Source organism: Thunnus albacares, chromosome 4 (assembly GCF_914725855.1).
Source record: "Thunnus albacares chromosome 4, fThuAlb1.1, whole genome shotgun sequence".
In the NCBI taxonomy this organism is placed as follows: domain Eukaryota; kingdom Metazoa; phylum Chordata; class Actinopteri; order Scombriformes; family Scombridae; genus Thunnus; species Thunnus albacares.
This window is the reverse complement of record NC_058109.1, coordinates 15,321,848-15,435,065: the sequence shown is the minus strand read 5'-3', so window position 1 is coordinate 15,435,065 and position 113,218 is coordinate 15,321,848. Positions and strand designations below refer to the sequence as shown.

Here is a 113,218-nt window from a genome sequence, read left to right as displayed (position 1 = left end):
GATATTTGTCTTTCCTTAAACACTCTTGCTACTTGTTGACAGCCAAAACATCTTATCCATCTATATTTTTCAAGGTTTGCTGTTTACTTTGACATTTTAAAATAATACAGTGGGCTTTTAGTAGGTTCAAGTGGTCCAAAAATAATCAAAATCATTCCGCGCATATAGTATTTAATTAAAATATGAGTAAATCAAAGGAATTGCCTATTTAGATCTAAAAGCAGTAATTATTTTCTTAATTCATATTGTTCTCTGTCTGGTATTTTGTGTTACACATTTGAAAAACATAACGTCAAACCAAAAGGGTACCATTATTATAACCTGCAGTAATGTTTTCCACTGGTAACAGAAAGTGATTCCACAACAACAACTTATGTCACATTGGAATAATAAATGTGAAACGGTGTTTGTCATGTGAATGTCTACTGATGACAGCATGTTAGGGATGAAGTACGTGGTCTAAGTCCCACAGCAGGCTTCTCAAGATATGAGTCACACAAACAATGAATGTTTCTTGGTTTTTACAGTTCCTGAACCTTAAGAAACGTTGCTTCCTATTTGCACGAAAGAGAAATTCTAAAACATTTTTCTTCCTTGGGCTTTTGAAGACACACCTTTACTCTGTCAACTTGTCTGACCCAAATAACCCAAATTGTTGTTCAGCGGCTTTAAAGAATGAGTGCCAGGCGAGGTTACAGTCACGACATTGAATGGCGGTTTGTTTTTAGAGACAAGTGAAACAACTATATATATGAATGAGGAAATACAAAGTCTTGTAGAGCCACTGAACTATTTAGATGGATCTCCACTATAGCATTACTACAACATTATTTAGCTGAATGGTCTTAGCATGGCTGTTCATACAAAGAAGGAACCTATATATAGAAAAATATATATAGACATATCATAACACAAAGAATGATATTTTCTCAATGCATGCACCTTAAAGTATTTTTTAATCTAACAATGTTTGCAAAAACTGTTTATTTTTACAATTCTGGTGCCTCTTTGCATTTCTTGTTATTTAATGTCAACGCATTTAAACAGTCTTTGCACTGAGAAAAACTACTAAAAGCAATATGGTTGACATGATTTGACATCAAGCAAACTTAATGTTTTCAAAATTCATGAAAATGTTACCATTCTAAAAGAAGCTTCATGTCTTGCTTTGTTGTTCCAGCCAACAGTGTCCATAGGATTTATTGAGTTTAAAAGAACAGTACCAAAAAATCAAAACGCTTTTTTAAATGTTTGAACCACAGCCATGATTCTTGTAAATGCTACACAGCCTGTGAATTCACAATTCAATATTAAAGGACAGTTCAACCATTTAGTGCCAAAGTTCCTCTTTTTGTTATAATACTTCCACCACAGCTCAACAGAGAAACAAAGTGAAAAAATAGGGCATTTATGCTAAAAAGACTGTAAATGTGGCAGATATCCACTTGATATGACTAACTCAGACTGCTGAGGCCTCATATAAGCTTCAGATAAACCTTTAAATGCATTTGGCACAAAATGACTGTGTGGACACATTGTGCATTTTGGTCCTCATCACTTACATTGAAAGCGCATTTGAAGGGTCAGCATTTTAATAGTCAGCATGAAAAGAAGGAATGATTACAGCGAGGAAAACTCTTTCAGCGTTCATATGGACACCTGACTGTTGTTTTAAGTGTCCATAAAAAATTGTGAACCTATCCTTTAACAAGGCTAAATTAACATTATAAACAAAATGTGAAACACAACATTACATATCTTATTTTTTGTACAAATCAAACCTTTGGCATAAAAAGTCTGACAAGAGAACATGGTTCAAAAGTGCCACATCCTCTAGTTTTAGGACTATTAACTCTCTGCTCTAAACAACAAAACTATGCCAAATAACCATAAAGTATGATTATTTCTTTTCCAAAACATGTTAGCTACAGAGATTTGCTGTTATGCTGATTTGAAATTTCAAATCACAATCAAAGACCAGTTGGCTTTGTTTCAGAAAAAAAGTATAATAATGTAAAATTGTGCTTTTACATTTTGAGGCCAAATGCAACTTTACAATAAACATTTAAGTTTATTCTTTCTTTTGGTTACTTCACTGAATGTATTTCACGAACAGGAGCTGATAAGTGGCAAAGTATTGACAGCAAAAATGCTTTAATGCTTTAAATGCTGCGCTGTACAGCCATTTTTGTGTGGCTGTTTTCTAGTAAGACTGCATTGTTGTCTTTGTGAAGACTTCTATGAAGGAAATGAGGAAAAGAACTTCTTGAACTTTTGAGTGACATCCGTGTTTTGTGTTTCTGTTTCAACATCTGCCATCACATTGTGAAATAAATAACTAAGATAACTGCTCACAAAACCAAAATAGTAAAATAAAGTCATTGTTATTGCATTAAGTACAAACTAAACCAGCCATTTAACTGGCGTAGTGCACCTTTTACCCATATTTATGAGGACAAATGTTTTACCCTTTAACCTGCAGAGTGTAGAAACTAGTTGGCAGCATGACGACGCGCATTAGAACAAAGTCATGATGGTATGGCCATTTCTGATGCCTTCTCACCCAGAATGTAATCAAAGGACTCACAGAGTTTTACCACACAATTCACCATAACAAGGCTCTTAAAATGGACTTTGCAGGCTTTTTATTGACAGTGAAATAAAACTAATGCATATATGATAGTGATCTCCTGTTATTGTGTTGAGCTATAATGGTGTCAGTTGCGTGAGAGATTTGTTTAATAAAACTTTTTTTTTTCATTGTTCTTATCAGCAGACTTACTGGTGTGCTCTGCTCCTGTGGATGTTATCTTTTCATCAGACGTTATTGTCACGCACATGCATACCTTAAATACAACAAAGCTCTTATTCAAATCAGTAAAGAACCTACAACTAGAATGGCCAGCTGCTGTTGGTTTACTGATGTTGTGAATAATTGGATTGAAATGTCTTTAAAAATGAAATCATTTTAGGAAAAGAGTTAAGAGTATAATGGCTCATTCCTGGACTTTCCGACTCCATTGACTTTTTTATTGTTTTTAGGGGTGGAACTTGTGTTGGGAAATTCTTTTTCAGAATTGAACCAGACAGGAAATGAAAATGGGATGTCTGAGAAGGAAACTCTAGACTAAATGCTGGAAAATTATCAGCCGTCTAGTGACGACGAAAGCAACAATTACTGACTCTATGTTACCTTTATACATCCTGGTTCCTGGTTAGGCAGCAGGCATGTGCAAAGTGACTCTGGTTTTATTAGGGTGAAGGCTGCAACAGGTAACACATGTTCAAACAAATATGGAAGATATTACCAACTTTTACATGAATACTTACATTACAAATAATAACAAAGACTCAACATATAACAACTCAAATATCCAAGGTCACTTTTACAGAAATATTCTGCCTGTAATGACCCATTTTATAGCAACTACTGCTGTTAGTAACAATAATAATAGATTACTTTGACAAATAGAGATGAAATTATACTACAAGATTAAAAAATATGTTTTAATACTGTTTCTGACCTTGTTATCTGTCTATGGAGATGCTTCTAATCAAGGACAGAGAAAATGAAAGGCCAGAGGGTGAAGAATGTCCAGCTGGTAAGCCTGGACACTGGCCCATCTATGTCTATGTCCGTAAGAGAGTAGCAAGGGCAGTCTGATGGCAAAACTTCAAACTTCTCATGCACTATAATATATTTCCTGATCCACTGGGTTTCATATGTTTTCAATGGGACCTACACTGTCAAATTAATTTTTCTTCAAGATCATTGACCCCAAAGACAACAATATGTTATTTTTATCCTGCTCTGTGTTGCAACCTCTGTATAAGGGTTTCAGAGTTTGAGGGATTACAAACAAAATCCCTTTGAATCAGAGCATCTATTTTAACTGTCACATTCAGAAAAGCTCTACACAAAATAGCTTCAAATGTCAGCCATCACTTAAAATAGCAAGCTAGTGTGTGAGGGTGTGTGCGAGAGAGATAACTGACTGACCCTCAATCGTCCAACAATCCAGTCAGGGTAGGGATAATCTTGCAGCCTATTAGCACGGAGAATCTGACTCCTCTCTGATCTCATGCTCTAGTAAGCCAAAGAGGAAACTTCTACAGTCATAAAAAAAAAACCACTCATAGTAAACAAAGCTAATCAAGGTACTTGTACATTGCACCCAATAAAAACTATTTCCGTAAATGGGTTGGCCAGCATTAGGTGTGTCACGTGAACAAAACAAAAACAAAGATTAAACTAAGTGCACTTGATTGACTGACGAGAAAGGTGAAAATGAAAATGGGTGGACTTTTCTGACACATTTCTTGCTGGAAAAAGACCACTCTAACAGTGACTAACAAAACAGACTAAAAAGGAGTTTATATTTGTATGTGCTTAGATTTTGTCATTGATGGTGGTTTTCAAGTCCTACTGCTTATGATTTGAAACTTCCCATGAATCCATTAGCCTGACAATGTAGTCACAAGGACTAACACAGTATGACCAACACTTTTAATTGGCAAACACTGAGGAGGATTTTCCATAGAAAATCTGTGAACTTGTCTTTTGTTTACTTTAAGTGTGATGGGAAGTCCTTCTTATCCGTCTTTGGGGATTTTTTTTTCCTGCTGTGTTGCAAGAACAGACGTGTCTCTTGTGATCTTTTTCCACTACAACAGAAGTACTTGTGCAACAGTCAGTGCAATAACTGCTTGTCCTTGGTGGTTAATGACAATAAAGTTACACATGGAGTAATCATCAAGCATTTCAGAGTGACTCAGAGTTGTCTGTGTTGAGCTATAAGGAGTCAGTGACACCCATTAATTCAATTGATTATCCTCTTCTCAAAACCTGTATTTCTTCTGCTCTTTGTTAATCCTCACCTGCATAAAACAAGGCTAAAACATCAAAAAGTAGGGAAACATTTTCTAAAGAAAATGTGTATGATTGCTTATTGCATTGATACTAAATGGCATGATTTATATGGTGTGAAAACTCATTGACTGAGTTATAGATGCAATGTGAGTGAATTGAGCACTCATCATTATGGTATATAACTCATAAACTGTACAGGTCATAATAATGAGCTAATTCATGACTGATCAGTGTACAGGTCTGAGCATTTTTAAATATGAATTAAGTCTGTACTGTATACAGGTGCTGTGTCATATATAGAATGGGACTGAATGATCCTCCATAGTCTTTAATGTATTATATTACTGATAATAACTCATAAACTGTGAATGTCATCACAATGAGCTTAAGTACACTCAATCAGTGTGCAATGCTGTGTATTTTGAAGTATTACTGGAGAATGGAGAATTTTTTTACTATATACATTTTCTGTTAAAAAAGTATAAATACAATATGAGTGAATGGGCCACCATGGACTAAAAGGATTTGGCTCACAATTTTCTATATTTTTTCTTATTGTCAACAAATCTGTATTGTAGACCTCGGTTGTTGTCCAAAAACTATTAAAAACACATCAATGAACCACACCACTGCAGTGGGTGACATGTTCCTTCGCCAGTGATCATGAACAGTGATCATGTTTTCAGTGTCTGGAGAGTAGTTCTGTGTAAATACTTTGTTAGCTTGTTGTGCTACATATCACAACCTCTTGACTTTGTGCTACATTATAAATTTCACAGAGAACTTAAGTACAAAGTTAAGAGGTTGTTATGTAGCACAACAAGCTAGCGAAGCTCTGTAAATGAAACCGCGTTCCTGTGCATGCACAGTGGTGTCCGCTTTACACAGAACTACTCTCGAGAGACTGAAAACTTGATTGCTGTTATTAGTCTTTGGAGCCTTTTCTAAACAAACTACCATGACCATAATCTTCGTGGTGAAGGAACATTTCACAGGTGTTTGTAATAGTTTTTGAACAATGACTGAGGTCTACAGCACAGAGAAATATGATATATTGGGCTTTGGATACACACACAATACTTGTAATTAAGATCAGTTCATTGTTGGTTTGGCTCTGCACATAAGATTTGTTGACAATGAGAAAAATACAGAAAATCACTAGCCTTATCCTTTAAATCCAATATATAATATCTGTTGCACAGCAAGCCACTGTTTCGTCCCCGCAATTACATAGCTCACTCCTAAAGTATCTTAAGGCGTCTGTCTGTGTGCATATGATTGCACGCAATTCATGCAGACACATGCACCGTTCACCTTTCATGCTAGCTAACAGTGAAATAGTCACATGGTAACATTCCAGGAGGCCCCAAGGACCTGCAGTTATATGGACCCTGATGGCTGCAGCAAGGCAGATAATGAGTTCAGTGTCAAACACAAACAAAGCATGAGACTGGATAGAACAACCATTTCCATTTACATCAACCATTTTCATTAAGAATAACATTAAGACGGCAGCCACAGACATTTTGTCATGATGGAAAACAGAAATGCTACTAAGTCTGCATCAATTTATCTTTTTTATTTGAGTTTGACATTGTTTTGGACTGCATGCATCTCTGTGCAACATGTACCATACTTTTTTTTAACAAAATTAATATTCTGCTGTAGCTATATTAAAACTGTGCAGAGCAAATGACACTAACCCCAATAAATTAACACTTCTATCTAGTATAATTCTGTGAAGCGGGCAGACCACAGACAGATGAAATGACCATTTCATTTCAAGGAAAATTAATTTTGAAAGATGACATTGCAATCCCAATAAGGGAGGTATTGTTTTCAAAAACCCAGCTGCAACAGGGGCCTCTCCCTGAATACAGTAAGGAATGTTTTAAACTTTGAAATTTAATGCTGTTCTAATCAGCTTCATACCAGACAAGGTTATAGACAGAGATTTCAGAAAATGTTGTGTTGTGTGTTCATGTATATGTGTAAAATAGATCTGCTGAACCTCTGTGACATGTTGAGCCTCTGTGGCTCTGGCTTTTTAGCCAGTTAAGAGTCATCTGTCTCCAAACCTTTGTGTGCTCAATGTAATGAGGAAGTGACCTTTCTGAAAGCGATAAAGCTCCACCAGGCATCGGCTTTCAATCAGTTTAGCTGATGTGTTTGGCCCAGGGGCTGATCACTTCTGCTACTCTGAAACAAATACTGGGATAAGCACTGACTGCCATTTAAATGCTGCTTTTTGTCTCTTGCACAACCAGAGCATGACAAGCTTCTCATGTATTTTTTCCCTGCTGTCATGTGGGCATGAACTAAAAGAACCATTGTTTTATTTACTGTGTTCAGCTTTATTATCCTGGCAGTTTTGGTTGGTCTTGTTACAGGCTACACTACCTTGATGGTCTGAGGAAAAACTGTTTAGCTTAGTTTTCAGGATTGGGTTGCACCAAGTATTCATAAATCCATAAATCTGCATGAAAAGTCCCTCCAAAGTTCTTATGAAAAGTTGTGATTTACTGAATCGTGCTGCACCATTAAAACATTATAAATAGCTTACCTTGCTCAGTCATCAGCAGCGGAAACAGGAAGTCACTGTCGCATCACAAGCTAACATAACTTCCAAAAATATCAATTTTAGGTGGCCAAATGATATAAACTTAACAATCAATCCTTTGTGGATGTAGAATTTTGTTTTATGCATAGCTCCATACATGTAGAAAATTACCAAATGTATTTCATAGTCAGTAGTATTCATCCAGTTTAGAGTAAGTGGGAAATATCCATTTATGCTAATCTAACTGATGTTATATTGTGTTTATTGGGGGAAATCCTCTCAGTTTACATCAATATTAAACAGAATTTTAATCAAATGTTTATTCTGATATGTCAATATTTTTCAATTACCTTTTAGTACTCTTCGATCTAAACAGGTCATATAATGGCAAGCTAACATTAGCCTTGTCAGTTGGTTCAGTTAGCCATGCAACAGTTACACCTGCAATTATCATGTGTAATGAATGAATGAATGAACTTTATTGGTTTCAGCAGGGGAAATTCATGTGATACAGCAGCTCAAAATTAGTTGAAAAGTAAGATAAATAATATAAGATAATGTGGGAGAAAACCTTCAGCTGAGCCAGATGTCTTCAGGTCTTCAGCACACTGCTCAGTTTCTCATAAAAGAAAACACATTGATCTCAAAGAGTTTGATATAGAAATAGGTTTACTGTAAATTCAAACAGAGTACATGCAAACTGAGCTGGTCCATGGAGCAACTGTTAAAGAATCAGAAAACACTCACTTTTACACCTTAACCCTAACCCCTCCCTCTGTGGAGCCTAACGGTAAATTACCTCCTACTGTCACTCCTACCTGTACAATTTCCAGGTATTGCCTCATTAAAACCACATCCTCATATACTCAGGTTACATGAGTTGTTGTTTTTTTTCAAAACACAATGGTGGCTACTTACATTATGCCTGTGCTTAATTATCAACATAATTTGAGTGGTCACACTCTGCTTTGATTCCACAACATGTCCTTGAATGAAGCACTTGTGCTAATCCCATTCTGCATCCCTCTGGATCAAATTCATTAATCAATGGTCAAACTCATTAATCAATACACCATTATCTCATATTCTTGGGCACTCCCTACTATGCTGCTGACTGTTTTAATGATATTTTGGCCAATTATTTCTATGGGAGTAGGCATCAAACACATCTAAAGTTACAAAAATTTTATATGGTTAACCTTAACTGTTTGTTCACTTAGTAAGACTTAAAGACTGGAATAGAAGAATAATGATTTTGCAAATGGTATAAAATGACTGATTAATTTCCAAAGTAAACGATTATACAACTTGATCAATACTATATTGATGATATTCAAATAGATAAAAAATTTCCCACAATAATAAGACAAAAGATAAATATAAACTAAAAACTTAAGACTATATATACACATACTGTATACACTACACACACCTGTCACATATACAGATATAACCTGTGGTGATAATACATAAATGGTGGTAATACATAAATGTAGCGATAAATACATGTATCTCTACATAAGAACTATGTGTGGTGCAAAAATTTTTAATTTAATCATGTGTAAATCTCAACTTTAACCAACTAAACACACAGTAAATTAACTAAGTTTGAGAAGAGCAGCTGGTGCAACCGGTTCTTGGGGCCTGTTCCTCCTTGTTGTCAATACAATTAAACAGACACCACCATTTCTTTCTAGAAAATGGTGACTGAATTGATTTAGCTTGGTAACAGATCCTTAATATGTCCAATAGTGATGACGGATGTCCTTTTAGGTGAGTGGATGTCTGGTTTCCCGTTGTGGCGTTTCAAAAGTGTGATTCAGTGTTGTTACCTAGCAGATAAGTTGAATCGTTCAGTGTGAGAAGTATTTGACACCTTTAACCTCGGCCATGAGCCTGCTGTGGATTTCATTGCTCTTTACTTTTGTCTGGACCTTGAGAGTTTGGCAGTCATGCAGGACTCAGTAGCCATGGAAATGGTGGATAATGGTGAAGCACATGCAACTAGTGGGGTCAAGGGGATCACAAACGAAGCAAACAACTCAAAATATCTTGCAGAAGACCGAAACACACATAACAAAGAAAAAGAAGACGAGGTCTGCATTAATGATGGAATGAACAAAGTGCACAGTGAAATTATAAAATCCACAGTCAAGAGCAACCTCCACACATTCACCAAGGCTCAGCTCAAAGTTTACAGTGGTTGTGAAAAGCAGATGATCAGTTCTTGTGTTGTACATGTCCACGGATATTAACAGATGGGTGACAAAATAAAGGAAAACCACAAATAAAGTAGAGAAATATAATGAATGCTGATGTGTGCAGGACACAAGGAGTCACTGAATGGTTTGGCACTCAAATTGCTGGGGGAGCTTCTCAGCTCTTGCCTGCCACATTTTCTTTGGTGAATCCTTTGCACTGACCTGCACATTTACATATTTGCACTCAATCATCTACAAAACTTTATTTATCCATTGAAGGGATGGAAACCAAATGTTAAATGGATTGCTGTGAACATTCATGTTCCCCAGAGGATGAATCCTACCATCTTGCCTCTAGTGCCAGCATGAGGTTCAGTGAAATATCCTGACAACTATTTGATGGATTACCATAAAATTTACAACAAAAAATGCATGTTCCCCAGAGGATATACTCTACAAATTTGATAATCCCCTGACTTTTCCTGTAACGCTACCAACAGGTCAAAGTTGTAACTCTTTCAATTAAATATCTCATATTAAAATGATTATAATGTATTACAACTATAATACACTATGATCCTTGCAAAATAAATGTCAATGAGTGACAAGCAATAACGAAATATTATGATACTTGACCTTATAAGTAATTTTAAAATGCTTTATAATGTGTTATTATTGTTATAAAGCATTATGAATATTTATGTGTGCTTATAACTATAACTATACAGTGCTATAAGCAGATTATAATGCATTATAGACATGGTTATCATAGAAAGTGTTAGCATTATTCTTTATAGCATACTAGCCTTTTTAGCAGAGTATACCACCCTGCACGCTGCACATACTGTATGAGCATGTGACAAATAAAACATTTGAATCTTGAACATGTGGGTTTATTTCTGTGTGTGTATTTGTGTGTGCGTGTGTGTGTGTGTGTGTGTGTGTGTGTGTGTGTGTGTAGGGGGAGTGATGTGAGCCACATAGTTGAGAGTATAAAAATAGCTATGGAGTCAATTAGCCAGTAGATACTGTATTAAATGTGGCTGACCAACCCACTGAACCCTACACTCTTAATCCTTCTTACTGTTCAAACTTAGTCAGATTACTTTGTTATCATGAGTGAATCTGCTGCAATATTGATAAACACAAAGTATAGCATTACTATTCAAACAATACATGGATACATTACTATGCTGTTTGTTAAGGTCTTTATAGCACTGAATTTATAATATAATAATAATAAACTTTATTTATGTAACAGAAGGAAGAAAAAAGAATTTTAAAAAAAGCAATTAAAACAAAAGAAAAACAGATCATAAAATGAACTTGGTAATTTGGTCTTCTTAGATTTTATAGAGACTTATAGAGATTTTTTAGACTGCTTCAGAAGTAGAAAAGTTGTTTTAGTATTTGACAAGGACAAGCTGGGGTCACTTTTTTCTATGCGGACTCATTATTTGATTTCTCTTTTTGAAAGAGTTATATCAGTTTGATGGCATTTTTGTTAGTTTTCCATGTACCCACAAAGTACTTTTGCATAACTCCAACTGGACAATCTCTATTTATATTTTTCCCATCATGAAAAATTTTGGCAGGTCCATAAATTGCAGAGGGGCTCTGTTAGTTGTCAACATGATAACCTGCTCCCATTTTGGTATACTGTATGGCCACCAATATGAGAAATGTAAGAGCAGTACTGTGCTTGTTGTTATAATGCTCTCACATCATCATAAGAAAAACATCATTATAAACACATTTCCAAGAGTAATTTGGAATATAGCATTTTATTGCACCCAACTCAATATTTCAAAGGGTTCTTTCAAACATACTCAACCTCCTAATCACTGCCCAGTGTACCACATATGACAAATCATGTAAAGTTGTGCAAAATTCACTGTAGTGAACAAAATTATCTGATCTTATTTTGTACCATAAAGAGCTGAAATGGCTTTTGAAAAGCACTTTTTCTCCTCCCGGCCCCAAATAAACTCTCCTCTCTAGATTTAGAGAACTAAGCTGTTTATTGCACCACTGTTATGTCTTCATCTGTCTTGTGTAGACAGACAGAAGTTCACAGACATCTACCAGCTTTCAATTCAGGTTAAAATTACAGTGCTCTTGTTCCCTTTTTCTGATGTGATTATCATTTTATTAGCCAAATAATCCTTTCTGGCAGCTAAATAGGAACAATCAAAGAGACAAATGTTCCAGATTTCAACACAATGCAATCATCATCACTAACAAGCTGCACAGCATATATAGTAATTCATTAAAATATTGACCAAGATGTACATTTTGCTGATATTTTCACTTTTTTCACGACAGACTGTCGTGTCATTTCACCTCAAACTGTCTCCTTTGTCACCCCTTTGCATCTCATTTAAAATCTCTAGTTCTCAGATTTCAGAAATATAGTTAAAATATAACCAAAAAATTCAACTTAACACGTTTTAAGAAGTTCAGCGATCATCTTTTTTGTGATTGAACAGTGACATAAAACCCTTTACTTAAACTTGTTTGTGTCGACAGCTCATGTATGGCGTCCAAAAGTGGAAGTCTCCTTATTTACACACAACAGTGGCAACATAAATTATTTGTAACAGCAAACACTTCCATTTTCAGAGTAGTCCAACCTCTGAGGCAACAGTGTCTTTTACAACACCTGAATGCTTGAGAAACAGTTAAATTAATAACTTGTCTACACAAGACTTTGTCATATACACTCACATATATCCATCAGGTTTAAATTTAAGTACTTTTGGAAGAATGAGACTTAATACTATGAAAGAGAAATCTAAATTACTCCATAAGTCCAGTTTATGTGTGTGACAGTGAGGTGAGCAGTCAACTGTGAACATGAGTCACTCTGAGGCTTATGTGGATCTTGAGGAAGGGGTTTGTGCGTTTTTGTTATATGGCTATGACCATTGTGGCCTCTTTTCTTCTGTGTATCTGGGTCATCTCAAGTTTCATAGAATTATTTATGTCATCTCCTTCTGAATTTACAGGACAGTGGGTTAGTAGGTCCACCGCAGACAGGCAATTCAAGATTTCACCTGATAAAAGTTTTTACCATCTGCCATGGATTAATATCGTGTTACTTTCACATCTCTCTGAGTATAAAGCACATGTAAACAGACCTTCATAATCATTTGTTCCTCAGTGAATTGTGATTCATCTCTTCCAGGTGTTTATCTGTAACAGTCTTTTTTCACAGGCACAAGTAGGCCAGTGGATCAAAATAATTAGGTTACTCACACAGCAGCCAGTAATACAAAGATTTATTCTTCTCTTCAACTGATTGAGACCAATTATTGTGACCTCAGTTGTGACCCATTTTTGCAGCCATGCAAAACTACCTCTCTGCATCAGAAACACTGACCTAGTGTCAGTTTTTTGCCTTCTTGTGATTGTACGATCATGTCAGTTCAGTCAATGAATGCAGTCTGTTCTGTTCCAGCATCATTCGCCATTTCAGAAAATGTAATTACATCAGCAGTATCACAACATCAACACATTTTTAATTTTATTTGTGTTGCCTCTTATGGACTACAGTGGGGCAACTGTTGCACACACCAAGACTCCACAGCTTTGGGTGCATGGAGGTGGTTTGATCACATTACACCTACAAATATTTTTTCAGTTTTACATCTATTGAGGCCCACATGAAAAACAAATTCAAGCATGTGTTTCCTGTTATGGTATGTGTTTGGTTTCTTTGTAAGATTTATGTCATTTTGATGGAATTGTTTGTTTTTTGTGTGCTTGCAAAGTACTTTTGCATGGTTCCAACTGGAAAATCTCTATTTATTGATATTTTTCCCATCATTAATAATTCTGGTAGGTCAAAGGTGTCCATACATTGCAGACTGGCTCCGTTAGTTGCTTGGAGTTGCCAACATAACAATCTGCTCCCATATTGTTTTACTGTATGTCTAACATACAGTACAACAAAAGAACAATTGTTGCACACACTAAGACTCCAAGGTGCTGTAAGAAACTCCCTACAAATATTTGCTCAGTGTCCTGCGTGTCTATTGAAGCCAACATGACAAATGTACACCAGCTCTGATAGATTCACAGGTCAGAGTTCACCTTTGTTCGACTGTGACCAAACTTCTGCGGTCAAACTTCTCTAAGCACTACAGCAGTGTTTGGAGAAGTTATTATTTCAGTGCATTTCATCACCATTTTTAGTCCATTATCACCCCACAGCACTAACTGTAGCATTGATCTTATACAGTTCAAAGTTCGTGATCAATATTTATTTATTACCTGCATCAGAAATGTGACAACACACCCCTTTTTGAGGAAATCTCTGAATGGAAATGTAATGTGACCATACCTTTACTCATCGTTCCTTATAAGGTTAGCAGTCTTTGCTTTGTAAAACTGAGGGAAAAAAATACCAAACAAACACAGACTTACTTTCTTTCTCATATTTTATTTTGAGCATATAGAACATCTGGACATAGAATACTTTAAATAATATTGAAGGGGGACTTATCAAAGATAATTAATACATTCTATGACAGTGACAGAGGAATGGGCATTGAACGTGTATGTGCCATCTCGAGCCAGCAGTAGTGAGTAGTGTTATGCGCAGGCTGAGATAGGGTGGCTGAGGCCACTGAAGTAAGACTTTTCTCGGTCGCTCATCAGCTCAAAGTGCAGCGGCTGCTGGCAGAAGGTGCACTCTGCTGATGAGTGGGGTTTCAGCTCCAGACCCACCTCCTTCCATGTGTCAACCAGCCTCTCTGTGGAGGGAAAACAGAAAAGACAGGAGGTCAATTTAATTTTTATTAACGAAATAAAGCAACCATCTTTGTTCCAGTCTTGTTCCATTAACTAAAATGTTAAGGGCTGCACTTATCATTTAGTACAACTTGTATTTGAGGAACCAAGGAACTTTGACTTTGATCTTTTAAAGAATGATGAAAGCATGAAGAACATATGACAATGCAGACCAAAGCTTAACATCAAAACAAAACTATACATTTAAGACAAGAAACTGGAAAAAACAATTCCCCATTACAAAAAATGAAAGGGGAAGTATCATGTCCAGAAGGGAGAAATACATTTTTCACCATCATCTTACCAACAAAGTATTTCATCATCTCAGGAGTGTGATGAGGTGTTGGGGCGATACGCAGAAGCTCCTCTCCCCTGGCAACCGTGGGATAGTTGATGGCCTGCACGTAGATGTTGTGGCGACTCATCATGAGGTCGCACACTTCTGTGTTCTTCTCTGCATCTGATACCTAAAAATAATAGGGGACACATACATTAGAATGGAAGCACTGGGGACTAAAGACTACCTGTAGATTATTCCTGATAAGGTTCAGGTTGTTTGAACTGTAATGTGTCTGATGTAATGTCCGTGTGTGTGTGACAATTTTCATGTATTAGGGGAGAAATATCACTTACCCGAACTGGGATTATGTGGCTGGGGCAGTGCACTACAGGCAGCCCTGAGTCCATCAGCATTTGTCTGAGTAGCTTGACATTGCGCTGGTGTTTACGTCTCAGTGTGCGGCCCTCCTCCCCTTTCAGGACCTGGATTGACTGCCTGGCTCCAGCTAACAGCATCGGTGGCAGAGAGGTGGTGAAGATAAAGCCAGCGGCGTAGGAACGAACCATGTCCACCAGTGCAGAGGTACTTGCGATGTAGCCGCCCACGCAGCCGAAGGCCTTTCCTGGAAGAGAACATGAGACATAGGTGATTAATTTTAAATTTAAGTTGTTGCTAAAGCCCCAAAGACATTATTTTATTTATGTTCAACTAAGAATCTTAATAGAAAAAGCAACTTTAAAAATGCCCAACAGTCTATACAAAACCCGCCCCACTGTAATCTCACAAACTGAATCATCCTGAAATGGCAGCTGTAGGAGTAGCTCAGTTGCAGAGCTCTCTGTTAGGAATAATTGTCCCCTCAGCTTGATAGTGACAGGCACAGAGAGTAATTCAATAACAGCATTACAAGATCCCACAGTCTCCTAGCAACAACAGAGCTGCTCCAGCAGCATACTGGATGACACAGCTGAGGCTTCGTTTCGAGTATAACAACAAAACAGAGAGCTAGAAGATTTCTACTATCTGAGAGTAGTTGTTTTGATTCATGAAATTATATAAATCAAGAATACAGGGAATTTCCAATTGATGTTGGGGGGATTTGAGACAGGAAAATTTTTTATTCTACATTGTTATTAAGTTGTTTGTTCATTTCCTGTGTAACTGTCATTTGCTTGAAAAACAGCTATCAATCTTGAGCCCCTTTAGCTTAGACTCTCAGTTTTATGTGAACTATAAATGGCTCAAGCGATGGTTCAAAAGCATTTTGGCTTGGCTTGAAAGTCAGTGATTTATTTAAGTAGAGATTATAAGCTTACCTAGTGTCCCTGAGATGATATCCATCTTATGCATAATGCCATCCCGGTCTCCGATGCCTCCTCCCCTGGCGCCATACAGACCCACAGCATGAACCTCATCTACAAAGGTGATGGCACCAAACTCGTGGGACACATCGCACATCTCCTCCAACGGACACACAGCACCTGCATTACAGAAAGAAGAGTTTAGCTATGAGTCAACGTACAGGCACAAACTACATCATTTTAGTCACATTTATAAACTATGTTTACTTTGCTAGACAATTATTAAAATAAATTATTCTGATAAAAGGGTTTTTGTGCAAGCAGAAACTCAAATGTTTAGCTGTAATTTGCATTCCTTGGAATACATACATCAAGACACTTCAAAAACAACCAGCTCCTTTAGTTGTTAATATGGCCTGATCAATGATTCTAACAGTTGTCAATGTACAACCATGTAATAAGCAGATTTAATGAGTGTTTTTATAATGGTAAACTGACCATCCATGGAGTGGACGGTCTCAAAGGCCACGATCTTCGGTTTGCTGGGGTCTCCCTTCTGCAGCAGCTCTCTGAGATGGGCCACGTCATTGTGGCGGAAAATGAATTTCTTAGCCCCACTGTTCCTGATACCCTGGATCATTGAGGCGTGGTTGCCTGCATCAGAGTAGATCTCACAACCTACAATAGTTCAGGAGAGAGAGAGCAGGTGAGAGTGAGAAATCTTTAAAAACAGAGTTAGCATCATTTACCACATGAATGAGACTCACTGATTAATGAATAGCTATTAGTGTGATGGATATGTTGTAGATCTATAGATGTTTTTTTGCATACCAGGCAGCATCTTGGCGAGGGTGAAGAGGGTGGAGTCATTGGCGACAAAGCAAGAGGTGAAGAGCAGTGCTGCGTCCTTTTTATGGAGGTCAGCCAGTTCTTGTTCCAGTTCCACATGAAATTTACTTGTCCCAGAGATGTTCCTGGTGCCTCCCGCTCCTGAACCATGCTTTCGTAAAGTATCCCTGGAGACAGAGGAAGAAAGACCAATTAAATTTTATTTTCTATGTTTTTTGAAGGTGAAAAACAAGAATGGTACACATTTTTGTGTCAGCTGTAAACTTAAGGTGGGGCAAAACTGCAATAAATGGAAAAATGAAATTAATTAAACTGTTGATGTGACACCTTGCTTCAAGGTGTTACTGCTGTACAGGGAATAGGGAGGTTGGGCAAGTTCAAACAAGCTAAATGAAAAACAAAAACATCACCCTTTCACTGGGGCCCGTGAGGTTTAGGTGTAAACTATGGACAACTAACACTCTATACCCACACAAACAATGGAACGGATCGCCCACGGGTGTCAGGTTGTCCCAAGGTATTATGTGCCATGTCTCATTTTTGTTCTCAGTTTCATTCACTCTCGGATTTCTACTCTCAGTGGGACAAGAAGTAAACAGCAAACAGGCAAGACGAATAGCAAAAAAAAATATTTGTCTCATTACATGTATACACATCTAGACCCAAATGACTGGATCAAGTGTGGTCACAACTTCTCCGATACTCACATGATGGATTGCAGGACCCGAGGATGTCGACTCATGCCCAGGTAGTCATTGCTGCACCATACGGACACCTCTCTCTTATCCTCTAAAGAGCCGGTGAAATCGTCGGCCATGGGGAACTCGCTGGCCAGACGATTCACCGTTTTAAACACACGGTATGTGTGGTCACTCTTCTTCTCTTCTATCTTCTTCTCAAAAAAGTCATCGTACTGGAAGCCGGACACTGTCAGAACAGGAAGAGAAAACTTGCTTAATGTGGCTTGACAGAATGAAGCAACTCCTACTATGATGAAAGGTTCACTTCATCTTAGTTAAAAATGTCATAACATACCGACTCTTCAAAACGACTAATTAGTAATTAAATCAAAATAAGAGAGTGAAATGGTTGGTAGCATAATCACACACTTTGAGTACAGTGTAATAGCTCCACTGTAAATCAAATGAATATGGCGGTTTGAATTTACTAATTTTACACTTAATTTATTTGTTAACGCTCCTAAAAAAAACTTACAACTGCCTGCCAGGTTGTCCTGCAGCAAGTGGGAGACCCTTTTAGGTCGCTGCTTCAGGAGGGTCTTTATTATATTAGTTTGGCTCCCTCCACTTTCCTCTATGGTACTGGCCAAGGATGGCTTCTTCAACTGGGAAGGGGACACTTCTGAAAAGGGTCAAGAGAGCAAAAAGAAAATAGTATCAAATTATGTCTAAAATAATGGGCAAAAAACAACACAGACTAATTAAGTTCTAGTCTTACCTTTCTGGACAGTGCGGACTTCCTGAACATCCTCTTGGAACTCCATGCCAACCTGGCGGACCACACTGCTGTTCTTCTGGCCCATCTCTGCAGCCAGGAAGGGGCATTTGGAGGCCACAACCTGACCAGAGGGAGGCATAGGGTGGCCAGCAGGCAGCTTGGGCTCCCCTTGCTGTTTGGGGCCTGCAAGCAGGACAAAAGGAGTTTTAGAATTCAGATATATCATCACTCAAAACCTATAACCAAAACCATAAATAGCAATAATTATGTCAGTAATTAATAAAATTAACTCTGATATTTTACCTAATATAATATAATGTAACTAAGTGTAAAAAAACATCTAATCCTTTGTGACCCTCACCTTCACTGGCAGACATGGGGTCCTCAGTCTTCTGGTGGGAAGAGGACGAACAGAGGGCACGAGCAAGTGGTGGGGCCATAGGTTTGGATGCCAACTCCATCATGACGGGGCATCGCTGAGCATAGACCACCATAGACTTTTTGGGCTGCTGAAAGAAGGCCTGGGGCACACGAGCCAGGAACGGACAACGGCGCACGATCACATCCATTATCAGCGGTGTCGATGATTGTCAAGAGGTCTAAAATAGACAGGGGAGGGGAGAGATCAGATACCTCTGTTCATGAGCTGCAAAAACCTGTTTGGCAGGCTGTTGGCTAAAAGGAACATTACACCAGAAAAACACAAAGTACATTTCTTTCCTTTTACCTGGAATGCAATCAATCCATTCAAACGAATTAAGTGAGAAGATTTTAGATATCAGCAGTAGGTAACACCAAAACACAGCTCAAATTGGAATATTTCTACTTCAACTATTAGGGCACAGTAACTTTTTTCTGAACAGTGTTTTCTTCTTTCTGTGTGGAGCACACATTAATTGGGTATAACCTGGTAGAAAAATAGTATTCTATGAATTTATTAACAACAAAGTTAGCCGATATTTCAACTATAGCTGAGGAGAGACATCAATTCTTTTGAGCTCAGAGCAAATGTCACTGAGTTTCAATGCAAATCAGACTGAAACTACTCGTACAAGAGATTACACTCCAAGGAAGGGGAAAGTATTCTTTGTAGGACTGCAACTGATGATTATTTTATTTATTATTCAATTAACCTTTTAGTGTAATTATTTTATTGATTAATCAACTAATCCTTTGGTCTATAATTTTTTTAAAAAAATGTTAAAAAGCCCAAGGTGACATCCTTACACATCTCGTTTTGTCTCAACCAAAGATTTACTGTAATAGAGGACTAAAGAAACCAAAAATATTCATATTTAATTCTTTAATTTTGTATTTTTTTTCTTACAAAAAATTAATAAATAGACAATAAAATGGTAACAGTAATAAAATAGTAGTAATAGCAATAGTAATAACAGTGGGCAATTACTGTCGATCGATTAATCATCTACTTGTTGCAGCTGTAATTCTTTGACTGTGTTTTTTTTTGTTGTTGTTTTTTTACTCTTTAATTCTCTAAGCAATTCAATAAAATTTAGGCTTTGGAAAAAAAAAAACAGGACATTTCCAGAAAGTGATAAACCTTGGGACAAGATGTGTCTACTTTCCGAGGTCAATGACGAACCCTGGAGCTCAATGTTTAGTCTGTTTCATCATATAGGATGTTTACCCCCCCCCCCCCCCCCCCCGAGATCTTAAACATTTCGTGATCATTAGTCTCTTTAGTTTTTCCAAGTTGTGTCATGTATCCTGTTTAAAGCAAGCGGTCTCTTTGTATCAACATACATGTTTGACGGTTGGACTGTTGTGAGGATTGCAACAGCTGTCTGCTCACGACATGGACATACAAAAATTATCTCTTTCTCTCTGTGTTTTATCTCATTGCGTAAAGACAGAAAGTCCATAACCTCTGACTATCCTTGTATTACACCCTCCCCCCAGCTGGAGCCCAGTCCGTCGAGGCACATTCCTCGACAGAGTAATCATTCACACACTTTTTTCAGCCTTGGAGTTCGTCGGAAAAGGGATACGAGGAAGTAGAAAAACAAACAAACCGTGTACTCTGAAGTCAGCGAGCTACCTGAGCTTGCCTTTATGTACCTTACCTTTCCATATTGATGACAGGTTGTATTTCTTCACCGCAACCTTTGAATCACTTCACCGGTGTTGCCTGAGCTCAGTCAGATGTCATTGTAACTTAAAATAGCGCTGGCCTTACTTGCACTCGTTTTTTTTTGCCAGCTTGATAATAACAATGACACTATTTTTTACTGTAGCTAGCTACCTTTACAACAGACTTGCCCCTTTTAGTTGCATTCAGTCGTTTTGCAAGTTTTCATAACTCCCCTTCATGTGTGTTACGTATTGACTCCCAAAGCATTAAGCGGTTGTTACACATTGAATAAGCAAGATACATATTTAAATACCACCAGCTATTTTATATTCAATGTATATATCATGTTTATATAAACAATAATCTGTTAATAATAATGTTACAGCGCGTTTGGAAACCCTGAATTTAAGATCCGACCGTTCGTGATCCTTGCCGGTTGACCTAGCTTAACGTTAGCTAACTAGCTAAGAAGCTACAACCAGAAGTGGAAATGATGATGACCGTGAGAGCGGCAAATAAGAAACTTACCGCTTTGAATCTTCACCCCAAACAACGAAATCTTCTTTATCAGACGTGCAGGTGACCGGCGAATGGCAGCGATGGTGATATGATGTGACACTCTGACCAAATGCTGGTATTTAGAGGAGGTGAGGCTGGCGACTGCTTCGTTATCCTGCACTGAGGACGAACGAAAAGGACGAGGACGTGCAGCTGCTTATAAGGAGCTGAACTGAAATCTCGCGAGATCGCATTCGTTTACGTCAAAGGTCATTCCAGCCATAGCCAGCCTTGAGCTGCCTGAGTTTCTGAGTGCAAGTTTATTGATTTTACCTGGAAAATTTCACGTCCATAAATCAGTGTTCTCGAGGTCTCGCCCATCGTTTTAACTTTTAATGATTGAATTTGGAAAGTACTTTGAGTCTATTAACTTACAAATAATAAGAAATGTGCACATACAGTTAGTACGCTCCAAGATTTTTTTAAACAAATCTGATTTTATTGACTACCTTACCCTAAGTTATTTTTCTATCTATTTATTTAATTATTATTATTACTTTGACCCTTCATCCTGTTTATTACTTTGTTGACTGTATCAACAAAGTGACGTCATGTCCCTTATCTTTATTTCATTATGATGCCTAATTGTTCTCGGTTATTGTATTATTGTCACACATGTTGTAAGTGATGATTTCTATAAATAAAGTGATAAAAAAAAAAGGTGTTGTGTGTGAGTCATGCATGACATGAAAACACACGAGTATTTTTATGGATGGGAATTTCCTTTCTAGCTACCGGGAAGTAGTATTTTTATTATTTTAAAGCCTAACTGAATTGTTAATCAATGCAACCTTAACGAGATTACTGACATTGTTTTTGCAAAGATTTCACAAGGACGCCAATATATCTGTCAGCTGTATTTCAAAAGTGGCATCTCAAATATAACAATAACAACAATAATTTGTACTGCATTTTTCATTTGCAATGAATCTCAAAATGCTACAGCGTTCAAAACATATAACACATAACATGAAGAAAATAACAAGAGATAAAATTTTAAAAACAACAACTTCCTGAATAAAAAAGGTTTTTAAGCCTGTTTTTAAAGAGTCAAGGGTCTGTGCTGCCCTCAGATGGTTAGGAACCTCATTCAACCAGGTCTTTCAACCTAACTTTGATATTAGGAAGAAATCAATGTATTCCTTGACATACATGACATGAATTCTAAAAAAACTTAAAGGATAGGTTCAGAGTTTTTCAAGTCTGTCTTAAAACAACTTGTGAACACTGAAAGAGGTTTTCCTTGCAGTAATCATTCCTCCTGCTCATACTGGCTATTAAAAGATCCCCTTCAATTCAGTGTAAGTGAGGGGGGGCAAAATACACAGTGTGTCCACATAGTCATCTTATGCAAAAGTTTATTTGAAGCTTATATGAGGCTTCAGCAGTCTGAGTTAGTCATATCAGGCGGATATCTGCCACATCTTATGGTCAGTATGAACAGGAGGAATGATTACAGCAAGAAAAACATCTTTCAGTGTTCATTTGGGCACCTCACTGTTGTTTTAAGACAGACTTGAAAAAACTGTGAACCCGTCCCGTAAAGGTCAGTTGATGTGGTGGAGTAGAGGGATTTTGTACACTTGTGACCTCTGGTGTTGAAACAGAGACAGTGCCCCTGAACTGGTTGATTGAAGTTAAACAGATGAGGTGGAAATCCTGTATAATCTATCTGTGTATGTGAGTGTTGGTGGTTGTGGAAGAACCACTGAAAATATTAATAGTTGAAGAACAATTAGTGGATTTTCCTTTTATGTCTCAACTATTTAAGTTAAACACAACAGACAGAGGTTTAACATTAACAGTTAATCGCCAGTTTATTAGGCACATTTATCTATAATTACAGTTTCAACTTCAACTTCAGTTTATTTAAATTTCACATCACACAAATGTGCATTGGTAGTTTATTCCAAAGAAGGGGAGCTCAGTAGGCAAAGGCTCTCCCACCAAAAGATTATTTTTTAAATCGAGGAACAGTTAAGTAACCAGCATCAAGAGAACATAAAGGACGTGATGGAGTATACGGAGTAATAAGGCTGGAGATATATGAGGGAGCAAATGCTTTTAAAGCCTCATAAATAAGAAAGAGGATTTTGCAATCAGCTCTTGCTTGAATTGGTAGCCGATGCAAAGACATCAGGACAGATGTTATATGATCCAACTTAGATCGTGAGAGGACTCTGGCTGCTGTGTTTTGGACCATTTGGAGACCTTTTAGTCCAGAAAAAAGTGCATCACAGTAGTTGTAGAAATGTAGTCGATATAATGCAGTCTGTTAAAACAACCCTGCAATAAATTTCACCTTCTTAAAGATTCTTTTACTAAATTAATCTTGCGATGAGATTGTTTTATCAGCTACAAGGTCGAGAATGAACTTTCAATCTATTCATCAAGGTTATAATGTTCTGTTCAGTTTTTACTGAAATTGTTTTCCAGAGGTGTTGATTCAACTTTTCGGAGGTCATTTTGGAGACTGTTGTTTATGCTGCTGATGAACTGTATTGCATCACACCATTTATGTCAAAGAGTAGACTATAGACTGTATGGGGTGGACTGTTATTACAATAAAACACAATTCAACATCACCACAAACTACAGAGTTCAGAATGACCTTTTATTAAAATGTAATAACATGTTTTAGATACACAAATAGCTCAGAATCTGAGGTTTAAATGTTTTGTGCTTGTTTAGCAACAGTAACCTTCATAAATAAGTTATGAACAAAAATAGCTTACATCCAAAAAATCTGTAGTGTCGGACCTCTGTGCAAAAAGAGATACATACGTCTCATCTCATCTTTAATTTCCGTGATATCTGAATCTGTCTAGAAAATCTTCACACCCAGCCATAAAGTTACGTCCTCAGTGTGGATCACCATGGTGTTATACTACCCTCTACAGATTTCTTCAGGCTCTGGCACAGTTTGGATTGGATTTGTTTTATGCTGTGATTTATATCTGCCACCATATCTGACTTGGACTAAACAGTTCACCTCCATGACAGCCAGAACAAAGGGTCTATGTTGGAAAACAGCTGGAAAACTTTTTAATGTCATACTAGTCCAAATGCAGATCAATTCAACAAACTATATATCTTTTAGTACACTAAGGAAGTTCTTATTTTTAGGATGTGTGGCCATTTTGAGACACTTAAAATACAAGCAGATCTCTAAAACTCTATTTGTGTATGTCAATTAAAAGTAATTAATCAAATTTAGTGGTTTATATGCATTGTTTTAAATGAGAGTGGCAAAAATGTAAATAAAAATAAGACAGAGGAGCTTATATGATGATATGAGACTGATAAAAATGTATATGTCTGACTAGTATTTATTTGTTGGTTTGATTGCTTACAAGTCCGTTTACATCCTAGTTTGTTCCATATTTACCCTGAACACAAGATTTTCAGCAGTTTTTAAGTCCTGTGTGAGTCTGTGTTTCAATTTAATCTGCTGAACTCCACATCTCTAGTTCACCTTAATGTTTACCTCATTTTTACTGCATTTCATTTGTCTGACAGCTACTTTGCTGATTACAATTTTACATACAAAACCAATGACAAGCTTATAAAATAGGATGTGTTGTTATAGGTTAAACTGCCTGATAGTATATAAAATTAATTAACAAAAATACAATTAATTAGCTCCACCTTCACCAGCTACAACATTAAAACGCTGTTTACATAGTAGTAATAATTATCATCAAATGATGATGACAGTAATGAGATAAATAAAAATATAACAAGAACTATTCCTCTCCATAATACCTTTACTTTTGATTGTTTGAGTAGTATTTGCTCATTATGTTTGTACTGTAAAAAAAAAATCTGAATACTCCTTCCTCCACTGCCCCTGATACCAGCAACATGATCATATGAGAGTCACAAATAGCCAATAAGAGGGATCACGCATATCAGTTATTATTCTCAGTAATTACAGTTATAGATTATTTTTATGTTTGAAACAGTCACCACATAATTATCACTCAAGGACAAGATGCTTTAAGTGAGTCCAGTAGAGAATCTACTTGAGAGGAAAAAAAAACTAAGATGTCTTCCTCTCTCACCAATTCCTGATACCACAAATATCCTCGTACAGTAGGATCTGCTTTAGCCTGATAGTCTGACTGAACTTCCATTTCTTTTTCACTTCATTATATTAAATAATTTAATTGAACTAAAAAGTTACCAACAATTTTTGATAGACAGATTATATATATATATATATATCCATTCAAAAATTTGTTTTTCTTCTTGTTTATTCACTTAGATGTTTGAGCGTCACTGTGCAGAGTCCGACACTAGAGGGCTCTTTTCACATTCATCAACTGAAGGAGGAAAGTTTCTCTGTTCTCACCATAAATCTGAGTTAAAGATGTTTAGCTGTAAGCACGACTTGTGACATCACAACTAATTTGGAGCCAGTTGTGGTGATAGATAGTGTACTATTGGTGCCACCTACTTTTTGGTCGTCTTACTAGCTTTTCTACTTGTACTGTATGAGGAGGTTTAGATTTAAAAATTGTTATTTGCACATATATATACAACAACATAAAAAACAGAGTAGAAATAAAATAGATGTAATAGTAAGAAGGTAAGCAGTTAAGGAGCAAATAACATCTTGTTAATCAACCTCCATGTTTCTTTATTGTTTCACTTCTATGACAAAGCAGAACCTCACTGTCATTCAAATATAATCAATATAAAAAACAATATTCCAAATTTGAAAATGAGAATTAGAGAGAAAAAAAAAACCTAAATAAAGTAGGGCTGCAACTAATGATTATTGTCATTATCGATTAATCTTTTGAGAATTAATCTTGTTTGAGAAAATACATTGAGCGAGATCAGAACATTAAGTAACCGGAGATGTGGGCGGAACCACGGCTGAGTGAGGCAGCTGTGTGTATAGACGATCTTTTCAGGAGCATTCCGGTTCAGTTCAGACCTCCTCCTCCTTCTCTCACAGTTCTCTGCCTGAATCCGGGAGTCTCGGAGTAGCTATGGCCTCAGGCCTGTCCGCCGCTGTTTTGTTGGTTGTATGTGTGTTCCTGGCCCCTTCTGTATCAGGTGAGTTTGAATTTTAAACGTCCTTTCTTTCTTCGTTCGTCTGGCATGTTGTTCCGTTTACTGCGGGTTTTAACGTTCGCTCGGTGTGTTGAAACGGAACTGAAACGGACCGAAGCGGGGCGATGTGAGTCAGTGACGTTTGCTTTGCAACCGAGATCTGGGTTGTCTATTTAAAGTTACCTTTTGATGATCAAACATTGTGTTTTTTTTTAACTAACCGCTGGCTAATGGAGAACCAACTGGATCCAGTCCATTTTTATTTAACGATTTTAAGGTCAATATTGGTTGACAAAGCAAATAAGATCCACTCCCGAGTGAAAACACAGCTTCAACTCACTAGTCATCGCCAGTGCTTGTTTATTACTTTATTTTAACCACCATGTACCTTTTGTTCAGTCTAATCGGATCATTTAAAAATAGAATTATATAAAAGGAAAAAAAATAAATTCTCTAAAAAACATGTACATGTTGTGTGATTATTTATGAAGATGCTGCTATGTCTTCATTGGACAAAATATAATCTCCATGAGGGCATGAGGGCATGTCTACCATAGAGGCCGTTTACTCTGTGGCACGTCGCTCGACAGAAATTACGTGTTTTCGACGGAAAAACCTTGGCTCGACACATTCCCTGTCCATTCGCGCACTTAGAGTTTTTGTTATGTCGCGGACACCGTAATATTTTGTCGCGCGATGTGAATGGGTAGTGTTACCAACGTCGCCATGGAGATTGTAGTTTTCACTGAACTTCCTTATTTATATTCAGGTCTGTAACTTTAGATAACTTGTAACATCCTTGTTCAATTAGTGATGATATAACGTATATAATAATAATAATATAACATTGGGATAATGTAACGTCCGAGGCTGAGCAAATACTCAGCAGCCAACATTTCTCGCTTCTCCGTTTAAGAGCAGCTGGTCCACCATGATAACGGAGGGTGTTATCATGCTCGCACAGTGTGCCAGTGAAAATCATTAGTAGCTCATTGATATTATTGATCTTGTGAAATTTTAGCAGCGGTGCTCACAATGAGTATAGGGGAAGCACTGGTATATTAGGACTGAGTGGCTGCAGTCTTGTATGTACTTTTATTGTTGTCAAATAAATGTATTTATCTACCAAAGCCCCATATAGCCACACATAGTGTCAGGGAGCTGTTCCATGTTCACAATATTGATTGCGATGAAGAGCTGTTATTACTTGTTATTGTTATTATCAAATAGCAAAAAATGCCGATAACAACATATTCAAATAGCTGTTTTTGTCCGACCAACAGTCCAAAGATATTTAGTGTATTAACATATATGATAAAGTAAAGCAGAAAATCCTCACACTGGAGAAACTGGAACTGGGGAATGTTGTAAAATTACTAAAGTGATTGTCTAAATAGCTGTCAATACACTTTCTGTCCATCGATTCATCAACTAATTGTTTCAGCTACAGATTTTCCTAGACATAGAACATCAAGTTAATATATGAACGTCTCAAATGAACAGGTTGAGTTGTGTGTGTGTGTGTGTGTGTGTGTTTCATGCAATTCTCTAGTGGTAGCAAGACTAACCTTTCCTGCCTCCTCTGTGCTCTCTGTCTCTGATGTGTTACAGCAGGGACCAGGGACTGTGAGAGCTACAGAGATATGTCCAACACGTACCACTCATCCAAGTCATGCATAACAGGATTTTGTTGTGGTGACTGCTACAACAGATACTGCTGTCACGATTCTTTCTGGAAGTTAACTGAGGAGAAACAAGATAACTGGTATTCTACTCTTTTTTTTTTACTCTCTAATGAATTTCTGTCTTTGTTGTGTGACAGTGTTAAATTTAAAGGTGGTGGTGGTGGTGAGACAGAAAGACTTTTCTGGGTTCTTTTCTACCGTAATCACAGTAAAGCTGTGATGACGTAGCCTCTTATGCAACAAGCATGCAGTCAAGTACAAAGCACCTGCACAGGAAGCAGCATCTTCCTGTGCATGACCACCAGCATAAAGCTGACGCGTGAATCAACAGCAGCTTGCACTAGAAGTCTCCTGTTCTTCACATCGTCACGATCAGATTAGTAAACATATTTGGCTTACGCGTCTAATGTGAATTTCATCAGATATGGAACTAGGGTATGGTATTTTACAGACTGGACATGTGTGTTTTTGAGTAGTAATCAATGCAAAAGGCATAGTCATGACACATTGTGTATTGGTAATGTGTACTATCCTCGGTGGTCTGAGTGCTGTAGGATTGATCTGTAAGATAGCAACAGCGGTGCATGCAGATGCAGCAGTTAGTAGCTCCCTTGAATTATTATTTATTAATGCATTTATATAATTTCTGTTTTTGTGAGTAGCATAAAGGGACTACAAACTACATTTCATTATACAACCTTGTGTTTTAAAATGATAATAATAATAAATGAATCTTGAATCTTGAAGGTAATAGACAACATCATTGTTAAAACAGTTTTGCATTCATTTTTCTTTTGTTTCTTTTTTAGTGACGCCAGTTTTTCTTCACCATTTCCCATGATCTTTGGTATAAGTGGATTTGTCGTCATTTTGCTCATTGCCATCTGCTGCTGTGTCTGTCCCTGCTGCTGCCTGTACAAGATGTGCCGCAAGCCCCGACGTAAGTAACCCTCCACTAATGAAAAATGAAGTCTATAGTTGTTGGTGATGCTTTTTAGATACAGAACTGGCCGCTTGTTCTTTGGATAAGTGTGTAACTGTGTTGATATTTACAACAACCAATGTTGAAGGAGCTCAAACTGACTGTGACTTGATTTATCGAGTTGGCAGACTTAAAGGAGGAGGTACCATAATGTGGTTGCAAAACATTTTTGTGTGAGTGAGGCACTGATTGCCTCACTTTGTTTGTATTGGTGTTGGCAGTCCAGTGGTGCAGTTTTGCCGGCTTCCAAAACAGATCTTACAGAGTGGTTCAATTTTTTTGATAAATTAGGAGGATGGTGTGTGTTACTCACTGATAGTTGGGCTGGACGATATGAAGACATGCGCCAGAGATTTTGCCACACCGTATACCATCGCTATCCCTTTAATATCTCTGTTTGTATTATTTACCAGTTCACCAGCCAGATCCTGGCAAGTTCACATCCTGGATCTGCCTGAGCTGCAGGCTAATATAAAAGAAGTTGAACAGGTGTCAAAGATAAACAGAAAATTGAATAGAAAGTGAAAGGGGAAAAGTGATGAAATATGTTGAACTGTAAGCCATTTAATTCACTGTACTACCCCAAAAAACAGACATTCCCATCTGACTATTTTATCCATTTTTTCAATTTATTTTACTGAAAATAATGGTAGTGATATGATATGTTGGTTCAGGCCTGTGACATGTGTCAAAACATGTCAAACATTTCAAACATTTTAAAAAGAAGCTTTAACCATCAACAGTATACAGCATATTCTGTGTATATTTCTGATGCTTTTTACTTCCTCTCTATATTGTGGAAATATTAGAAAGATAAAATCTCAGTCTCGATCTACTGGATCACATTTTACGTTCACTGATATGACTACCAGTGAGTAGCTCATAAAACCTTATGTGTATAACACACAGATCAAGTTACCACTGAATGTATTTGTTCTGCAGACTCAGGTCAACCAACCCTGTTCTGACCCTTTTTATATATCTGGATCCAACCCATCTTGACTCTTTTCTTTACTGTACATTAGTCCCAAACCTAAGATTAACTCTTATTCAAGACACATACCAGCTTCTCACGGTAATGTGAGAATCTCCTAAGACTCAATTTCCTTTTTACACATTTTAGTGATCTGATTTTGTGTATATTTTTGTGTCAGCAGTGGACAATCAAAGGAAAATGCTACCACAAACTTTCAAAGAAAAGGGGGTGTCTTTAGAGATTAGTAATCAGTGTTTTTTTTAAATCAAATAGGAGTCTTACGAAAAAAAACTTGTAACAGAAGATGAATCAGCAACAATTGAACAATCTTTTAAGTCATTTTAAAGGCACAGATACCAACAATCTTCTGGTTCCAGACCCTCAAATTTGAATAATTGCTTGTTTTCTTTATCTGGCATGAAAGTAAAGTGAATATTTGGGTTTTTTAAACTTTTGCCAATAAAAAAACATCAAAATATGTCAACTTTGGAAATTTTTTAGGCCAAACAATTAGCTGATTAATCAAGAAAATAATATTCAGATTAATTGATGATGAAAAAAGTTGTAGGAAAGTTTAAGGTGTTTCACTAAACGTTACTAACACATAAGCCCATGTATTAGTATTAGTTACCTGTTTGTTTCTAGAAAGGCCAGAGTGACAAATTATGCACGTACCAGAACATAAATAATGACCTTAACAGACAGTTAACACTTAATTAAGCTAGTAAAAAGTCCATTGACAGCTTGTAGTCGTGTGCTGCTGCTTCTGCAACATGTAGTTGCACATGTGTAGGTTTCCTGTGCACCATCAAAACCAAACACATTTTTGAGTGGCTGTTGAGGTTCTCAATCTACGTAAAATGCAGCTTCTTATTTTTGCTTGGCATAAATGAAGAAGACTAGACTCTTGGTTTCCAGTGTGTTGGTGTATGTGTCTGTCTAGTTTTCAAAGCAGAACATCAGGGGACTCATTTAGGCCTGTCGGCACTCCCACCGCATGACTTTCATTACTGCATCAGCTTGGTCTTATACTAATAACACACCGACAGTGAGACACGGAGCACAAACTGAATGAACGTTCCTCAAATCACAAAGATATGCAAAAGGTTATGTGACACTGACGACAGTTACAAAGAGACACTTTATTCATTGAAGTAATGAAGTTCCTCATTTGAGATTCGTGTTTGTTGTCACCAGGCTTGCTGTGCAGCGTTTCATGTGTCTTTTTAGTGATTTTCTGTGGTGAGCAGTGTATCTCACAGGTTGATGACTCAGTATAATCATCTGTGATAATTGCTGTTTGGAGTTTATACCAAACTTGAATACCAGTTGAAAGACCATGCCCTTACTTAATTTCTACCACTGTTTTACAAGTCAGGACCTGTTTTTTTATTCAGTGCTATGAATTAGGACATAGATTTGTTAAATTGAGTTTCCTGTATATCTCATTCTATTATCATAGAATAAGATATTCTATTTATATTTTCATCAAATCTCATGAAAAGACCAAAGCAAACAATAAATTGATCTTACTGACAAGTATTGTCTGTGTAGCTAGAGCCTGATGGCCTCATTACCAACCAACATTAATGTCCAAAAAAACTGTTAATAACACATCAGTGTTGCACTGAGTGACATGTTGCTTTATTACGATGAACATGGGCACTGTGTTTTATTTTCCGTCAATCCCACATAAACAGTCCTGCTGCCGTAAATACTCACTAGTGCACCAATTCTGTAGCTGAAAATAGAGTAAACAAATACACTATTTACTCTGGTTTCAGTGACATTTGCTAAAAACTACAGTGCCCAGCTGTTTATAGAAATTATTTGACTGTTTTTAAAAATGAAAGGAAGGGCGAGGCAAGTTTATTTATATAGCACATTTCAGCAACTAGGGAATTCAAGGTGCTTTACATAAAACATTAAAAGCAGTGAGATAAAGTGCAAAAGAAACATGCCATAAAAGGACACTTAAATATACCTAAAAACAGTCATTAAAGAGATAAGATAATAGAGAATAAAAAAAAGCTAAAATATAATAAGATACATAAAATACAAGAAGAAAAGTTACAGTGCAGTGTAGGAAATAAATAATTATTTGATTTAATAAAAGGCAGCGGCAAACAGAAAAGTCTTCAGCCTTGATTTAGAAGAACTGAGAGTTGCAGCAGACCTGCAGTTTTCTGGGAGTTTGTTCCAGATATGTGGATGCATAAAAACTGAACGCTGCTTCTTCATGTTCAGTTTTGATTCTGGGAACAGAAAGCAGACATGTCCCAGATGACCTGAGAGGTCTAGATGGTTCATATCATAGCAGAAGAAGTTGGTTCATAAACCATTCAATGTTTTATAAACCAACAGCAGTATTTTAAAGTCAATTCTTTGACAGACAGGAAACCAGTGTAAAGATCTGAGAACTGGAGTGATATGATCTTCCTTGGTCTTAGTGAGTACTTGAGCAGCAGCATTCTGAATCAGCTGTGGCTGTCTGATCAATTTTTTTAGCGAGACCTGTAAAGACACCGTTACAGTGGACGAGTCTACTGAAGATAAATGCATGGACAAGTTTTTCCAAATCCTGCTGAGACATAAGTCCTTTAATCCTTGATATATTCTACAGGGGATAGTAGGCTGACTTTGTAATTGTCTTAATGTGGCTGTTGAAATTCAGGTCTGAGTCCATGACTACAACAAGATTTCTGGCTTGGTTTGTGGTTTTTAACATTGTCGATTGAAGCTGGGCACTGAATTTGAATCATTCATCATTGGCTCCAAAAACAATTACTTCAGTTTTGTCTTTGTTTAATTGAAGAAAATTCTGGCACATCCAATCGTTGATTTGTTCCATGCACTTACTTAGTGCTTGTATTGGACCATAGTCCCCCGGTGATATAGTTATTTAAATTTGTGTGTCGTCTGCATTATTATGGTGACATATTTTTGTTTTCCAATCTGAACCAGTGGGAGCATGTAGATGTTGAACTGAAGAGGCTCCAGAATGGAGCCTTGGGGAACTCCGTATGTCATTTTTGTCCACTTAGATGTGTAATTACCTATAGACACAAAGTAGTCCCTGTCCTTTAAGTAGGATTCAAACCAGTATAGTACTGTGCCAGAAAGTCCCACCCAGTTTTAGAGTCAGTCTAGTAATATGTTGTGGTCGACTGTGTCAAATGCAGCACCGAGATCCAGTAATAATAAGACTGAATTTCTGCCACTGTCTGTGTTTAAGTGTATGTCATTGAAGACCTTAACAAGAGCAGTCTCAGTGCTGTGGTGTGGTGGAAACTCCTGACTGGAAGACATCAAAACAGTTGTTTAGTGCCAAAATATTGTTCAGCTGATGAAAAACAGCTTTTTCAATGATTTTGCTTAAAAATAGGATGTTTGATATGGGCCTATAATTGTTCATTAGTGAGGCATCTACATTCTTCTTTTTTAAGAGTGGCTTGATGACGGCAGTTTTCAGGGCCTGTGGGAAGACACCATAGAGAAGAGACAATTTGTAGAAGATCTGAGGCCATGCAATTAGAACCATTTTTGAAAAAGCCTGTTGGAAGAATATCAAGGCAGCAGGAGGAGGATTTCAGATGTATAATGTCCTCCAGGTTTTTATGGTTGATCGGATTAAATTGTGTCATACCACTTGAATTGATTTTAAGTTGACACAGGAACAACACATGTCCTGTACCTTATGTGGAGGCACTGGATGCCTGTATAATTTTCTGAGTTTTGTCAGGGAAGAAGGAGGCAAATTCAATGCAGGCCCTGTTGGATAGAGGTCCAGAGGACACAGGAGACACAGGAGGGTTTGTTAGCCTGTTGACTGTAGCAAACAAGGCACATGCATTATTATTGTTTTTGGAGATGATGTCTCAGTTCCAAATTATAAATGCAAAGTCTCTCTTAATAGATGTCATAATGAACCTGTGAATTTGTTTTTCACCACCTGCGTTCAGCTTTTCGACACTCTATTTTTATATTCTGACCAGTGTGGCATTTCTGTGTATATCTGTGAGCTGTTTTAAAAGATTTACATTTTCAGTAGGAACCAGTGGGCTTGTGAGCAGCAGGCATTAACAATAACAAAAATATAGAATATGACCAGTCTTATCTAATTCAAATTAATTCAGCTTTTTGTTACTCCCAGTATTAACGTAGTAGCTCTGGAACTACTAGGTACAGCTTTGTTCACACTTTCATTACAGTAACACTCATCTTTGCATTTCTTTTTTTTTCTATCCCATGCCTTTAGCGTAGATACATCAAAAATAGTCCTTTTCTCCCCATGTATTTGCCACAAAGTTGTACTTAGTGTCTGTCTTATCTGATGTTCCTCTGGGCAGGTTTGGCTCTGAGCAGCAGACATTGAGGTTTTAGTGTTGCTTGCAAGCAGACTGCTTCTGCTTGCAAGCAGCTGTTGTGTTTCCATAAGAGTTTAAGGTTTTTGAGGCAACACGTCAGAATCGAACTCGCCAGCCCCCTATCATTAAGTCTGACTACTAAGTCTTCAGGAACTAAGCTTTTGTTTTATGACCTTGCACACACTCCCACAGGGTTTGCTATCAAACTGCAGCCTTGAGTTTCAGCACAAGTATTTCATTTCAACCTGCAAATTGTCCACATCTCACATCCAGATCATAACCAAATGTAATCAGTTCTTCCTTTCCCACTGTCCACCAAATCTCAGTCATTACTATGAGATTGAGTAATCCTACAGACAGGGTGCAAAATTAATTTTTTTGTCCACTGGTCAAATGACTAGTGAGTGAAGCAAATCTACCAGCCACTTGCATATTTTACCAGCATTAGGCAGGTGGCTGGTGCCAATTTAGTGGTCTGCCTGCAGAGAGACAGACTAAAGACAATGTGCTTTGGTGAGGCAAACATATTTGGAATGAAGGAAAGGTGACACTTTACTTTAAGTCCCCCTATTTAACATTTATAAGCAGTATATAAATAGCTAATAAATGGTTTATAACACACTATAATGCAGTCGTCAGTAGATATTAGACATAGTAATTAATGTATTATGTATTAATTAATGTAATTAATGTAATAGAAGTGTTTGCCATTGTATTTGTCAACAACTGTAACTCCTCCTGTGGTCAGCCTAAACTAAATGCTGCTAAACAGATAATGAATGACAACATAGTAAAACACAGTTGTATTAATATAAAAAATGTCTTCATAGTGTGTCATACTATACATTAATAAATACTTATAAATGTTGTTATATCTGCTTATTACAGAATTATAGTCTGTCATAAACTATTTATTAAAGGTTTATATACTGCTAATAAGTGCTAAATAGGGAGACTTTCAGTAAAATGTTACCTACATAATTTGGGCTGAATATCTGACATCCTCAGTTTAGTATTTGAGGACAGACATTTATGCAAACTGCTTGCAGTGACTTTGTACATATACGGAGAAAACGTTGGCATTTGAGCCTCCCTACCTTATTTTTTATGAGCTCTGTGAAATTGGGGACAGACAGCTCGCATACACTGCTCTGGAGTCTTTCATTTCCACTGTGAGCATTCTGCTTTTGTCCTCTTCTCTTCACTCTACATAGACTGAATATTACTTATTTTTATGTCCACTGTTAAAATAGTTTATTTAGAAATGCCCCAGATTAGACAAAAGCACCAGAGCTCTGTGGTTATTTGTGTTTGCACTGCACATTGTTTTTAATACTTCACCTCTTGCACTTCCTGTCTGTTCGGTTTTTTAGCCAGCTCGTTATAGTTTGCCATGCAGTGACGAATAAGCTCTGGCAGAGAGCAGTAGGCTAAACCACAGCAAGAATGTGGATTCCCCCAACTGCGGCTGCTGCATGTTGGGATCATATCCAGGAATGTCAGGGCTCCACCTTGTGTGACTCATTGTTTCCACGACAACCACAGTGGAGAAAAGTAAAGACCATCCCACGTCATTTACAGGAAATGGTCATGATGACTCCCACTCTGTTAGGAAAAAAAAACTTGGTGGGGAAGTGACTGACACACGCCCATCTTTCTTCCCTCAGGGTTTTTTTTAAACAATGCTGTCTCTCTGTTTCATTTAAGTTGCCCAGTGACGGGTTTAAACTTAGTGTTAACACTAAAATTCCTTGCAAGAGGTGGGTTTGTATTTATATAGATTTATATCAATCTAGCAAGTAGCTGGTTTTCATACTTCCCATAACAATGGTAGCATAAATTATGATGTTGTATTTTTACTTAAAAAAGCCCTGGCCTTTACTGCCTCATCTTTGATTAATGTTCAATTCTAGTCTCCTTTTTATTATTACTATTATATTATATACTGTGACCACTAACTATTACTATTACTATTAACTATAAATAAAAATATAGAATAAATGTACAGGTGGTCTGCTCTTTTTAACCTAAGTATTATCTGCTGGTCTTCCTTTCAGGCTGCACACGGACTCAACAACATCTGTAAGACTGTATGCAGCCTGAAGGGCAAAACCCAGGGCAAAAAAGTCCACAGAGCACACACTTCAGCTAATGAAGCTAAATTCCTGTGACAAGTTAATAACTTAATATGACTGGACAGTTTTATCAAACTTTCCTCTTCTCCTGACTGGATTTTGGCAGCAGGGCAGTCAGAGAACACCGTTTTGAGAGCTTAGTGAGTAAATCAAACTAAAACTGTAAAAATGAGGGGTGATTTGGAAAAGTTTCCCCTGTGGAAATTACACCCTGGAGCTCCTGTATCCTCCTCCATTTAAAATAAAATGAAGAAAGACCATGCAAGAATTTTAGCGACACCAAATTAAGTAACATTCATAGAACAGGACAATTATAGAAACTAACTTTACTTAAAACAAGCTTCAGCTCTCCCTGCCAGGTTGGTAAAGTTGAATAAATGAAGAAATAATGGTTTATGTTTTGCAGCATGTTTGAGGAACAGACAATGATATCTCTGTGTAAATCTGAACTTCCTGTTTGTCACAGTGCTTTGTATTTACCATTGTGAACTCTGTGCTGGTGGTCATGCTCTGAAAATAAATGCTGTTTAAAGGTAGAGTCAGTCATTCTGGAGAAAGATTGTTGATAACCAAAAGAGGAATATAGCAGAATTCAGAGCGATGCATCAGCTGTAGAGTCACTTCTGTTCCTCTGACACATCATCATGAGTGTAAAAAAAACTTTCGTCCCATGTGAGCACAACAGTCCATCCACACTCTCTGCAGCCTCCCCACTTCTCACTCGACCTGCGTTCAACGTCTCTGTCCACAGAAGCAGCTGTCTGTCACCTGCAGCTCCTGATGAGCTGAGAGGACAGCGGCCAGACACAGGAAGAAATCAACAGTGTTTGTATTTCTTGATTCATTGATACAGTTAATAAGTTGAAAACACGTATACAGCGGGATATTTGTGTGATTTCAACAGCTGCCTGCTCAGATTATGCTTCACTAAACACAACAGAACAGACTTGGAGTGTAAAAAAACGCAGGGGGGTCTCCGTGAGACTGTCTCGGATTCAGTGTGGATTGATACATTTAATAAAATGGAAATGTATCTGTCCCATGAGAAAACACTCACTATGTAAACTGGCTACGACCTCTCTCTCCCACCATTCAACGGGTGCTGGAGACAGGAGACTTTGATGTCCTCACACAGACAGCTGATGGCTTCCCCCTGACCTGTGCATGAGCACAAACGCCCCCTGCTGATTGGCTGGAATAGTGTTGTGTGGATCGCTCTGAGCCACTGTGTTTATATGCCCATTTCCAGAGCCAGTACTGTGTATGGACACAAGATTTTTTTTCAGTGCACACACAGAACAGACAGCTATGGAGATATTCGCTTAATTTGACATAAAATGTATTGGATTAGAATCGCTGACTCTACCTTTTAATCTGGTTAACACTTCCTTCCTCAGTTGTACTCTCCCACCTCATCTGAAACTGTGACTGAACCCCCTACCAAGTTTTATATGGTATGTTTCTCATCTGTTTCTGTGTTGTGTCTGTTCACAGCTGTGATAGCTACCACCACCCACACCACAGTGATGACCACCACTCCTCAGCAATACCCCCAGCAGCCAATGGCATCACCTGGACATCCCCAGTCCTACCAGGGGGCCCAGTATCCACCCTACCAGCCTGTACCAGTCCAGTCGGGTTACGGAAGCCAACCTGTGCCACAGGGCTATGGGCCTCAGCCCATGCCCACAGTGCCCTACCCGGGACAACCTTTCACACCAGGACCACCACCAACATATCAGGAAGCCAGTGAGTGTGGGTTCCTTATAACCTTGACAAAGAGTTACAGGTCTGATCAAAGGTCTAACAAAAGCCAACTCACCTCACCCCACTGTCAAATGTAGTCACTCTTACAAAGAACGTTAAACTTACTGTAGGAACTGTGGATGATGCATTGTGGGTTACAGATATTTAAAAGATAGACAGAAATGAACATTCTCATTACAGATGATTAGATGATTACAGTCTTTTTTGAGGAACACCCAGCATACTGTAGAAAAGCACCCTTAAAATGGGGTAATGACACATCACAGCGTAGGCTTTAAATAGCAAACACATGATGCAATTTTGGTGCTTCAGAATAGCTGCAACCGGACGTGGAGGTGGAATAATGGCTGCTGGTGTAAAGTTGGGTTATGTCTGGATCTTGTAAAATAGGAAAAATGGTCACTTTGCTCAATAGAACTTAAGTTGTGGTTACTGTCAAAGCATTTACAGCCCTTTCATACTCATGCCATGTTTTCTTTCTGTGTCCAGTCGGTCCTGTCTACCCTCCCAATCCAATGCCTTACAGCCAGGCTGCGTTCAACCCCGGCCAGCCGTCGTACCCTCTACAGCCTCCTGTGCAGCCGCCACAGCCCAACGCTCCACCTGCCCAACCAGACTTCCTTGCCCAGCCAGCATATAACCCGGATTATGTTGCAGCACCACCGAAGACTGGATATTGAACCACAGTGACAAACTCTCAGCCTCTTAAAGTGTGCTGCAACATTTTGGAACCTGGTAGAGCTGGAAATGTGTAATTTGAATAGAGATGCGAGTTGCTTTTGAGCATCTTGATCCATGTGTTTTAGTGGTTAAATATGAGAATGTTAGGACACGTTTTGCAGTTGATGTAGTGCATCTGTTCTGTCGGAAGAGATGCCAAGTGAAAATGTTGATACCTCTTGGCTTGTATTGCATGGACTTACAATATACAAGTGGTGAGATTTTTTTTTAACAGTTTCTTTGTGGCTCCATCTTAGTCATCTTGGTGAATTTAACATTAAGCCACTGAGTCTGATTTTTTTTTTAAAGAGTAGATTGAGTAGCTTTGTCATTTGTCTGCCTTCTGAACATGCCACAACATCTCCCTCCTATTATGAGTCTATACTGTAAAAGCCGAATTTGTCTGAGCTCTTAATCCATCTGAAATGATTGGAGTCAGACTCAGTGGTCAAATGTTGGAAGAGTTTCAGCGCTCATAACCATAATGTCTTTTTTTTCACTGATAAAGTGCTTTGAACCTTTTTTCATACACTGTCTAACATTACATTTTGTGCCTGGTGCTTTGTGAGGTGTATAAAGCATTATCTGTGTTATATCTTCCTACTGAAGGATTTATGGTGTATATGATTCATATCATTGCCAGCGAGTGAATACGGTGTGTTCAGGAAAAAAGGTGTTCTATTAACCTCCCAGCAAAAGGGAAGATATAACATGTCAACTCAAAAAACTAAGCCATGCACACGGAGAAAGTCCACTTTATTTTCCATGTGTTCATGCAGAAAGGGGATTTTGCATGACATTTTTTTTCTTTCTTTTTATTTTTGCTCAGGTTTTTTTCATTTGTCCAACTGCACACGCGCTGAAATGCATCGGCAGCTTTGAATGAAATAACCAAAGGTGATTTTGTTTTGTTTTTTTCAGTCAACCAAACATTCACATAGAGACATGGCATGTTCACACAATGCAAGAAACAATTGTGCCTTCCTAACCATATGACTTTTATCAAACAAAACTGTACATCATAAAATCTGTTTCTGTTACTGTTGTGTTACGTTCACTCAGCCTTTCATTCACTTGAGACAGCCTCAAAATTTTGCAATGTGCTGTGTTCAACATTACTGCCATTAATCTAGTCTAGATGAATTTCAGCTTTTGTTAGAACCCAATCCTGTGCATGTTATGAATCTTTAAAGGTCATCATTTTCTTATTGAGTATTGTGCTATTTGCTTTCAAATTCTTTTTTTTTCTTCTGGAAACTGTCGTCACCTTTGTGTTTATAACAGTCAGGATTGAATAAGTAATTTTTTTGTTTTCAAATCTAAAAACTTGACCGAGAAGCCTTCTTTGCTCTGCTCTGCCTTGTCACCTGTTTTCCTGCTACAAAGCCGCCACTTCTGCTTTCTGCTGATTGGAATTACATGAAAATAGTTCTGCAAAAGTGACCTTTTTTCATGTTACCCAGCTCAACTTGGAGAAGTACAGTCACAATTCATGTGACAGGACAGACTTTGTTCTGCTGAGCCACTCTGTTTGAAATCCCTGACTTTTCTACTTCTTTTAGTTAGGCTTTGATTGCGGTCAAAGAAGATAGTATCTAACATGTTCCATTTTGATGTGTCTTCATCAAGGGTACAGGTTTCAGAATGATTTTCAGTCAAATCTGGGCTGTGGTTTGTTTTATCTACTGATGTATGACCACAAGTTAGCTATTGAAAGTAGCCTAATGTGCTCACATATCTTTGTAATGTGCATGTCTGTGTTTCTTACGTCGACCGAGTGATTCGTCTGTCGAAGTAAATACTTGCTTTTGTCTGTCTTCGTAAATGTGTTCTGCCTTTGATTTCAGTCCTCTTGGCCAGTGTTGATTCTTCAAGGTGACTTAAATTGGGAGTATTTTTATTTGTGTGTGTGGATTATAGCCATTTGTGTTCTTCATGAAAAAAAAAATACCAGCAGAGATTTATTCCTCCATCTGTGTTTCTCATTCATAAATAATTGCCATTGATGCTACTTTGAGAATATATGTACTTTTTATTTTTGTTAAAAACCCACCACTTATTCTGCAGAGTTCAATAAAATATATATTTTCTGTTTTTCCTCAATTTTGGTTATTGAATTTTCAGCATAGAAGTTGATCATGCAGAGTGCACTTATATGTTTACATATACACATAAAAAGACAGAAGGGAACACTGTTATTTTACAATCAATTTCTGGAAAGTTTCCTGTAGAAAAAAAACAAAAACTATGGTACTATGTCACTAATTATGGGGGAAATGATGACCCTCCGAGCCGGTTCAATCCCACGGACTGGCAGGATAAATCTGGGTGGGGAAAGTGAAGAAGCAGCGCATGCCCCTCCCTCATCATCACCACTGAGGTGCCCTTGAGCAAGGCCATTAACCCCATCTGCTCCAGTAGAGCTGCCCAGTGGTCGATCAGACTGGTTGCACTGGGCAGCTTCCAGGTGTGAATGTGTACCTGTGAGTGTGATCAGGGTGTTCCTGAAAACTCAAGAGAAACTCCCCTGAATGAATAAAGGTTAAAAAAAAAAAAAAACACAAATTAGTGCTCAGTTCAAGATCAAGATGTACTTTATCTGTCCCCATGGGGAAATTTGTTTTGGTCATTTCATTGCTTTTCAGAAATATTTATGAAGTAACTTCTTAGCAAAACAGTATGTTCAACATGGAATAGAGGCAGACCAGCACAACAAAAGCTAACCCTGAAGTGGATTGGACTTTTGGAAGCATTCTGATGTACATGGTTTGAGGAAGTGGAGCGTTTTTGTTTTTTTTTGATGTGTTATAAATACAGAAGTGTCAAGTTAAAGAGAGAATGGGTGGAGGCAGACAATAATACTGGCTCCTGAAAGCAAGCTGGGGTGGCGTTAACTGACTGTATTGCCACAACATGTTGCTCAACTGTACAGGAATGGAAACGGAAACTTAACAATACAAGACCTACTTGAGGCCTGAACTTTTATATGAGTGCAAATTTAGTGGTTTCCTTTGTTACCATATTCGTAGTAAATAACGTGCCAGGAGGAAAGAGATGTAATACTTGCAAAAAAAAAGTTCTTTTGAACTGAATTTGTGCAGCTAAAGAGATGTGAAGCAATAGTTAGTCTGCAAAACAAGCATTTCCAGTACATGGGTTTATGTTTGCCTGTTTGTCTGTGTTGTATTTATTGTCATAACACTGTTTCTCTTACATCTTATAGTGCAGGTCCCTCTTGAAAAAGAGGTTTTCATCTCAGTGACACTTTAATTATTAAAGTCAAAGAAAAGAAAAGACAGGCATTCAGGTGTTGATGTTGAATTGCTGCAACAATCTTTCATAAATCACGTGGTGGCAAGTGTTTCCCATGAGATGAGGAATGTTGTTGGGTTACTTCTTGCAGGGCGGGACGGACAGACAGGTGGAAACGGTTGTCTCGTTGTAGAGTAATTTCTTTTTAGTTCAAATCATAGAAGTTATGGCATCAGTTGTCGTGTCCAGTCTTGTGTGTCTTTTATGTGTGATCCTGCCCCCGGCTGTATGGGGTGAGTTTCATTTTGGTATTTATTTGTAAGGTTTGGGATGTTAAAGACTGTATCTTCCTCAGTCATATGACGACAGTCACAAAGTGAAACTAAAATGATAACTCTCATTTTACGTTCTCAGTGGGATCGTTGTCTGTGAAGTATGTGTACTGTATGTTTAATGTACATTCAGAGACAAATAAACTGCACTATTTTAGCCGTTTGTCTTATCATTTCAAATTATACTGTAACTCCTCAATCTCTCTGTCTCGCTTCTCTTCACCATGACTCTGTGTTTTATACATTGCAGCTGATAACTGTAGTGGCTACTGGGACACCAATGGTCACTACTATGACCCTCAGCAATGTGGCACTCGATACTGCTGTGGAAACTGCAACAGTAAATACTGTTGCAGTGAAAAAGAAAATCGTCTACCTGAAGAAAAACAAGAACTCTGTTCTATGAGGTGAACTTCAGATTTTGTGCCTATGTTTCACTCTCCATGTTGCAAAAAAATTTAAAAAGTAGCAGTTACAGGATATGATATTCTGAGAAGTGATATTAGTTCACCAGCTAATCAGTCTCTAAGCATTCTTAAACAATATAATTTTTAAGAAATGTCATTGTTTGTAATCCTTTTACTTCTTAAAACTGCTGTTTTCTATCTCTCTCTCCAGGTCCAGTTATGGGAAAAAAAGCAAAATTGCTATTCTTCTTGGAAGCATCATAGGGTCTATTATTCCCATTATCCTCTGTGTGTCTCTTATCATCTGCTGTGTGGCACCTTGCTGCTTGTGCTACAAAAAGTGTTGTCGAAAAGGACGCAACCGAAGTAGGACACACACTTCTCATGGTAAGTTTGTGTAGACATCCTCTCGCTAAAACTTTTCATGTATCTTAAGAAAATTACACAGCAAACAATGTGGAAGTGATTACAGCTACCCTGATCTTTATTGCTTGACAGTGTAGTGTCTTGGATGTACTGGTGGATCATGTTTGCAAACTAAACTCAATCTATGATTTTACCTATAGTTGTGATGACCACTCTGACACCAGCCAACACACCCCAGCAGCCAGTCTTACCCTCTGGATATCAGCCGTCCTACCCGGGTTACCAGTCTGTACCTGTGCAGTCGGGATATGAAGGCCCGCCTGTGCCCACAGCACCACCACCACCATCATACCTGGAATCTGAGGGTAACAGTACTTCATGACATTTTCAAACTTGATAATTATGTTCACCTTTGAACTTTTTGACAGATTGAGCCTAAAAGCAAAATAAAGGCAGCTTGATTCAGTTAGGTTGTTTCTCAGCATGTACTGACAGAAATACTGTTGTAATGCTTAAATTCACTGAAAAGACCAAAAACAACAATGAATGTATCCTACTAACAAGTATTGCCTGTGTACCTAAAGCAATGAATTAGTTTATTTTGAGTCACCCCCATCCTGCTGCTGTAAAATGCTCACTAGAGCTCTAAACTTGTATTAATTCACAACAGAAAATATTAACCAACAAATATACTATTTATTCCTTTTGAGTACTGTTTTGCTAAAAAGTACAGTGCCCAGCTTCTTTTTATGAAATTACTGAGCTTTGTTTAGAACTTGAAGAACCTATATATACTATATTAAACCTGTTATTAAAGATTTATGTCCTCAGTAGGAACCATTGAGCTTAGGGCTGAGAGCCACAGACAGGGTAGGATGGACTAACATGTTGTTGGTTTTGGTCTTGACAATAACAAAAATAAAATATAACACCAGACTTATCCTCTAATTAGGCCTACATCTTAATTAAAACAAATATGAATTAATAATAGGAAAAGCGACACACAATTCTTCTGTGACAACAAGTTAAATATTAGTTTTTCTTTTCTTTTTTTTAGCTGATCCAGCTTACTCTCCAGGTTTGTTCACTCCCGGACAGCCGTCGTACCCTTTTCAACTCCAACCGTACACATTGCCGCCACATTCGGCTGAGCTTGCACAGCCTCCTTACAACCCTTCCTATGGTCCATGAAAACACTTCATGTATTAAAACCCTGACTGAACTACTGTTCTCACTGGAAATGGAAATGAAACGTGTGGATTACATCGTATTGATAGAGTGGAAACTGCTTTGCAGGATGTCAAATTCGAATTAAATCTGTTTTATGAAATCTACATTTTTATTGTAATATGTCCAAAATTTAAACTAACTAAACTATTAAAACTTATTGCTATATCTTGCTGTTACTGCTTTTTATGGGTAATTCATTATGAATTAAAGCTTCAGTTATAACCATGTGTTTGGCAATATCCAATTTTATAATATGATTACCTTCAATTCTGAAAAATGTTGAATTTCCAGGAGAGAAATATAAGTACAAGTACAAACACACAAACTCCAAGTCAGGACACAGAAAAACAAGAATAAAAAGAGCAATTATATGATTAAAAAATGATATAGTAAGCATGGATTATTTCTCAATCATTTAGTCACAATTCAGATTGTTTTGTGATTTTCTTCTTATATGCAGCACCTTAAACTGTTGTGTGTTGTGTGGGAAATGGTGTATTTCAGCATTGAGAAGCAACTACAGTACAATGCCTAATAAGCAAAAAAGTGTTTTTGCCAGTGATGATTATGATGACTTGTGTGTTTAGCTGACTATCTCCCAATCAACTAGCATAGCATGTCTTTATTTTATTTAAACACAGTAACATCACTATTAATAAAAGTATCAACTCTACAGCTCTAATTTTTGGATCCATTTCTCTTTTTAATGAACTCCAAACGCCACCAGAGGTTGCTTATGTCCCACTTTATTTTGTGGAAAAAAGGAAACCTGTATTATAAATGCAAGACAACAAATCAGTGACGTCTTAGTTTTTGAGACAGTAAACAAGTCTCATTTAGGCTTACTTTTATTTTTTCTAGCTTATTCAAGTGATTTTATATAAGTTTTTAAATATCAAAATTTATAATGACAGCCTATGGGAGGAATGATAGACCTCAGTTGGAAAGCTGAAAAACTCTTTGTAAATTTGAAACTCACATGCTTGGATGTACGTTGGCCTACAGACCCTGTTCAAATTTCAAAATGTTCAGCAAACTTTCAATATTGAAAGTTGTGTTCTGTGTTGATTAATCAGAGTTAAAAAAAACAACAACTGTTTTTGCAGCCCTAATCTCACATGGGTAGTGCCAATAAAATGAGCAACGAAAACTAAAACATAATGGCTGGATTTATTTTCGAGGCAACAATTATTAAAGAACCCTGGACACTTCTAAAAACTCTAGTTAACAGCAACACCTGTAAAGCTGAACGAAACACTTACTGCTCTCCTTTACTTGCCCTTACTGTATCTTTATGGTAGATCCATATATGTACCATTATAGCAAATGTGTGCATTCAAACTTGTTGCTTGGTTCACTCTTTCAACAAGTCATTTTCAGTGGGAACTGTCAGTGGTTTACCATCATTAAGACACATAGGTATTTTCTGGATAAATCTGAACATGTGAATGAGTTTCTTAGGATAGTCTAAATGCAATGCATACATTAAGTACATACATTAAATAACTTAGTCTTTGTTTAAAATCTGCTTAATTAAATTTAAATCCACTATTTTGCACCTGCATTTGTACTAACATTGGTATTGGCCCCCATGAATGAGTTTTTGGTACTTTTGGAATTTGCATGGTGATTAAAAGTGGTCTGGCCTCAAGTCTGTCCCTAGCAGTTATCTCAGACAGATACTGACTAACAGACTATGACAGCAAGATAGAGTTTGCCAGTCCGTATAAAATGGAAATGAATAACAACACATTGATCTGGCACTACCAGGTGACATCAATCTGCTTTGCTACTGTGATTGGTCAAAAACTTTTCAGTTTGGTATAGAAATTACATCAGTGAATCAGTTGGGGACCAGCTTGTGTCCAGACCCCTGGTTACATGCACTTACAAAGTCATAACTGTGCCTCTTTCTCTCTCTCCATCTCTCTCATCAGCAGTGACAGTTTTGCTTTGGTGAGACTTGTTAGGTCCTAACTGCCATCATGAAATTTTAATGACATCTAGTGACAGTAAACAGAAACTGCAAGTAATTTGGAAATTAATGTAAAACAAATTCAAAACTACAGATTTAGAAAATTTACTTAATTCAGCCACTTTGTGAAATGTGTTACTCTAACATTCTGAGTCTTGGTGTCTCAATTGCCATCTGAGGGGTCTAATGACTCAAGTATGGAGGTTGACAGTCAGTGTCAGGATGACCAGGATGCTCCACATCTCGACTGATCTCTGGTTGAGACACAAACTTGTGGTTCTGACCTGCGTGGTAGTCAAGGTGGTCTACTCTCTTCACCTCCTTCAGTGGGACTTCTGTGGCAGGGTTTAGGATATATACGGTGTCAATATGGAACAGGTTTTCTGATAATTAAGTCTACAGGAGTTGATTATTATTGAGGTTTTGTGTAGTCCCATTGTGTATTAGACATGTAACAGGCATGTGGAAGGCATGTGGAATTCAGCACTTCCCAGGATCATAACCAGTCATATTTAGGTTTGTATATGTGTTGTGGATTCTTATTGGTTGGTTGGTTTTGGAACACAGCATTATATTAAATCTGTCAAAAACATAATCTAATGACACAGTTATTATGTTGGATTGGATGATGGAATGTGGTGATCGCATTGCACTTAATCAAATGCGCTAAATTGGTTATATTTTACCAAAATTTTTATAGCTAATTTAGTTAGCTAGTAGGCTAAGTTATCATTTCTGTAGAGCTGTGCCTAGAGATTGCTGTGCCTACATGACTGACCAATGGGTTTCCATGTTTGTTGACCAGGCAATAAATGTCCATACAGAAACTGAAGTGAGTGTTGGTCCTTGTCTCACAAAACACAACACAGACTGAAGAAGAGTTACAATAGTTACACATGTATATGTATATACAGATATACAGGTATGTGTATATATTTACTATGTACATGCATTATCATACTACCTTTTTTTTTCACCATAAAATATATAAATATTGTAATAATTCTAGTATGAACACTATCATATGTAAGCAAATGTAAATCAATGTAAAATGTACTCTTGCAGTAAGGCATATATAAAAAAATGTTTTAGTTTTTCAAGAAGACAAGGGAAAACATGAGACTGAGACATTGAGCAAGATCAGAACATTAAGTAACCAGGGATGTTGGCAGAACCACGGTAGCTGTGTACGGACGACCTTTGCAAGAACTGATTGGTTAAGTGCAGACCTCTCCCTCTCTCACAGTTTCCTGTCTGAATCCGGGCATTTTGAAGTGACCAAATCTTCAGTCCTCTGTGTGTTCGTGGTCCCTTTCTTGCACAGGAAGTAGCGTCTTCCTGCGCGTAACCACCAGCATAAAGTTAATGCATTAATCAATGGCAGCTTACACCAGAAATCTCTTCTTCTTCACATTGTCACGAGCAGATTAGTAAATATATTTGTCTTACACGTCTGATGTGAATTTCAACAGATATGGCACCATCAAGGTAAGGTATTTTACAGACTGGGACAATATTCTATATTTATAATTGACGACTGATTGTATGTGTGTTTTTAGTAGTAATTGATGCAAAAGACAGTTGTGACAGATATTGTGTATTAGTAATGTGTACTATCCTTGGTGGTCTGAATGGGGTAGGGTTGACATCATTGAGCTATTTTGTCTACTATTCTGCATCTGTAAGGTAATAGACAATATCATTATTAAAACTGTTTTGCATTCATTTTTCTTTGTTTCTGTTTTAGTTTCTTTTCTCCGGATAATGCACCAATTTTTGTAGCTATTGGATTTACCATCTTTTTGCTCATTTTCATCTGCTTTTGTGTCTTTCAATGCTACCGCCAGCACAAATTATGCTGCAAGCCCCGACGTAAGTAACCCTCCACTAATGAAAAATTAAGTCTATAGTTGTTAGTGATGCTTTTAGATACAGAACTACTACTGCAGCTAGTTCTTCAGATAAGTGTGTGACTGCCTTGATATTTACAACAACCAATGTTGAAGGAGCTCAAACTGACTGTGACTTGATTTATCGAGTTATCCAGACTTAAAGGAGGAGGTACCATAATGTGGATGCAAACATTTTTGTGTCAGTGCGGCACTGATTGCCTCACTTTGTTTGTAGAAATATGTAATATTGGTGCCAATTTACAGTATGTTGGCAGTCCAGTGTTACTAAAGTAACTACCAGTTTATTTCTGCTGTGAGCCTTCTGATTTTGTCCTCTTCTTTTCACATCACTTATACTGAATCACTTATATTTATGTCCACTCTTAAAAATAGTTTCTTTAAAAATTCCCAAGAGTAGAGATAAGCACCTGAGCTCTGTGTGTATTTGTGTGTGCACTGCACAATCTTGCACTTCCTCTCTGTTGTGTCTTTTAACCAGCTTGTTCAGGTTTACCATGCAGCAACTAATAAGCTGTGGCAGAGAACGGTAGGCTAAAACACAGCAAGGATGTGAATTCCCCCAACTGGGGGAAATCATATCCAGGAATGTCAGGGCTCCATCTTGTCTAACTCATTGTTTCCACCACAACCACAGTGGGGAAAAGTAAAGACCATCCCATGTCCTTTACAGGAAGTGGTCAGTGAAAATAATGAAGAAGAATTTTAATTGAATTTTAGTGACGCCAAATTGAGCAACATTCATAGAACAGGACAATTTATAGAAGCTTGTTGATTTATAACGAGCTTCAACTTTCCCTGCCAGATTATGGTTTAAGTCTTGCTGCATATTTGTGGAACAAACAAGTGACATCTCTGTATAAAATCTGAACTTCCTATAAGTTTTAATGTAGAATTGCTTTGTATTTACCATTGTGAATTCTCTGTGCTGGTGGTCATGCTCTAAAAATAAATGCAATAAATCTGGTTAACAATTCCTTCCTCAGTTGTACTCTCCCACCTCATCTGAAACTGTGATTGAACCCCCTACCCCCTACCAAGCTTTTATATCGTATATTTTTGTCTGTTTAAAACTGTTACAGCTACTATCAACAACATCACTCCTCAGCACTACCCCCAGCAGCTAAATGTATCACCCTTTCTGGGGCTCCAGAATGCACTCTTCCAGTCTGCACTAGTCCAGTCGGGTTATGGAAGCCAGCCTATGCAACAGGGCTGCGAGCCTCAGCCCATGCTGACAATGCCCTACCTGGGACAACCTTTCACACTGGGACCATTACCAACATATCAGGAAGCCAGTGAGTATAGGTTTCCTTATGACTTCGGGTCTTACAGGTCTGATTGTAACAAAAGCCTGTTGTCCAATCAAGGACAGGAAATCTTCCTCTAGGTGTTCACTAAAGGAATATTTCTGCATTCATGTTATTTGAAGTTTTAGCTGCTTGCCTCAAGCTAAACAGACACAGTAACCAGTGCTGAAAATGTGAGCGAGTACAGCTTCTGAATGATCACGCTGTTCTGTAGTGGAGTGCACATAGCTGCAGTGCAAGGTGAGCAAGGATGACAGTGAGTGAGCAGCTCAGGTTGGGAATGACAAACTAGATTTACTGAGGAGAGTGAGTCTGTTGTGTTACCACACGATGTTTGTGAACAATTACAGTCTGGTATAAGCAAGTAAACAATGCATTTTCCAATAACCTTGTGATAGACAAAAACAACACCGGTAACCACAGTTACTGTACAAAACAAAGATGGTGACAGCTGTTGCCTCTGAATATTGCTATTGTTAACATATGAAATAAATAAACTGGCCGACTAATTGGAGAAAGCCTGAGAGAAGAGAGAAAAGCTCTTTATCAGGATAAGATGTAGATATGTAACTGTACTTTTTCTGAGGACAGTCCATTTTGGATTTCTTTTCTTTCTCTGCATGCCTTTGTATATGTATAGCCGGAAGATGCATGTTTTGTAAAATGTCTTTTAATCCAATGTGGGTGACAAACTGACTACAAAAATGAGACAAAAATTTCTGAGACGAAAAGTAGGCTAACTAACAAAAATCAAATGACTAGAATTTGACTAAAATAATATATTTTTGTATATTTTTGTCAAACTACTAACTCTAAAATTAATCAAAATCAGGTCTTAAAATTAACACTTCACCCCACATATAAAGGCCAACTCATCTCACCCTACTGTCAAATGTAATCACTCTTACAAAGAATGTTAAACTTACTGTAGGAACCGTGAATAATACATTGTGTAAATTTGTTCTGAGAGCCTTTGCTTTTAAAGCCTAGAATAAATATGTAGATACACTCCAGTTTGTTTCCCAACTTCAGTTCAAAAACTATGCAGCATTTATTATTAACTGTCTGTTAAGCAGATTTTAAGAGGACTGCAGATCTTTAAAAGATAGACAGAAATGAACATTCTCATTACACAAAGTTGATGCACACTGTAGAAAAGCACCCTTAAAATGGGGTAGTGACACATCACAGCGTTGCAAACACATCATGCAATTTTGGTGCTTCAGAATAGCTGCAACCGAACGTGAGGTTGAAATAATCGCTGCTGGTGTAATGTTGGGTCATGTCCGGATTTTGTAAAATAGGAGAAATGGTCACTTTAATCAACAGAAGCTAAGTTGTGGTTACTGTCAAAGCATTTACAGCCCTTTCATACTACTCTATAATGGTGAACCACAGTAACTACGCTAACAATGAATGAAAAAAATGAAAAAAAGCATCAAAGTTTTTTGACTTTCCAGCCAAATGTGTTATAGGTAGAAAAGCAGTTATGTACTTATTAAATATGTATTTGTTTAGTAATTTAAGTAATTTTAATGGCTTAAAAATCATCACCAGTTATTTGACCTATGACACCAAAAATGCAGATACTGCACTCTGCCACTGTACTACCTTAAACAAATATATAGGTAGTGCACAAAGTGCAGTAACTACAATCTTAGTGTCTTCTTCCTGAGAAAATCTAAATCTAATTTTATGTTATTTTATTGATTTGTTTTATTGTTTGCATGTTTAAAAAGTTAAAATAGATGAATAAGAAAAATTCAAGCAATCCTCAAGTATTATTTTGTCAGGTTTAACTTATTAAGGTGGTTTGACATTTATTTTAATTGTAAAATTGATTTCAACCTACTTTTAGAAATTGATATATTAGAATATAATCAAGTTCCTGTCTTAATAGAAATATATTGTATTAATCAAATCTAGGTTAATAAACTTAGCTACATAGTGTGCAATGTAACACCTGATTATGGTTGTACTATCTGCTCCCTGTAACCTCTAAAATATATGAGAGAGAGAAGTGGGAGGGGGCTGTCAGTCTGTAAACTAATGTCAGTGTACTCTCTTGTCCTGTCTAGCTAGCTAGTGCTAGCACAGTGGTAACCAAACTACTATCTACTATGATTGGTTTAGCTGATAATACACAGATGAAGTAAGTAAGACTTCCAAGTGGAGAACATGAAGATTCCCTTCTTTGGATTGTCATTAAGTTGGCTAGAATACAGGATTTATAGACACTGAGGCTTCGTTCATTAACAATTTGAACGGCTGTTGCAGAGCGCAGTAACTACACTGACTGCAGTTTGCCTTGGTTTTTGGTTGGATTTTGTAATTACTGCAATTTTTAAATTGTCACAAGATAAAACAGACATTTAAAAGTTCAGTTTCAGTCATAACTCAATTTTGACCAAAACTGTGATTTGGCTTTGTGGGGCTACATGCTCATACCATGTTTTCTTTCTGTGTCCAGTCGATCCTGCCCACCCTCCCAATCCAAAGCCTGACAGTCAGGCTGCGTTCAACCCCAGCCAGCCATCGTGCCCTCTACAGCCTCCTGTGCAGCCGCCGCAGCCCAACGCTCCACCTGCCCAACCAGACTTCCTTGCCCAGCCAGCATATGACCCGAATTATGTTACAGTGCCACCGCAGACTGGATATTGAACCACAGTGACAAACTCACAGCCACTTAAAGTGTGCTGCAACATTTTGGAACTTGGCAGAGCTGGAAATGTGAAACTTGAATAGAGATGCGAGTTGCTTTTGAGCATCTTGATTCATGTGTCTCGATGGTTAAATATGAGAATGTGTGCATGTTGAATTTTTCAGCTGATGTAGTGCATCTGTTCTGTTAAAGAAGTGCCAAGTGAAAATGTTGATACCATGTTGTCATAACCATAGACATTTTTCTTTTTAATGAACTCCAAACGCCACCAGAGGTTGCTTATGTTCCACTTTATTTTGTGGAAAAAAGGAAACCTGTATTATAAATGCAAGACAACAAATCAGTGACCTCTTAGTTTTTGAGACAGTAAACAAGTCTCATTTAGGCTTACTTTTATTTTTTCTAGCTTATTCAAGTGATTTTATATAAGTTATATATATTTTATATCATCACTTACAGCAACACCCGTAAAGCTGAACGAAACACTTACTGCTCTCCTTTACTTGCCCTTACTGTATCTTTATGGTAGATCCATATATGTACCATTATAGCAAATGTGTGCATTCAAACTTGTTGCTTGGTTCACTCTTTCAACAAGTCATTTTCAGTAGGAACTGTCAGTGGTTTACCATCATTAAGACACATAGGTATTTTCTGGATAAATCTGAACATGTGAATGAGTTTCTTAGGATAGTCTAAATGCAATGCATACATTAACTACATACATTAAATAACTTAGTCTTTGTTTAAAATCTGCTTAATTAAATTTAAATCCACTATTTTGCACCTGCATTTGTACTAACATTGGTATTGGCCCCCATGAATGAGTCTTTGGTACTTTTTGAATTTGCATGGTGATTAAAAGTGGTCTGGCCTCAAGTCTGTCCCTAGCAGTTATCTCAGACAGATACTGACTAACAGACTATGACAGCAAGATAGAGTTTGCCAGTCCTTATAAAATGGAAATGAATAACAACACATTGATCTGGCACTACCAGGTGACATCAATCTGCTTTGCTACTGTGATTGGTCAAAAACTTTTCAGTTTGGCATAGAAATTACATCAGTGAATCAGTTGGGGGCCAGCTTGTGTCCAGACCCCTGGTTACATGCACTTATAAAGTCATAACTGTGCCTCCTTCTCTCTTTCTCTCTCTCCATCTCTCTCATCAGCAGTGACAGTTTTGCTTTGGTGAGACTTGTTAGGTCCTAACTGCCATCATGAAATTTTAATGACATCTAGTGACAGTAAACAGAAACTGCAAGTAATTTGGAAATTAATGTAAAACAAATTCAAAACTACAGATTTAGAAATTTTACTTAATTCAGCCACTTTGTGAAATGTGTTACCCTAACATTCTGAGTCTTGGTGTCTCAGTTGCCATCTGAGGGGTCTAATGACTCAAGTATGGAAGTTGACAGTCAGTGTCAGGATGACCAGGATGCTCCACATCTTAACCAATCTCTGGTTGAGACACAAACTTGTGGTTCCGACCTGCCTGGTAGTCAAAGTGGTCTAAACTCTTCACCTACTTCAGTGGGACTTCTGCGGCAGGGTTTAGGATATATACGGTGTCAATATGGAACAGGTTTTCTGATAATTAAGTCTACAGGAGTTGATTATTAATGAGGTTTTGTGTAGTCCCATTGTGTATTAGACATGTAACAAGCATGTGGAAGGCATGTGGAATTCAGCACTTCCCAGGATCATAACCAGTCATATTTAGGTTTGTATATGTGTTGTGGATTCTTATTGGTTGGTTGGTTTTGGAACACAGCATTATATTAAATCTGTCAAAAACGTAATCTAATGACACAGTTATTATGTTGGATTGGATGATGGAATGTGGTGATCGCATTGCACTTAATCAAATGTGCTAAATTGGTTATATTTTACCAAAGTTTTTATAGCTAATTTAGTTAGCTAGTAGGCTAAGTTATCATTTCTGTAGAGCTGTGCCTAGAGATTGCTGTGCCTACATGACTGACCAATGGGTTTCCATGTTTGTTGACCAGGCAATAAATGTCCATACAGAAACTGAAGTGAGTGTTGGTCCTTGTCTCACAAAACACAACACAGACTGAAGAAGAGTTACAATGGTTACACATGTATATGTATATACAGATATACAGGTATGTGTATATGTTTACTATGTACATGCATTATCATACTACCTTTTTTTTTCACCATAAAATATATAAATATTGTAATAATTCTAGTATGAACACTATCATATGTAAGCAAATGTAACTCAATGTAAAATGTACTCTTGCAGTAAGGCATATATAAAAAAATGTTTTAGTTTTTCAAGAAGACAGAAGGGAAAACATGAGACTGAGACATTGAGCAAGATCAGAACATTAAGTAACCAGGGATGTTGGCAGAACCACGGTAGCTGTGTACGGACGACCTTTGCAAGAGCTGATTGGTTAAGTGCAGACCTCTCCCTCTCTCACAGTTTCCTGTCTGAATCCGGGCATTTTGAAGTGACCAAATCTTCAGTCCTCTGTGTGTTCCTGGTCCCTTTCTTGCACAGGAAGTAGCGTCTTCCTGCGCGTAACCACCAGCATAAAGTTAATGCATTAATCAATGGCAGCTTACACCAGAAATCTCTTCTTCTTCACATTGTCACGAGCAGATTAGTAAATATATTTGGCTTACACGTCTGATGTGAATTTCAACAGATATGGCACCAAGGTAAGGTATTTTACAGACTGGGACAATATTCTATATTTATAATTGACGACTGATTGTATGTGTGTTTTTAGTAATAATTGATGCAAAAGACAGTTGTGACAGATATTGTGTATTAGTAATGTGTACTATCCTTGGTGGTCTGAATGGGGTAGGGTTGACATCATTGAGCTATTTTGTCTACTATTCTGCATCTGTAAGGTAATAGACAATATCATTATTAAAACTGTTTTGCATTCATTTTTCTTTGTTTCTGTTTTAGTGATAACACACCAATTTATGTAGTTGTTGGATTTATCATCCCTTTCATCATTTTCATCTGCTGTTGTCTCTTTCACTGCTACCTCCAGTACAAATTATGCTGCAAGCCCCGACGTAAGTAACCCTCCACTAATGAAAAATTAAGTCTATAGTTGTTAGTGATGCTTTTAGATACAGAACTACTACTGCAGCTAGTTCTTCAGATAAGTGTGTGACTGCCTTGATATTTACAACAACCAATGTTGAAGGAGCTCAAACTGACTGTGACTTGATTTATCGAGTTATCCAGACTTAAAGGAGGAGGTACCATAATGTGGATGCAAACATTTTTGTGTCAGTGCGGCACTGATTGCCTCACTTTGTTTGTAGAAATATGTAATATTGGTGCCAATTTACAGTATGTTGGCAGTCCAGTGTTACTAAAGTAACTACCAGTTTATTTCTGCTGTGAGCCCTCTGATTTTGTCCTCTTCTCTTCACATCACTTATACTGAATCACTTATATTTATGTCCACTCTTAAAAATAGTTTCTTTAAAAATTCCCAAGAGTAGAGATAAGCACCTGAGCTCTGTATGTATTTGTGTGTGCACTGCACAATCTTGCACTTCCTCTCTGTTGTGTCTTTTAACCAGCTTGTTCAGGTTTACCATGCAGCAACTAATAAGCTGTGGCAGAGAACGGTAGGCTAAAACACAGCAAGGATGTGAATTCCCTCAACTGGCTGTTACATGTTGAGATCATATCCAGGAATGTCAGGGCTCCATCTTGTCTAACTCATTGTTTCCACCACAACCACAGTGGGGAAAAGTAAAGACCATCCCATGTCCTTTACAGGAAGTGGTCGGTGAAAATAATGAAGAAGAATTTTAATTGAATTTTAGTGACGCCAAATCAAGCAACATTCATAGAACAGGACAATTTATAGAAGCTTGTTGATTTATAACGAGCTTCAACTTTCCCTGCCAGATTATGGTTTAAGTCTTGCTGCATATTTGTGGAACAAACAAGTGACATCTCTGTATAAAATCTGAACTTCCTATAAGTTTTAATGTAGAATTGCCTTGTATTTACCATTGTGAATTCTCTGTGCTGGTGGTCATGCTCTAAAAATAAATGCAATAAATCTGGTTAACAATTCCTTCCTCAGTTGTACTCTCCCACCTAATCTGAAACTGTGATTGAACCCCCTACCCTCTACCAAGCTTTTATATCGTATATTTTTGTCTGTTTAAAACTGTTACAGCTACCATCAACAACATCACTCCTCAGCACTACCCCCAGCAGCTAAATGTATCACCCTTTCTGGGGCTCCAGAATGCACTCTTCCAGTCTGCACTAGTCCAGTCGGGTTATGGAAGCCAGCCTATGCAACAGGGCTGCGAGCCTCAGCCCATGCTGACAATGCCCTACCTGGGACAACCTTTCACACCGGGACCATTACCGACATATCAGGAAGCCAGTGAGTATAGGTTTCCTTATGACTTCGGGTCTTACAGGTCTGATTGTAACAAAAGCCTGTTGTCCAATCAAGGACAAGGAAATCTTCCTCTAGGTGTTCACTAAAGGAATATTTCTGCATTCATGTTATTTGAAGTTTTAGCTGCTTGCCTCAAGCTAAACAGACACAGTAACCAGTGCTGAAAATATGAGCGAGTACAGCTTCTGAATGATCATGCTGTTCTGTAGTGGAGTGCACATAGCTGCAGTGCAAGGTGAGCAAGGATGACAGTGAGTGAGCAGCTCAGGTTGGGAATGACAAACTAGATTTACTGAGGAGAGTGAGTCTGTTGTGTTACCACACAATGTTTGTGAACAATTACAGTCTGGTATAAGCAAGTAAACAATGCATTTTCCACTAACCTTGTGATAGACAAAAACAACACCGGTAACCACAGTTACTGTACAAAACAAAGATGGTGACAGCTGTTGCCTCTGAATATTGCTATTGTTAACATATGAAATAAATAAACTAGCCGACTAATTGGAGAAAGCCTGAGAGAAGAGAGAAAAGCTCTTTATCAGGATAAGATGTAGATATGTAACTGTACTTTTTCTGAGGACAGTCCATTTTGGATTTCTTTTCTTTCTCTGCATGCCTTTGTATATGTATAGCCGGAAGATGCATGTTTTGTAAAATGTCTTTTAATCCAATGTGGGTGACAAACTGACTACAAAAATGAGACAAACATTTCTGAGACGAAAAGTAGGCTAACTAACAAAAATCAAATGACTAGAATTTGACGAAAATAATATATTTTCATATATTTTTGTCAAACTATTAACTCTAAAATTAATCAAAATCAGGTCTTAAAATTAACACTTCACCCCACATATAAAGGCCAACTCATCTCACCCTACTGTCAAATGTAATCACTCTTACAAAGAATGTTAAACTTAGGGTAGGAACCGTGGATAACACATTGTGTAAATTTGTTCTTAGAGCCTTTGCTTTTAAAGCCTAGAATAAATATGTAGATACACTCCAGTTTGTTCCCCAACTTCAGTTAAAAAACTATGCAGCATTTATTATTAACTGTCTGTTAAGCAGATTTTAAGAGGACTGCAGATCTTTAAAAGATAGACAGAAATGAACATTCTCATTACACAAAGTTGATGCACACTGTAGAAAAGCACCCTTAAAATGGGGTAGTGACACATCACAGCGTTGCAAACACATCATGCAATTTTGGTGCGTCAGAATAGCTGCAACTGAACGTGGGGGTGAAATAATCGCTGCTGGTGTAATGTTGGGTCATGTCCGGATTTTGTAAAATAGGAGAAATGGTCACTTTAATCAACAGAAGCTAAGTTGTGGTTACTGTCAAAGCATTTACAGCCCTTTCATACTACTCTATAATGGTAAACCACAGTAACTACGCTAACAATTAAACTGAGAAAAAAAGCATCAAAGTTTTTTGACTTTCCAGCCAAATGTGTTATAGGTAGAAAAGCAGTTATGTACTTATTAAATATGTATTTGTTTAGTAATTTAAGTAATTTTAACGACTTAAAAATCATCACCAGTTATTTGACCTATGACACCAAAAATGCAGATACTGCACTCTGCCACTGTACTACCTTAAACAAATATATAGGTAGTGCACAAAGTGCAGTAACTACAATCTTAGTGTCTTCTTCCTGAGAAAATCTAAATCTAATTTTATGTTATTTTATTGATTTGTTTTATTGTTTGCATGTTTAAAAAGTTAAAATAGATGAGTAAGAAAAATTCAAGCAATCCTCAAGTATTATTTTGTCAGGTTTAACTTATTAAGGTGGTTTGACATTTATTTTAATTGTAAAATTGACTTCAACCTACTTTTAGAAATTGATATATTAGAATATAATCAAGTTCCTGTCTTAATAGAAATATATTGTATTAATCAAATCTAGGTTAATAAACTTAGCTACATAGTGTGCAATGTAACACCTGATTATGGTTGTACTATCTGCTCCCTGTAACCTCTAAAATATATGAGAGAGAGAAGTGGGAGGGGGCTGTCAGTCTGTAAACTAATGTCAGTGTACTCTCTTGTCCTGTCTAGCTAGCTAGTGCTAGCACAGTGGTAACCAAACTACTATCTACTATGATTGGTTTAGCTGATAATACACAGATGAAGTAAGTAAGAGTTCCAAGTGGAGAACATGAAGATTCCCTTCTTTGGATTGTCATTAAGTTGGCTAGAATACAGGATTTATAGACACTGAGGCTTCGTTCATTAACAATTTGAACGGCTGTTGCAGAGCGCAGTAACTACACTGACTGCAGTTTGCCTTGGTTTTTGGTTGGATTTTGTAATTACTGCAATTTTTAAATTGTCACAAGATAAAACAGACATTTAAAAGTTCAGTTTCAGTCATAACTCAATTTTGACCAAAACTGTGATTTGGCTTTGTGGGGCTACATGCTCATACCATGTTTTCTTTCTGTGTCCAGTCGATCCTGCCCACCCTCCCAATCCAAAGCCTGACAGTCAGGCTGCGTTCAACCCCGGCCAGCCGTCGTACCCTCTACAGCCTCCTGTGCAGCCGCCGCAGCCCAACGCTCCACCTGCCCAACCAGACTTCCTTGCCCAGCCAGCATATAACCTGGATTATGTTGCACCACCACCGAAGACTGGATATTGAACCACAGTGACAAACTCTCAGCCTCTTAAAGTGTGCTGCAACATTTTGGAACTTGGCAGAGCTGGAAATGTGAAACTCGAATAGAGATGCGAGTTGCTTTTGAGCATCTTGATTCATGTGTCTCGATGGTTAAATATGAGAATGTGTGCATGTTGAATTTTGCAGCTGATGTAGTGCATCTGTTCTGTTAAAGAAGTGCCAAGTGAAAATGTTGATACCATGTTGTCATAACCATAGGCTTTTTTTTTTTTACTGAAAAAGTGCTTTGAACCTTTTTTCATACACTTTCTAACTTTTTCTCTATTGTTCCTTGTGCTTTGGAAAGTGTATAAAGCATTATATGTGTTATATGTTCCCATTGAAGGATTTATGGTGGATATGATTTATGTCATTGCCAGCGAGTGAATACGATGTGTTCAGGGAAAAAAAGTGTTCCATTAACCTCCCAGCAAAAAGGAACGTTCATCCTGTTATATGTAACCTGCAGATATAAAAGTTCAGTGGCTGCAATAAGAGAAAGAGTGCATGTCCCAATGCCTCAACTCACTGCCCATAAATGTTCTGTAAATATACCATAAGGCTAAACTCTACCAAAATGAGAAACACTGTGGCTACTTTAACTAAAATAATATTTTTTTCAAGCATATTCCAGTGATTTTATCTAATTTTTAAAATAAATATTAAATTTTACAATGGCAGTCTAGAGGAATGATCCATCTCACTATGAAAGTTGGAATCTCAACAACTACAAGTGCTAAAGTGTTCATTATTCATGGACAAGTGCATATTCTATTTTCCATTTTGGATTTTTTGGTTAACACATTTTTTGCCTCTTTTGGCACATATTTCATCCAATTTTCACCAAACTTGGTGCATTCCATATTTAGATGAACCCAAACAAAACCTTTGAGTTTGTTTCTTGGTATTACTTACTGTTTGTCTGTAATTGGTTACTAAACTTTGAAGGCATGATCTGATGCACTTAACAGGGCCATAACTCTTTAATACAAAATTCAATTGCAACCAAATTTGGGAATGCTGTACATACAGAGACATTGCACCAGTGTGTTACATTTCATACAATCTACCCACAGTTGACGCTGCAGTAACAATATAACATGATATTTCTACAATTGCGTTGTCTATAATTAAATTAACCTCGGTACACAAGTTCTCCATGGGCATGTGCACGACATATTGAAGCATGGTACCAATAGCTCCACTTTGTGGCCATTAATAAAACACCAAAATACTATTTATTATCTTCCATATCTCTTAAATGTAACATTCCATGGCAACCAAATTCAGCAAAGTTGTACAGACAGGGATGATGAACAAGTCTGTAGCATTTGATTCAATTTCAATTGTAGGTGGTGCTACAAGATTTTAAAAAAATACTGCCGGAGCAGCAGCTCTCTACAACAGTAGAGAGTTGGAACATGTCTGTCTAAACAGTGGAGTATGATTTTTAAAAGATAGACAGAAATGAACATTCTCATTACACAAAGTTGATGCACACTGTAGAAAAGCACCCTTAAAATGGGGTAGTGACACATCACAGCGTTGCAAACACATCATGCAATTTTGGCGTCAGAATAGCTGCAACCGAACGTGGGGGTGAAATAATCGCTGCTGGTGTAATGGTTGGTCATGTCCGGATTTTGTAAAATAGTAGAAATGGTCACTTTAATCAACAGAACCTAAATTGTGGTTACTGTCAAAGCATTTACAGCCCTTTTATACTACTCTATAATGGTAAACCACAGTAACTACGCTAACAATGAAACTGAGAAAAAAAAGCTTCAAAGTTAGCCAATGCAACAGTTAGCTTGTTGTAACAGCCTGAAGGACTCTTTATACATCCATAGAAGGACTGTTAAGGACTGTTGTTAAGCTAAAGGGAGAAATTATCTGGTCTGTGCAGTGCAGCAGCTGCAGGACGCTGCCATGGAGGCTGAATAGAGAAGCAACCGGAGAAACAACCAGGAGAGTTAGCTTGTTTGTCATTGTTGCTAATGATATCAGACTGGTTAAGCAGCAGCCACAAAGTTCTGTCAACTTACTAGCTAAACAAGATGACCAACAGCTACAAATGGACGTTATGACATGAATACTTCATCTCCATGAGCTCTCTACAACAGTAGTGAGTTGCAACCTGTCTGTCTAAACAGTGGAGTATGATTTTTCACCTATCTTCATCTAGCAAATCAATAGGTGAGTTTCTTTTTGCTTTGCTTTGTAGCATAGGCAAAATGCATTACATTTCCAAACAATGTTAATTGTGCTATGTGCCCTTACTTCTGTCATGATGTTTTGGTACCATGCCATCTGATCACAACATCAAACAAAATAATCTAGTTTACTAGTATATATATATATATATATATGTATATATATATGTGTGTGTGTGTATATATATATATATATATATATATATATATATATATATATATATATATATATATATATATATATATATATATATATATTTAAGCCTGAGATCTATTCTTTGAGATTCTTCATGACTTATTAACCTGTTACGGGCTAGTACAGAGAACCCCAGGGAGCAAAACACAGAGACAGAGGCGAGGAATTGGAATCAGATTATTGGTGTTATTACAACTTGATGTTGAGGAAAAAAGGAGCAGCAGAATCTTAGTGGCAAGGGGGAGGCAGAGGCTGGCAGCCGAATCTGAAGCTGGGGCAGGTGCAGGGGGCTAAGCAGGGCAGAGCAGAGCAGGGGAATGGGCAGAATGAAGCAGGGCAGGAAGAGTCTGCAGGGCTTGGGGGAACAGAGGAGATCCAGAACAGGTTCCAAGTAGATCAGGAGGGAGTCAGAGGCAAGAGTCAGGCCAGGAATGAAGGTAACTGAGTCTACGATCTGGCAGAGTTTGGAGGTTGGGACCAGGTATTTGAAGCGGAGCAGGATGATGATGATGGCTGGCGTGCAATCAAACAGAGGGAGAGAGAGAGAGAGAGAGAGGGAAAGGGAAAGGGAGGAGGAGAGAGGCTGCCAGTTAGGCAGAGGTAGAGGGCCTGACAAAACCAATCTTGAGATTTTGCTCAACTTGTTTTCTTGAAGTAAATTTTATTCTGATTAAATGTGAAAAGCATTGGACTTGAATTAAGTTTTGAAATCAGTCTTGCTAACTAGCTACATCTGTACAGTTGCTGAAATAATCTCTCATTTCAGTGGCAAAGTCAACATTTCTGAGAGTGGAGCTGGACTTGTGATTCTGATGCTCCAAATTACGTGGTGAGTTTCATTTTACTTTGTTTTATATGTCGATGTCTCCCAATTGCCTAATTTTATTTCAGTGATGTCCCATTGCTGTCTGTGTAGTAGCCTGTACTACTCTTTACCTAAGTACTAGTAGACTGAGTACTATAGTGACCTATATGAAACACATCAGCAATATACAGCAATATCCCTAACTTAGTCCATCAGTGTTGCATCACTTCAATTCTGGATGCAAGTGAAGTATTATTATCATGATGATGATGATGATGATGATTATATCAATAGATAAAATTCACACCTTCTCTGAACACACTCTTCTATTTTTCAGGTGTTTCATAGGAGTTTCATAAACTCTGAGAGAGGCAGGACGGGACAAGGTCTTGTCACAGAAGACAGAAAGTCACACAGGAAAAGATGATATCAGTCAGCCCTTGTGTGTTGACTATACTAAAGAAACTAATGGACTTATAAGTGAGACTTCATAAAAGTCAGTGAGCCCTCTCACCCACCCACACAATCAGTCTCTTAGCCACACTTTTCAGTTACTCGCTGAGTTATTCTTGGTCACTCACTCACTGAAATGCAGACACAGACACACACAGCTTGTTCCAATAAGCTGATTGATATTCTCTCTCTCCCCTTTAACTGTAAGTACATTCACACCTTCAGCGGCTTCAGGTTTCATTCACAGTTCAAAACTGCTTCAGTCTCTGATCAAATGATTAAAACAATTCAAACCATGATGAATATAGATAGGCATGTTACTCACTTGCTGCAGACTGTTACACATATGAGTTTATGTAACCCCGCCCATAGATGGCGCCACAACATTAATAGAAATTGCTGTTAAAGCAGCAGGAAATGCACATTCTAGTTATGATTAAGCTTTACCTCTTACAACTTTGAATTTATCCACTGTATGAAATGCGTTATGTAAATAAAGTTGCCTTGCCTTGAATGCAATTCATGCAACACTTAATGTTAGAAAACTTATTATTGGCGCAATAAAAAAACAAGTATAATGAACTTTTGTGCAAAACAGATTTTCATTGTAGACACTAGTATGTGATTTTGACAATTGTATGAGGAGTTTTCATAACATAACATCTTTTTGAAGGTTTGCATTTTGCACATGGAAACGCAGTTTTGTTTCTAACCGTGCATCAAAGCAATGGAGCTTGCTTCATAAATAGTCTTAAAATTAAATCCAGTTTTATTATAAAATCCAAATTATATTACCGGTTGTGTAACAAAACACTCCATTTAGCCTATTCCTCTGGGATCATGTGCAGTGAAATAGCTAGAATGGGTGTGCTCGCATTTCATCCTATAATAACCAGTACCACTCCCTCTTACAGCATCCCGCACTATTCATTAATCAATACAGTAATAGTGCTGACTGCGGCTATCTCAGTCATCGAACAGAGGGGCGGCTAAAATGGGAAAAATGACCCTGCCTGTATATGCTGCTGCCTGCTTGCCGTCTAAAATAAGCTCTCTCCTTGAAGTGTGGCTCAGACTGCTGATGAGCACTTGTATTGGGATACCAGAATCATGGACGTTATGGCAGATAATCTTTACAGTCAGCCATTACTTCCTCTTTTCTTCCATCCTTCCCTCTAACTGTGCTTTGTTCTGTCTGAAGGCATTCTTGTTTGGCCTCCTGCCCTAGCTGCCATTAAGATGTTTTCAGCATTTCTTGACATCCTACGCCATTCCTTTCTTCTTTTTCCTTTTCTTCTGCTCTGTGGAATACTTCTGGTATTTATATCTCAAATCCATGTTGCCCAATATATGGAGAATGGACAAGAGAAACATTATGTTACTGGATATCAGTTAGAAACCAAATGTTTTGTTTGTTTTTTTATTTTAGGTAATTATCCGGGACTCATATGAACCAAGGAGTTGTGTGTGGGAGCAAATGCTGACCTTAGCACAAACTCCCATCTACACACACTCCCTCTGACTGATCCTCCTCCCAAGAGATGCAGGCATGCCAAACTTTTCCACATGCTCGAAAACACAAACAGATATGTAAGCATTATACACAGTTCAATATTGTTAAATCTGTTACATTTCTAAGGATGAGTAAAAGATTTCCAGCATTATTTATATTTTGATATTTTTAAATCTTTTCCATTACTTAAGATAATCTAAGTGATAAGACGTTTCCAGTTAAGTTACAAAAGACTGAACCGCTGAGTTTTGTTCTCATTAGTGAACATATGGTTATATAAAGTTGGTAGGTTGGTCGGGTGGTCCACCACTTTCTTTCAAACTGAAATATTTCAACAACTATTGGATGGATTACCATGACATCTGGTGTAGACATTCATGCTCCCCCAGAGGATGAATCCTTATGAATAAAGTGATCCCCAGAATATTCTTGTAGCACCACCATGAAGATGAAGCTAAGCTAGCACCATCATCGGGTCTAAATTTTAATTTGTCCAATAATTTGGTTTTTGACCAAATATCTGCAGATCTAATGACAAATTCCATCACACTCAGATGTATTTTGTGTTTTGTACTAACTAGCAAATGTTAGCATGCTAACACGCTAAACAAAGATGGTGCACATGCTTAAAGGATAAGCCTGGCGATTTCTTGTATTATTTTTCTTATTGTCAATAAACCTCATGTGCAGAGCCAAACCAACAATGAACTCATCCTTCTTACAAGTATTTTGTATGTATCCAAAGCCTGACACAGCTTATTCCTCTGTGCCATAGACTTGCGTTGTTGTCCAAAAACAGTGAGACACACTGCTGCGCTACATTCACCTCGAAGAGTTTTGGGCATGTTAGTTTGTTTAGAAATGGCTCGCAAGACAAAGAGCGATAACATATTCAGTCTCAGGAGAGTAGTTCCGTGTATGACAGATGCCACTGTGCATGCACAGGAAAGTACTTCGGTTTACAAAGCTTCGCTAGCTTGTTGTGCTACATCACAACCTCTTGACTTTGTACTACATTGTGAATTCTCAAAGAACTTCAGTACAGAAAAGTGATCACTGTTATTAGTCTTTGGAGCCGTTTCTAAACAAACAATGGTAGCCATTGCCTTCAGGATGAAGGAAAATGTCGTCCAGTGCAACGGTCTGGCTCAAAAACATGTTTTAATAGTTTTTGGACAACAACTAGGGGTCTACTGCACAGAAGAATACAATATATCAGACTTTGATACACACACAATACCTGTAAGTAGGAACAGTTCATTGTTGTCTGGCTCTGCGCAAGAGATTTGTTGACGATAAGAAAAATATAGAAGATTACCAGCCAAGTCTTTTTACATTATACCTTTTTTGCATCAGCATGTTTGCAGTGTCATTGTGAGCATGTTAATATGCTGCTGCTACCATTTAACCAAAAGCACCACTGTGCCTAAGAATATCCGCTAAAGTGGCTGCAAACTTAATCTTGTTATCAGAATAAGTTCACCAGACTGTAGAGCATAATGAAAATAAAAGATCCTCAACGCTACACAACAAAGACAATGTTATATTTAATCAACAATAAAATATATCCTGTTCAGAGTTATGAAATGTGACTATTGATACCGTAAAACTTTTCAACCCTCTTCTCATACCTCATAAGGGCAGCAGGGGGCAGTGAGTGTTTGACACCAGAAGCTGGTTCATGATGCCAGATCACATGAGAAAAATTCAGCCTCATCCTTCTAGGAAGCCTCTGTATTTAGATGAAGAAGATAGTGCCCAGAGACACTGATATTACATCAGTTTTTAATCCTCCTTAATGTGAAAGTTTTGTAAAGAAACTCTCTTTGTCAGTGCTCCAGCAAACTTTTCTCGTGAAATTTCAGACATTAAAATCACACCAACCCATCCAATACTGGGAAGGTAACTTGCAAAAACTGCAAGAATTACACGTTCCTCAAAACCGAGTATTTTATCTGCTTGTGTCGTTAATGTGCGGCTGCTGTGTGTGAGGTTTATTGTGTGGAACAGTTGAGGTAACAAACTGACAGCTGCTCACAGATTGACACACGAGAGACAGAGATCAGCTGGTTAAAACAGAGCAGCTGTGGGTGAGAAGGCACAAGTGAGATAGGCTGGCATTGTATTGTTTGTTGGAGCTTCTTATGTCAATGACGTGAACAACTTATGACTCATATCAATAAATAGATGAAATTATATGTGATAAGCTTTGTTGTAATTGTACAATTATCTTGTTCATGTCTCTATGAAATCTGCTCTGTCATGACGCACACATTTCTCCCACTCTCCCTTTTCAAAAAAAGGTCTGTAATAAAGTTTCCTGGGTCACTGTGCACATTTCGGCCCCTTTTGTCCACCAGATTCATTCCAGGTCGCTGCCACCAGAAGTCAGATGTCAGGGCTTTCAAGCTCAAAGTGTAAAAAAAAAGCCTTTAGATTTTTCAAAAGCTTTTTAACTTCCAAAATTGTGCCCCAGTTTTTCCCTTAATGTTCCTCAGATCCACAAGCACCTGTAACGAGTGGAGAAAGAGGCAGCTTGGACCGTGTGAACTTAACAGATAAAACAGTCTAGTGTCTTTTCACCCTCTCTGTCTCTATTCAATAGCCTCCAAGTATCTTGACAACCCTGCCTGGTATTTTGGCAGCAGTCCCTTGAGTGTTGATGTCAGCTGAGAGGAGGGTGGTGTTGGTGGTGGTGGTGGTGGGGGGTCGTTGGAGGGACTGAAAGAGAGAGGGGAGGGGGAGGAGTGAGCGGGCTATTCAAGGCACTTGTCCTCTGTCTCCCTCTGAGCATAGAGGAGGGGGGAGGCGCACATGCATCGAGGGAGACACACACTCACATACTAGTAGCCACATTTTCACAGCCTGCTCCTCAGACTGACAGCAGCAAACGGAGTTGAGAGCCAGCACGACAGAGCGAGGGAGGAAGAGAAAGAGGATTGGAAACAAGGGAGGCATCCACAGAGGCCATAGAGGAGAGGAACAAGAGAGGATTTGCCCCTTTTTTCTCTTTAAGCTTTCTGGGAGCCATAAAAGGAATCTCCCCTATACTCCTTCTTGAACTGAACTTGCTCTGCACCCTGCCATGACAGCCTCGGAGGGACATGGGAACACCGTCTCCCTCTCATCTTGTTCCTCTCATCGTTGGACTATCCTCCTCTGGGCTCTTTTGGCTCTTTTAAGCCAGGTCTGGGGCTTTAACCTGGATACTACTCACACACTGCATAAGTTTGGGGACAATGGCACCTTTTTTGGTTTCTCTCTTGCACTTCACCAACAGCTTACCCCAGAGCCTCAGAGCTGGTGAGTGGATGAATGCGGCATTGAGCTTGTCCCGTGTGTCCTCTGCTCTCTTGACTTTTTTCTGCACCTTGCATATTCAGTCAGTTCAAATGTGTAATATGTTGTATCTGCACCTGCTCCTGAAAGAATATGTTCACTGCACCATGCGTGATCATTTTAAGGTTCTCAAAAGCTGAAATCTGAGTTGTAAGGTTACTACAGTCAGCATTTTTATGCTGCACCAGTTCTCAGTTCTGCTAAATCATTGTCAGTGTTAAACCAGTCAGAGTTTTACCATTTTTTTGTGTGACATGTACAGTGAGAGCAACTGAGCTCAGTGAATAGTGGGTGAGAGCAGGCTTGGTGAATCAGCAGGCAGACAGTGATTTCCGAAAAATTGTGATTTTCTTGGAGCAGTTTAGATTTGATGTTGAAGATCCTTTGATGGGGTGTCCCACTGTCAGGGGAGCTGAGATACTAAATTGTCCTGTAGTGTGTAGCGCTGTGTGTGTGTGTGTATGGATGTGTCGCGCATGTATGTTTGCTTGTCTTTGTGACTGTGTTTGTTCTCTGATCCGCCACCAGCTGTTTTGATCAGTCTTTCAGTGAGACTGGGACACTCATAAGCCCTGTTCCTGTCCTCCAGAAGTCATGAATAAATTATGACAACAGGTCTGCCTGTAAATCTTTGGAAATGTTTACTGCATGAATGTGAATACGAATCAACTTAATTTACCTCTGCTGATGCTTTGCAGTTAATGTTGAATGCAGAGAAGGTATTTCACCTGATGAGAAAGAACTAGTTTGTAATATATCCATTCCCTACACATTTTATTACCCCTCTCTGTGCTATTTTCCACTACAAATTCAGTTGGCACAGTATATATAGCCATCATAGATGTTTGCATTAACAACTTCCAGAATTTGTGTTAAACATTTCCTTTTAACAGAGCTGCAAAAGAGTAACAGGAGTGAGACATAAACACAACGCGCAGAAATACTATGAGAACTAGTACTCATAGTATTCAGTACTCAGATCTGTTACTTAAGTGAAAGTAACAGTCCCGCATTTAAAATCTTACTTAAGTGAAAGTACAGAAATATTGTGATCAAGAAGTACTCACATTATCAAAAGTAAAAGTACAAACGCAGAAAAATGGCCCCTGTGAGTGTAAGCTTAGCTGAACTGTAAATAATTAGTACTGAATCGATAATGTATTCTGTGTAATTAGGATTTTGCAGCTGTAGTTGGTCATGGTGGAGCTACTTTTCACAACTTTATTGTTCATTAGTTTAATCTAGTGATATAATGTTATGTTTTGTAAGATCATATAGTATCCTTTGTACTGTATTTATCATATATACTAATCTTAATATGCAGAGTAGTTAGGAAATAAATGTAGTTGAGAAAAAGTACAATATGACACACTGAAATATAGTAGACCAGAAGCATAAAGTGGCATAAAAGTATAAGTATCATAAGTACAAGTAAATCAAAACTGTTCTTACTAAACCCATTTACTTTCCTCCTGTGAATATAACAAATGCCACATTGATGTAATGTTTATAATTAAAAATGTATTCAAAATATTCTGAGTAGGGGAATAAATTTACTACAGGTTCCTGTTGTGAAGCTCCATTTTTAACTGCTGGTTCCTCAGTTTACCCGGGCTGGAGTCATCCTGTCGCCTGGTAAGACCAGGAGAATGACATCAGCATTCAGAGAGACGCACAGACAGTCAGAAGAGCTGGAAAGCATGTCACCCCTCTGAAAAAACCTGCTCGCTGTCCAACAGCATTCCTGGAGCTTATTTTAAAAACTGACTGTAATCTTAAAGTATTGCAAAGCTCTGCTTTGGCCTGTTTTAAAGTGCACCATGAAGAGGGAAACACTCCTGAGAGAATACATCAGTAGAATTAGCTGCTAGCAGAGCGTCAATAAATGAGTCTAACTTGCTGATGTGATGCACCTACTGGAAAAGAGTGGCATGAATAATGCTGTTTCCAGTACACTGTGACGTCACACTGTATGCAGATGACTTTCATGGAATCATGGATTTATATTATATTTGCTTTGTTTTTTTAAACCAATTTATTTAGTCACTGTTCAGTTATATTGTTATATTATATATTCAGTTATTGTGAATTCTGTTTATGACTATAAAAATACCATAAAGCTCTCTGTCCTGTGAAAACAAGTATCTCCAAATCTCATGAGTCAAGAAAAGCAGTCCCATTTTGAGCTTTGGACATTAATCAGATAGTCCAATGGCTTTTAAATGGTTTATTTACATTAAGACAATGTACGCTCAGCTGCTAAAGGAGCACTTAATCCTGAAGTTTATCTGAAAAAAAATCATCAGATTTGACCAAATTTTGGACTCTGCTGAGCTAAAAGGAGTCAAAATATTCTGAGTCTAAAAAACACTAAAATCAGCCAATAAACTATCTGCCTGTGTAGGAGATAAATTCCTCAAAGGTTGCTAAAACCCCAAATTCCCAGAAATAAAAGAAATCATGACCTCAGTGTCTTCAATAGCTACAGCCTTTTTGATGATTTCATCAGCACTTTAATTGATTTCAAAACATTTGGAGTTGATGCGATTGTATTTTCAGAGGGAGAAATGTATTATTCAGACAGCAAACTTGGCAATTATCTCTCTTGTCTGAATAGTACATTTCCATTAGGCTTCATGATAATGCCCTTTGTGTGTTATGCAGTTCATATCAGGGAATTTAGTTTCCAAGATGCTCCCATTATTATTATTTCTGCTCACATTCTGTCATGAAACAATTTGCCTGAAACTTATGTAATTAGATGCTATTGACTCATTTTCTCTTTGTATCAGAAAGGTTTGGGTTACTGTCGCCTGTGGCCGTAATGTGTTGAGCTCATTGTGTGTTATGCCACTCGATTCAAGAGTGAAAATGATATCACTGCTTTGATGCTCTGTCCTGTGCTTACTCATGATTGTATCACACAGCCCATAATGTTAAAGTGCTTATAGGAATCGGCTTAGTCATACTGTCTCACTTGGAGAGTTTCACCTTCTCTGGTATTTTGAGTTGCAAAGTTTAAAGTTTGAGGCACAAAGAAAAAAACTTGATTGCTAAAGCATCAGAGAAGATATGTGTAATTCATCAAAGCCAAGGATTTTAAAGATCACACATTATCGGGACACAAGAACTTCTTGTACAGCTGTCAAGTTCATGGAATGAATGTCTTTTTGTTCAGATTTACAGTATCTATTCAGTACGGGCTTACAGCTGCCCTCAAACCCTAAAACTCCCTTTCAGTATGGCAGCAGAAGTCAAAGGTCAACCCATCTGACAGAAGGAACTCCTACTGACTGATCGCTGTAAGGAGATCCTGGTCAATGACATATCAGGAGGAAGTGAAAGTATGCCACACTCAGAGGGGGATAAGAGCCTTGATGTGGCATCTTGGATGTCTGTGTACTTTCCGCATTATCTCTATTGGTTGTTGTTGTTGTCCTGAAGCAGCTAGAGGCCCCAACCTGAACTTCGGGGGCTTCTTCTGCTTCTGCTCCTTCTGCTGCCAGACAGAGGATGAAATGATAGGGTATTTGAGTCTGAGTTATGTGCACGTCTGCTATTTATACTGCTATGTGAAGTGCTTCCGCTAATAGTTCACTGCCTGGTGAAGACAGGAAGCCCCCATGTGCTTAATCCCTGCACTGCCAGTCTCCTTGAAAACAGCTCCTGTATGTATGTGTTTACACTGGAGTATATCTGACAGTAACATATACCAGAGCCTAAAAAAATGACCCAACCTTATGATATGATACATTTTTTAGAATAATTAAAGGCTGGAATGGTAAATGCGCTACTAATATAGGGATAAATGTTACATAATGGGGAAGTAATGCCTTTAAAGTCAGACATGACTGAGAGTCTATAGACATGCCAGCAGCTCTGTGAGACTGTACTTAGGGATAGCAGTGCATAAGCTAATCTCTAATGTCAATATACTAACTACAGTAGCACACAATGCCAGTGCTAACATGCTGCAGGTATAATGTTTACCATGTTCACTATCTTACTTTAGTGTGTTAGCAAGTGAAGGTCATTAGTTTTGCGTGTATTTGGGGTGTTTGGTCATAAACTAAAGTACTGCACAAATTAACATTTTTGATCCGATTATGGCGCTTATTAGTTTTACTCTGAAATGTCTAAAAGAATATTCAGGGGATTAGCAAAGTTTTTACAGTTCATCCTGAAGAAGACATGAATCTATGTACAAAATTTCACAGCAATCCATCCAATAATTGTTGAGATATATCAGTTTGGACGAAAGTGGTGGACCAACCAACATACTGTCACTATGGCTAAAAAGGACATTATGCTGCACTGCTAATAATCTATATGCATCATTCAGGGTAAGATGATTTTACATACTGCAAGCTTTTAATGTCATACACCAATATACTTAGAACAGACTCATGACAGCATTATATAGCATTAAGTGCTCTGCATATATAGATGTTTAGCTCATTGCCAGAGGCATGTAAATCACACTGCACCCAACAAACTCGTGCATGCTGGAAAGCATCCAGCTTTACAATTTCATGTCTTTTCTTTATATTGATCACTGCCTTGTGATTTAATGTTGGAGTCTTTTCTGTTTTAGAGTGTTTTGACAAAGGTGGGGGGAGGTATTCTGCTTGTAGGTCACAAATCATCTGTTATTGTTTCCTGCTGAAGGAGCTCTATCTATCCTTGACAGACGTCTATTGTACTTTATCTATTGACCCAATTGCTAGTCACTCTTTTGTGTTGTGTTCCGAGTCATAGATGTAATTTCCGTTTTTTGAACATTTTTTTCCAAACCCTGCCAATCTGTTAGTGGGTGCAGCAGCCACACATTGACAACATTGTTAGACTGTGATCTATGAGGCTGTCCGGCTGCTGAAGGCAGTAGATCTAGAGCTGGCAGTGTTGCATTGCTGTCATATAGAGAAAGTAGAAAGTCTCAGATTGCATTCATGTTTACCATGAACCTGGAGACATACTCAGTGTCATGGGCAGTTGGGCCACAGGTAGCTGATTATCCCAGACATCTAGTCTGGAGTTTGGTTTCATTGGCTGAGTAAGAATCTAAAACAGCTTTCTGAAGCTGAACAAATCCTTTCACTGATCTGGAGCCTTGATTAACACCACTCAAAAAACAGGAGTGGAACGTGGATGTGATTGTTAGATGACCTCCAAAAGGGGGAGAAGGAGATTGCAAGAAAGGTCAAATGCAAAAGATAAGAAACTCTCTTCAGTCATTAGAAGGTAACATTTATATATATGAAAGAAGCAGTGTGACATTTTGGGAAAAACACTTATTTGCCTTCCTGCCAAGACTTAGATGAGAAGATCGATATCACTCTAATATGAGAGTGGTATTGATCTTTGCAGCTGACTCACAGACTGACCAAATGTTGAACTACTACCAAATCTGTTTTATGGTTTATAACTCTTACTTTGCTGTTAAATTGTGATTATGCAATACATTTGTTTTTTGTACCTTCCAGTATCATTTATTTTGTATAACAAACATAAATGTGTGTAAATGGGGCACAGCATAGCTCCTTCACACTTACAATACGCAATGTAAAATTTTTGTGGGCTAATTTGCATTAAAATAGCCAAATAAAAGCTTCCTTTTCAGCCCTAGCTTTAGACATGAGAATGAACCTTCCCCCCCTTTTCCCTCCCTAATTCAATTCATGATTTTTCTCTCGCTGTCACTCCCTTTTAGTTTGTCCCACAGTAACTCTTGTTTCTAAATCTCCCAGACGCTATTCATGTGAAAGCCTCGTAAATATAGGAACTCACCTTATTGCAATGCTTTTTATATGGAAGATCAGAAAGAGTAAAATGTATGTAGCATGGGTTTTACAGTCTGGCACACACACACACACACACACACACACACACACACACACACACAAATACGATTAATGCTCTTTACTACCTCCCACTTACTCTCTGTCTATTTAACATTCTCCCATTCCTCTGCTGACCTGCATGGGCCCGGACAAAAGCTCAGTGGGAATCAGCGCTGCCTGGCTGAGAGCTTTCAGGAATATTACTCTGTGGACCACGTGCTCACAGGAAAGAGAGGGACAATCTGCAGAGTCAGGAGGAAATATACAACTTAGATCTGATGGAGGTCCAGAAAAAAATGCACAGTTTGGCAGTGTAAGAGGACCAGGAGCTGATTCTGCATCTGCACCTTCAGAGATAGTTGGCAGATAAAATCCAGAGATCACCCGAGAATATCAAGTTATCTGGCGTTTTGTTGCATTATCAGCACACATGATTGTTTTATCTTCAATCTTTAGTGTTAATGACTCATACCTTTTTACTGATATTTGATAAAAAGCCCAGCTGTTAAAGTATTACCTTGAGTTGATTCCTGCGATCGTCTCTGAATATCGTATGATCTGTATGTGGGGGAGGGGTGAAGGGTCTGATGGTGACAGGAGCTGCAGGGATGAATAAATCATGGAAGGCCTTCCCTTTGATTAAGTGTGTGTGTGTGTGTGTGTGTGTGTGTGTATTTGGGGGCTGTTGGGTTGACTCCGATAAAGACGCAGTTTAATCAATCAGCTGATGGCAGCTCTGCAGGAAAATGATTCTGAACTGAGATTGTAAAGACACCATGACAAGCACACAGGAAAAGGAAATTGCAAAGGATGTGGAGGCTTTTTGTTTGGTTTTATTGAGAGATTTGCTGATTGATTTTGCAGGAGATGCAAGTCTTGAAAATGGTTTAATTACTTGATCATTTTTATAAATTCTTCATATAGGTGCCCTTTGCATTATCACTTTCACTTGCTTATCTTTATTCATCTCCTCAGACAAGGTTGAGTATGTCCATGGATGTTAGCATGTGCCATATTGTTGTGCCAGATTTAGTAAATTCCCAGTTAGAAACTAACTAGTGGGTTATGAGGAAATTTCATGGGACTTAACACACAGATTTAGTAATGGATTTACAAATAGCTGGTGCATCCCAATCTAGGACTTGTGTTGGGTTAAACTGATCCCTGCATGACGTTAAAGAATATTTCTCTGTTGTTTCCTGAAAACAGTAAGCACATCTATTTAACAGAGATACCCAGACGGGGGGGGGGGGGGGGGGGGGGTTGTGAGGTGAGAGGTTGTGTGAAGAGAAGTCCATATTGGAGACTATATGACCATCATGATGAAGAAGCAATTAGCAGTCTCTCACTTCAATCTTGATTCTGTGATTAGGAGAGAAACGAACCTCATCCTTTCTCTCCACTCTCTCCTTTTGATTGTTTCTCATATTTTTTCACACACAAATAAAGAATGTGGTGAGACTGGAGTGCCCACATAGCTGATTGGTTATGGCGCATGCCATGTCTTGGATTCGATTCCAGCCAGGGACCTTCCTTGTTTCTCTCCTTGATGCCAGTGAGATCATACAGCCTATTAGTTTCCCCCAGGTGCTTCTCCCACAGTCCAAAGACATGCAGGTCAAGTGACCTGGAAACTCTTAATTGCTTGTAGGTGTGACTTATTGTCTGTTGACGTTTGTTTCCCTGCTTTTCACTCATTGCATGCTCTAGTCCCCAGGAAGATAGTTGGAGGGATAGCTGATGCTCATGACCTGAACCACCAATACGGCAATTATCACACTTTAAGACGTGAAGCAGGAAAATAACAAGAGGAAAAAGACAGCACTTAAAATAGAGGTGAAATTCAAGAACCAAAATAGATAAATATCTAGGTAGACAGATCAATAGATGGAGGAGTGGATAAGAGGGGAGAAGACAGGCGGAGATAAAAAGGAACAGGGGCACAATGGTGTAGGGGTTGTGTCCTCTTTACACTTTGGACCTGAGGGCCAATCATTACCCCATCTATGCCTGGAAATAGTCATTCACTTATTGATCAGTGGTGGGGCAGGTGGTGAGCTTAGGGGTTGTTAAAGATGCATGTGGAGTGAGGATGGGGTTACAGAGGAAAGCATAGTTTTTGTGTCCTTCCACCTTAAATATACTTTCACTGTGGTGTCGCAGTTTGAACAGTCTAAACATTTGTTGTTTTTTAAATTCATATCAAACTGTTCTCATGATGCCCTTGACCAAATTGTTTAAGGAGGAAGTTGAGTCACATCTGTGGGCAGTGAACCCAATATCCCAAAGGGAATTTTGCATAGATTGCCAGCTGTTTCTGTCTCTCTCTTTTTGCACTTTCTTGAGCATCACCCTGCCTACTTCTCTTCTGCCCAGAATGGGAGAATAGAAATGTTAGAGAACTCGATGATTCACAACTCGGTCACCTCATTCTCAGCTGTCTTTTTCTCATCAGCAAACTGAGAGGAGAAACTGGAGTCAAGTGTGGAAGCAGGATTTTAGCTCTGTTTTATGACGTTGTTGGACAGGCTGCAGTCAGTGTGTTGATCCCTAGTTTACACAGTTGTTTCACAGCCTTCTGTTGTCTGCACATGTGCGTGTATGTGTGTGTGTGTGTGAATAAATATTCAGGTCAATTTCTTCACTCATGCTTCTATTAACGTCTGCATGCCTGCACGTGTTTTGCTTTGCGTGTATGTGTGTTTGTGTGTCCAGGTCAGAGGTCACAGTCTTGCCTCAGGATAACAACAGAAGGTCTAAAGAGCCCCTGGCCCCTATGCTGATCCTGTGGAGCCACTGTCTATAGAGCAACAGCCTCACATTGCTCTCTGATGGACAGATGTTAAAGGGTGTGAGCAGAGAGATTAGGAGGGTGGGTTTATGAAGCAACTGAAATGGTCATGAATATTGAAAACTAAATATTGAAAATGTTTTAGGGTGTGTTTCACTCAACATTTTAGAAATGTTGTTAGCCCTATAAGGCCCACGCCTGGAGCATTCCAAGGAAGGGTTGAGTTTAAAAAAAAAGTTTGTATCCTCTGTTAAAAAGTTTTTCTTTAAATGGTTCTTCACACTAGAAATACAAGTGTGAAGCTGCTGTCTCCTTCAGCAAATTGGTTGGATGATGTGCAGTCACATTGACAGTTTACAAATTGATAATGGCAGCTTGTGTGGCTACATTGTTAGTGTCTGAAGTGCTTCCCAGTCTTTTCTCCTCTTACACATCGTCTTTGAATTATCTCTCTCCTTTTTTGGTTTTCCTTTCCAGAAATAACAAAACAAGTCATTGATTTATGTTACAAAATACCTCTCTGCAGATCTTATTTGGTGTGTTTACATCTATGCATGCTGCTATTGCCAGGTGAACATCTTGCATCTCTGTATCTCAATATTTTTTCAGGAAAAAAAACAGGCAGCCTTGTTTTTGGCTTAATGTCAGTGGATGTTTGAGTGTAAAAAACTGATTTTGAAAAGGTTATAGCAACACAAGAACTGGGGGACTATATCAGCCAATCCAAGAGCTTGTGATCCTGCAATGGAAAACATGAAAATTGATAAGATGAGCTTTAAGAAACTGCAAATGCATGTGTATGAGCATTGTTTTTAACTTTTTTTGCACTGTTTTCTTGATGTGTCAAGAGCGAACTCTGGTCTGAGTTCAAGTTACATGTGTGATGCATTGTTGTCCAGTGTTTCCCTCACTGTTGTATGTGAGGCTGTACACAGGGATGTGACTCCTGAGAGTGGGGGAGGAGTGAAGGAGGATAGGATTGTGTGTATGTGTGTGTGTGTGTGTGGATGGGGGAGGGGTGGACAGGACCGTGGAGAGAACGAGGGTTGGGGTCACTGCACATGCTCCCCTCAATGAACATATGAGTGTAATGAGAGTTTTGTGTATGTCTGTGTTGTGTTTGCAATGATCAGCTAGAAACAGGGATCATTCTGATATCAGTGGAAGGGGGGGCTATAAATCACTATCAAATAAGCTGAGGTACATTCATTTTAGGGGGTTTGGAAATGCTCCATAATACATTATTATTATTTCAGTGACAGCAGCTGTTTATCTTGGACCATATAAATCATATTCAATCATGATATAACAAGAAAACAGTGATTTACATATTCATCCCTTTCTATTTACATCCATATAATGAGTAGTTTTTCCTTGATCGGTGTTAATTACTTAATTGAACAGTGACTGAGAACTTGATGAGTCCTTTCATTGACTATTATTATTTGTGGTGAGTGATGCACCTTTTTATTTAACTCAAACCGCAACAACCACAACTTTGGACCAGGCTGAGATATCTTTTTTTTTTTTTTTAATATATTTTTGGGCATTTTATGCCTTTATTGGACAGTGACAGTTGAGAGATGACAGGAAACAAGGGGAGAGAAAGACAGGGAATGACAAGTGCTGGAATCAAACTGTGGACGTTACAGTTATGTGGCATGTGCCTTAACCCGTAGGTAACCAGGGCACACCCAGACTGGGATATCTTAACAATTCTTGGATGGATTTCTGTGAAGTTTCAAACAAACATTTAAGGTCTCCAGAGAATAAACCCACATGACTTTGGTGATCCCTGACTTTACAACTAGCGTCATCAGCAAGTCGACTGTGCTGATCCCACTGAATTTTCCGGTAACACCATCTATCATCAAGTCATTTTTTTAATTTGTTTATTACTTCATGACTGTCACAACCTGGGTCAAGTCTGGACAAAAGAGGGGAGACCACACATGCGTTGTAACTATAAAATAGGTTTATTGTACACAACTAAAAGAGAAATTAATTTAAAGACCAACTAAACACAACAAAACAAAACAAAACAGGGTGGAAGCCAGTGGAGAGAGGAAGTGCGTCTGACTGCCTACAGTTTATATAGAGCAGCCAGTCAGTCAGTCCAGGTGAGCTGAATCTCCCTGATGACCCAACTCTGTCCACCAGACTCCTGCAGAGAGGCCAAGGTGTCCTGTCATGAGAGGGTCGTCAAATATCAGCAAAAATGATATTATGCTGCTCATATGGCTGTAAATTCTTAGTCTTGTTTTAATCATTTTGTCAGATCTAGTGGGGTCCCTGATGCAGGCAGGGCCCAGGTGCATTATCTACAGTAATCTGTACATACCACCTGGCAATGTAAATCACACAAAAACACACACACTTGAGTCATGCTGGTGCCGGCTCTGTGGTGTCTGGGTTCATGTAGGTTTTCCACTACAGTCCGTCACATTCACACTCAATACCCTGATATCTCCTCTAGACTCAGGATACACACACACACACACACACACACACACACACACACACACACAGTCCTCTCACTCCATGTCTAATGTGGGTTAACTGAAAGATGAGCTTGGGAGTGGAGATCATGATCGTACTATCTGACTCAATCCTGAACAATGAAGTCAGCGGAGAAGTGGGTAAAGGGTAAATAAATGAGTATATGCAGCTGTGACTTTTCATCTGTGTTAAATTGGCGACAAGTGTGCCTGTCGGATCCAACAGCTACATAACACAATCACTGAACTCCATCCAAGCACATACGGACATGCTGTTCAGGGCTGTGATGAGTTTTGGGAACACCAAGGCCATGCCCTAAATTTTAAAATCACATAACATTTAAATAAAAATAAATTTTTCAGACAAAGGTGCTTTTCATTTTTGGGAGATGAATGTAGGAATGAATGGTCTCAAATATCTTCCCAAATATGGGACTATGGAAGTATAACAAGTAAACGGTAACTTCTAATTCTAGTAGTGATTCATGCTGAGTTCAGCTTAAACTTCTCTCACATGAGCTCAACCAGTATCATCGCTGTCTACACTTGATTTATTTTTTAAGTGCTGGTTATATGCACGTACATTTCAAGGTGGAAAAGCTCAGATACACCTTTATATAACACAAACTGCCTTCTTCTTTGAGAAAACATTGCACCCAGTATTTTAAATAAAGGAATGACAATAAATTATATGAAATCTTAAATGTTAGTAATTTTATAAGACTTCTTGGGGAAATAAACCTTTGGTTTCATCTCTGGATATGAGATACGGAGGAACCATCTTTTTTCACTGAAGAGTTATCTGTCAGAGTTGTCAACTGAATATAATAATTTGCCACACAGACAGTTCGGGAGTCATCCGTTTCTCTTTTCCAAATACTGTTGGTATAACAGCTTAACAGACCCCCCCCCCCACCTTTACACTCTGACACCTGCCTGTATATCTGCACTTGTGGGGAGGAAAGAGGAGTATCGCCTTAACTCTTTCACATAAACCAGAGCTCCCAGGAATGTTGAGCTATAAGTGGGATCAGATCTTATCATGTTTTTCTTAGTGATGTGCACTTCCTCTTAACCAAACCCCTTTTGTCTGACATGTGCTTGCATTAGCTTAACACTGTTTAGTTGGGTTTTTCATGTGGACCACCACTGATGTGAAGTGGTCATTATTTCTCATGATATGCCTTGCTTTGGGTGGCTGTTTGGGGTTCTCACTCATTAAGGTGAGGGGAATCGTTCTCGAGGCATGCACGGCTGCACCTCAACAGAGATATTTGTCAGGAAAGACAAGGCAGGGGTAGAAAATAGAGAGTAGAGCTGTCTGGCAGTCTGGGTGGTACAAGAAGTAGTTTGTGTGTATATTGTGATGGCTAGTGTGAAAGTAAGGACAAAAGTTTTTCTCACTGAAAGAAAAGATGTTGAGTCAGAGTGTACAGCTGTTGTTGTGGTGTAAAACGAGTGAGATGTTGGGATTTACAGCTGTCGGGTACATCATGTTTGGCTCCCTGCTCTTCCAATCACCTTCAAATAGTTTTTTCTTGTGGTTACTTCTGTGACTTGTTGTTGTTCTGACTTGTGATACCATGATGCTGTGATGCTCATTACCCTTCAGACAACGAAAATGTTGTAAGGATAAAAGGTGGATAATGTTCCACTACACTATTTGTGATTTTAAGACCCTAGTGGTAAGATTAGTGCTGCGCTACCGTGCTGTATGTGCTACAAAATACATCTGAGCCATGCCAACAGCATGCTTACAGTTAGCCTCATTTGTAACCTCAGCACTTAAAGTAAAAACATCACTTTTTATTTATTATCCAGCAACAAGTTGCACCCTCAAAAGTATTTTCCAGTTCCCACAGATGTCAACAGTCTGCCAGGAATGATAAAATGCTCAGCTGGGGCGATATCAATGTTTAAATCCAACATTTCCAACAGATTGTGTCAAACAGTGCCCCAGCCTGCCATAGCTAGCACAGCTGAGAAACAGAGTAGAGTGGAGTGGCACAGTCTGTGGAAATATTAACATTTAAATGTTGGTTACATCCTGAACAAACATTTTATCACTCCTCACAAGTTATTAAACTTCTGTTGGATCACAAAAATACCTTTTGAAGATATAACCTGTTGTAACAGGTAAATAATAGTGTTTTGACTTTCCCCCCAATGTTTGCATCAGGAATGCTATAAGTTCTGAATGAATAATGATGTAACTTATGAAATGTTAGGGCTAGGGCTAGGACATGCTAATGTTTGGCATGTTAGAATGCTGTGTAGTAGCATTAAACACAAGTAAATACATTAGTGTGTTAGCAATTAGCATGCTGATATAAATTTGGTGATTTGTTTATAATGCGTCTATTCATAAAGTTCTTGGACAAGTGGAAATTTTGCTATTGTTAGATTAAAAATGACAACTGTTAACCAAGTACATCATCTGGGTACTATGAATATCAGTTCGGTATTTTAATCATCACTCAGCTGGTTTTGCTACTAACTAACACTTTCCCCAGAGCCATTGTACTAGCTTGGCCAAAAACTTTGTGAAACTACTACTACAAAAGTTATTGTACACTCACATCGAAGTCAATGACAGATAAAGCAGATAAATTAGAATTCAGTAAACTGTACATTTCCCAAAACTAGTGTCTACATGCTTGCTTTCTATGGGACAGTGACACTTAGTAGGAAAAGAAGGCTCACAAAACTCATTTGACCCAGTTACATTACCAAGAACAGAGTGGAGCTTATATTGTAAGATGAAAACAATGTGCTCTATCAAACATTTACAATTTCAATTATCCAGCACAAGAGTTATTTAATACAGGAGTTGCTGTGCTCCCAGCTCTCGTGTTGTGGCTGGTTAATGAGTGTCTGTGACCACTCAGACATCTACTTCTCTGTCTGGGTTTCTCACATACAGTGCTATCAGCTTGCTACACTGTATTTATAGGCAAAATACTTCTCAGCCACAGAGATAGCTCTAATTTAAAGTGTGTACATAATAAGATAGGTAGGATGAGGGGGCTGGTGCACGGTGGGAACTCCTCACACAGGCATTGCAGCTAGTTGGTAACATTTTCTCTGCCAATGCTGTTGTTAAAATGATAGTGTAAGAATAAGAATAAGAAATACTTTATTGATCCTGACGGAAATTTAAGTGTCACAACAGCATCGTCCAGCACACATGATACACAACAATATAATAAAATAAAATTAGTTAAATAGTAAAACAGAGAAGGATGCTATTGTTCATTGTGCAGTAATTATATACATAATGAGAGTGGTGAGATGGATAAAAAATAGTTATTATTCATTGTGCATTGATTATACAGTCACATAATAGCTGTTTTTATTGTTTCATCGAATTTAAGATTGATTCCTCTCACTGTATATTTTAACGCTCTCCTTCTCTCTCTGACTTGTCTTGTTTTCTTTCCATCTTACACCCTGATCTTTATTCTCTGATCTCTCTCCTCTCCCTCTGTTTCTCCATGTCTCGCTCCCATGCATATGTCATGGCTGACAGTGTTAGGTGGAATGTGGCTCAACGCTCAGTTTTTAAATAGCATCCTCGCCTGATTCAGCCACTCCTAATAAGGCAGAGGGCAGTGACACTGGCCCCAAAATATCAGCAACCAGCTCACTGAGAATAAAACCTTTACCTTGCCTTGATAGTGAGTAATAGCTGGTGACAGCCACAGCATGTTAGTGCAAACAAGATAGAGCACACAGAGCTGTTTTGAATCAATTTCAAGTCAAGATAACAGTATGTGTAGTAACTGCGGGTGGTCTCAGCAGGATATGAGTAGACTTGTGTGAGCTGCAGGTGTTTGTACTTGTACAGTATTGGTGTCTTAGGTCAGCTAATAGTCAAGTGTGAAACAACATGAGAACAGATGATGAACAATGGACCTGCCACCAGTGACAGTCAGACAGTTACATTATGGAAACTTCTTCAGTCATGTTTAACCACTCACATTAATTTTACCTTATATTGCTGTTCATTAACGTAAACGTGCCCCATATCGAAGTTCCTCACCTTAAGGAGAAACTCACCTTAGAAGTTTAGCCATGAGACTCAGGATGAATTGACAAAGCAATTCTTCTTTTTGTACAGACCTCTGAGACATACAGTACATCCCTGTAACATACCCTATCAATCTTTGACACCACGTATTGACAATTAGATATCACTGATGTTCTTTCAGGATCCTGGTGGGGGCACCACAGGCGGCAGGGCAGGGCTTGTTGCGGGGCAGTCGGCCAGGAGCCCTGTTCAGGTGTCCAATCACACCAGAGGAGTACGACTGTGAAAGGGTGGATATCGATGGAGAGGGTGAGTTTATACATAACAGAGATTTAATTTTATTTTTTATTTCTCAGTTTTCCACTGAGACTAACCTTGAATTTATCTTCCATCTTTGACTATTTTGTGGCAGTGGTTCTTCTTTAACATCAGATTAAGCCTTTCCAAGTGTATTGGGGGGCTGCAGGATTATGTGAATGTTACCATTATATTTTTACATCTTATAATCTTATGCTCTTACACTTAGTTATTTACAATGCATTATAGAAAAGTGAAATATAATTTAAACTTGAATAGGATCCCTCTCTGTTGCATTGCAAAGTGCTGTTTGCTTACTTTGGGCCAGATCCTAATTGGTTTACAATATGGAAACCTTTATGATTGCCATTTCCTTCTGTGTTTTCCCTTAGTGAGTCTGGACAGAGAGAGCAAAGACAACCAGTGGCTGGGAGTGACTGTAAAGAGCCAGGGAATTGGAGGAAAGGTGGTGGTAAGTGAAGAGCACATCATGTAAATGCATCAGTGTAAGGAACTTGTGCTTGTTTTTTCAGCTGTTGATCCAATGATTCGTGAACATGGAAGACACATTTTAAGCTTTAGTTGACATTTTAAGTTATGTTAAATTATGCCTTATATACATTTATTAGTTTCTTATCGCAACAAGCACAGTGAATGTCATTCCCTGTCCATCACCAGACCTGTGCTCACCTCTATGAGCTCAGGCAACGTGTAAGCCAAACCTCAGAGACTCGTGACCCCATCGGACGCTGCTACGTCCTGAGTGAAGACCTGACAGAGCGAGATGACTTGGATGGAGGGGAGTGGAAGTTCTGCGAGGGTCGGCCGCAGGGACATGAGCAGTTTGGCTTCTGCCAGCAGGGCCTGTCTGTCAGTTTCACCCCAGACAACAACTTTATTCTGTTCGGGGCTCCGGGAACATACAACTGGAAAGGTATGGTGTCTGTTTGGCCGGCGGCGGGCTGGATCAGAGAATCAAGGCTGTGAAAAAAACAGTTCTTTAAACAAGTTTTACAAATATTTCTCCTTATGTGGAGAGCATTTCTTTAGGTAGAATCAGTTAATTTTTTAAATTCCTTCATATTTTTTACTTTATTATACTATACTATACTATACTATACTAAACCATACTATACTATATTATCTATTACACTATAATTTACTTTTCTTTTTTACTAAAACATATTTTCAAATGTTTTGCTTAATATATATGCTTAAAGAACATTGTGTCACATTTGATTTACAGAAAATAAGGACAAAAGGTAAAGCAAAATATACAATATTTTATCAAGGAAATTGATACCCAGTTGATTTCGTTCAAAGGAAGATTTGTAGTGAATATTACCTATCTCTTAAATTATTTCTGTGTTCAAACATTTTTTTTTTTTTGCTGACCTCTCGCAGTGTACAATATAACTTATATTAGAAACAATTCTGGGGGCAGAATTGTTTCTAATATAATGTGCCTATAATGCTCTAAAGTGAGCTAGAAAGAAAACCAGTCCACATGGACCATATTTACTGTAATTACATGGACTGTATTTACTGTTATTAAAAGAGTAGCACTAACAGTGCAGTACTCATATAGATAAAAAACGCTAATTGATTTATAAGACAATCTAGTGATTGGACACAGAAATTATGCAGAGCAGTGGCATGTACTTAATCAAAGAAAGCACTGGTAAACCAATATGCTTGCTTTACATAATAATCTGACCAATTTATAAAATTTCACATAGTATAACGTTAAAATATCATCCTGCATTTTGTCATCCAGGAGATTTCTCAGATTTTACTCTAAAGCCCTTTGGCTAAGATGGTTTCCACTCTTTCTGTCACGGCTACTTTGAGTGTACAGAACATGTAATTAGATGAACAGATATTGTGTGATTATACGTGTGTGTGTGTGTAAGTGTGTGTGTATGAGGCACAGTATGTCCACTGCGTGTGTGTGAGAGCGTGCAAATGTTTTATTGTTACTTTGCTGTGTGGCCTCACCTATTTCCATTCCAGGTGAGATGCGTGTCCAGCTCCTAAACCAGACTCTGCTTGACCTCGGTTTCTATGACGATGGACCCTACGAGGTGGCAGATCAGAAACAGCTTAATGCCCAGCTCATCCCTCTGCCCTACCACAGTTACCTGGGTAGGATTTGCCCTCCCTGCTCACTGCTGCCTGTGCACAGGAGAGAAAGAGAGGGCCAGGGGAGAGCGACACCAGGGCTCAGACTGTACCCTGACATGACTGACATAACCACAGGAGCTAGCCACAGTAGCAACTGCCAAACTGGTTGAGGCAGTGACACAAGCCATTCATGTCACTGGGATTATTTCTGGCTGATCCTATCTGTGTGTGACTCAATTTTTTTTCCCGTGTGAATGTGCGTTGATATTGTCAAAAATGTCCACAGCATTTTCTGGCCTGACCTGAATTCATATGATTCCAGTTTTTGCTAAGGTTTGGCTCTCACCCTATCTTTGGCAAACAAGGAAAATATTTAAGAGGAAGTGGAAATGGCCTCATGTTCTTTCCATCCACCCCCCTCTTCTAAAAATGAAAACATGTCAAAACTGTGGGTGGTGAGCAAATTTTAGGGTACAGCCTGAGCCTGAAACGTCGTTTCTCCACCAGGTACCCAGTGGTTTTGCAGGAAAAACCTCTGCGGCACCACAAAGACAAAACACCAGTCAATCACAGCCTGACTCACATGCACCTCCCTCTCCCCTTTTTCTCTCTCTTTTCACTCTTCCCCCCCCCCTCACCATTTCACCACCCCATCACTCCCCTCCCACACTTCTGTCTCTCTTTCTGTTTTTCTATTTCTGTCTTGGGCCATAGGGCTCTTGTTCATGGCTAGCCCCATTGAAGATGCACTGCTGTACAAAACTCTGGAGCCTTCCAAGCGGCCTACACCGTTTGAGGATGTAGCTCATAATAGCTACTTAGGTTTGTAGGCGTGAGGTGTTGTTATTGTTGTTTGGACCGGACTGGGCTTGTAGTTGAAGTTGTCCCACCTTCTTCTTCGTCTTCGTTTTAATCCCTTCTGCTAATTCCACCTCGTGTCTACGTATATAGATTTTAAGTGTGTAATCAATGTACTATGTGGGAATTTATCACCTTTACTGTTATAAAGAGACAGCCATCCAAAACTGTAAATTTATTGTAAAATTGGATAATGCTTTATTTTACTGGTCCCCTCATTCTATACCAATTTCCTGGGAATTTGCAGATGTGTAACAATTCATTTTTAGGACGTTTTTTAGAAAGGGTGGGGCAATTTGGTACAAAATATAAGAAAAACAGGAAAAAGTGTAAAGTTGGTTTAGTTCAGTTGTTCTCAAAGGGGGGTCCAGGGATTCTTGAAGGGGTTCCAGGGGTTCCCCACCAAAAAGGGGAATAATTTATTTTCACCATTATATCATCCATAAGTAACACAATGACTGAATGTATTACTATTTTGGTCATGGGTTTCATACACTTTCTGTAATAAAACATCTAAAAGCAAAAATCTTATCAGACGGGGGACCCTTGGATAAAATCTTATCAAATGGGACTCCGTGGTCTAATTTGTATCAGTTTAGGGGTCCTTGATGTGAAAAAGTTTGAGAACTGAGAGCTGTTTTAGTTGGTAAGTATGCCTACTCATTATAGTTGGGTTCATATGTAGTTGCTAATTTGCAAACATTCTATATAATTAGATTCTTAACTATTCTTAAACAGACAGAAAATACTTAGTTTTCAGTTGTAGTTTTGTGTGTCAAACAATAAATTAGCATATTAGTTTGTCTCTTCAAAACTCCATAATGAATGAGCATCTATCAACAATTTCAGTAACACTTTCCTACTAATTTCCAGGACATTTTTTCAGTAATTTCCTAAAAGTAGCTGCTGTGTAACTGTTCACTGTTTAGGACATTTCTTTGAAAGGGTTATGTAGTAGTATACAAGAAATGTGCTCATGATAGAGTTTTTAAGAAAGAATCTAATATGCTGATATGTAGTTTGACACACAAAACTACACACTGAAAAGTAAGTATTTTCTGTCTGTTAAAGAATTGTTAAGAATCTAATTTATTAAGATTGTTTGCAAATTAACAACTACACATGAACCCAAATATGAGTGGGTGCTTACCAACTAAAATAACTCAACACTTTTTTCTGTTTTTCTTATAATTTGTAACAAATTGCAGAATTACCTGTGTAAATACCTGCAAATTACACAAAAGCTTCTTAGGAAATTAATATAAAATTAAAGTAGCTGTAAAGTAAAATGTTACCTATAAGCTTGACCATGTCTAATTAATTTAATTTAATTTTGTGTTATTTAATTTTGTTTTATTCTTTTTATTCTTTTTATTTTATTATTTCAGCCACTAACTAGCCTCTGATTTGACAGATGGTTGTCTCTTGTAGCAGCAGAGTGTTTGTCTGTTCTGTCTGTAGACCTGTGTTGTCTGTAGTCTGCATGTGTGTGTCCAAATGAAGCTTTCCAGGTTATCTTGGTGGTGGTTTTCTCATCGATCGTCGTAGCTTTACTAAACTGTTTTACTGGTTGAGCTGTCTCACTGGTTTAACTAACAATGAACTATGTGTTAGAAAGATTTTCAGATGAATGTGGAAATCAGGACTTCAGTTTCTCCCTTTGAAGAAAGTATTTCTGTCATTAATCTCTAGATATTTTCTGTAGTTCTGTGTCGTGTTCATGTGTAACGATCCGTCGTCTGCTTAACAGGAACTATTTATTGTTATTGTATTGTAGGCTTCCGGTTATTACTTTTCACCGAGTGTGTGGATCTACTATAAATCTCTCCATTCACATACCTCCAAGCCTGCTTACCCTCTTCCTCACTCCATATCGAGCCGTCTCCTTGACAACACTAATTCCCACATGACCTTTTAGCCTTCATTTATAACTCACATGCTTCCATTTATCCTAACCAGATGATATGCCACACCTATGCATGCTAAACTAAAAATCTCAGAGACAGTGTTGTAGCCATTTCTGATTAGTATTTTTTTTAAATCATTATTATACTATCATTAAATCCCAAATCACAGGCTCACAGGATTCCAGCTGTTTACTATAATATGGTCACACACACACACATACACACACACACACACACACACATACACTCACAGAAGTCCATAGGAAGACATTCAGGAGCAGTGTCTCACTGAATAAAGGCATACATCCCTTTTTACCTCCGTCAAGGACAAATCAAATCCTGTCCATAGAATCTCTTTATTACAGGGTGTTAGGCTAAATGCAGTGTCATGACAAAGTCAGATCTTCTGGAGGCGTTATGCCACATTTGTGGTTACAACCATTAACTGTGGCAAACACCTCAAAATTGTAGTAAAATACATTGTAATTTGTTACAATATAACCATATATAATATAAACTCATTGTCTTTATAAACTTGCTTAATTTGCCAAAAATAAAAGAAAACAAAAAAAAAAAACCCAGCAAGAACCAAATATCAAAATAAACAAGTGATTTATTTATTTTTAACTGCTTATTTCAGATTGCAATCATTAAGAAACTACACAAAAACAAAACAAAACAAAAAACCCAAGGCTTATGGGGTTGCATTATGATTTAACAAACATTCATTTATTTAGGTTTGGGTCTATTAATACTACTTAAACATATTTTACAACACAACATATCTGACTTTGTCAGGGATAGAACAATAAAGTCCTAGACTTGTTTTCACAGACCATAATTCAGCCAAATTTAAAAATAAAAAAGGAAGCTGAGCTCAGAGAATATATTGAGAATGAAATATAAAATTAAATATATAAAAATCTAGATATCAGCGCTCGTTTAGAATACCAATGAAAAATGATCAAAACATTTTTTTTAACAGCGAGAAAATATAGAAATGCACATTGGTCTAATGAGGACACACCTCCTACAGGAGAATGGACATGCTGATTAAGTGTGGGAAATGAAGAAAAAACACCTATTGACTCCTATTACAATTAATTTCTTTAGGCTTATGAAACAAAATGAAACCAAACCATTTATTAATATGACCAGTGTTGGCACCTCCTTTGTAAAGCTGTTGCAGGGCCCCCCTCCCCTTTAAAAACCTTTTGCAGCATTAAGCTTCCATTCCCCATTTAGTTTTACAGTGTCGACCTTGTAGCAAGCCTGTGTGTTAAAAGCCACCATGTGTGGAAAAAGTGGCACCTTGCCTCCGTCCGTTGGTTTTTACAGGAGCGCGATGCAGACTGTTGCATTCCACACCTGCCACCCTGGAGCTGCTCACTGTTTGTCTCTGTTTTCGTCTCCCTGTGCATGTTTACTCAGGACTAACAAACGTCTTGATAGATTGTCGTCTCTTTTCATGCTTTTCATGCATGTTTTAAATCAGTAAAGCAAATGCATGAGGTTGCTTCTGTTTATATGAAATGTTTGATATGTGCTATTTTTCACAGCTTGATAAAAAAATTTCACCACAAACATGTCATGAAGCAAAAATGCACACCCCTCCCCCCTTCACTTGTTCACTCTTTTTTTTGCTACCTGATTTATATGCAAGCACATCCTCACATTCCTTCACACACACACACACACACATACATATGTACACTTTCACAATGTACACTCACACAAAGGAAGAGATGCTTTAGGCCATAAATCTTATTAATGTCCACCCACTATGTTACTCACTGGCTTCCACCACAAGCAACTGATACAAAGCTGCAGCATCATGAATCTCATGAGACGTTAGAGAAGCCCAATACATCTCCCTCTGTTAACATCACAACTGGCCTTTTTGCTCTTACGAGTAGACACACAACCATTCGCTCTCCTCCAACAGCCTCCCTGTAGCAAACACGGCACACAGGACATTTACACCCATCATGAGTTTGGCATAAAATCAATAGTCGCTTAAGGCACACATTTCATTAGTAAGAAGATGAGCAGAACATGCTACACTGAGAGGAGATGAGCCTCTGATCCCCACAGTCAATACTAACCCCCCCGTCTTCCCCTCCATCCTGCCTTCCTTCTTCTTCAAGGGTTCTCTGTGGACTCCGCCATGGGGATAATGAGCCCCAGGGAGCTGACCTTCGTGGCGGGGGCACCCAGGGCCAATCACACAGGGGCTGTGGTGCTCCTGCGGAAGGACAACGTGTACCGGCTGGTGCCGCAGTACATTTTCTGGGGGGAGGAATTGGCATCTTCGTTTGGGTACTCGGTAGCTACCACAGATCTCAACAAGGACGGGTGAGGAGAGGCTGAATGAGAAGACAGTATAGATGATACTCATAAAAAAGAGGGGGATGACTGTAAATTAGAGGAGGTGGGATGCAAACAAACAGGGTGATAAGTTATAGAGACCCCCAAAACTCAAAAAAGCTTTAAAAAATGTTATTAAATGTCAACTCTGTCTCAAAAATGTGCTTTGCTTTTGGTTACAATGATGTATGTTCAAGTTTGACACTAGAAGGCTGTTTTCGCATTCATCTGCTGCACGGGGAAAGTTTCTCTGTGCTCACTTTAAATCTGAGTTTATGATGTGTGTACAAGCATAATTTGTGACATCACAAGTAGTTTGGAGCCAGTCTTGGTCCAGTGTGTACCTTCCAATGAGGGAGAAGGGGTGGATGTAATTTCAAGAATTTTTAAGTTGTTAATTGAACTTTTTGTGGGGAAATAATGATCAGGAACAAATTATTATAATTATTTTTTGTGTATTTTTACAATAAAAAACTTAAAACTTGTCTGAAGGGGATCTTTAATTTGTAATTCTCTGTTTCTGTTGCTGTCTCCAGCTGGACCGACCTGATCGTGGGAGCTCCTAACTTTTTTGACCGTAAGGCAGAGATCGGTGGAGCTGTGTATGTGTACCTGAACCCGTTTGGTCACTGGGATGATCAGGCCCGGCCCATCCGTCTCAATGGGACATATGACTCCATGTTTGGAATGACAGTCAGCAACATAGGAGATTTGGATCAGGATGGATACGGAGGTGAAAACAAAATATTTTCAGTTCATAACTGCCAAAGAACAGAACTGTACCCGTAGAGAAAGTGAGAATAAAGACCACAAGGTATTTGTCATACCCCACAGACAATGTTCGTTAACATAGATGTGCACTTTGAGTCTAGATGTTCATGATGGAGGTTGTGTTGATGTTACTGTAAGTCTTAATCTAAGTCAAGACCCCAGATATTTAAAACAAAAACGATACTGTTGCTTTTTACGGGTGAATAATAAGAATGAAAATACTCATGCAACAACATATCTGATATGTGGGTAAAAGGGATATGATATAATGTTTTTTAGGCAATATCATCACAAATTTGCTGTGACATTAGCTTTAATTCATTTAAGAAGGAGAAATAACAGAAAAGGCCAGATTCTGTTCAATTTATGCTGCTTTTGTTTGTACAGTAGGATTTCAGTGTTTTATTGGGGTAACTGCAACTTATAGTTATGAGATTAAATCACACAATCGACGCTATAATTTTCATCTACTGAAATGTAAATTATAAAAAATTAAATGGGGTATTTAGTTCCAATAATGTGCAGTAAAACTGCAAATCAATCAATCCTGTTTCTGTTCAGATATTGCTGTGGGAGCACCCTTTGATGGAGACGGCAAAGTTTTCATCTACAGAGGCTCAGATGCTGGAATTGAAACAAAACCTGCTCAGGTGAGTTAAACATTTCATATAGTAGTTTAATCATTTAACAGACAGCAGAATAGACGAAAGGTTAAAAAAAGATGAAAATGATTGTAAGAATGAATTAATGATCTGTATTCTTTATCCCATCAGGTGCTGGATGGTCGTGACTTTGACGTGAAACATTTCGGATACTCCATCTCAGGTGGTTTGGATATTGATAACAACCACTATCCAGACATTGCAGTGGGCTCTCTTAATGATTCAGTGGTTCTCTTCAGGTGAGAAAAGAGTTAGTTTAAGTGTTATTATTATTTTATATATTCATTTTTCATTTTGGTAACACATATAACAGGAGACGTATAGGGCAAATTTTACATCTTGTTGCTCTAAATATATTTTTTATTGTAAAAATTCAGGATAAAATTCCAAACATGATAAAGACAAACATGAAATACACATCTGACCATAAATCCTGCATCTGTATTACCGTTTTAACCATCAGTTAGTCATACTTCGTTCTACCTGCACACCTCTGTGTTTTTCTATGTGTCCCCAAGGTCTCGTCCAGTCATCCATGTGATCAGGGAAATATCTATTGACCCACAATACATTGATCTGGAGCAGTACAACTGCAAAGGCAGAGATGGAGTCTGGTAAGAACTGATAATGTGACAGGCATGTAGGATAACTTAACTAAACCCATAATTAAAAAAAACAAACAAATAAACCAGTTGCTAATGAATTTTTCTCCATGATTTTTTCAGAATTATATATTATCTTGATTTACAACAGTGCCAAAAAGTTGTAATACCTGTAACACAATATTTTTTTTCCCTTTCCACCATCTGACTTTTTTAGCGTGGAGGTCAAGGCCTGCTTCATCTTCACAGCCCACCCAAAACACTACTCACCACACATAAGTAAGTCACACCTCGGTTTTCACGACCACTTTTGTTCTTCTCTCACATGGGACTTCATATCACCCCCGCTCAGTGTCAGGAGTCTTTTCTATTTACAGTGGAAAGTAACCTTATATGTGGAGAAACATTAGACTTTATTATGATTAATTCACAGCTGTGTAATACTGTATTCCCTCAGATGGGGGGGTTTAATATACGTTCTGCCCCTGGTGGGCTGTTTAAGTGCTCTGTGTGTGTGTCCTGACATTTCTGTATTCCAATCCCCCCCCACCACCTCTCTCTCTCTATGCATTGCCCCTTTTTTTTACTCTCTTCAAGCCCTAATGGTGCTCTTTGAAGCTGACACCGAGCGCAGGAAGCTTGGCCTACCGCATCGTGTTAATTTCCTGGGCCGCAGTGCCCTGGAGCCGGAGTACACTCAGACAGAAGAAGTGGAGCTGCATAACCAGTTTCACCCTGCGTGCACCACTGCTGTCTTCCAGCTCCATGTCAGTAACGTAGTAACGTCTTTATTCTTGTGTTTTCTTTTACTGGTAGGCACAAAATTGATGTTGATAATAATACTTAAATAATAGGTGAAGGTGATAACAGGTGTGTTTTTGACATTTTTTTCAGTTTCAGTGCAGTCAATACTTAGAAGTCAAAATCAGCACTCTTCTACACCCTGTTCCCACTGTAACTCATTGACTTTTTGTTGATCATTAATCTGTTTTATAAATTCTCACCATGCAGGAGAACATCCGTGACAAACTGCGTCCAATCTCACTGGCGATAACCCACACTATCAAGCCGGTGCCACCACGCAGACACTCAGGTGCCAAGAAGCTGGAGAAGCTGGCGCCTGTACTGAGTGTTTCTCCTTCTAATACACTGTACTCTGAGGTCTGTAACAAAAAAAGGAACAAGAAGTATTTTGTGGTCAGGATTAATTTTAACGGGCTACTCCTGCCCACACATAAACAAGTTAAGTCACTTGTTACTGTATAAACAGGTCAGGCCTTTATGTAACACTTGCCGTCAACAGTTTTCTTTTTGACTGTAGTTTATACTTTTCAAGGGTAGTTAAAGCTGAAAATTAAATTAAACATTAAACACTGTTTGCAGTCCAGAACATAAATATGCACAAGAATGAGATTAGTGTTTAACTGCAGGGTTTTATATTGTCGTAAAGACTTCCTCACTCTGATTCTGATGTTGGGAGATGGTTACTTCACATGCACCACTGTTAAATATACAACTGCTGCAAGGAATATCACCTGCATTTAGTGTAAGATCTTCATAAAGTACAATTAGGTTTTTGGTTTTTTTTGAGTCAGAGTCCTGGAAACTTCTGCTGATTACCCTTCCACACATATCCTGCAACCTTGGTTTTGCATAACCTGTGTTTTTTCTGTAATATCTGCTGTTTAATAGAAATTTCAATATCTATAATTTTGTCTACCACATCTGTATTTTAAACATATGTGGATGTGGTGCACATTTCATTGTTCACCATACTGTGTGATTCAATTTTGTATTAAAAACACACTATAAAAGTAGAGAGAGAATGTGCTTCTAGATTTAGGAATGACTTCACATCTCTCACGTCTCGTTTACCTCCTGAAGGTGAATTTCCTGCGGGAAGGATGTGGCAACGACAAAATCTGCCAGAGCAACCTGAAGCTGAGCTACCAGTTTGGAACGCGACCCCTGACCTCTGACCTCTTCACTCCTCTGCCAAAGTTAGTATCTGCATAGCCCATTTTGTGTGAGCTGGTGGATTTGATGATGTTAACTATTGCCTGAGAGACTGTTGCTTAGCAACCTATACCCTAACACAAACAATAATGTGTATGCAGTGGGAATTATATGTCTGTGAATGCTTACCATTAAAACATATTTTACTGTTTCTGGGTGTTTATATTTCAACATCCACTCCACTAACTAAAGGGTTAGTATATGCTAGTTATAAGCCTTTGATAAGAACAAATTTTGGGTTGCTGGGTTGTGAAAAGTGCTTTGGTTGGTTATCTTGTCAGTGATTACTAATGTTTGTAAGCCATTAATAATGAGTTTCCTACTCTGTATAATAATAATATAAATTTATTTATAAAGTGCTTTTTAAAACAGTTACAAAGTGCTTTTACGTGGGCAATTAATAAAATTAAATAAAATCAGATCACTAAAGTATGGAATTGATAAAATACCCAACACACTTACATACATTTAATTAAATAATCAATAGAGCAGGTAAAGCGTATTGGATCCAAAGTAAAACAAGTGCTGAGATGTTATTTATCCTACAAGCCTTGGATGTTCAGGAAGGGAGTTCTAACAATAGTTCTGAAAAGCCTCATACTGTATCTACAAAGAGCGCCATTGTAGGAGTCTCCGTGATGAACCAAGGGGCTGAACAGACAAAGTGTTGTCTGGAGCACAATAATCACCAGCCAGAGGGATTTTACAACTTCTAAACCTTTTATAAAGGGTGATTCATTAGAAAGTAATGAAATGAAAGAATGTAATAAAATGATGTGAGGAGTCTTATTTAACATTATCTTCAAAAATCTGGTTTTGTTTGAATATTTGATTGTCAACAGTAAGTGGGATTTTCATCTCCATCCTCACTGTCTTCTCTGCGCTTATGTAGAGATGAGGATGATGTGCAGGTCTTCTCCCTGTCTGACCAGCGGATGGTGGTGCTGGAGATCACTGTCACCAACATGCCCTCTGACCCGCTGTACCCTGAGGAGGATGGAGATGACGCCCATGCTGCTCAGTTGCTCATCTCCCTTCCAAACACACTGTCGTACGCCGGCTCCAGGATCCCACCACAGGTATGAACTTACAATAAATCACAGAATCATTTGGAACAAGTCTTGGATTGGTGTTTTATTGGTTGGTTCATATATTGTATTTAAACTTATGACAATGAATCTTACTGCAGTAATTAATCACTGGTATAATGGCTCATCTATGTGGTAAAATTTCACTTCAGACTGAAATGCTCTGTGAGCTGCTTCTTAGTTTTTACTGATACTATTTGTTTGATATCCTGACTGACTGTAGATGCAGTGTCAAGCGAACCAGAATGGCTCCCAAGTTGAATGTGACCTGGGAAATCCTGTGAAAAGAGATACTAAGGTAAGGTAAAAAAACACTGTGAATATGTATTTTACAATTTTTGATACTTTTGATACCTTTGATTACTTTCCTGAAGCATGAAACAAAGTCAGCAGAATTTGCTTCAAGCCAAACCTTCAACGCAATAAAATGTGTAATTATTCTTGCTTTCTCACGTATTATTTCATCGGACTTGCTTTTCAGCTTAAATTCTCTATCAACTTGAGCACATCTAACATTACGATCGAGACCACTGAGCTGACAGCAGAGCTCTTATTGACTACGTAAGTCTTCTACATTTTTTTTTGAAAGTGACGAGTCAAAATGACAACATTGACAATCAAGTTGTTTTTAAAATCATTTTATTGCAGATATTTGACTTGAATAGATGAATAAATTCTGTTATCACTATGTTTGCTCATTGTGTTGTCCTCAGTATCAGTGAACAGCTTGATCTGGCCCCAGTCACAGCATTTGCTAAGGTTGTGATAGAGCTCCCTCTGTCTGTCAGCGGGTGAGTAAAACCCATTAATAATTTAAAGCTCTCTGTGGTTGAGAAAGCTGCTTTATCTTAAGTTAGTTTACTTCAACTTTATGGCTGCATATTAAATGAAAACAAAAACTCATCCATTATTTTCCACCTTTCTGTCTAGCGGCTCTAGTCATATGAAGCTGTGTGAGTGTGTATGCAGCTGCCTGACCTACTGATGTGACTGTATTTTACTGTAGGCTTGCACGTCCTCACCAGCTGTTCTTTAGCGGAAAGGTGAAGGGAGAGAGCGCCATGACCAGTCTGGAGGACATCGGCAGCCCTGTGGATTTTGAGTTTGTGGTGAGGAATGAGTTTGTGTGTGTGTGTGTCAGGATGGTCATGTGTGGTTCTTTTACTCCATACAGTAAGTGTGTGTACACATAAGATAGTGGTGTCTGACACATCATGGTGTATGACACATTTTTATATAACTGATATTACATCTAACTGATATTATGTCTAATCAAAAGATGAGATCTTCAGAAAAATAAAAATCCTCGGTACTTATTTATTCATTTAGATTCCCATTAGCCTCCACAATGTGGTTGCTAGTCTTCCTGGGGTCCAGCATGAAATAAATTACAATAAATCAAAAATCAACATCATTCAATATGAGAGAAAATATATTTTTAATATTTATGCAGCATAAACAAATTGTTACAACTTAAGAAAAGTCAATACAGACATATTTGTGCCAACACACACCGATATATATAAATATTTATTTCTTTCAGGTGGCTAATCCAGGTCAAGTTCTGCAGACGCTCGGCTCGGCCTTCCTCAACATCATGTGGCCTTACGAGCTGGACAATGGGAAATGGCTCCTTTACCCTGTCAGCCTGAGGTTTGAAGGTCACCCAGGCACAGTCTGCACTCCCACAGGGGCCTTGAATCCTCTGAAGCTACACAGCTCCTTATTTGCAGAGCTTCCACAGCCTGTCGATCACATGGTAGGTGGGGCAGTTAATGTTTGGCCATGGCAGGAAATCTGCTCCAACAACAAAGGATCAGCACATTTGTTTATGGATCTACAATCCACTCAGTCTGCATCCACTTTTAAGTACAGAGGATTCAGCTGATTAATCTTTTTGGCAAGGAGTAAACTGATACAGAAATACAGCACCAGTCAAAAGTTTGGACATACGTTCCTATTCCTTTGAATGTGAAAGTGTGTCCAAACTTTTGACTGGTACTGTATGTCAGTGGCAGTCATGATAAGAGGTGGCTGAATTCTCTAAACACTAAGGAACAGAGCTTCTTCCTTTCATATTTCTATTAGCCACAAAAGTCACAGGAACATGCTTTACGGATCTCTAGAAATCAACAATTGTCAACTGTGGGCCAAAACATAAAAATCAAGATAAAATAATCACAAATAGTTACACAAATTACCACCAGTTAAGAAAAGGCCAAGATAAGGTAAAAATGAGTTTTAAGATCTGATCAGATCCAGTGGACTTTTACTTAAATTTCATTTTTGTTATTATTTGGGATTGATAATTATATATTTCTGTAAAAATACTCCAAATGCCAAATTTATATCGGATTGCATATGTTACATGACAAAAAAATCATTAATATTTCATTCTGGTCAAGGAAAAGTGATTCTTTTTGGGGGGTTTTTTCACCTTTTGCAGATTTCATAGCATATGAACAAACTATTATGTTGCAACATGTATGATTATGTTGACACTGACACTAACATCATGCTGTTCTTCCACATTTGTGCAGTTTTACATTATGTCCACACACACACACACACACACACACACACACACACACACACACACACTTTAATGTGTTTTCTTGAACCATCTCAAGCAACTTATCCATCTCTGCATGTATCAATTCATCACTCCCACCAGGCTGGACGGAGGCGCCGCTCCCACCCAGAGGACGAAGGTCAAGTGATGACAAAAGGCAGCATGGGACAAACCACCCCAGCTGTGGCAGCTTCAGAAAGACGCAAGTCACTCAAACTGGTGAGAGGGGAGGAAAAAAAGAGGGAGAGGCAGAGGAAAAGGAGAGGAAATAATGCAAAATCATGTTTTACTGATTTCCTGGTAATACATACAGACAACTGAACACCCCTAAAATATAGATGCACAAATGAATAGAGGCTGTGTTACTTTGCTTGTCACTGCTCTTGTAGCTGCTTATCTCCATTCATTTGAAAACGTTACCCAGGGTGCTCAGCTGTCATTTTTTCTTTCAGGATTGTCTCTTGGGGTCGGCACGCTGTTTGCTCTTCCAGTGTCCCCTCCACAGCTTCTCTGGTCAGGCCGTCCTCAAGATCCATGCCGCACTGTGGAACAGCAGTTTCATAGAGGTAAAAGATCGTGTCATCACCACATCAATCAACATCTTACTGCACATTACTCCATCTCAGCTTCAATTCAGCTGTTACAGCTGCTGCTGGCACTGAGTTAAGTATATGACTAATGTAAGTGAATGAATGACTACTGTAGGTTGTGCAATTACAGAATGATTAAGGTGAGATATCAGGAGGCTCTGATGTTAGGCGGTCAGCAAACTGTGAATACAGCTGCCACAGAGTGTTGTGTGGGTGTGTATTTGTATTTTAGAGTGAGAATCAAGAGAATCAAGGAATATGGACTCAATATAGTGTTATTTATTTACATATTGGTGATTTATTTTTATAAAATGTTTTTTATGTTTCATATTTCTACATGAAACAATGTTGGGGACATTTCTCATTTTATGGTAACTTTAAGAGCTATACTGTATCTGTCATGAAAAAAGCGCAATCACTCTGAACAGTTCATGTAAATGATTAGCTATTAAATGGTTTTCATTATGGCGTCTCTCTCTCTCTGCCTCCCAGGAGTTCCCAACAGTCAGTGCTCTGGAGCTGCTAGTCAGAGCAAACATTACTGTGAAGTCCGGCATCAAACACCTGATCCTCAAGGATGCTGCTGCACAGGTACTCAGCACACACACTTACATTCATGCAAAGATTTATCTTCCAAAAAAACAAACAAACAAAAAAAAACAAATCTACCATTAAAGAATAGGTTTGCAATTTTTAAAGTCTGTCTTAAAATAACAGGCAGGTGCCCATATGAACACTGAAAGAGGTTTTCCTTGCTGTAATCATTCCTGCTGCTCATACTGGCTATTAAAAGATCCCCTTCAAATGTGCTTTCATTGTAATTAATAGGGCCAAAATCTACAGTGTGTCCACAAAGTCATTTTATGCAGAAATGCATTTAAAAGCTTATCTGAAGCTTATATGGGGCTTCAGCAGTCTGAATTAGTCATATCAAGTGGATATCTTCCACATTTACAGTCTTTTTAGCATCAATTTCCCTCTTTGTGTTTCGTCAGTGTTTCCCTGTTGAACTGCGGTGGAAGAATAGTAACAAAAAGAGGAACTTTGGCACTAAAAACATTGTACTGTTGAAAGATATCTACTTGACTAATTTGGAAGCTTCATATTAGCTTCAGATAAATGTATAAATACATTTTTGCACAGAAGGAGGTTTGTGGATTTTGGCCCCCACCACTTACATAGTAAGTACATTATGAAGGGATCCTCTAATGGTCAGTATGAACAGGAGGAATGAATATGGAAAGAAAAACATGTGTCAATGTTCATCTGGGCACCTGATTGTTGTTTTCAGATAGACTGGAGAAATTGTGAACCTGTCCTTTAAGTCTTTTCTATTATAAGGTATCATAATGCTTACACTGCACAGTGAACAACTGTTAGTGTTGGCTACTGAAATATCTTTTTGAAATGTTTTTTGTTCATATACAGAATGTAGGCAGTAGCACAAGTTGTCAGCACCCTTTACAAATCCTTACTAGTAGTGACCAGAGTGTAACAAAAACTAATTTGTACACTGCAAACTTTGTTATTTATCATTAGAGGCCTCCCTCATTGATTAATTCAATTTTTTGTCTTATTTTGCATTTTACGTCCTGCCTTCACCTCCAGGTTCCAGTGATGATCTATCCTGAGCCTGGTCTGACTGACCAGTACTGGATCCCCTGGTGGATCATCCTCATAGCCATCCTGGCAGGCATCTTCCTGCTGACTCTGCTGGTCGGCGTACTGTGGAAGGTAACACAAATAGGATGTCTAACCCCTCTATTCCTTCTATACCCTCTATTCTTGCTTTGTCCAAAACATGAGTATTTTGTCATTAATTAGATAAAAATCTTCAAGGTGGAACTATAATATGAACACTTGCTGTGTCTCAGGATACTCTGTAATAGCAAACATTGATACAAGTGGTTCAGGGGCTTTTACATTAAGACGTTCTTATGGTTTTTTACTTCATTCCTGTCACTCCACTGTGCCATTTTCTCATCACTTTCCACGGTAGTCCAGTTACTTCTATCTGCTTTGTTCTGTTCTGTCCTATAATCATTTTATTCCTTCCAGCTCACTCTCATCTGTTCCTTTCCTCTTTTGTACTTGTGTTTGTCCTCTATTGTTTTGTCTCCTCTCACTTCCATCCTGGGACTCTCTATCCCTAAATCCCCTTTCTATTCCATTTTCAATCTTTTTCCCTGCTTTACCGTTTCCCACCTCCCTGTGGTCATCTGTCGCCCCAGTGTGGGTTCTTCAAACGCAGTGAGCGACGCCGACACTATGAGACGGAGTACTACCGCGCCCATTTGGGGGTCCAACCCTCGGAGGCGGAGAAGCAGGCGTCAGAACTATAATTAAAAATATTTCACTCTGGCCTGCTCTCCCCTCCACCTCCTCCCTCCAAGCGGTAAAAATCCTCACTCACAACCGCTCTGTTGCTCACCCCACTGTGGTGTGGCTGGTGGTGTTCATCACAGTATGAAATATGAGAATGTTTTGGCACGCATGATCACAAACAAACACAGGTGTGATATTACAGCACTAATAACTGGGATGGTGGGTAATTGACTGTTCGTTAAGCATTGCCCCCCTCAGTTACTGTTACTACACTTAGCAAGCTTTCCGTTCGCCATTCCTTTAGTAATACCCGCTTAACCGTTCTTAGAAGACATATGCAGTTTTCAATGATAGCAGGAGCAGATTTACCACTCAAAATACTAAGTTATTTTTAAACAGTGAGTCTTGATCCCAGGCAGAGGTAAACAAAAATAGGCTTCTCATTTCTGGCCGGTGACCATCGAGTTTGCAGGCTGAAATGAAACTGTTGCTGGCAGATTATATCATCTGTAGCTTGGTGGCTAACTAAGCTAATGTTGACTCCATGAGATGGTTTGAAAATGCTGTCTCCAGCTGACTTTTTAATGTTTCCAGCTGATTCACTTCAAAAACAAGAATCTTAAGTTTGGAAACACCTTTCTCAATGAGCAGTGTGCTCATTTTGTAGGATAGCTAGTCAATTTTAACATTATGAGTATGAATAATGCTAGTATAACGTCTAATATAACCAACCCTGCCTGCTTTGCTACTTGGACAAGCAAGCGTAGTTTTATGGGTTATTGATTGTATCTTCAAAAGGTATATTTTACTTTAAATGTTGCAAGAGAAAAAGGCTTTTAGGATGAGGACTAACTGATGTGTTTGGCAAACGTAGCGCTATCCTGGGTAACGAGTGTGGCTAAACTTCCCCAAATCTTATAAAGTGCAGGACAGAGCCGCTAATGTGTAATTCTGATAGCATCCAGGATCAGCTTCCATACAGTGAGGAAATGCCACACAATGGATATGCCAGTCATGAACTCTTTATACATCCATGGTCATGAACGGGCCTTTTTTACATAAAAAAAATGTAGTTAGCTAATGATAAGCTGCTTGGCTTTTGAAGTAATGCTAGGTTAGGTTACTATTACAGATAGAAAGCTAGTTAACCAGACAGGTTAACATGTTCAGCCTACAGTAGAGCAGACAGACACACAGTTACACTTTTGCTCATGTGATTTTATTTTGGAAAGGCTAAAAAAGATGCCACCCTCCAAACTCGTTAGATGCAGAGTGTCACACTCCTCTTCAACATGTGGAGAAATTCACATGCCTGCTCTGCCTCATTAAACTATGATTGGGCAATCGCTGGTTAGTGGAGGAATTTAGGTTGTAGCCAGTTGTGCTTATTATGCATCTCTTTAACCGACTTGGTTGAAACAACCTGTAATACACACTTGAACCACTGCTACTTTCTTTCAGTATATCATTATTAGCAAAAATATGTGTCCTTGTTGTATAAATTAGAAAAACTGATTAATTCAACACTGTTTTCTATATTTAATCTTTGCCTGCTGAACACCATCCAGCCAACTCCCCCTCAGGGCTTTGAGATGCCTGCTGTGCTGTGTGTTGTGCCTCTGTTGTTGACGTACAACTGTTAATAATCTGCACTTGTTCACTCTGGCGTCGGCCTATGAAGACTATTAATTTTCATGATTTGCTTTTCATGAGCTTTTCAATCTATTAACACCTACTATTTGACCTGCATCTCATTTTCAGGTGCCAGAATGAACTTTCATTAGTTTTTGTTCATGTTAATGTGTGGAAATTTTCTTAATGGCACTTTGGCAGCGTGTTTGTGTGTTAATCTATGACACTTAAGTTAAGACTTGGGCTGAGTTAGAAATGTAAAGCATGTGGATTTGCTTTTTGGTTGATGTGCCTTTTATTATCAAGTCACCTTGACTGCACAAAGTCAACAGATAATCACTTTTCATCTGTCTGAGATGAACTAGAAGACACGACTTGGAATAAATGAAACTGTATACATTTCTTACCAGGCATAATATTGGATAGTAGAGCATCTTATCTGCTGAAATGAAGACAAAAAAATGCAGATTGTTTGCAATCACATGCATCTATTTGACATCAGTTAATTTTGTTTTTGTTCTTTCCTTCTTTTCTGTCCTTCCATCTGCACTCCTACCTGCTTCCCTTCTTCCTGCGCCGTCAGTGTGGCTTCTTCCGACGGGCCCACTACAAAGACAAATTGCCTCAGCACCACGCGGTGAAGATCCCTCGTGAGGACCGGCCACAGTTCCAAACTGAGAAGTCAGGAGTTGTACATAAAAAGGAATGGGCTACGCACTGGAGCGATGGGACCTCGTAACTGGCCTCTGAGGCACTGACTGACTGAATTAAATCAAATCACCATGTGTGGCACTCATTCTGTCTTTGCATTGGAACTAACTGACTAAAAAAAAAGTGCACATAGACTGAGATCATGAAATCTTGTGCACACTGACTATACTGAGTCAGTACTTGCGTATTGGTGGCCTGTTACACTGACTGGATCTATACTCTCCCATACTGTAGCCCACTGATGGCTGGCCCTGGATAGTCTATTTATAATAAGCATCTATATATATATCAGTGTTTTACAGTAAATACTGAAGACCCACAACAATATTAGAACCAGCCTAGCTGCTCGATATCTTTCACAGCCTGCAGGAGGAGCAATGATGCTCACATGGACTTAACGGACAATGGAGAATAGAGGATCACACAACTCATTTAGACACTCGAAGACATGCATGAATGCACAAACATACCATATTATATTAGATGCATACAGACACACTGGACATTGTTGATGAAGAAGCCACTGCCCATAACAAAGACTACTTTTGCCTTAACTACTGTAAGATTGACGACTGATATGGGCAATGAAAAGGTGCATTTTTTTTATATGAATGGTGTTTTGGGGTTTTCTTTTAGTTAGCACTGGTAAACATTGGGAAAATGTTAGTATGTAAGATATCAGTCAAGTAAGATGAACATTAAATGTATTGTTTTATGGACTTGCTGTCGATGGATTTTGTATAATCCATATTCAAGAAGAGGAATACCTTCTGTTCAGTTTGTGTCAAAATATTTTTTTAAATTTTTTTTGTCAATATGTCAGTCAAATGTACTGTACATCAATAGTTAATTGCCTGAGCCAACTTGAATAAGAACAAGGAAACCACAATACAGCCTATGACAGCCATGGCCACGGCACTGTCGTCGCATGGAATCCAAATGTGTCACAAAAAGCAAAGCAATATTTAAAATGTGGTCCGTGTAGTCTTTAAAATTTCAGAACCAAACTTTGATTTCTGAATGGATGTCCTGGCTCATGAGGGCGCAACATTTTCCCAGTGTATAAAAGGATTATTCGTAAAAATGCATGTATGAAAATGTGTCTAAAATTAAAACCTTTATTACAATATATGACATGATTAGACAGCTAAAGTTTGAGGTTTTCAAGCATTTTTTTTACTCAGTTGTACAGTAAAAATATTCACCAGGAGACATCATGACATTTGAATAAATACTATAGTTTTAAAGGCATTTAGTCGGATTATGTTAACCTGCTTGTCGCACTGTTCCTGATAATGTACATTATCATTATCGGACAGATTGTACATTATTTTCAATACTGACATTTCTAATTGCATTTAAGTGCCTTATGCATACAAGTGCAGCAGCAGATTGTGAGCTACTGAACACAAGACAACTTGCAAATTAGATCATGCTGCCCTGAAGCATCTGGTGGAAATTTGTGGAAAAACATTCATCCCTTCAACACTGAAACAACATCATGACAGGAAAGGAGATTTTTAGAAGATCAGAATATGTTGGCAAGGAGTCAGACAAACTTTTTTTTTTTTTTTTTTAAATGTAATTGGGGTCTATGAAGTGGCTGTAAAGCATGAAGAGTCAGCTTGTTTTTTTTAGGTATTGCTGGACAATCTTGTATTAGCTGCATGAAGCTCTTGTTGCTGTTCTGACGTTCCCCTCTTTTTCATTGTCATGATTCAGTGTTTTATTTATTTTTTGTTTGGCTGCACTGTTTTAACATTGTAAATAAAATAAAAGGAAACAAAATAAAACCCATCAGATAACTTAAATTGTGTCAGTTTTCAGTGGCCAGTAATCAGTGAGCCCACAGTCACTTTTATTTCTTAAACCTGCACTTCACTCAGAGGAAACTAGAGGGAGACAAAACTCTAAAAACTGAAATACTGCAGGACTGTTCAGATTTTTTTTTTGTAAAAACAGCAACTGCCTATGTGATACACAAGATAATTTAACAGTGATGCAGTATGTAAATATCGCCCTTTATAAGTATAAAAAAAACAAAAACGAAATTACAAGATGATAACAGTGGTTTTATGGAATAAATTTGCATTATTTTATTCCTAATTTCCATGAAAATGTTGCCTGTGACCTTGAGTGTATAGTGTATCTATCATCATGAAGAGATACATATTACCCCACAAGGACAGAGACTAGTGGTAAATAAATTAAAGTGCTTTAATAAAGTGTTTGCTTTTTAAATGTACATTCTCTTGATAAAGAAATAAAGGCATTTCATTTTATTTCTATGGAATACAATATGTAAAATTTGTGTGTGTACTTACTTACTTACTTACTTATTACTCATGTTATGGTGTTTACACAATCACATTGTGTGGACTTGCTTCCCTTTTGGAAACAAAAAACAAGTCCACATAACATAAGTCATTAAATTTAAGGGTGAAGACCTGGTTTAAGTTTAAGGTAAGGTTAGGGTTAGGGTTACGTCCCCAGGAAATTAATGAAAGTCATTGTAATGTGATAGAAACACGACTGTATGTGTGTAACTAAAATGAAAAAGTAACAAATGGTTAAAATCATCATCAGGGCACAGTCTGGGATCTCAACCTGTGCTCTGGCTCATAAAAACTAAAAAGGTCAGCTATATATAACTCAGGGTCAGACTGACGTGAGCTTTATACCTGCAAATCATTTCCTGTTCTAACTGGCAACCAGCAGAGAGGTGATTTAATTGGTCATGGTCAATTGGTCATGCTCCAGTTGAAATCCTGGCAGCTACGTACAGCTGAACCAGCGGGAGGTGTGAGAGAGGTGTGTTTGACTTCAGCAGACTAAAAAAAGATTATATATATATATACATATATATATATATATATATACACTCACTGGCCACTTCATTAGGAACACCTGTGCGATCTAATGCAATCCAGCACATAACTCTGCCATAACCTCTGCATTTACGAAGCTTATACATTTTCAGTTTTTGTTGACATTGTCAGAAAAGTGATAATTCTGCTACTTTATGTTTATTACTGAGGTCGTAGTGGATGGTGATGGTGTACTGGAGTGCATTATATTGAATGGTGTTCCTAACATTTTGTCTACCCCATAAACATACATGAGGGAAGCAAAATATAAGGAACACTTTTCAACATAGTGCATACATGACGCATGCATGACCTTCTCCTTCTCTCTTCGTAGCCCCCAGCTTTATGTTGGAAGACACAATTTGAGCTCATTCAGTTTTATATTCAGATTCTCATACAGGCAGGTAAAGGCAGGCGATATTCACAATTTCAAATACAACTATATATCTGACTACCTTAATGTTATGATGCTTTCTCAGGAAAACATAATGAGACTTTGTGACCAAACAAAGGAAGTGACTGTTAATTTCAGATCCCTCAGCAAGAAGAGTCAAATAAATTTTAAAAAAATTGCATTATATAATGCAACTGCTAAAGGAATAGACTAACATTTTGGGAAATTTGCTTATTTGCTTATTTGCCTAGAGTTAGATGAGAAGACTCATGTCACTATTACGTTATGCTCAGCTAACTGGCTGCTGACTCTCACTTCCTGTTTACTGTAGCTACGGACATGAGAGTGAGATTGATCTTCTCATCTAACTCTCGGCAAGAAAACGAATAAGCTTGTTTCCCAAAAAGATCAACCATTCCTTTAACACGAAGACAGGACTTATTTAAAGTGATGCCTGCAAAGGAGGATGTGGATTTAGTTCCAGTAACTGAAAGTGTTTGATTTGATTTATTGTACATTTGATCAGATCTGAACTAGTAAAGACTTACTGCTCAAGGTGACCATTTACACTAAATGTCAAGTAGTAGCTAATTATGACACTTATAATGTAATTTTATTTCTGTTTAAAAATAACTTTATCTTAAGCAAAACAGCACATACTAAACATAAATGCTACTTTTTAATTTTCATGTCAGAGTGAGTGAATTAGATTTTTCTCTAATCCAAAAGCTTATGATCTTATTATAGTAATGAAAACTAATTCCCCTCAGAATCCTGCAGATGTCATCCTGGTTGCCATGGTAATTAAACAGGGACAGTCTGACTGTGTCTGCATGTTTGTGTGTGTGTGTGTGTATGTGTGTGTGCGTGTGCATGTGTGTGTGTGTGTGTGTGTGTGTGTGTGTGTGTATTGCAATTTAAGCGGATTGTCACCCATTAGGCACTTTGATGAGCCAAATCTGTTGATGTCTCATCCAGTATTGGGGAAGTGACTAATTATTGCACACACACACACACACACACAGGTTTACTTAAGTCACTTTTGGGGTATTTATGTAGACTTACATTCATTGCTTGGAGACTTACCCTAACTCTAACCTTGACCACTATTTGCCTAAACCTAACCCCTACCCTAACCCTAACCTAACCCTAACCTGTACCACTGTCCCAAAAATCAATGTTTTACCAATTGGAGACATGGCTTTTGTCCCCAATTGCACAAGCCATCCCCAGTCAACTGGTCTTAAGTCTGGTGTGTGTCCCTGAAAGTGATTTAAGTCATACCCACACACACACACACACACACACACACACACACTGCCCATGCATACAGTGAGGCAAAGACAGAAACAAAGTGAACACATATGGCACTAATAAAGCAAGAGTCAGTCTCACAAATCAAGCTTAAAGTAGTCCTCGTTTGAAATGAACAAAATGAAAGAAGCTGACATTTAACAAATGAAGGGTTTTGTTCTAAGACACTGGTTCCTTTGGGAGGAGCTGCTTTCTGAAATCCCTTTATCAGCATGTTACTGAATGAAATCCCACCTCCCACTGTGTAAGCAAAGGTTTTGATGACGTATAATGTTACTATTGCTTGACAGTCATGCCAATAAGCATATGGTGAAAACTTATGTGCCTATGTGCACCTATTTCTTTAGGTTAAACATTTGTTTGTTCTGGATAATGATGCTTAAAATAAGAAAAATACCCAACTTACCAAATTATCTTGGACGTAGTCTTGAAAAATTCTGTCTACACTTACAAAATTCTCCCGAAAATGAAATGAAAAATCATTTATCAGACATTAAAGTGTCACCATTAAGATACAAAGTCTGAAATTGATCCTTCCCCAATGAATAAATCAGTAACTTTATTGCAAACCTTGTGTTATATTTGATTGTGTTATGGTTATATTGCAAAATATTTAAAAAATGATTAGCAGTCAGTGTGTCACTCTTTTGTTCATTGTTAATGTAATTCTTTTCTTTCTGTTGTGTCTCTGTTGATCTCAGCCTTAAAACACATCGTTGTTGTCTAAGATCATAATATCAAAGTTCTGTTTCATATTGGGGCATGATTAAGTGGGTAATGAGTGTTTTCAGTGTGGACCAGCGGACAACAGGGACTAGTGGATCAGAGTCCATTTGCAGGGATTTATCTGTTTAATAACTGGGAGAGTTGTGTTGCACTACCCTGAGGGCCACATAATAACGCACTCTCGCACTCAGTCATCACTAATGCCCTGATCCTGCTAAATGGAGCTGGTTAAGTCTCATATTAGGGCTGGCACTTCCTCCATCCTGTCCCCTGTTCCCCTTTGTACAGTTGCATCTTTCTCCACCTCTCCTGGGGTTTCACAGCCATTGACTGCAAGGTGTATATAAGACCCGGCTAGGATGTCACCACCACTGAAGTTAGCCAGGACACAGCATAAAGAGGACACTTAACCCTGACCAGGACGAATCCTTCTTCTATTCTTCCGGAGCCTTTACAGTCAACAGGTGTAATCGGACAGCCGACATCTTCTTCTTCCTCCTCCTTTGTCATCAACATTCATCTGACCTCCTCTCCAGCCTGAGACCATGGACACAGCTGCAATGGTGACTCTTCTGGCTCTGGTTATGGCTCTGGCTGGCGTCAGTCAGGCTCTTCACATCCAAGGCGGTCTGGACAAAAATGACATCCTGCCAGGCAGCTCAGAGGAGAACATGGCCGACCGCCTGCTGGGGCTGGTGAGACAACAAACCACTCACAAACTTGAAATGAATTTTTAATTGAAATACTCTTGCTGGAGATGTGGCATACACATATACCATTAAAATAATAGCATTTACATTTGTTTTCTTCCATATAACTAATGTTACATAGAATGCATGCAACATATCCTAGGCACATGGTTCTGTGTTATTATACTGTCTGTATCTAGGCAGGATTTGAATACGGACTGTCTGTCACATTGGACTGAATGAAACATTCTGTGCACAACCAGTCACGCGACCATTTTCAGAGAAGTCTGTCACTCCATGTGACACAGTATGTAAATGGGATTTTAGCCTTTTATCAAGCGAGACAAACTTACTGACACAACCCGTTTAGATTTCAGATAGTGTTCCTCTCCATGTAACAGCGTGTAATGCACTGTAATATATTCTGGGGTCAACAGACAAGTCAGAACAAGACAGAGAGTCTGACAAAGGATGAGGATTCAGATCACATATATCAACATCAAATATAACGTTCCTCCATTGCGGTGTGCAGAGACAGAAAGATCTGGGTTTTATTTTGCATAAAGATAAGGTTGGATGGGAATCTAGGTGAGGGACATTTCTTTGCCTTTGTACACTGATATCTACATTTCAAGGTCCCTTGCCACAGCGGGACAGACTGGCTGGAGTTAACACCCACAGGGTTTGTGTTGCAACCCGAAATTGAATGCAATAAAGACTCTTGATGTTCCCAAGATGTATTTGTGGAGAATACAGAAACAAGCTTTTTGACACCGGGTTTTGCATTTGTTTGGGTATGTGTGTGTGTGTGTGTGTGTGTGTGTGTGTGTGTACACTGGTGTGTCCAGGAGAGTGAAAACACAGATAACAGCATTGATGACCGTCTGCTCGCCTCAGTGCTGAGAGCTCTGCTGTTCGGATCTCCGAGAGAAACCAGAAACTCTGTCCTCCATCAGCCACAGAGGTCAGTGCAATTACAGAGCATGTTTTTATCACTCACATGCATAAAAACACAGCAAAATCGGTCATTTTAAAACTATATGATTTCAACCTACTGTATACTGTAGCAGTACTGCATTGAAAACATATATTCCACTGCAGCAAAATGTGACAATAAATGGGGGAGTTAAACAACCACAACAACATACATGACTCTAAATGTGTTCTGGCACCTGACAGAGTCAGTGTGTTGCAAGAGCCAGGCAAATAAAATGAAAATCCATTTTCCCATTTGCAACTCCGTATTTGAATTTTAAAATGACCCAAAGTACCATATGTTCCATTTTTAAACATGATGCACTTGATATCCATTAGTGAAAGTGGCTCAAGAGCCAACCGCCCCTCTTATGGCAAAAGATTAGATCATGTTTTTGATCTGAAATTACACTAAAACTGTTGCCTGCAGTTTTATTTTACCTTTAACCAACCTTCTACATAACAGTAACTCCTACTTAGATCAGTTTAAGACAAATACAACAAAATAGACTAGAATGTTTATTTTGTATTTTCAGCTCGTGGCTTATATCTGTCTATGTTTATCCCTCATAAAAAGCAGTTTTTTTGTTGTTGCCCTCACTTAGGTCCATGACATAAAATGTATAACAAAGTCTTTCATTTGAACCATATGTTATTTTGAATTACAACAGTTCCTGTTTCTCCTCTTTCGCAGGTTTGGCCGCGGCTCCAGAGGGGAGGTAGTTTCAGAGGATCAGATACATTCCCGCGATTGGGAGGCTGCCCCCGGTCAGATCTGGAGTATGGCTGTGCCCCAGAGATTTGGCAAAAAATAGTCTGGCAAGCAGATCCACACATCACTGTCCTGGCACAAGGCCGAGCAGCACGGAGAATGTGGAGAGACTAAATTTGAATGAATAAATGAGAATTACATTAAAACTCTCCCGTTCTTTTCAGTATTTTTCCGGCCCATTAGGCCTTACTTGCCAACCGATGTTTCATTAAAGATGACACAAGCTTCATTCTACTTTTTTTTTCTGATTTCCAACACCGCAAAGCATGTTGACTGGTCCCTATTAAGGTTTCCTGAGCAGACCTTATGTGTCCTAACTGTAATGTTATTTAAGATCAAATGCTGTAAATTGATTGCTACAAATATTTTGTTATTTTTCTGTTTTCTGGTCAAATAATAAAAGAGCTTTGAACTTGGAAAAGCTAAATTCATGTGTGTGTTTATTATGGTTAATGTAAAATGATCAAAATTACAGTCATTTAGGGTGTTACCAGTACATACAATAATGTATATTAAAAATACAGATGTTGAAATAATATAGAGCTATAGCAATTACTCGATTAATCTATTAGTCAATTGGCAGCTATAATTGAATCATAGTTTCTGTCATTTTCTAAGCAAAAATGACAATTGTTCTGTAATTCCAGCTATTCCTTTGTGAGGATTTGGTCAGACAAAACAATTAACCAAACAATTAATTGATTAATCAAGAAAATGACCAGCAGATTAATTGATAATAATTGGTAGTTGCAGCCCTAAAATTGTATGCAATCTCTTCTTAGTTTATGTCTGAGTTTTGATATCTGCAGGGGCCATATTTGAATTAAATTACATTTTTTAATAATTACAAAATCCAGACTAAAGCCATAACTAACTATTATTTTCATTGTCAATTAATCTGTTGGTTATTTTTTCAGTCGATCAATTAATCAATTCATTTATGCAATAATGAAAAATGACCATCACAAGTTCTCAAGAGCCAAGGTGACGTCTTCAAATGTGTTGAGATATTCAATTTGATTTTTTTTTTTTTTTCAAAGTAGAAAAGTTGCAAATCCTTATATTTGACAAGCTATAATATTTGGAATTTGTATTGTTGGCTATCAATATAGTCTGTCGATTTACTTACTGACAAATCAAGTTGTTTCAGCACTAATTCAAATAATAATATCAGTTTACAATTATCACTGACATCATGAAATTTATTGTGATGTTGTTGGTCTCAGAGTCATTGCTTGTCAGCGACAGTATCTATTATCTGTTTTGTCTAGGGTTTTGATAGGGACATCTTAGCTTTTTGGACAATTTTAGCTTGTTGGACAACTTTTATGGCATCACAACAGCTGCTGAGATTGTTTGTAATATAATTTTCACCAGCTGATAAGTTTGTGGCATTGTGCTTTATTTGTATTTGTATTATCATCAAAACTCTTTTTGCAAACAATTTCTACAGCAACCAGCATCCAGTCACTAACATCTGCTGGACCACACACAAGCACATAATTACCTCAGTCGTTTTTCCACTAGATTAAATTTGTCTTAACTGTCTCGCTCAGACATCAGAGGAATGTAAACTCAGATAAGGACACACACAAAAAGATGTTTACTGTGATACATTATGAAAGATAATATGTTTAGTTGTGAAAAAACATCACAGAGCAATTAGTTACTTGGATTAGGTTTCATGGGATGTGGATGGAAACTGTTTTAGCCATCATCTGTTTAATGTAAAGTGATGCACAGCTCTCTTCCACAGACCAGTAATGGTTGTTTGGTTCTGTGTGTGGTAGATTTATAGGCCACCTGGGGAAGCAGCGTGCAATAAGCTTCAGCACCAATTAAAACACAGCAACATGCAATTACTCTAAGCTGTCATGGTTTCTGCAGCCAATTATTGGGAAGGAAAGGACGTCAGTCCCTCTTAGGAAGAGTCTTTTATTAGCCTGACCTCCCATTCCTCTTTATGAGCCCAGTAGAAACAGTGAAGAATAATTAGTGCTGATTGGAGACTATCAACAGATGGCCTCTCGATTTTCACTTTGGTCACAGCTAACCTACGTCTGTTTTTGGATTGT

The 113,218-nt window shown here is 38.2% G+C and overlaps 6 protein-coding genes across 12 annotated transcripts; 5 read left to right on the top strand and 1 right to left on the bottom strand.

Annotated features, from left to right (window-relative positions):
- Window positions 1-14,055: 14,055 nt before the first annotated feature.
- alas1 (aminolevulinate, delta-, synthase 1) lies at window positions 14,056-21,108 on the bottom strand. Its single transcript, XM_044349466.1, has 11 exons — window positions 20,934-21,108; window positions 18,675-18,912; window positions 18,314-18,496; window positions 18,071-18,217; window positions 17,563-17,782; window positions 16,838-17,022; window positions 16,505-16,684; window positions 16,022-16,186; window positions 15,059-15,327; window positions 14,730-14,892; window positions 14,056-14,388 (listed from the first exon to the last, which is right to left on the bottom strand). The coding sequence occupies exons 2-11, from the start codon at window positions 18,880-18,882 to the stop codon at window positions 14,228-14,230; spliced, it is 1,881 nt and encodes a 626-aa protein (XP_044205401.1). The 5' UTR covers window positions 18,883-18,912; window positions 20,934-21,108; the 3' UTR covers window positions 14,056-14,227.
- Window positions 21,109-25,710: 4,602 nt separating this feature from the next.
- Window positions 25,711-40,762, top strand: LOC122980874 (protein shisa-5-like). Of its 4 annotated transcripts, none has more exons than XM_044349286.1 (5): window positions 25,711-26,030; window positions 27,642-27,792; window positions 28,522-28,652; window positions 37,667-37,927; window positions 38,429-40,762. In XM_044349286.1, exons 1-5 carry the CDS (start codon window positions 25,964-25,966, stop codon window positions 38,617-38,619), a joined length of 801 nt encoding a protein of 266 aa, XP_044205221.1. In that variant the 5' UTR covers window positions 25,711-25,963; the 3' UTR covers window positions 38,620-40,762. The 4 variants fall into 4 exon arrangements, with proteins under 4 accessions (XP_044205221.1, XP_044205220.1, XP_044205223.1 ...); XM_044349285.1 differs by having other exon boundaries at window positions 25,714-26,030; window positions 27,639-27,792; XM_044349288.1 differs by having other exon boundaries at window positions 25,716-26,030; window positions 27,639-27,792; window positions 37,667-37,921.
- A 1,218-nt stretch (window positions 40,763-41,980) lies between these two features.
- Window positions 41,981-59,825, top strand: LOC122980573 (extensin-like). The gene is made up of 12 exons (XM_044348705.1): window positions 41,981-42,204; window positions 42,494-42,650; window positions 42,862-43,037; window positions 43,217-43,381; window positions 44,074-44,199; window positions 49,214-49,429; window positions 51,912-52,078; window positions 53,482-53,605; window positions 54,789-54,801; window positions 55,061-55,173; window positions 56,304-56,519; window positions 58,998-59,825. The coding sequence occupies exons 1-12, from the start codon at window positions 42,138-42,140 to the stop codon at window positions 59,186-59,188; spliced, it is 1,731 nt and encodes a 576-aa protein (XP_044204640.1). The 5' UTR covers window positions 41,981-42,137; the 3' UTR covers window positions 59,189-59,825.
- Window positions 47,539-54,182, top strand: LOC122980063 (protein shisa-5-like). The gene is made up of 4 exons (XM_044347759.1): window positions 47,539-47,709; window positions 47,969-48,093; window positions 49,214-49,429; window positions 51,912-54,182. Exons 1-4 carry the CDS (start codon window positions 47,696-47,698, stop codon window positions 52,100-52,102), a joined length of 546 nt encoding a protein of 181 aa, XP_044203694.1. The 5' UTR covers window positions 47,539-47,695; the 3' UTR covers window positions 52,103-54,182.
- A 7,354-nt stretch (window positions 59,826-67,179) lies between the features above and the next one.
- itga7 (integrin, alpha 7) lies at window positions 67,180-105,349 on the top strand. 4 transcript variants are annotated; one of them, XM_044349103.1, is made up of 26 exons: window positions 67,180-67,689; window positions 83,066-83,193; window positions 83,574-83,653; window positions 83,860-84,115; window positions 85,195-85,326; window positions 90,218-90,425; window positions 90,974-91,170; window positions 91,770-91,858; window positions 91,982-92,109; window positions 92,389-92,484; window positions 92,690-92,751; window positions 93,070-93,239; window positions 93,484-93,633; window positions 94,357-94,472; window positions 95,381-95,567; window positions 95,800-95,874; window positions 96,058-96,137; window positions 96,290-96,367; window positions 96,583-96,685; window positions 97,120-97,335; window positions 98,251-98,367; window positions 98,601-98,714; window positions 99,231-99,329; window positions 100,347-100,472; window positions 100,970-101,133; window positions 103,279-103,381. In XM_044349103.1, the coding sequence occupies exons 1-25, from the start codon at window positions 67,472-67,474 to the stop codon at window positions 101,078-101,080; spliced, it is 3,336 nt and encodes a 1,111-aa protein (XP_044205038.1). In that variant the 5' UTR covers window positions 67,180-67,471; the 3' UTR covers window positions 101,081-101,133; window positions 103,279-103,381. The 4 variants fall into 4 exon arrangements, with proteins under 4 accessions (XP_044205038.1, XP_044205039.1, XP_044205037.1 ...); XM_044349104.1 differs by lacking the exon at window positions 85,195-85,326 and adding an exon at window positions 86,020-86,127 and having other exon boundaries at window positions 103,279-103,366; XM_044349102.1 differs by lacking the exons at window positions 85,195-85,326; window positions 100,970-101,133 and adding an exon at window positions 86,020-86,127 and having other exon boundaries at window positions 103,279-105,349.
- Window positions 105,350-108,854: 3,505 nt separating this feature from the next.
- Window positions 108,855-111,570, top strand: npffl (neuropeptide FF-amide peptide precursor like). Its single transcript, XM_044349941.1, has 3 exons — window positions 108,855-109,402; window positions 110,245-110,360; window positions 111,066-111,570. The coding sequence occupies exons 1-3, from the start codon at window positions 109,253-109,255 to the stop codon at window positions 111,184-111,186; spliced, it is 387 nt and encodes a 128-aa protein (XP_044205876.1). The 5' UTR covers window positions 108,855-109,252; the 3' UTR covers window positions 111,187-111,570.
- The last annotated feature ends 1,648 nt before the right edge of the window (window positions 111,571-113,218 follow it).

What these genes read in the sequence shown, in the direction of transcription:
- LOC122980063 (XM_044347759.1), top strand. An exon ending in ATTATGCTGCAAGCCCCGAC is followed by an intron (nt 48,094 to 49,213) that starts GTAAGTAACCCT and finishes AAACTGTTACAG; the next exon opens with CTACTATCAACAACATCACT. An exon ending in ACCAACATATCAGGAAGCCA is followed by an intron (nt 49,430 to 51,911) that starts GTGAGTATAGGT and finishes TTCTGTGTCCAG; the next exon opens with TCGATCCTGCCCACCCTCCC.
- LOC122980874 (XM_044349285.1), top strand. Translation starts at nt 25,964, where the DNA reads ATGGCCTCAGGCCTGTCCGCCGCTGTTTTGTTGGTTGTATGTGTGTTC. An exon ending in GAGGAGAAACAAGATAACTG is followed by an intron (nt 27,793 to 28,521) that starts GTATTCTACTCT and finishes TTTCTTTTTTAG; the next exon opens with TGACGCCAGTTTTTCTTCAC. An exon ending in ATATCAGGAAGCCAGTGAGT is followed by an intron (nt 37,928 to 38,428) that starts GTGGGTTCCTTA and finishes TTCTGTGTCCAG; the next exon opens with TCGGTCCTGTCTACCCTCCC.
- alas1 (XM_044349466.1), bottom strand. Translation starts at nt 18,882, where the DNA reads ATGGATGTGATCGTGCGCCGTTGTCCGTTCCTGGCTCGTGTGCCCCAG. An exon ending in GGACAACCTGGCAGGCAGTT is followed by an intron (nt 17,783 to 18,070) that starts GTAAGTTTTTTT and finishes CTGTTCTGACAG; the next exon opens with TGTCCGGCTTCCAGTACGAT. An exon ending in GACCGTCCACTCCATGGATG is followed by an intron (nt 16,187 to 16,504) that starts GTCAGTTTACCA and finishes TCTGTAATGCAG; the next exon opens with GTGCTGTGTGTCCGTTGGAG.
- npffl (XM_044349941.1), top strand. Translation starts at nt 109,253, where the DNA reads ATGGACACAGCTGCAATGGTGACTCTTCTGGCTCTGGTTATGGCTCTG. An exon ending in CCGACCGCCTGCTGGGGCTG is followed by an intron (nt 109,403 to 110,244) that starts GTGAGACAACAA and finishes TGGTGTGTCCAG; the next exon opens with GAGAGTGAAAACACAGATAA. An exon ending in GTCCTCCATCAGCCACAGAG is followed by an intron (nt 110,361 to 111,065) that starts GTCAGTGCAATT and finishes CCTCTTTCGCAG; the next exon opens with GTTTGGCCGCGGCTCCAGAG.
- LOC122980573 (XM_044348705.1), top strand. Translation starts at nt 42,138, where the DNA reads ATGGCATCAGTTGTCGTGTCCAGTCTTGTGTGTCTTTTATGTGTGATC. An exon ending in ATTATGCTGCAAGCCCCGAC is followed by an intron (nt 55,174 to 56,303) that starts GTAAGTAACCCT and finishes AAACTGTTACAG; the next exon opens with CTACCATCAACAACATCACT. An exon ending in ACCGACATATCAGGAAGCCA is followed by an intron (nt 56,520 to 58,997) that starts GTGAGTATAGGT and finishes TTCTGTGTCCAG; the next exon opens with TCGATCCTGCCCACCCTCCC.
- itga7 (XM_044349101.1), top strand. Translation starts at nt 67,472, where the DNA reads ATGACAGCCTCGGAGGGACATGGGAACACCGTCTCCCTCTCATCTTGT. An exon ending in GCAGAGCTCTTATTGACTAC is followed by an intron (nt 96,138 to 96,289) that starts GTAAGTCTTCTA and finishes TGTTGTCCTCAG; the next exon opens with TATCAGTGAACAGCTTGATC. An exon ending in GACGCAAGTCACTCAAACTG is followed by an intron (nt 98,368 to 98,600) that starts GTGAGAGGGGAG and finishes TTTTTCTTTCAG; the next exon opens with GATTGTCTCTTGGGGTCGGC.